The 110,715-nt window shown below is 55.5% G+C and overlaps 2 protein-coding genes and 2 long non-coding RNA genes across 11 annotated transcripts; 2 read left to right on the plus strand and 2 right to left on the minus strand.

The window, feature by feature from the left end:
• Positions 1 to 10,753: 10,753 nt before the first annotated feature.
• Positions 10,754 to 21,436, minus strand: LOC100344262 (antizyme inhibitor 2). Of its 6 annotated transcripts, XM_051832065.3 has the most exons (11): positions 21,095 to 21,413; positions 20,422 to 20,605; positions 19,861 to 20,034; positions 18,715 to 18,887; positions 18,108 to 18,242; positions 17,119 to 17,284; positions 16,105 to 16,252; positions 15,860 to 15,960; positions 14,207 to 14,424; positions 13,793 to 13,863; positions 10,754 to 11,121 (listed from the first exon to the last, which is right to left on the minus strand). In XM_051832065.3, exons 2-10 carry the CDS (start codon positions 20,602 to 20,604, stop codon positions 13,830 to 13,832), a joined length of 1,332 nt encoding a protein of 443 aa, XP_051688025.3. In that variant the 5' UTR covers position 20,605; positions 21,095 to 21,413; the 3' UTR covers positions 10,754 to 11,121; positions 13,793 to 13,829. The 6 variants fall into 6 exon arrangements, with proteins under 6 accessions (XP_051688025.3, XP_089155266.1, XP_089155268.1 ...); XM_089299140.1 differs by lacking the exon at positions 18,108 to 18,242 and having other exon boundaries at positions 21,095 to 21,436; XM_089299142.1 differs by lacking the exons at positions 19,861 to 20,034; positions 20,422 to 20,605; positions 21,095 to 21,413 and adding an exon at positions 19,606 to 19,853.
• Positions 21,437 to 53,327: 31,891 nt separating this feature from the next.
• SERINC2 (serine incorporator 2) lies at positions 53,328 to 109,724 on the minus strand. Of its 3 annotated transcripts, none has more exons than XM_089301118.1 (12): positions 109,481 to 109,724; positions 100,211 to 100,571; positions 73,986 to 74,036; positions 62,180 to 62,341; positions 60,552 to 60,742; positions 60,091 to 60,170; positions 59,577 to 59,714; positions 58,654 to 58,823; positions 56,878 to 56,968; positions 56,512 to 56,653; positions 54,819 to 55,040; positions 53,328 to 53,878 (listed from the first exon to the last, which is right to left on the minus strand). In XM_089301118.1, exons 3-12 carry the CDS (start codon positions 74,034 to 74,036, stop codon positions 53,743 to 53,745), a joined length of 1,383 nt encoding a protein of 460 aa, XP_089157244.1. In that variant the 5' UTR covers positions 100,211 to 100,571; positions 109,481 to 109,724; the 3' UTR covers positions 53,328 to 53,742. The 3 variants fall into 3 exon arrangements, with proteins under 3 accessions (XP_089157244.1, XP_089157243.1, XP_069934968.2); XM_089301117.1 differs by lacking the exon at positions 109,481 to 109,724 and adding an exon at positions 108,332 to 108,699; XM_070078867.2 differs by lacking the exons at positions 73,986 to 74,036; positions 100,211 to 100,571; positions 109,481 to 109,724 and adding an exon at positions 71,805 to 71,958.
• On the plus strand, positions 101,378 to 102,472 carry LOC149125766 (uncharacterized). Its single transcript, XR_016211168.1, has 2 exons — positions 101,378 to 101,926; positions 102,142 to 102,472. It is a non-coding gene; the product is annotated as an uncharacterized LOC149125766 (long non-coding RNA).
• Positions 103,759 to 107,551, plus strand: LOC149125767 (uncharacterized). Its single transcript, XR_016211167.1, has 3 exons — positions 103,759 to 104,861; positions 105,013 to 106,434; positions 107,021 to 107,551. It is a non-coding gene; the product is annotated as an uncharacterized LOC149125767 (long non-coding RNA).
• Positions 109,725 to 110,715: the final 991 nt, after the last annotated feature.

Below are 110,715 nucleotides of genomic sequence, written 5' to 3' on the forward strand. Positions count from 1 at the left end.
TCTTCTCCTCCATCCTCCCACCTATAACTGAATGTGGGACATTTCAGAATTCTTTACTTCACATGGGGTTACATTTATTTATTTTATATATTTGGGGGGGGGAACTCCACCCACTGGAACTGCATCCTGGTCTGCCATACGGGGGCGGCAGGGCCCCAACTGCTTGAACCTTCACCTGCTGTCTCCCAGGCCGCTAGCAGGACTTGAACCCAGTCCCTGCGAAGTGGGCCCTGGGCATCTTAACCAGCGTCTTGCCACCAGGCCCAACACCAGCTCTTAGTGTCCTGCTGAGCAGGGAGATAGAGAGAGAGAGAGAGAGAGAGAGAGAGAGCTGGCAGATCCTCCAGCTGGGGCCACCAGCCCTTTTCTTTCCCACGGGGGCCTTGTCCCTCCAGACCCTGGGGCTCTAAAGTCCAGGCAGAGCACAGGTAGAACCAGGACTGGGGGAGGGACTCGCCGTGCAGCCTACGGCAGGCCCCTCAGCGTCTAGAATGCTCTTGAATTTTGAGGGTGGGGTGAGAGGAAGCGGAACCAGACAAGGCCTTCGGCTCGGTGATTGCTAACAAGAAGGGGACGTTCCCAGCTTTCTGGAAACCCCTGACTCCCAGCCTAGCCCGCATGCGGCTCTGTGCTCTCTCCCTGGGGAGACCTCTGTGCAGGGCTGAATTTCCTCATCAGCAAAAGCCCCATCTCAGGCTCAGCCTGACCTCCGAGGTGGGTGTGAGCACTAAGGAGGGAGCAGCTGCCAGTGGGTAACCGGATCTGGGAGGAAGTCAGGGAGTGGTGTAGAAGGCGATGAGTCGATGAGTCGGGGAAGAGGGGTACGGACCTTGAGGAATGAGGAAGGAAAATAAAGGAACAAGTTTGCAGGGTGTGGCTCTTGGTCCGGGCTGCGTTTTTAGATTCAATGGGGAACTAACCAAACCCTGATGCCTGGAACCCCTGCAACTCCGTTCCATTAGAACCTGCAGACGTGGATTCTGTAAACACTCTCCAAGTGTGCAGACAAGGGTGAGAGCCGTTAACCCAGAGGAGCAGGAATGTGGCAGAGCTGTGCGCAGTTCTTCATTGTGCTTCACTGCTATTTTTTAAAGATTTACTTATTTATTTGAAAGGCAGAAATACAGAGAGAAAAGTAGAGAGAAATGTAAAGAGAGAGATTGAGATCTTCCATCAGCTTGTTCACTCTAGAAATGGCTACAACAGCAGGAGTTGAGCCAATCCGAAGCCAGGAGCTTCATCCAGGTCTCCCATGCGGGTGCAGAAGCCCAAGGACTTGGAGCATCTCCTGCTGCTTTCCCAGGCACATTACCAGGGAGCTGGATCGGAAGTGCAGCAGCCAGGACTCGAACTGACACCCATAGGGGATGCCAGCACTGCAGACAGAAACTTAGCCTTCTATACCTCAGCACTGCCCCCACCTACAACTGTTTTATTATTGACTGTGTCTGGATGATTTCCACTGAACATTTCAAAATGGCAAAAACATTCAATTAAAAACGAATGCATGGAGCTGGTTGTGCAGTGCAACGGGTTAAGCCACCACCTGAGACACAAGCATCTCATCTGGTGCTGGTTCAAGTCCTGGCTGCTCCACTTCAGATCGTGTTCCCTGCTAGTGAGCCTGGGAAAGCAGCTCAAGATGGCCTGAGTGCTTGGGTCTCTGCTACCCACGTGGGAGATCCGAAAGAAACTCCTGGCTCCTGGCTTTGGCCTGGCGCAGCCCCAACCATTGTGGCCATTTGGGAAGAGGACCAGCAGATGGAAGACCTCTTCCTCTCTCTATGTCTCCCTCTCTCTGTAACTCTACCTTTCAAATAAATAAAATAAATCTTTTTTAAAAAAAAATGAATGCATTGTTAACCACAACAAAAACTCTCTGTCCCCATGGCAACTCTTCAGCAAACTGCAGACAGAGTTCTCACCACCCCAAGTTAGCTTTGCTCTGGGTCAAACACGCTTGTATGCCATCTACCACCCTCTTTCTTCCCACACGGGACGTTATGTAAGTCCACACAGACAGTGGGTGTCCACCAGTCATAGCTCAGGGCTCCTTTGATAGATAGCAGAACAGAGACCCCCTGAGTCTGTGAAGTCCCCTGTGGAGTGACTCAGTTCCCTGGGGGACCTGCAGGAGATTGAAGAGGGTCATTGAGGATTTTCCCACCCCCACTTCTGCCAGACCTGGCCTCCCTGCCCCACCGCAGGCAGAAATTGTGCCCTGGCCTCCCTGGGGCACGTTCCTTCCTACCCACGTCCAGATCTGCCAACGCCAGCTCCTGGGAGTCAGGTGCACGGTCAGGTGGGGATAGACGCACGAGACCAGGTCAAGTGGGCCCAGGTCTGGTCGCGTGCCTGTGGTATGGGCAGGGTAAGAGCATCCCTATTTACGGCAATGAACTTAAAGCTCTGAGGTCTCACAGCTGCCGTGGAGCGCGGTGGAGAGGCTCCTGGGCTCATGGGCTCTGCAGCCTGAACGCCCAGGTCTGAGCCTGCTCTGCTGCTGAGCTGGGCAATAGCTGACCCCTCTCTGTCTCTGCTCCTCGGAGCACGTGGAGACCAAGACACGCTGCTTCTCGGGGATGTGGGAGGACTGAATGAGCCAATGACGTGGGGCCGGGCCGAGGCCTGGCTTCTTGGCCACCTTCCCTGGAACTCACTCCCAGCCTGGGGAGGTCCACAGACACCTGTGAAGTGGGTGTTCGGAGGCGGCTGCGAGCTCTCCAGCAACCAGGAGGAGAGGGGCCCGAGAAGACCGGAAGACGCCTCTCTCCCCGCTGGATCTACCGGAATAGAGCAGGTGACAGCCTCTCTGCTCGCCGCAGCAGAGGCAGGAAACAACCCAGGGCACTGCCCTGCAGCGGCAGCCGTGTGCTGGAGACTTCTCTGGCCCGGACCCTGAGTGTGGATGGCTCGGCGGCACGAGGACCGGGGAGACCCAGGGGAGCGGAGCGCAGATTGCTCAAGTTTGGTGAACGTGTCACAGTTTCTCTTTTTATTTTTATTTATTTATTATTATTATTTTTTTGACAGGCAGAGTGGACCGTGAGAGAGAGAGAGAGACAGAGAGAAAGGTCTTCCTTTTGCCGTTGGTTCACCCTCCAATGGCCGCCATGGCCGGCGTGCTGTGGCCGGTGCACCGCGCTGATCTGATGGCAGGAGCCAGGTACTTATCCTGGTCTCCCATGGGGTGCAGGGCCCAAGTACTTGGGCCATCCTCCACTGCACTCCCGGGCCACAGCAGAGAGCTGGCCTGGAAGAGGGGCAACCGGGACAGAATCCGGCACCCCAACTGGGCGCTGCGGAGGATTAGCCTAGTGAGCCACGGCGCCGGCACAGTTTCTCTTTTTATAGGTACCATGCTTTAAGCCTGGGTTTGTCTGACTCCAGAAGTTAACCTGGTGGGAGGCAGAAGGCAGAGGAAGGGACGAGATCTGGACTTGGGTGTTGAACTTCTGAACTCAAACCCCTGTCTCTGTGGTTTGATCTTGAACTTCCCAACTCATTTTTATTCCTTATTTATGTATTTATTTATTTGAGAGGCAGAGACAGAGACAGACAGAGTTCCCATCTACTGGTTGATTCCCAGAATGCCTGCAGCAGTAAGGGCTAGGTCAGGCTGAAGCCAGGAGCCAGGAACTCGACGCACGTCTCCCAGGTGCGTGACAGGAAGCTGACCATTTGCGCTATCACTGCTGCCTCTCGGGGTCTGCACAGACAGGAAGATGGAATCCGGAGCCAGGCGGGGAACTGAACCCAGGCATCCACCTGTGAGGCGTGGGCGTCTGAACCTGTGTCTTATCCGCCGGGCTAAACACCCACCCCAGACCTCCTCCCTCTGGCTGCTGCTTCTGCAGAACGGAGCTAAGAGTCAGAGTCTTGAGGACACTCTTTGAACTTAAAGCTACAGCATCTTTTTCTTCCACAATTGAAACAGCTTTGTTTTTGCCTATGTAAATAGTATGTGCTTGCTGTGATACATTTAAACAACACAGAAAACCAAAAGAAAATAAGTTAAACCACCCGGGAGCCCCTCCCCACAAAGGGGAACCCTTCGTGTTTCAGCGGCAGCTCCACATGCACCTGTTTGTGCTTCTAACAAATCCTCCGGACTCTAATATCCACCTTGGAGGGGCTGGTGCTGTGGCGTCGTGCGTTAAGCTGCTGCCTGTGGTGCCGGCATCCCATGGGTGCCCATTCAAGTCCTGGCTGCTCCACTTCCAAGCCAGCTCTCTGTTATGGCCTGGGGAAACAGTAGAAGATGACCCAAGTCCTTGGGCCCCTGCACCCATGTTTTGGAGACCTGGAAGATGCTCCTGGCTCCTGGCTTTAGATTGGCACAGCTCCAGCCATTGTGGCCAACTGGGGAGTGAACCAGTGGATGGAAGACTCTTTCTCTCTCTGCTTCTCCTTCTCTCTGTGTGTGACTCTGACTTTCAAATAAATCAATAGATCTCCAAAAAATATATCCACCGTGGAGCCTTAACCGTGCCCGCTCTGCAGTATCAGGAATTCTTTCAAAATGCTGCCTTTTGGCCTTTTTTCCTTTCTCTCTCATCTCCCCTAACTCTTCCCCCAGTCTCCCACCATCCGGTTAATTTTCTTTCACAAGCTTTTGGTATCCTTCCATAAGAACGATGAGGCTCACATAATCATAGAAATGCACGCATAGAATGATTGATTGCCTGCATCGGATCACATTAAAAATGCATACTCTTGGGGCTGGCACTGGCATCAGTTAACCACCTGTGTCAGGTCAGAGTCCCTGGGACTGTATCCCATCTCTGCCTCCTGACTCCGCTTCCTGCTAATGAGACCTTGAGAGGCAGCCGTGATGGCTCCTGTGGTTGGGTCCCTGTCACCCCACGTAGGAGACCTGGACTGAGTTTTCTGCCTCTTGACTTCGGCCTGCCTCTGGCCATGGTGGGCATTTGGGGAGTGAGCCAGTGATGGAAGCACTCCCCCTCTCTTTATGTTTGCTGGTCTTACAACACAGCAAGAAAATTTCTCCAAGTCAGCAGACCCAGCTTGGGCTCATTTTTTTTTTTTTTTAAATACCGTGACTTAAGATGACTCCAATATTAAACGGAAGGAACTTTTTTTTTTTTTTTTGACAGGCAGAGTGGACAGTGAGAGAGAGAGACAGAGAGAGAAAGGTCTTCCTTTGCCGTTGGTTCACCCTCCAATGGCCGCCGCTGCAGCCGGCGCACCGCGCTGATCCTGGCAGGAGCCAGGAGCCAGGTGCTTTTCCTGGTCTCCCATGGGGTGCAGGGCCCAAGCACCTGGGCCATCCTCCACTGCACTCCCTGGCCACAGCAGAGAGCTGGCCTGGAAGAGGGGCAACCGGGACAGAATCCGGCGCCCCAACCGGGACTAGAACCCGGTGTGCCGGCGCCGCAAGGTGGAGGATTAGCCTATTGAGCCACGGCGCCGGCTCAAGGAACTTTTTTTTTGAAAGGCAGAGTTAGAGAGAGAGAGAGAGAGAGATCGATCTTCCATCTGCTAGTTCACTCCCCAAATGGCCATAATGGCTGGAGCTGAGCTGATTCAAAACCAGGAGCTTCTTCCAGGTCTCCCACGTGAGTGCAGGGGCCCAAGGAATCAGGCTATCCTCTGCTCTTTCCCAGGTGCTATAGCAGGGAGCTTGATCAGAAGTGGAGCAGCTGGGACACAAACCGGCACCCAGCGGGATGCCGGCGCTATAGGCCATGGCTTTAACCTGCTGTGCCACAGCGCCAGCCCCAAAACTTATGGTTTTTAAGAGCTGCATAGCATTCCATGGTAAGGAGTGCTACCATCTTTTAACTATTAATTATTCCTCTCCGGATAGGCATTCATTTTGTTTCCAGTTTTGCTAGCATGGACAAGGCTGCCAACCAAAAATGTTTTGTACTTAATCCTTCTGTATTTGTTTTAATTTCTGCTCTACAGGCTGGTGCCGTGGCTCAATAGGCTAATCCTCCGCCTTTCGGCGCCAGCACACCAGGTTCTAGTCCTGGTCAGGGCACCGGATTCTGTCCCGGTTGCCCCTCTTCCAGGCCAGCTCTCTGCTGTGGCCCAGGAGTGCAGTGGAGGATGGCCCAGGTGCTTGGGCCCTGCACCCCATGGGAGACCAGGATAAGCACCTGGCTCCTGCCTTCTTCGGATCAGCGCGGTGCGCCGACCGCAGCACGCCGGCCACAGCGGCCATTGGAGGGTGAACCAACGGCAAAAGGAAGACCTTTCTCTCTGTCTCTCTCTCTCACTGTCCACTCTGCCTGTCAAAAAAAAAAATTCTGCTATACAGATTCCAGGAGTAGGGTTGAGGGTCCAAGAGTGTGTATGGTGTTTATTTTAATGGTGACGGTGAAATTGCGTTGGCAGTGGTAAGGATGCAGGCATCACCAGCCGCACAGGCCACACCCCACCACCGCCTGTGCATCTGCCCAAGGCTGCTTCTTCCTCGAAACATTTTTCTCCCCATGATGGACCAGCAGCCAACTCAAGCCAGCCTCATTCAGCTTAAATGGGGAACACTGGGCCAACTCTGCCAAGACCTTCCTCTCCCTCCAGGGTCCATGGTGAATGGGGTCAAACCAGCTCAAACCAGTTTAAACCAGATCAAAATGTAGTGAGTCCAATCAAGTTTGCATTTTCTTCCAGACTTTCCAGCTTTTCTCAATCTCTCCATGGTTTCCTGGGAGCGCAGGCTCCCGAGCAGGTGACTCACCCCCACCGCTCCGCACACAGCCGCAGCGTCACACACCAGCTCCATGTGTAGTCATAGCCTGAGTCACGCTCTCCTGGCTGCAGGGAACCGCCCCACACTGATGCAAGGAAGAGGGAATTTCCTGGCAGGACAGGGCAGTGTCCCGGTGAAAAGGAATTCAGCCGCGGGGAAAACAGAGCCAGGCAGTGGAAGGCGCCGGGGAGCTGAAGTGGCTGCCACTCTCTTTCTTCCCTTCGTCCTGGCTTTGCTCCCCGGTGGACCACAGGATGTGCCCTGTGCTGGCGCCCGATGAGGTGTGATCTTAGCATGGGGCACACACATGGTAGGTTCTCAGAGCTGGAGCCAGCTGTCCAAGCAGGTAGGTGGGATTTGGACAGGGGAGGAGAATATTCCAGGCGGAGGAGCAGGCTATGCAAAGGCATGGTGGTGAGCTGCAAAAAGTCCTCTGGCACTAGCGTGCAGGAGGCGCACAGAGGGTTTGGAACTGTAGGAAGGTGAATTCTGGAAGGTTCTCACGGGCAGGCTAAGGTGCTTGATCTTCATCCTCCATGGAATGGACTGCCACAGGGCAGCATCAGGCTCAGTAAAGCAGGTACAAAGGGGCTGTGTGGGCAGCGTGGGCAGCAGATTAGAGGAAGCGAGGGAGGCCATCAGGGCTGTCACCTTGTTAGTGGAGATGGGTGGGATAGAGATTCTTGTCTCTGTGCAAGAAAGAATTCAAGCATGAGACCGAGAGGAGTGGGAAGCAGGGTGGCAAGGTTTAATGGGGGCAGGAGCATCCGTCAGAAAGGGTGGGAGCTCTCCAGACGGAACCCGAGAGAGAGCCCAGACGGTCAGACCGGAGGAGGCAAGGTCACATGGCGTAATGGAGAGAAGATGTCTGACAGGCCAGGCCGGTGGCCTGGGAGGGAACCGAGGCAGTGGACAGCACCGAGGGCTGCCGTACACCTGCCAAAGGAAAACGTGGGGCAGGTGGCCCGCATCAGGGCTGACAATGCCCCCCAGTCCATGGCCCCTGGAGACCCAGCATGTGACGTTATGTGGAAATAAGGAGTTTGCAGACGTATAGGAGCTCAAGATGGAGCCATCCTGGATTTAGGGTGCGCTGTAAACCCAGTGCCAGCTGTCTTCATAAGCGGAGGACGCAGATGCTGAGAAGTTCATGAGGCAGAGACGGGAGCACGGCTTGGTTTCAGACTTGTGGCCTCCGAAGCTACGAGAGAATATGTTGATGCTGTTTTAAGTCACTAGTTAATGGTACTTTTAAAAAAGTTTGTTTATTTTTACTTATTTGAAAGGCAGAGCAATGGAGATAGGGGTGGGATAGAGAGCTCTCCCATCACTCTTCCCCTCAATGCCTACAACAGCCAGGGCTGGGCCAGGCTGAAGCCAGGCACCAGGGACTCAATCTGGACCTCCCCCATGAATGGTGGGGGACAAGTACTTGAGCCGTCACCTGCTGCCTCCCGGAGTGTGCATTAGCAGGAAGCTGATAGGGCCTGTAACCAGGCTCTTGGATATGGGATGTGGTGTCCCAATCGGTGGTTTAACACACTGCACTGAAACGTCCACCCCTGTGGCACTTTTGTACAGCGGCCCTAGGTAGCTAACCTGGGGAACTCGAAGCTGAAGATCTCCGGCCATTAAATGCACAAGTCTCTCTTCCTCTGCTTGCTCACCTGCCACCGCCCTGAGCCAGGCTACCCTCACCCCTCCTGAGACAACAGCCTCCCAGGGCACACTGATCCAGCTGTCCCTTCAGCACACTTGGAATGATTCGTGTCTCCCAGTTCTATTATGCACAGGTCGGGGCGGGGGGCGGTCAATCGCGCTGTCTCGGGACCTGCTGTCACTTGCTCAAGGCACCTTCTTTCCCTGGGCTGAGGCTGTGACTCTGTGCAGCAGACTTTCTCTGCTCCTGCCAGGCGTCCCCAGGTAGGACCAGTCACAGATGGCTTTGTAAGCTTCCTCCCCAGCTTGGAGCTTTCTCAGAACCCAAAGAACACGCGGTTCCGATCCTAAACTCTTAGGAGGCTTGGTGTGTGGCTGTTCATTCTGAGACTTTTTTTTCTTTCCCCATTCCAGACACAAGTCAAGGTGAGCAAGCTCTCCTGCTACTCTGTATGCTGGTGGGCGGGGGATGGACATTTTTTCTAGCTCATTCTTTTACTGAAGATGTTGCTCTGCCGGGGGTTAGAATTCTGTGTGTGTGTATGTGTGTGTGTGTGTGTGTGTGTGTGTGTGTGTTGTGTCAGATCACTGACCCTGTCTCCCTTGAGCCAGGAATCTCATGTCTGGTCCCCAGATGACTATTAAAAGCCAACCTAGGGGACGGGCATGGTGGCACAGTAGGTAAAGCCACTATCTATGATGCCAGCATCCCATTTGGGCAGTGGTTCGAGTTCTGAGCTCCATTTCCGATCCAGCTCCCTGCTGACGTGCCTGGGAAAAGCAGCAAAAGGTGGCTCAGATACTTGGGCCCCTGCACCCATGTGGGAGACCCAGATGAAGCTCCTGACTCCTGGCTTCCACATGGTCCAGCCCTGGTGGTTGTTGAGGCCGTTTAGGGAGTGAATCAGTAGATGGAAGATTATCTATCTATCTATCTATCTATTTATCTATTTATCTCTCTGGCTTTCAAATAAATAAATCTTTTTTTTTAAAAAAAGCCAACCTTGGGGGCAGGAGTTTGGCACGGCAGTCAGGACACTGTTGGGGACACCTGCGTCCCATGTCAGAGTGCCTGGGTTCAAGTCACAGCTGCACTTCCCGTTACATCCCGGGAGGCAGCAGTGATGACTCAGGTACCTGGGTCGCTGCCACCCATGAATCCCAGGCTCCGGTTAGGTCTGGCCCAGGCCTGGCTATGTGGTATTTGGGGGTGGAGGGTAGGGGTGCAATGAAGCAATGGATGGGAGATCTGTGTGTGTCTGCCTTTGAAACAAATAAAAAGTAAAAAGCCAACTACGTCTTTACCCCCAGGACAACCCCAAAGTCAGCTCCACCCGTGGGTCCCTCTTTCTTATGTGCTCAGCTACACATCCCTGGGGGTGGGGGTGGGGGTTAATACGTCAGCCAGCAAACCTAGGTGTTGTGTTGGGAGGCTTTCATGGTGTGGAAGCGCAAGTCCTGGCGATTTCACACTCCTCTGTCTCTGGACTGGGTCCTGGCTGTCGGCAGCCCCACCCTTGCCCTTCTACTCCTTCCCGTGCTCTCCTCCGCTGTGAGGGGAAGCCTGCACGCTGCGTTTCCCAGATTCCCTTTCTAGTTGGGTTTCAGCGACATCCTGAGGGTGGGAGGCACTCCTACTGGAGAGGCAGGTTGGGGACGGTAGGAGCTTGCGGCGGCAGGGAAGGGGCTCCCGCCTTGGGACGAGCAGCTCCTGCAGGGGCAGCAGAGGCGCTGGATGGCTGGGCGCTCTGCCCTCACAGCGGCAGTGGCTGGATGGAGGCCTTACGGTGCAGGAGCAAGGACTGGGGGCTCAGAGCAGCGCTGACTCCTGCAAACAGTAGGGGGCGCCCACGACGCCCGGCATCTGCCGGCAAGGATGCTCTCAAGCCTCTACTCCCTCGGAATGCACCTGCCCACTTCCAATGGCCAGGACCTTCTCCTGGGCAAGGCATTCTCTGCGCTCAAGGCAGGCCAGAAGTGCCAGGAGCCCCAAACCCCTTCCCCAGGAGCCCTCACCCGGTGACTCCTGAGGGTTGGCGTGAAACGCTGCAGCTCCCTCGCCCCTCTGGTGGGCTGCCTCTAGCAGGAATTTGAAATCCCAAGCTTCCCGTGGGCTTAAGCTCTGGTCACCCACTGGGATGAGCCCTGGTGTTTGCTCCTTCTTGGCCTCCTCGCCTTCCCCCCTTCACCTCCCTCCCCCAACACACACACTCCCTGCTGCTCCAAAAGTAACGGAACGCGCCCAAGTCTTTGCCCCAGGGTCGGCTCTGAGGGACTCCTCCTGCTCTGTTTGCCCTCGCGGCCTCACCTGAGCCCATTTCCTCCGACAGGGCCCAGCCCAGGGCCCGCAGTCGGTGCATAGTGACACGTGCGGGCTGGCAGGCGGCTGTGATGCAGGGCTCTGACTTTTATTAAAGCAGGAGTTTATTTCTACACTTGCTCTCCTGGGCTCCTCCCACCAGCCCGAGGAGGAAAGTACAGAGAACGCTCTGAAAACTCCAGCTGCTTGCCTGGAAACGTAACAGTGGTTTTCTTCAACAGACTTTTGGGAAAGGCCGGTGGGGGGCATGGGCCTGAAAGGCGGGGCTCCAGGGACTGACAGGCTGGTGGAGCCCAGAAGAAGCAGGTAGGAGATGGGGCTGAGGGGCAGGGGGCAGGGCACATGGGGCAGGGGATGCAGGGATGGCCATGGGGACGTTGCGCAGGGCCGCAGGGTTCCAGTGTCTCCTTGTGGAGGATACCTAGTTTAAAAAAAAAAAAAACTTTTAAAGGAGAGAGAGGGGCTGGCGCTATGGCATAGTGGGCTAAGCCTCCACTTGTGGCACCAAAATCCCGTATGGCTGCAGGTTCAAGTCCTGGATGCTCCTCTTCCAACTCAGCTCTCTGCTATGGCCTGGGAAGGCAACTGAAGATGGCCCAAGTGCTTGGGCCCCTGCACACACGTGGGAGACCTGGAAGAAGCTCCTGGCTTCAGATGGGCTCAGCTCTGGCCGTTGCGGCCATCTGGGGAGAGAACCAGTGGATGGAAGACCTCTCTCTCTCTCTCTGCCTCTCCCTTTCTCTGTACCTCTACCTCACAAATAAATAAATAAAATCCTTGAGGGCGAGGGAGAGGGATAGGGAGAAGGAGGAGAGGGAGGAAAAGAGAGAGAGAGAGAGAGAGAGAGAGCTCTCCTCATGGGCAATAAAGAGCAAATATCATCTTATTTGTGGCCTGGCACAGGTTGGCGGGGCTCCAAGGCTGGAGAGTTGCATACCCAGACCTGGCCACCACCCCCTCCAGGCAGGGAAAGCTCCCTGGAAGCTCAGGATGCCGCTCCCACTTCCCAAAGCCCTAGTATCCCTCCTGCGCCTGGCTCCTCACGCCTGAGTGCACAGCAGGGCGCCTGGGGCGCTGGGTGTCCCGAGACACCCTAATGCCTGGGCACCTGAGCGCACGCATGGGCTGCTGTGCCCCTGTAGCTTCTCCGGCTGGCACCTGTGACCCCCTCTGCCCTTGGCTTCCAAGAGTCCAGAGTGATTTCTTGGCAGCCCTGGGGAAGCTGGGAACCTCTGGGCACCTGGGAACTCCGGGCTGAGTGGAGGAGCAGGAGCAGAGAGGGGTGATGAGCTGACAGCTTGGGCTGGGGGAGGTGCGGCGCCTGCCTTTGCCAGCAGGTGGTTGCAACTCTGGCTGTCCCGGCAGGAATGTGGCCTCGGGGCGCCGATGGGCTCCTTCCGCACTTGCCAGCCCTCTGGCCTGCAGTTTCCCGGGGCTTGCCACTTTCCCCAGGAATGTCCCCAGCATCTGCCACTTCTGCCTCTCACCTCCAATCCTGAGCAGTCCGGTAAACACTGAGCTCCTACCTCCCTGTCCTCACGCCCTGAGCCACCCCTCTGCACGCATCGACCCCAAGATTTCTGCTGTGGCTTCACGTTCCAACAGTCTCCCTCCTCGGACCCCCCAGGAGTCAGCCCCCACCTGAGCTGCCCTGGGCGCCCTCTCCTGCTCCTCTCGGCACTGCAGCCAGTGGGGCCTGGCTTTGTCTTTCTAATGGCATTGAGGACTCCCAGTGGCCTCGGTGCACATCTGCCTCCCCAGTGCCCCCATGTCAGCACACATCCTGGCTTGGCCTGCGTGATACCCCCAACCATGTGCCATGCTAAGGCCCACGATGCAGGTGGGCTGCCTGAGGCATCCAGACCCCAAGAGGGAAGCCAGCAAGAACAGGATGGCCAAAGAAAATCTTGGCCCCACGTGTGTCAGTCATTGCTCTCTCTCTCTCTCTCTCTCTCTCTCTTTTTTTTTTTTTTTTTTTTGACAGGCAGAGTGGACAGTGAGAGAGAGAGAGAGAGAGAGAGAAAGGTCTTCCTTTTTCCATTGGTTCACCTCCCAAATGGTCGCTACGGCTGTTTCGCTGCGCCGATCTGAAGCCAGGAGCCAGGTGCTTCCTCCTGGTCTCCCATGCAGGTGCAGGGCCCAAGCACTTGGGCCATCCTCCTCTGCACTCTCCAGGCCACAGCAGAGAGCTGGACTGGAAGAGGAGCAACCAGGACTAAAACCCAGTGTGCCGGCGTCGCAGGTGGAGGATTAGCCTAGTGAGCCATGGTGCCGGCCAGTCACTTCTCTCTTAATCCTCCCAACAGCCCCTGGGGGAAGGTTTACCATCCCAGTTTACTAAAGGCTAGAGTTCCAATATGAGGGTGCTTCTATAACTTCACGGGAAATGGAATTAAAAGACAAGTTTATTTTGGTGCGAAAGAATTTAGAAAGTCATGCATACAAGGGGGTCTTGACAAAGTTCACAGAAAATGCACATTATGAAAAAAAAGCAACGAATGGATTTCAAGTGTTTTGTGTCCAAATGAACCTGTCTTTTAATTCCATTTTCCAGTGAACACTTTGGGGTGCCTTTGTGAGCTGGTTAACCTGTTCAAGTTCACAGACAGAGAGCACCTAAATTTGAGCCCAGTTCTAACTCATTCCAACGATGTGCTCTTAACCAGGATGATATGGGTCATAGAAACCTTTTCCCGAACAAGGCAGGGTCTGAGTAAGTAAAAGGAAGGAACAAGAGGCAGAAGTATGAGTTTAGGATGCAGCGCAGTGCCAAATGCCTCAGAGTCCTGCGTAGAAATTGCACAATCCTGTAGGCTGCATGATTAAATATAAAAAACCAGTCCATGTTTTGTTGTCACTGAGTGGAAGTCTCCTCCAATGTGTCCCCCTCAGCCACAGCCCACAGGGTGAGAAAGGAGGGCTGAGATAAGGGCGAGAAGAGGGTGGCAGGCCGGGCACCTGCTGGGAAAATTCAGTGTTGAACTGACCCAAATGTGAGCACAGATGTTTTTGGACCTGCATAGGATCTGGGAGTTGCCCGATCCTCTTCTTCCTCTCTGCCCACCAGGCTCAAAACCGCCCCAGGGACCTACCTGCCATGGTGTCCGAAAGCCTCCAGCCTGGGGGGGCTTAAGGTGCCGCTGCTTTTGTCTCCAGAAGGCTCCTGGGGAAAAGGTGGTGGTGCAGGGTGAGGCAAATGGAAGCCCTTGGTCCCTGGCCCGAAGCCGTGCACAGCAGAGCTGGGGGCAGTAGGGTGTCTGAAGCAGGTGTGGCCCAGGGAGCCTCCTGCTGCCCGCTTCTGCTCCAACAGAGGCCAAGCTTTGCAGCTGGCCCCCTCCCCGGGACAAGGCCCTGAAGCAGACCAGAGCCAAAGGCCAGTGGGCACATTGGTTTTGTTGTCAACAGAGGGAGGGAGGCGGGAGAGGCTCCCTAGGACCAGGTCCCCAGCAGAAGCTCCAACTACCGAGTGACCCTCGGCTTCCTCTTCCACCCCTCATCCCACATACCTGAGCTGGGGGCTCGTGGCGTAGCAGAGGGTAGCAGGAGGGAAGCCATTGAAGGTGGAGCTCATCGAAGATGTGTAGGCGCCCATAGAGGGGAAGACGAGCCAGTCGCCCACGTCCAACTCGGGCAGCTGCAACTCTGCCACAAAGAGCCTGTCGAAGGCGTCGCAGGTGGGGCCGTAGAGGGTGCAGGGGAAGAGGGGTGGCTCTGAGCGGAACTCCTGCAGGTGCGAGGGGTGGGGGTCAGCCAGACAGAGGGCTGGCCTCGCCTCACTCTTCCCTGGAAGGAAATACCAGGGCTACACGCTCACTGCCCCGGCGCGGCCTGGCTGCATCTGGCCTGCCTACACAGGGGCCTCAGGCTCCGCATCTGTAACATGGGGCTGTGGGCAGGGTCAAGCAGGTAAGAAAAAGGTGTGAAGTGGGTCCAATAACCACAGTCTGCCCAGAGGGGCTGAGGCAACCTGCAATTCCAGCACATCGTAGTAGAGCCCTCACGTGCTGGATGTGTGACTCGGGTTTATTGACTTACTGCTGGCCACCCTGGACTGCAGGTCCTAGCTCATCAGATCTCTCGGACTTTTGAGAGGAGTTGAGAAAATTCAGGCATTTGTGAGGTTTGTCTAGATCTTTTTAATATTGGCCACTAAAATTTAAAACTGTTGTGGGAGCTAAAAGAAACCCAGGAAACTTCTGTTTTTATCATGTTGAGATGAGAGGCAAACAGACACACAAAGACATATGCACGCACACACACAGACATGCACGCAGACATACACACAGACATACAAACACATGTGCACACATAAGCACATGCAGACACACACGTACATACACACATAAGCAATTTGGCACATGCTCAGTCCTGCAGTGGCCAGGAAAGAGACTACTGCACCTGCATGTGCTTTGAGTGTGTGCCCAAAGGACCTGGTCCTCAGTGGGCAGTGGCAGGAGGTGGTGGGGAAACTTGGGGGTGGGGGGACGTGACTGGGTGAGAAGCAGCTGGACCATTACGGGCATGCCTTTGGAGGCATTGGTACGGTTCTCGTGGGACCCTGGTCACTTCCTGGGAGAGGGAGGTTGTTACAAGGGAGCAAGCCTGGCCCCCTCCCGGTCTCCTCCTCTTGTACCCTTGCCACGTGTCCATCCACCAGGGGAGCCTCACTAGAGGCTGAACCAGTAGGAGCTTTAGCCTCCCAAACTGTGAGATACACACGCTTCTTCATAAAGCAGCCAGCCTCGGGTGTCTCGTTATAGCAGGAGAAAGCACAGACACAGAGAGTGACAGCATGCCCAAAGCTGTGTGGCCTGACCACCGACAGTCACAGCCGTCTGCGAGCTGCACCCCACAGGTCAGGTAGGACAGTGGATAGGGGAGGGACATGGTAGCAGGGGTGGCTGGGAGGCCAGGGAGTGGCTATTAGCAAACAGGGAGAAGAATTTCCATGATTGGAAAACAGGCCACCCCAGTGCACACGCCTGGCTGCTGCAGGGGCCCTGAGCTGCGTGTGCAGGTGGGCGCATCCCAGAGTGCACAAACCTGCAGGGAGGGCCTGTGCGGGCTTCCACGTGCCCTTCCCAACGGTGGAGGCCTGGGGCATCTGGGTACTGGGCTGGCCTCTTGGGACTGGAGGGCCACACATGGGGCCCTCTTACCTTCACCACGATGGGAATTCTGGGAGCAGGCTCTCGGAGGAAGACGCGGAAGGAGCCATAGTGGCCGTCGTTGAGATAATACACGAACTTCCTGCGGCCTCCTGGAGCAGGCAGAGGACAGGAGTGAGGGGAGCTCGGTCACTGATCCGACCCCAGCTCCTAGCTAGGGCCCAGCCCCTCTGCCCCTTTCACCCCCAGGATGGGGCCGCTGGGGCGTCCCTGCCCATACACGGCTGGCCACCCACCGGGCTCCAGCACAGACTTCTTGGCAATGATGTTGACAGCGGCTGTGAAGACAGGCTCTGCGTAGAAGCGGCCAGGCTCCGCGATGACCTCCACGCCACTGCCCTCGGGGAAGGTCTGGGCCAGGGCGGCCTTGATCCCTTTCACCAACTGGGGCAGAGGTAGGGTGGTGGGAAGAGTTTAAGACATCCTACGCAGGTGCACGCAGATTAGCTAAGCCCTTCCCCGCATCAGCCCTTCTGGCCTATGGCGGCCTGCAGGGAGGCTACAGAATGATCCCTGTTCATCACAGAGGGCGCGGAAGCTGGGACACAGCAGGTCACTTGTGTGAAGTCACACGGCCATGTGTCGGGGGGAGGTGGTGGTAGTGTGTGTGTGCAGGGCCACCAGGCTCCCCAGGAAGTCCAAACATGCAGGCGTTTAATCCAACACACAGCAAGAAGGCAGGTTGCCCCCTGGGCCCAAGGAGGGGAAACCCAGAAAAATCCACAGGGAAACACATACGTGCATGGGCACTCACAGGACATAGGACGCGTGGACCCATGGACACCTGCAGCAGCTCAACTGATATCTCAAGCCATTCCCCCAGCCCACTGAACTCACCTGCCTGCCTCTAGCACCTGCCTCCCTCTTCTCTCCCTGAGGGTCTTCTCCAGGGTGCGGGGCAATGAGCACCCCTAGTCCGCAGCCCTCAGCCCGACGGGAACAGGAGCCAGTGCCTAGCACCCCAGCTCGCTGTCCCACACTGGCCCATGTTGACGGGTGCTCTGGCCCCCACAGGGCAAAGCAGCTCATTCAAGAATTTACGACTTTCCTCCCTCCCCTCTCTGACCTGACTTCTCAGGAGCACCGCCAGGGATCGGCTCTAAAGGGACTACTTGCACCCGTTTTTGTCACATGGACATGCTTGCATGCATGGCCCCTGTTCACACAGACAGCATGTGTGTGAATGCGTGCGCCTGCACACACACACACACTGACGTTCCTGGGGACACCACAGGGCCCTTGCTGGTTACCTCCTCAAACAAGGGCTGGGAGCCCTCCGCTCCAGGAAAGCCGCCTCCAAGATCCAGGAGGCTCATGTCATGCCCGGCCCCGCGACCCATCTCGAACACTTGCTGGCAGTGAGTGATGGCCTGTGCATAGCTCGTGGGTGTCTGGCAGCTGGAGCCCACATGGAAGCTGAGTGCACCAATCATGTGACATGGGAGAGAGTGGAAGACATAGTTAGAACCACAGAGCCACACAAGCTGAGGATAACCAGGAGAGAGGAAGCAAGGGGCCCAGACACACACAGGGCATGCAGCCACCATGCCAGATGTGGTAACAAACAACTGGGGTGTGCACTGGGTGCAGCGGCCAAGCCACAACCTGGGACAGCCGCAGCCCACATCGGAGCGCCTGGGTTCCGGTCCCGGATCTGCGTTTTCCTGTGAACACTTGCACCAGGAGGCAGCAGGTGACAGCCCGAGCACTTGAGTCCCTGCCAGCCGCGTGGGAGACTCAGGCAGATCCAGATTCCTGGTTTCAGCCTGGCCAAGCCCTGACTGTTGTAAGCATTTTGGGAGTGAGACCAGCTGATAGAAGGTCTCTCTTTGTCTCTTTCTCTTTCAAATAAGGAAAGAAACAAACAACTGGAAACATACCTACCTACTCTGTATACTCAAGGTCTCCTGCACACCCAGGCTGAGCCATGAAACAGTGTATCAACGAAGGGTGCTCCCTCTGACCCATGTGTTCAGTCCCTCATGTGCACACTGCAACCAGCAGCCCCAGACCCCAGCACTGCTGCGTGGGCTCCCCTGGCCCCTCGTGGACATTTCACACCAAGCCCCTCCCAGAGCAGGGAGGGCTGAAGGAACCATCTTGTCTCGTCCTTGCTCCTTCTGACAGGTGGGATCCCCCAGATCCCCAGGGGGCTGCAGCTTGCCCCAGGTTCAGCAAAGACAGGACTAGAACCCAGGTCCCCTGCTGCCCCTAGCTCTGGAGTCTTGGCCTCACTCACCTGACTCCAACCACAGCCAAGCCCAGGTCTCTGGCAGATGTGAGCAGATGCCCACATGCCTCCAAACTGGCCCCAAACTTGGCACTCAGGGGGAAGATGCTCTGGCTGTCTTGGGTCCACAGCCGGAGGACCAGCCTGGAGGAGAGGCACAGTGGACAAGGAAGGCTGGGAGAGAGACCTACAGACAGCGCCCCTTCCAGGCCCAGCAGACCCCAGATCTGGTAGGATTTACAATGCCACCGTGTGGCCACCAGCCCAGCCCAAGGGTGCACTTGCGGACACAGCTGCCTTTCCTAGAATACACACGGATAGGGGCATGGTGGAAGCAGACACCGACACCGCGAGCCCAGCTGCATTCCCACGTGTTGTAGAGGAAGGGGCTGAGCGTTAGAAAGTGAAGAGACCTGCCCTTACTCATTTACACCAGGTGAGGGACCACACCAGGATTTGAACTCGCGCCGTGCCACTCCCAATGCAGGACTGTTTCCAGATCCCACCAGCTGCCAGGACACCTTAAACAGGGCCAGGCCAGCTTTTGGCAGATACGTGGTGTGCAGGGTAGGTCATTCGTGATGGTTCTCCTTCACCCAGCCTGCCTGCAGCCTACCTGGCCCCAGGGTGGTGCTGGGCCACTTTGATCAGCTCCTCCTCGCTGTCGAAGGTCAGGAGCCGCACCCCGTGGCGGGCAGCGTACTGGATGTGGGAGATGGACTTGCAGGGGTTGGCGTAGATGATGCGCGAGGGGGCCACACCCAGGCCCAGCACCTGCTCCATCTCCACCTGGCGGAGTTGACAGCAGGCTTGTCACTCACTCACGTCCCCGCCACTCTCCCACTTTTGGGTAGGAGCCCAGGGCGGGGCCGGTGGGTTGCTCACTGCTGAGGCCTGTGATGTGTCAGGCATTCCTGGTGTTAAAGGCAGTTGCAGCTCAGAACCAATGCCTTACATTTCCGCCCAGGAGGAAATCCGGGTGGCTGTCTGGAAGCAACTTGTTAATCAATCCCTACTGAGTTGGGGGGAGGGGGTCCTCAGCACGGAAGCAGTGAGGTTTGCTAATTGTTCCCAGCTGGAGAGCTACTCCCCATTCCCACCGCCGGGCTCCTGCTCCACCCCAGCTGCCCTCTAGTCTTATTTATTTACTTCTTTATTTTAATAGCAGAGACAGAGATCTCCCATCGGCTGGTTCACAATAGCTGGGAACTATCCTGAGAGTCAGGGAGCCCAGCACTCCATCCAGATCCCCACGTGGCGGGCAGGGACCCAGTACTTGAGCGCCCCCACCCCCTCCATGCTGCCTCCCAGGGTGCACACCAGCAGGAAGCTGGAATTGGGAGTGAAGCCGGGACTCAGACCCAGGCGCTCAGATACAGGATGTGGATGTCCCAACAGCTGTCTCAACCATTGCCTCAAACTCCCGCCCCCAAATTCCCTCTCTTAAGGCCTCGGGGATGGCTCCCTCCCAGTGTAAGCAAATGGCGCAGGCATCTCTCTTCCTTACTCTACTCGAGCCCCAGGGCAGGTGAGTCCCTTCAGGCTGCCTCCTCTTCCACGAACTGGGGCCCTCGCTCCTCCCACCCTGCAGAGCTGTTGGGAGGGTCCAGGAGAAAGGTGGAAGCAAGGCCCCTACAGGGTGCTTTGTGCACAGCACTGCTCGCCGGGACAGGGCGCACTTGCTTATTAACGACGCTGTAGCTTGATGAGCTCAACCTCTTCCTGGATGGTCCCAGCTGACCCTCAGCAAGCACAGGCTCACCTGGCTGGCGCAGTCGAAGCCAGTGCCCAGGGCAGCCAGGACACGCAGCACCCAGGGGCTGTTGTTGCACTTCACGGAATAGAAGGTCAAGACTCCTGGCAGGGCCTGGCAGAAGGTCTGGTGGCGGCGGGCCAGCACGTCCAGGTCAGCCACCATGAAAGGGTCCCGGCTGTCCTGTGGGCGGGAAAGCCGGTGGTGAGCTGGCTCATCTAACCTCACGGCGCTGGGAGGTGACTGCTCTCATTATCCCCGTGTTATAGATAGGGAACGAAGGCTCAGAAACGTGAAGTCACTCGCTCAAGGTCACACAGCAAGGGCGTGGAAAGTGGGATCTGAACCCAAAGAGCAAGAAGATAAACAAGTTTATAGACCAAAGCTGGGGACAAGATGGGTCTGGCAGCCATCCTGATGGCGTGGCACTGGGTAAAATCCCGGGAGTCTGGGGCGTGGGGTCAGAGGGCTACAGAGGAACTGGCTCACGACCAGTTCCTGGAGAAGACTTCATCTAAGTGACGCATAAAACCATGAAGCAGGGTCTTGTTCCCGCCCTCCCCTCCATACCCCGGCACGGAGCTCCTGGATCCTCCTCAGCGCCACCTGCTGCCCAGACTCCCCTGGTCCCAGGGTGATCAGCTCCTTTGTCCATGACCTTTGGAGGGGCCCCGGACTCTCCTGCAGGCTCCCCAGAGGGGTGCTCATCCCCGACTCTCCAACGGAGTCCTCCACTGGGCACTGTCCCGACATCCTGGAAAGAGCTTGTTCTGAGGACCTGGCTTCCTCCTGCTCCCCTCCTCCTCCTCTTCCTCCCCCACCACCCCTACTACCTCGGCCCAGGAGAGCCCAGGTCAGTGAACCCATGTCCCCGCCACAGAGCAGCATGAACTCCATGCAGTTCACGGGAACTTTCCTACCTGGCCCCAGCCCAGCCTGCACCAGAGACACAGGAAAAATGAAGGGGAAGTCCAAGACCCTCCAGACTACCGGACAACAGAGCTAGGCCCTAGGAGATGACCGTGTCCACCAGCCACCTTTACCAACAGGGACAAGACACCAGGAGAGAGGAGGAGATTTGGCCAAAGTCAGTGGACGGTGGCAGAGCTTGAACTAGAACCTGGGCTCCCTAGAGTAGCCACTGGAGCCACTGGAGCCGCAGGTCCCCGGGATTCAAGTGGGGTCAGCCTGAGTCAGAGGCAGTCGGGGCTGCAGCTGGGAGCCCCACTCCGCACGGACTCACCTCGTGGGTCAATGGTGAGCCTGGGCTTCAGGTCGATACCTGTGGGAAGAGCACAGTCTACTTGGATCTCAGTGAGTAGGGGAAGTGCCTCCCGGGTGTTTCCTCCAAACCTTGGCTCCCCTTGCCTGCCCAGCCCGCACCTCCCAAGGCAGGAGAATATAGCTTCCCAGATCTGGCCATGTGACAGGTGCACAAGCTGGAGGCGGACTCCTGCTGTGTATGAGTGTCAGCAACCATCCAAGCGGAGGGAGCCTGGTGACACTCCCACCAGCCTCCAGCTCGCCCAAAGATCACCAGGTCACGCAGCTACCCACGAGTGGATGTGGCAGTGGAATCAAGACCTCAGACCCCAACATGAGCCGGTTCTGCTGCCTTGCCCTCTGCTGCAGATTGAAGTGTCAGGCTGGAAGTTTCTGCAAATGGGAACACAAGCCTGCCAGTGACACTGTGTCCCAGGCACAACCTTCCCCTCCCCCCTCCCCCCACCCCCGCCCATGCAGGCTGCTGAGCCCTCCCGCTGTGACCTGCAGGCCCCCAGGCTGAAACCACTGAGATGTCACTTGTCACCTCCTGCAAGCTGACACCCCACTTTTGTGCGGTGACCCAGAGCCTGTGCCTGTTCCAGGGAAAGACTGTGGGGCATGGGGTGGGGGCACGGCAGAGATGGCGGAGAACGGCTGGGCCCACGGCTCGCTGGGCCCAGAGCAGCAGAGATGGGAGTCCCGGCTCAGGAAGAGGAAAGCGCGCTCTCTCCGTGACCCTGCGCCCACCATTCTCCCCGCCTTCCCAGCAGCTGCCTCCAGCTCCAGCCCAGGGTGAGCTCCCTGGGTGACGCCAGCCTGGGTTACCACTCACAAGCTGCCTGACTCTGGGCAAGCTGGCCGACTGCTCTGAGCTCCAGGTCTTTCATCTGGACAGCGGGACTTCAGGGGCCAAGCATGAGGATGAAGAGAGACGGTAAGAGTAAGAGTTTCACTCTCATCTGAATTTGCATTTCTGTCTGTAGGAATTTTCCCTGTCAGAGTGGGTGGCTTAAAGACACACACACACACACACACACACACACACACATTTTCTTAAACCAGACATAAACAAGTCCCCTGCATTTCTGTGTCCTCCCGTGCCTGGTCTAAGACGTAGCAGAGGAGTCGCTTCAGTCAATGTTTGTAGGACACGAGTGGGCATTTGGTGTGGCTGTGAACACACTGCCTGGTTTGCCTGCATCCCATATTGGAGTGCGTGGGTTCAAATCCAACCTCTGCTTCCTGCTAATGCGTGCCCTGCGAGGCAGCAGATGACGGCTCACGTTCTTGGGTATCTGACACCCACGTGGAAGACCCATAAGCAGTTCCTGGCTCCTGTGGCTTTGGCCTGGCCCAGCCTTGGCTGATACAGGAATCTGGGAGGAGTGAATCAGTGGATGGAAAACCTCTCTCTCTGTCACTCTGCCTTTCGAGTAAAATTCTATATTACGAAAATTATATCTGTGTATATATGATTGTAGAGCAAGTAAATAAACGGATGGCTGACGTAGCTAATGCCTGTGCAGTCTGTGATTTACTTCAAGGCCTGTTTGGCTCCCCAGCCTGCTGGGATCCAGAGCAGATAAAGCAATGGCAGAACAGCTGAGGAGTGGACAGTGCAGCCATGGAACCCCAGATGCGGAAGGGAAAGCCTTGGAACAGCGGGGCCGGGCAACCACTGCGCCACTGGAAAGTGAGGTCTACTTGGTTCCTCGCTTCCCCCTAAAATAAATGTGAAGTGGGCTCAAGAGTCGAACAGCTATTTTTAAACACACCATAAATATTCTTTAAACATGGACTTGATCATCATGTATCACGTCTTTACACTTTTTTAAGCTTGCAGGGGACAGAAGAGCTGGCCCTGTGAGGGAGGGACATGTTGGTGGCACCAGATCGAGAAGTCGTGCACACTCATAAACACAGACTCTGTTCTTCCTGGGAGTCAGGATGGCAGTCGGGGGTGGGGGAGTAGTGTGCAAGGCAGTGGGGCCTGAATGAGTCATTGCTGCTCAGATTTTGGTTCTCTCACCTAGAAAACACTAGGGAGTATTGCATCATCATTATATTCTTCTTTGTAATCCCAACTCTTGACCAAATGATTTCACCTTTCCTGGGCCTCCTTTTTCTCATCTAAACTAGAAATAGGTCTCACGCTATGGCGCAGTGGGTTGAAGTCCCTGCCTGCAGAGCTGGCACGCCACATGGGCGCCAGTTCAAGACCCGGCTGCTCCACTTCAGATCCAGCTCTCTGCTATGGCCTGGAAAAGCAGTAGAAGATGGCCCAAGTCCTTGAGTCCCTGCACAAGTGTGGGTTCAGCTCAGTTCTAGCCATTGCGGCCATTTGAGGAGTGAACCAGCAGATGGAAGACCTCTCTCTGTCTCTACCTTCCTCTGTAACTCTGCCTTTCAAATAAATAAAACAAAAATAAAAAGCTGGACATAACATTGGTACCAGGCGCTGGCATTGTTTGAAGACTAAATAAGATAATTCAGGCAGCGACTCGGCTGCAGCACTGTTGGTTTCCATCACTAGCATTTGAGGGCTGTCCTTGGGCATAATCCGGCCTCCCCTGCCTGACACACACACCAGGAGAAAGCACTCAGTAACAGCACTGACAGCTCCAGTTACTCAGAGGGCTGCGAGCTGCGTGTGCAGAGGTCTGGGGTAGTCAGAGAGGGCAGGACCCCACCTAAATCCAGTGACTTCCAGGACTCAGAAAAGTGACCTCCAAAGGCGACCTCAGCGCCGGGTCTAGGGCAAATCAACACTGTGCGGACAAAGTGGCCACCTCTCCTGGCCAGTACTCCCGTTCTCCCAACCCCAAGACCCTCCACTCCACCCTCTCCCCACATCCCACTCTCTTCCAAACCTTTGCTGATGGTTCTCCTTCTGCCTGACACCCTTTTCCTGAGGCCTGGCCAGTGGCCTTCACCCCCAGTGTAGCCCTTGAATGCCACTGTCTGGTCCCCTTCATCCCCAGTGTCGTTTCCAGTGTGTCCCTGAGCCTGTGGTGAAATGGTGCTGGCCACCCACTCAGTTCATTTACACTGAGTGACCACCACACTCCCATTGTTACTCAAAGTCTGGTCCTTGTGGATGGTGCTGTTTCAGAACAGCGGAGATAAGGTTTGAAGGCAAGGGAAAGAGAAATCTATGGATGTCTATTTCAATCAATTATTATTTCAATCAATTGATTGAAAGTTTGATCTATTGATAGGTGAGGAACAAGCACACTGACACCTCGGTCAGCGCCTCCTCCCCGGGGAGGGTGGCTCAGAGGTTTAAGGAGTTCAGAAGGGGAAGGCGTGCTTGGGAGGCCACGACTGATGGGACACCAGGAAGTAGACACAGGGGCTTGGGAGTGAACGGCCAAACCCCGAAACCGGCTGCAGCGCTGATAACAGGATGTCTTGAATACATCTCAAATGTCAGTGCAGTTTCTTGAGAAGCATGGTGCGGGGACCCAGCCGACTTGCTCCTGACCTGGGTGGGACGTAACAGCACGTTCTGCCCGAGAGAGAGCTGCAGAGCTCCACCTGGCTGGCATCTGGAAGGGGCCAGCGTTTCATTAACCATCACGACGCCCACTCACCCTGGAGTCTGTGGCTGTTAAGGCTCACTGTGCACCCCGTTGCGCCCTGGCTCGTTACCTGCACCACCTACTCCTTGTTACAGCATTATGAGTCAGATCTGTTCACCATTTCCAGGATCAGGCAGAAGGAACGGTGTCCCAGGGCCCATTTCTACTCAAAGAGCAGCCACCCAACAAGCCACATGGCTAAGCCCGAGCTAGTAGGGGGAGGACTGGAAGCCTCCCACGGGGAGCAACAGCGAACATTTTGGCAGTAGATCAGGCTGTCACACTCCTCACCCTTGACATTGGATACCGCCATGGGATGTGCTGGCTTTGCTTTGGGTAGGGTGAGTGTGGCCCCCGAAGTTTCGTGTGTTGGCAACTTGGTCCCCAGTGTGGCGAGGAAGAGGGGGTAGCCTCCGGTGGGGGGGGGGGTGTTGCTGGGGGCTGTGCCCTTGGAAAGAATGACTCTGGTGGGTTCTCAGAAAAGGTTGTCCCACCCCCACCCCCGTCCGGCTTCCTCTCTCACCTGGCGATCCTGTTCCGCTCACTCCCGCCTGGATGCCATGTGTCAAGAAGCCCTCAGCAGAGCTAGGTCCATGCTGTTTGGCCCTCCAGCCTCCAAAACTCAGCTAAATCAACCTCTTTTCTTTATCAAGAACTCAGCTTCAGGGACTGCGTTATAGCAACAGAAAATGGACTAGTAGACGAGCTATGGCTCACAAAATAGGAGCCAACCTGCTACATTCCCTCCAGCAGGGAGCTGCGAGAGCGGCTACTTCCCCACCGGCTCTGCTCCCCTCCCAGCAGCCATCAGCAGGTGGCGGTCTCGCTCTCAGCCTGGGTCCCGGCGTGAGGGCGGAAGACAGCAGAGCCCCTAGGCACCCCTTCGTGGACATGACCTTGCAGGCAGCCACAACCTTGTAATCCTGAGATGAGAGGGTTGTTTGCTACTCCAGTGTCACCCATGCAGCTCAACACAGACCTCTTTGGGAAGACTTCATTACTGACAGGCCCCAGGAGGAGCTCTGAATGGGACGCAGGCGTAGGCCAAATGGGAAACCACCCAGGACACTGCTTTTCTTAGGGATTAAAACAGCGTAGGCCACATAACCAGGTCAAGAACATGATATTTCTAGAACTTCTCTCTTACATGTGATTCAGTCATTCATTCACCAAATATTCGGTGAGTACCTACTATGTGCAATGAATGAGCTGCAAATGGCGTAAACAGAATGGCATGGAGCCCACATAGGATAGTTGGAAAGGAGATGTTGAGGAGTTGCCCAGGGCCCTGTGAGCCCATCAGGGGCATGCCCGTTAGGTACAGGAAATGCAAGCCTTGTGCTCTGCCCGCTGAGACATGAAAGTGTGAGGAGGAGCTGAATTCTTCGGAACAGGGGAGGAAGGGCCTTGGGGAACCCCAGAGAAGACGTAGACCAAGGGCATCTCGTGTCACAAACGGCCTCTGGGCATCAGATGTGTAGAGAAGAATAGCAAAAGGGAAAATATGGACAGAAGCTGCTTCTGAAGTTTTCTCTGAACTTTTCCTCTTTTTTCTTTTCTCAGCTAAAAACACCAACCTAGTTTTCTTGATCTCCGTCTCACTGTTTGAACCTTATTTTTTAGAATTTTTCTTTGAATAATACCATAATGCATGGTTTTATCATAGGTCACTCGCGACGCTACATGAGACTGATGGCCGAGAGAGTCCCTGAACAACGGTCCTCTCTTCCGGAGAAGCCACTCAGAAGTCTGGTTGGGAGAGACAGGGCTCGTTCTGCTTATGGGGGGTCCAGTGGTGGGAGGGCTGGCCAGTAGTTGGCCAGAGGGCACCGCAAGCACGGTTGGCTTGTGGTCAAGCAGCCACGTGTTGGCATCAACAGCTTGGTGTTGCCATCTACGCAAAGACACGAGCCGCAGGTGCATCGGGTTTACCTCTGCCCTCCTCCCCAGATCCCACCTAAGTCGTTCACCTGGGGAGGATAACATGGGAGGCCTAGCACAGAGGCCGGCCTGCGCCAGCAACATTCTTTCTCTCGGGGGAAGAACAGTGTTATGAGCCTTCTCCACACTCCATCCTTTCGGTGCCCTTCCACCAACCCCACCACCGCCTTTACGTTCCATTCACGTCCCGCACAGTCCCTGGGGTGGCCCCCATGAGGCACACTGCGTCCAGATCTCCCAGATACAAGAAAGCGCACATCACCAAGAGGCTCTCAACAATTGAAATGAGAGCCTGAACATCAGCAACTACTGCCACGAGCCACCCCAGTGCATCCCGGACAGAGCAGCCCATGAAGAGGTGGCAAACGTGCTAGCTGGCTTCATTGTGTCCGGCCAGCTGTCCTGGGTCCCTGCTCTTGTTCCACTTCCGGACAAGGGTCCAATCAATGGTGTTCACTGTGGCGGCACCAGGGCAGACCAGAGGTGAAGGACTCCCAGCAGGCAGACTCGTTATTCACCAGAGCCAGATCCCAGACCCCTCTAAAAGACTGTTGCCTAGAGTTGGGCCAGGGGTGGTGACAGATGCTGAATAGGTACTAGTAGGGACAAGTCATGATCAGCAGGTAGAACGCATGCAGCAGTGACCGGTCTTGACACCGTACTGTGACACCCAATGAGCCCTCCTGGGTGGGTGCACCAGGCTCCGGAGTTACTAAATCCAGGCAGAGCTGTTACGGGAAATACTGAAGGCAGAGCTCTGGACAGCCACAAGGAGACTGCAGTGATTCTCTCACTACTTATTTGCCCCACTCGCCTGCAACTTGGGGGTTGCCATCGGGTTGTGTATTAGGCCCTCCCAGGGCGCACCAGCACGGATCCAGCCGTACCTGCCAGGGCCACCTGGGAGTAGTACTCTTACCTGGCCCAATATCTACCAGAGCTGGGAGGAACAAAGTTATCTGTGCCCATGGAGGTTAGATGTTGGCTTCTTGGGTTTTAATTTGCAGCTCTACAGGGACTGCAGCACATGTCCTCTGTTCCTCTTTGCTAGCTCCCTGCTTCCTACACCATATCCCCACTCAGAGATTTTCATCCATAATCTTTTTTAAGATTTTATTTATTTATTTGAGAGGCAGAGCCACAGACAGAGAGAGGGAGAGATAGAGAGAAAGGTTTTCTATCCTCTGGTTCACTCCCCAAATGGCCAGAGCTAGGCCAATCCAAGGCCAGGAGCCAGGAGCTTCCTCCGGGTCTCCCATGCAGATGCAGGGTCCCAAGGACTTGAGCCGTCTTCTACTGCTTTCCCAGGCCACAGCAGAGAGCTGGATCAGAAGTGGAGCAGCCAGGACTAGAACCGATGTCCATATTGGATGTTGGCACCACAGGTGAAAGCTTAGCTCACTATACCACAGAGCCGGCCCCCAGCCACAGTCTTTATGGGAGATCGAGGGAGGAATGTCTGTTTTCCATAACTTCTTCATGCAGTGCCAGGGCTTCTCCCTGCCTAGCAAGGGAATAATCATCCTTTTCTTTAAAAAAAAATTATTTTGGGCTGGCGCTGCGGCTCACTAGGCTAATCCTCCGCCTAGCAGCGCCTGCACACCGGGTTCTAGTCCTGGTCGGGGCGCCGGATTCTGTCCCGGTTGCCCCTCTTCCAGGACAGCTCTCTGCTGTGGCCAGGGAGTGCAGTGGAGGATAGCCCAGGTGCTTGGGCCCTGCACCCCATGGGAGACCAGGAAAAGCACCTGGCTCCTGGCTCCTGCCATCGGATCAGCGCGGTGCGCCGGCCGCAGCGCGCCAGCCGCGGCGGCCATTGGAGGGTGAACCAACGGCAAAAGGAAGACCTTTCTCTCTGTCTCTCTCTCTCACTGTCCACTCTGCCTGTAAAAAAAAAATATTTTATTTACTTGAAAGGCATTGAGAGAGAGGGAGAGAAGCAGTGATTTTTTAAAGAATTATTTATTTGAAAGACAGAGTTACAGAGAGAGGTAGAGCCAGAGAAAGAGAGAAGTCTTCCATCCACTGGTTCACTCCCCAAATGAGTGCAATGGCCAGAGCTGAGCTGATCCACAGCCAGGAGCTTCTTCTAGGTCTCCCACGCAGGTGCAGGGGCCCAAGGAGTTGGGCCATCTTCAACTGCTTTCCCAGGCCATAGCAGAGAGCTGGATGGGAAGTGGAGCAGCCAGGACTCAAACTGGTGCCCATATGGGGTGCCAGCACTGCAGGCGGTGGCCCTACCTGCTACGCCACAGCGCCGACCCCCACAGGAAGAGATCTTCCATCCGCTGGTTCACTCCCTAAATACATTCAAAGCTGGGCTGGTCCAAGCCAAAATCAGTAGCCTGGAACCCCATCTGGGTCTCCCATGTGGGTGGAACTTGGGCATCTTCCTCTGCTTTCCTAGGCACATAAACAGGGAGCTGGCTTGGAAGTGAAGCAGCTGGGGCTCAAGCTGGCACTCCAATATGGGCTGCTGACTCTGTGGGCAGTGGCTTAACCCTCTGGGCCACAGTGCTGGCCTGCAAAAAGTTTTTTCTAACTAACCTAGATATTCAGTTTGGACAGCTAGAAGTTCGCCACCAGTCATTGTCGATGGCAGGAATCCCTGCACAAGTATCATTTTTACATGAAATGGTCAAATTCTGGAGGAGACTCATGTGACAATGAGGATGAGTGTACATGGGATGGAAAAGGAACAGGAGTAAGAGCCACAGCCACAGTGAGTGTTCTAGCAGCACCATGTGGGATCCTTTCCATTTAAATGCAGTTCATGAGAGGGGGCTCCTTCTCGCCAAGGTATTCTTAAATTAAAAAAAAAAAATAGGTCTCCTGGGGAGATTAGCTGTTCGTGATCTTTGGAATCTGGCACTAGAAGAATCTTGCTGCCATATTTTTTCAAAGCCTGCACCTGACCTAAATGGATAATGTTCTGTTTGCTCTTGGGTGTCTGAATAAAATTAGGTCAGGGGCAAGGAAGGGCTTCTCATAAAACATCTCAAGAGGGTCAAGCTGAGGGAGCCTGGGTGCCTTCTGCCTCCTAAGGAGGGTGATGGGCAGTAGTTTGCACTAGAGGCTGCCCTATCTGCCGCTGCGGTCCCAGGCTGGCCTGCCACACTGCTCGCAGCTTCCCTGGGTGGATGCCGCACGCCGCTGGCACCTCTGCTGTTACAGGGTTTCCACTGCAGCTCTGCTTTCTCAGCCTCACACCTCACACACAGGCCCACCCTCACACGCTCCTCTTTGAGATCTTTCTGCAAGCTGTCACCCTCCCCTAAATTTTGTGTCCTGTCCACCTCCAAAACCAGCACTGTATGGACAACACCAAGACCGGCCACCAACAGGGGGCGCACCTGGAACTCCTTCGTGAAAGGACTCCCTGGAAGATAGTCTCTGGGCAGTGATGGGAGGGGGAGCCTCAAAGAGGGGGAGGCCCTGAGGGTCTTTCTCCCCTTGACTTGTCTGTCAACACATGGCCGCCTTTTGCCTGGACTTACGTCTTCACCCAGTGATTTCTCAATTTTTTAAAAAAGATTTATTTATTTATTTGAAAGAGTTAGAGAGAGAGAGAGAGAGAGAGAGAGAGTCTTCCATCTGCCAATTCACTCCCCAGATGGCCACAGTGGGCCGGAGCTGGGGGTCAGTTCATGGGAGTCATGAGGAATCACCCTAGCTGAAAAAGCCTCCTGTGAGCTAGAGTGAGAGTGGATTGGTTCAGACCTGGCGTCCCAGGGTTTTGCACATGTCCCTTGGCTGCCAGGCATCCCCAGGACTCCCTTGCAGGGCCCCCAGATCTCAGATCCCTGCTACCCAGGCTCAGGCCCCTCCATGAGGTGTCTGTAGGGTTGCTCTCAGAGATTTCCCAAGCCTGAGCTTCAATACCTCAAAGGCTGCGGCCCGCTCGGTGCTCCAGGTTCAGCCAGCAGGGGTGTGATCTGGCCACCCCTGAGAGCTGCTGATTGAAGGCAGAGTTAGAAGGCGCAGATGGAAGAGAGGTTAGCAACAGAAACAAGGAGACCTTCCTGGCAAAGAGGCCAAGACCTTCCAACACAAGGGAGACGACTGTTGGGAGAAACACTGACCTGTCACCAGGGGAAGCCAGCTTGCCTCCGCCCCTTTCTGCCTTAGAGTTCAGAGGGATGAAAGTAGCGATAGTAAAGCAGTTTATTAAAGCACATTCCAAGGGAGGGACGGGACAGCAGAGAGAGCATGTGGCAACCTTTCTTCCTGGTCTGGGCTTTTGTCCCGAAAGTGTGAGGGGCATTGACCAGTGATGTGGCCGTGATGCTCATGATTGGCATTTGTGATTGACATCTGGGGGTTGCACACCTTTGGACCCTCTCTGCATGTGGCTATAGACCAGACTTTTCAGGTGAGGCAGAGCTCCCATTTTATCGAGATAACTGAGCCACAGTGAAGCTGTGAAGTGGGCAATCTTGGCAGGGCCTGGGAGGAGAGCAGGTCCTTGGTTTCAGCCCTGGAGGAGAGTCCTGTGGTGCCTCCCAGCCACTCGTGTCTAATTATTTGCCTGTAATTCCTCCCTCAAGTAATAGGACCCCAATTCTTTGGGGAGCCTGAGCAGTGACACTCTGGCTGCTTCACGACGATATTGGGTGTCTGGGGTCCCCACACTTGCTGTCTGTTGATCGGTGAGGGTTTATCTATATCCATCCAGGAGTCCAAAGTGCATGTCACTGTCGGGAGTGACGTAGTCATACCCCTCCCGAAGAATCATCTGGAGCCAGATGGGTTCTATGCAGGAAGAGAGAAAGTGAACAAGCATGTTGAAGAGACATGGTCCAAATCTACAAAAAACCGACAGGAAAGGAAGCAAGGGAGGAGAGGCCCTAGGTTGGTAAAGGAGTCAGAGCGGGGCAAACGTGGTTGCTCAGCGTCCTCTCCACTGGCAGGGAAGGACCAGAGAGAGGAGAGAACAGCACAGGGAGAGTCAGAGGGGAGCTTCAGGAGGTTCCTCCCGAAACGACTGTTTTTGTTCCCAGTTCGTGTAGAATGTCTCTGCCAACTAGGAGGCGGGGCATTCCAGCATGACCAGGAAAGTGCCGGTGACGCTCTGTCCATCCCACACAGCATCAGTGGTAGGGTAACAGGTTTAGAGGCAGATTCACAGACACTCCTAAAGTTGTGCAGGAGTAAGAAGCTTCCAGGGAAGGAGGTCGGAACAGAGTAGGCCCCGTGTCCTCGAAGGATGCCATTGTCCTACCCGCTACGCCCATTTGTACCCTTGGCTCCAGTCCAGTGATGGTGACCTCTTACATGGGGGTCAGCTGGAGAGGGCATCCTCAGTGCTGAACAAATCGGGCACTGGTGCTGGCCTCTGACCTGAGGGTCCTTGGACGCAGGAGGCAGAGGGCTGGCCCAATGGCCCATCTGCTTACGATGAAGACAGGCAGACTTAGGGGTGGGAGGCGGTGTGTCTGTCCTTGTTAGGGCACTCTTTTGCCCGATGCCCATGTCAGCGGCACATGGCACAGTTAGAGTCACCTTTGTTTGCCTGGATTGGGGTACCTTTGGACATGGCCTTGAAGGGCCGCTATTATCTGGGCGTGCCCACTATCTCTTCATCTTTTCTTCTCCAAGCCATGGCCTCAGTTTCCTGGTCTTGATTCTGAAGGCTCGTGTAGCTGGAGCATGCAGCTCATCTGGAGTCACCTGAGGATTTTGAACAGGCTCTGGGAAATTCTGTCCGATATCAGGGGCAGGTTGGGTTACAGATGTGTCCTCACAAATTCTTGGTCCCTCACAGGAGGACAAGTCTAGGTTTGCCAAGACCCTCATGCAGATGCTCAAAGAAGGTGGTAGGATTCCCCCTGGAGCCTGACTGATGGCTGCCACCTTAGGATGGCTGATGACCTTCTAGCATTCTTAAGGTCATTTTTTAAAAGATTTATTTATTTATTTTGAAAGTCAGAGTTAGAGAGAGGGAGAGAGAGAGAGAGAGAGAGAGAGATCTTCCATCCACTGGTTCACTCCCCAGATGGCTGCATCAACCAAGCACTGGGCCAGGCTGAAGCCAAGAGCCAGGGTCTTCCTCATGGGAGGCAAGGGCCCAAGCACTTGGGCCATCAGCAGTGAGCTGGATCTGAAGTAGAACAACCAGGATGTGAACCAGCGTCCATGTGGGATGCTGGCATTGCAAGCAGCAACATAACCTGCTACACCAGGATGCTGACTCCATAAGGCCATTCTTAACATGTAACAAATAAGGGCTGTCACTGTGGCGTAGCAGGTAAAGCCACTGCCTGCAGCGCCGGCATCCCACATGGGCGCCAGTTGGAGTCCCGGCTGCTCCACTTCCGATCCAGATCTCTGCTATGGCCTGGGGAAACAGAAGATGGCCCAAGTGCTTGAGTCCCTACACTCACCTGGGAGACCCAGAAGAAGTTCCTGGCCCCTGGCTTCGGATAGGCACAGCTCTGGCCATTGCAGCCAACTAGGGAGTGAACCAGAGGATGGAAGATCTCTCTCTCTCTCTTTCTCTCTCTCTCTGCCTCTCCATCTCTGTGTAACTCTGACTTTCAAATAAATAAATAAATCTTTAAAAAAAAACATGTAACAAATAGTGATCCCTAAAACGAGTGCCTTCCTTGGTGGTATAGTCCCACGGGGCTCTTTGAATGGCCTCGCCTTGCTCCCCAGTGGGGGAGCCACATTCGTGTGGCTTAGGCTGTCAGCAAGCTTCCCAGCCTCTCCACAGCCTTGCTCTTGTTCTGCTCCAGTTACAGTCTGATTAAAGGTAATTCAGAGATCCCTCCAAGTCAGGGCCAAAGCCCGAGTAATACGCTGCAAGACTTCATGTAGCCATTAGGTTGTCAGAGACGCTTCCAAGGTCTGCCTTAACCTGTTTAAGTTCTGTCCGTGAGAAAGGCTTGTGCGTGAGCTGTGGGCCAGATCCACCGGGCGCGTCTACCGGGGGCAGGCTTCAGAGGGGGTCGGCGGTGCTGCTGCCCCAGGGTATGGAGGAGGTGGAGGGGTTGTAGGTTCTGTAGGGGTTGGTGAGGCAAGGCTAGGGTTAGGAGCAGGGGCTGAGAGGACCTCCATATTGCCACAGTGGTCACTTTGCATCCTCCCAGGAGGTCCTCTCTTCCCTTTAGCAGGGGTAAAGTGTGGACACAGGGGATCTCTGACCATTTGCTCCACCGTTAGCAGAAGAGAAATGACTGGAGTATGGTATTGTAGTTAACGCTCCCATTCAGAGGCCAAGGTCCCCCATCAGGGAGCTTGGATTGTGGCCAGGCAGTGCTGGGGATGGATGGTCAAGGCGCAGCCTTAGGGGCTCCAACCAGGGATGGACTGTGTGTTGCCTACCTGGAAAACAGGAAAAGTCTGGGAATGAGAGACCCTGGTGTCCCAGGGTCAGAACTCTGAGGCTTGGTGGCGTTCAATGCCCATGGGGCTAAGAGAGGACACCTTCCCCGTCAGTCTAATGAGCAGCAGGCGGTACTGATGTCCTCTTGAGGTTTCCAGGCAGGGGCTCACCAATGGTGTCTGGTGTTCCCGGGAGCAGAAGCAGGAGAGATTTGCTCAGCTGAGACAGGACAGAGGCAGAGACAAGAAGCAAGACAGAGACTTTGGAAGCCTTCCTGGAGAGACCCAGTAGAGTTTGGGAAATGATCACCCAGGGGGCGTTGACAATACTTCGCCCTGCTAGTCGCTCTAGAGAGGGAATCGGCTCAAACGAGAGGGAGGAAGGGAGCAGTCTGATATTTGGCTAATGCAATCAGTGGAGAGCCATGTTGATTCCTCAAATGTTGAAATGAAAAATAAGGGAGAGAGCATGTGGACTGCTGTGTGACAGTCAGGCCAGCGTGGGGATCTCTGGGGTGCCAGGAGAAAAGCTGTAGAAAGACAACAGTGCTGAAAAGTCCAGAAACACAGCAGGAAAGTGGGACGGAAGGAGGCGGAGGGAGCATCCAGGAGGGGAGGTTTGGCTTTTGAGGAAGGACAGCAAAGATCCCCACTTGGAGCTACAGTATCTTATAGAAGTGCAACAGTTCAGCCGTATCAAGTACGGTGCAGAAGCTGAGCCCTTTGCCCTGTCCACAAGACTACATTTTGCCAAAGTACTGTGAACAATAAAATCGCAGGAAAAAATTGTTTCTCTCAACCTAGGAGATGAGATGCTTACATAGAGAACCAACAGAATTTTAAATAATAGACATCAAAATTTAGAAATTTCATTAATTCATTCCATCTCAATAATTATTTTTTGCTCCATTTGTGGATTTTGCATTTTTTTCTAGAGAGTCCTGAGAAGTATTGTTTAGTCCATTGACCTTAACGCAGTCAGAAAAGCTGTCATTCAAGAATATTTATTGGGGCCCGGCACTGTGGCGTAGTGGGTAAAGCCACCTGCCTGCAGTGCCAGCATCCCATATGGGCACCGGTTCAAGTCCCGGCTACTCCACTTGCGATTCAGCTCTCTGCTGTGGCCTGGGAAAGCAGTAGATGATGACCCAAGTCCTTGGGCCCCTGCAGCTGCATGGGAGACCAGGAAGAGGCTCCTGGCTCCTGGCTTCGGATCGGTGCAGCTCCGGCCATTGTGGCCAGTTGGGGAGTGGGCCAACGGATGGAAGATCTCTCTCTCTCTCTGCTTTTCCTTCTCTCTCTGTGTGACTCTGACTTTCAAATAAATAAATAAAGTCTTTTTTAAAAAGACAGAATTTAAAAAAAAAGAGAGTATTTGTTGGAACCAGTGTTGTGGTGGAGCAGGTGAAGTCAGGTAAAGTCGCCACCTGGATTCTGGCATCCCATGTGGGCTCTGGATTGATTCCCAGCAGCTCTACTTCCAATCCAGCTTCTAATGGCCTGGGAAAAGCAGCAGAAAATGGTCCAAGAATCTGGGCCCCTGCCACCCACATGGGAGACCCGGATGCAGCTCCTAGCTCCTGGCACCTGGATTTGGCCTGGCCCAGCCCTGGTCATTCTGGCCATCTGGGGACTGAACCAGCAGATGGAAGCACTCTCTCTCTCTCTCTCTCTCTCTTTCATTATCTCTCTCTGTAACTCTTTCAAAATTATTAATTAATCTTTTTAAAAGATATTTTTAGAAAGTGGCTGGTGAGTTTTACACAGCTGTCCTGCCTTGACCTCAGGCCCACGGGAAGGGTAGGTATGTGATTCCTGTGTCTACTAAGAATCCATTCAGTACCTGCCACACCCCTGGGGACCCGAGGCTCAGCCACCGCGATGGGAAACACAGGAGCAGCCTCCAGGCTCCTTTCAAGATCACAATCTGAACTCTCATAAGACTCAGCTTTCCCAATTAGTCATGACTTCACCCCGACCCGACCGCGGAGGACACAAGAGATTACCAAGACTGCACAGACCAGATCAAGGTGAAGCAGCGTCGCTCTGAGTTTCTTAAAGGGACAGGTCTCTATTTTATATTGGAGCTAAACATGGAAAATCAGATGCAGCTTTTTAAGGGTCTGGGAGTCAAACTGATCCCAATCAGGGCAACTGTGCTCACGCTGCAAGCGCCAGGACTTTCGGTCCAGGGTGAGGAGGGGACGGGGCGGGGGTCGACTTTCCACCTTTGTGAAGGACAAAGGGAGCCCAGGGATGGAATGGAGGGGTCATCACCCTAAGGGTGGTGGATACCAAGCCTCGGAGAACGGAGGCCTTTTAGTTCCACCAGAGATGGCCCTGGCCAGGAACTGTCAGTTGCTTCGCCCTGGGAGGCTGTGCCCCTGAGTGGAGTGGGGAGTGGATTACTGAATTTTTCCAGGCTCCTGCTTTGTACCTAGAGAAGTATTGTAAGTACAGGCACGTACAAGATGTACAGAGTGATGACATTTTATTTAAACACACACACCCAGACACGTGTGAGCATGGGTTGTCCCACACAGAGAAATACCCGTCGTGAGTGGGCAGTTGTTGTTGGGGGGGAGGAGAGCAAATGCCCAGCGCCTCCTCCAGTCGTGGTCTCTGGCAGTAGAGAGAGCTCCCCCCACTGCTGGCCTCCCTTAGGAGGTTGGAGGGGTGTGTGTTTATGGACATAAAGCCTCCTGGGAGTTTTATGATACCCCCCATAAAATTCCACTTGGATCTTAATATACATATGTCCAGGGTGTCTTCCCCCTGGTCCTGGATGATGCACCAGATGTGGCCTGGGAAAGGGGCATTTTGACTGACAAGTAGGAAGATAGTCGCATATTTGGGGCGGGGGTTTGCGGCTTCCGGCTCAGCAGATCCTACCCTAGCTGCCTGCCTCTCCCATGTCACGAGGAGCAGAGACAGAAAAGACGGGACGGAATGAAGTCCTCACCCCTAAGGGCAGTGGACACTGGGCTTCTAAGATCAGGGGGCCTTCCAATTTTGCCAGAGAGTGGCCCTGGCCAGGCGCCATCAGCTGCCCCCACCCTGGCAAACCGTTTTCCCAGGACCAGAAGCGATCAGGGGGCCAATGGCGTGGCTCCCGTGATCAGACTGTGAGTAGACAAATACCAGCCTCTGCCTGCTCAAGTCAACCCACCAGAGACCAGAGCTGACGAGAGGAAGGAGTTTATTTCAAGAAGTCACGCTCCTGGGGAAAGAGCGAGTCTCTGGATCCGGATCGTGCTCTTTCCACCCAGTAAGTCGGCAAAAGGACTTTTAAAGGGAAAGAGGTAGCTGCAGGGGAAGTCTCGGGGCGGGGGGGGGGGAGCCATGAGTCCAATCAGTAACCAGGTGCGTGTCCAGGCTTTGCACAGCATCAGCTGGGTTTCTTTGACAGGGCGCTTCGCCGTCTACGGTTGGCTATTGCAGATTTCCTCCTTAGCGGGGTGGGAGGCCTGCTACCCCAGTCATCCCCTTTCGGTAGGCTCCTGAACTTCTCATGCAAATATTATTATTCAGAAGACTAGTCACAGGTGATGCACAAGATTAGGCGTTGGGTTTTGTTTAAATATGAAAAGAGGGGAAGGGAAGATGTCTTTGTTAAGGTTAGGAGGAGAAGCCCCCTATGAGCCATCCTAGCATCACAGAAAGTGACCGAGGCCAGCATCCAGGCAGTGGAGGCATTCATGGGAGTTAGCAGTAGCGGAATTAGGGCCTATCAGACTTGCAGTGAGGGAGCAGCAGGGCAGCGAGGCCAGCGGGGGCCGCGGGGGCCGCTGGCTGCTGTCGCATGGACTGTAAGCTAAGAGTCACACTCCCAATACATTGATCCCAGCCATGGCACCATATCACAGCGACAGCTTGCCTTGATTCCTGTTCACCAACGGAGTAAGGAATTGTAGTGCAGAGAGTACACGTTTATTCAAGTATGTCCCAAGGGAGGAATGAGCCAGTCAAGAGAGCACATGGCACCCTATCTTCCTGGTTTGGGGCTTTTAGCCCTAAGTGGGAGGGGCATTGATTAGTGAGTGATGTGGCTGTGACACCCATGAATGGCACTTGTGATTGACATCTGGGAGTCACTAACCTTTGGGCTTTCTGCACATGTTGCTGTAGACTAGACTTTTCTGGTTAGGCTGAGCTCCCATTTTATCAGGATCTGTAACCACAAGTTAAACCATTAGGTAGGGTGCTGGTGCTGTGGCATAGCAGGTTAACACCCTGGCCTGAAGCGCTGGCATCCCATATGGGAGCCAGTTCAAGACCCGGCTGCTTCTCTTCTGATCCTGCTCTCTGCTATGGCCTGGGAAAGCAATAGAAGATGGCCCAAGTCCTTGGGCCCCTGCACCCACATGGGAGACCCGAAGAAGCTCCTGGCTCCTGGCTTCGGATCGTCGCAGCTCCGGTTGCTGCAGCTGATTGGAGAGTGAACCAGCAGATGGAAGACCTCTCTCTCTCTGCCTTTCCTTCTCTCTCTGTGTAACTCTGACTTTCAAATAAATAAATAAATCATTAAAAATAAATAAATAAACCATTACCTTGGAAGCTAGGAATTAGCTTGTGTGTGTGAGGGGCCTAAGGAGAACAAAGCCTCTTCAGAAAGAAAAAGAATGCAGCAGCCTCAAGGCACCCGTTAGAAGCAGCCCAGTATTCCACACTGCAAAGTCCTGCCCACACCCCCGATAACTCTACAGGTGACCCTAGCCTCCCTCTACCCAAGGAAAGCACCCCAGGAGAATCCACTCTGCCCCGTGCCAAGGGGCTCCGCTATCCGATAAGACTGGGTAATTGAACCTCCACAGCGAGGTTGTTGCGTCTGGCTTTCAGTCCAGATCCGTGCCTTCTAGCTAGAAAAGCATCCTAAGCACAGGCAGGTACACAGTGCACAGTGGTCAAGTTCATTTAGGAGGTAAGAAAGCAGGCTGGCGCTGCGGCTCAACAGGCTAATCCTCTACCTGCAGCGCCGGCACACCGGGTTCTAGTCCCGGTCGGGGCACCGGATTCTGTCCCAGTTGCCCCTCTTCCAGGCCAGCTCTCTGCTGTGGCCAGGGAGTGCAGTGGAGGATGGCCCAAGGGCTTGGGCCCTGCACCCCATGGGAGACCAGGATATGCACCTGGCTCCTGCCGGTGCCCCGGCAGTGGCAGCCATTGGAGGGTGAACCAATGGCAAAGGAAGACCTTTCTCTCTGTGTCTCTCTCACTGTCCAGTCTGCCTTTCAAAAAAAATAATAATAATAAAAATTAAAAAAAGGAGGTAAGAAAGCAGACGCCCAAGGGCATGGGCATAGTTGAAGAGTGGAGTGGGCCAGAGTGAGAAAGGGGGTGGAGGAGGGGAAATACAGAGATGGCGTCTCAGCACCTCCTTTAGTCTTGGTCTCTGACAAAAGAGCGGCAAGCACCTCCCAGCACCTCTGTTAATGATGTAGGGTCATCATTGGGGAGTTTTATGTTACCTCCAGAAAATTCCATGTGGAATTAATGTGCATAATTACACAGCAACTTTTCCCCAGGCATTTCAGAAAAGGGAGTGTTCTGGTTGATAAGTGGTATAGAATTATATGGGGCAGGGGCTTTGGCTTTGACCTCCAGCCCAGCTAGATATCTTAGCCGGTATCACTGCTTCCTCGGAGGTTTACAGCCCTTAATCTTGCAAGGGTGTGGAGGGAGATGATTCCTCTTCTGCGTCTACTTTCTGCTGATCAGGGATGGTTCCTGCCTATTCCAGGTCCAGGAATCTCCTTCTATCTTATCTAATGGATCCATCTCACCAGCTCTAGAGCTTTCATTGGTCATTGTCAATAGCTGTGGCCCCCACATGGCCATCATTGTTTTGAAAACTGTCAAATTCTGAAACAGACAAGTTTAGCAGTCAGTATGTGCATAATTAGAAAAGGATACATTGCAGGTGGAGTTCAGAAAATAGTGGGCATTGATATTCATTTTTACTCAAATTATAGACTTACTTAGCCTTTGCAATGTTTCTTGTAGTGAACGTACTGCTGTTAGGGTAAAAATGAGAGGTTTTGTCGGTCACTGGACATGTTCCTCTTTATTCTGCCAGTGTGTGCTTTATGGCTATTTGGCTGTCCATGGCTGTCCTTGACAGGGCATCCACAGACTTCAGGATTTGCTGTAAAACTGTGCTGAGGGACCTGCTGAGGCACAGCAGGTTAACCACCACCCACACTGCTGTCATCTCATATGGGTGCTGGTTCAAGTCCTGGCTGCTCCACTTCCAATCCAGCTCCCTGATAATGTGCCTGGGAAACTGGAGGAGGACAGTCCAAGTCCTTGGACCCCTGCATCCACATGGGAGACCCAGAAGAAGCTCCTGGCTCCTGGTTTCTGGTCGGCCCAGCTCCAGACATTGTGGCCATTTGGGGAGTGAACCAGCAGATGGAAGACCTCTCTCTCTCTCTCTCTCTTTCATTTCTCAGGGAAGGAAACTGAGGACTCTGACTCAGACATTTTCCCCCAGCGGGGAAAGGCCCTCTGCTGATGCTGACGGCCCGAGAAAGCAGCTGCACCACTTTCTGACAACGCAGACCTGCCCGCATTCCATCCCCAAGGGAAGAGCACACTTTACCCGCTCCTGGCCCGCCTGCGAGTTTCATGTGAGACCAGATCTGCGAGTTCATGAGAACGCTGACATACAACCCAGATGCATGGGAGCTGAGCATGACGACAGCTCGGCAGCCGCTCACTCAGCCTCCCAGGCAATGACTCAGCAGGTTCACGGCAAGTTCAGGTGCATGAGGCTGGGTTCACAAACTCACGGAAGCCCACAGGTCCCAGAGGAAGCTGTTAGAGTAGGGAGACCATTGCCCTGGCTTGCCCCAGACTCGGGGGTGCCTCAAGCCACAGAACCACTCTGTGCTAAGACCAGGAGAGTCTGTGATGGGCTGTGATGCTTTCCCGCATGGTCCAGGGGAGTGGGGGGTGGTGGACCCACCTTGTGGCCTCCTAGTGTCCATTGCCCACCTTGAGACCAGAATCTTCTGGTCGTTAGAGGTTAGGTCACTCTGATCTCTCCTCTGCGTGCGGTGGTGCTGAACGATGTCCTTGACCTCAGGAATACAGAGAGAGTTTAAGGGTCCACGAGCTCCTGCAGGGAGGTGATCACACCTTTGTCTCCACAAGGCTCTCATGGAAATGTATCATTTTCTTCTATCACAAACACAGGTAGCAATCCCCAGTCACAGTTAGCAGGTCACCAGTGGAAACCGCAGGAACTCGTAGCACGGGACAGCTGCGGCCGGCCGACCTCTCGGCGTTAAGGTGACCGTGCCGTCTGCTGCTGCTCTCACACGATCAGAGCTTTTTCGTCTGTGTTCCTGAAATGCTGCCGTCAGCCAGCGGCCAGTGATGTCCCCTGTCCTCTCACTGGCCACCCAGATCCGGGGCCCAAGCACTTGGGCTATCCTCCACTGCCTTCCCAGGCTCATGAGCAGGAAGCTGGATTGGAAGCAAAGTAGCCAGGACTCGAACTGACATTCCAATAGGGAATGAGGGCCTCCTGTGTGGTGGCAAAACTGTCACAACACCTAAATTATACAGTCTGATTAGGTAATGTATTAATAAAAGTGCACATTACTCTATCATAAGTTTATTCATTATTCTGATAACTATTTTAATATAATTTGTTTCTTTTGTGACTTTACATATTTTATTTTGTGCATTTAAAACCATCCTAGGGGTGGGTGTCTGTCCTGGTGGTTGACACCTGGATTCCGTGCTGGAGTGGCCAGGCTTGACTCCTAGTTCCAGTTCTCATTCCAGTTCCCTGCTGCTGTGGACCTCGGGAGGCAGTGGTGATGTCTCATGTACTGGGATCCCTGTCACATGGATTGAGTGAGTGACAGGATCGAGTTTCTGGCTCCTGGCTTTGTCCTGAGCCAGCCCCAACTGTTGCAGGCATTTAGGGAGTAAATCAGTAGATGAGAGATCTTTGTCTCTCTCTGCATTTCAAATAAATTAAATAAATAAAAATGTAAACATAAATCTGGGGAGAGATCTTTAGGTGTCACCAGCCTGCCTGAGGCCCCTGGCATGGAGGAGGACTGGCTGGCCTTTTTCATTTTATTACTTTTGACCATTTTGCTCATTTTTAATAGCACTTCTTTCATTTTCATGTATGATATATTCTGCTGAAACTGTCCATCTCCACTAGAAAATAAAGCCCACAAGGGCAGAGATTATGGTCTGTCTTGTCCCACTCCCTAGGACACAGAAACATGCCACTGAAGGCCCTCATGGACAAGATCTTGCTGGCTGAAGGCACGAATGAGCAGAGGCGTGAGCTTGGATGACACCCACACCGGTGGCTGTCCTGGTTAGAGCTCTCCACGCAGGAGAGCTGGCAGCTGATAAAACCCTGGCGGAGCCTATGACTAAGCAACCTTTCAGACCTGACTCTCATCCACAAGAGTTTACATAACAGCGCCTAATGGAGTTACACGAGGATTTGACAAGCTACTTAAAGAGCTCATCGCCGCACCTGTCACTTAGAAGTTACTCAATCGGTGGTAGCATTATTATGTACAAACATACATGGAATATGGTGTTGGTTGTAAGCCTATAGATTTAATCATAAAGGCCTGGATTTAAAGTTAAGAAGAAAATCCTCAAATTCAAGGTCAGAGAAGTGAGACCAGGGAGATGACAAGCCATCAGGCTCGCGGCGACATTGTTACAGCTTGATCCAGCCTCATCTGGCGCCAGCCTGCTCTGACCACCTTACTTACTGGAGCCTGTATTTTTTAAACCATTCTGCATTGGGCTTTCTGTTGGATATGCCAGAAAGCCTCTTAGGTGTGATCAGAAACACATTCAATTGACCCATGCAACAGACATTTAACCAGCACCTACCCTCTACCTGGTGGCTGGCCATACCCAAAGGCTGATAGAACCCTGTGTCCTGGAATGCACCTTGTGCATTAGGAGAGATGGACAGGACCCCAGCATCACCGCCAGGCTTTGTGTGGTGGCAGCAATGGGCCTGTGTCCTCCCTCACCCAGGGCCCCTGGCTAAGCGTGGCCACTCTGATCCATCACACAAGATTTAGAAAATGGAAAACAGGTGGAGGCCAGCTTCCTGTTGCCTGCCCTATTTCAATGAGGCTGCAGTTAGTAGAGGAGTGATTTCCCCAGCTTAGTGGACTCCACAGATAAGACCTGGACACCCATTCCCTGTGCTGCCAAGGACTGTAGCCAGTCAGTAGCAGCCTCCTGGCGGTGGTGGCTTCCTGCTGGGGCAGTGCTGGGACTCTGGAACAGGGGCTTCCTGATGAGTGCATTCCTCTTGTGGTCCAGTCCTAGGAGCGTTCCTAACAGTTTAATTCACAGCCGATGCAGTGACGCCACGAGCCATTTAATACCCTGGCAAGTTCTCCCTGCTGCAATCAGCTAACACGGGTTATGTTGTATGGCTGAAGCCAGGAACCAGGAACTCCACCTGGATCTCCCGTGTGGGTGGCAGGGCCCATGCACTTGGGCCATCACCCACTGCCTTCTTGGGTGCATTAGCAGGGAGCTGGATTGTAAGCAGAGCAGTAGGGACTCGAACCTGTGCATCACTGATAGCTTAACTTGCTGCACCACGTCTGCCCCAGACTTCTCAATTTAAAAATGGGCAAGAGTTAAACAGGCACTCCCCCCCCACACACACACAAAGCAAAAAAGTATATGCAGGCCAGCGCCGCTCACTCGGCTAATCCTCCACCTTGTGGCGCCGGCACACCGGGTTCTAGTCCCGGTCGGGGCGCCGGATTCTGTCCCGGTTGCCCCTCTTCCAGGCCAGCTCTCTGCTGTGGCCCAGGAGTGCAGTGGAGGATGGCCCAAGTGCTTGGGCCCTGCACCCCATGGGAGACCAGGAGAAGCACCTGGCTCCTGCCATTGGATCAGCGCGATGCGCCGGCCGCAGCGCGACGGCTGCGGCGGCCATTGGAGGGTGAAGCAACAGAAAAAGGAAGACCTTTCTCTCTGTCTCTCTCTCTCTCTCACTGTCTAACTCTGCCTGTCAAAAAAAAAAAAAAAAAAAAAAAAAGCATATGCAGTAGTCCAAGAAGCATCTGAAACAATCCACCCAAAGGTCACCACATGGGGCCGGCGCTGTGGCATAGTAGGCTAAGCCTCCACCTGAGGCACCAGCATCCCATATGGGCATTGTCTTGGCTGCTCCTCTTCCAATCCAGCGCCCTGCTAATGTGCCTGCGAAAGTGGAGGAAGATGGCCTAAGTGCATGGGCCCCTGCACCCATGTGGGAGGCCTTGAAGAAGCTCCTGGCTCCTGGCTTTGGACTGTTCCAGCTCCAGCCATTGCAGCCATTTGGGAGAGTGAACCAGCAGATGGGAGACCTTTCTCTCTGTCTCTCCATTTCTCTGTCTGTAACTCTACCTCTCAAATAAATAAATAAAATATTTTGGGGGAAAAAAGGTCAAAAGGAAAAAGCAGATTAAGGTCACAAGCTACTGCTCCATCTCCAACTGAAGGCTTGCTTCCTCTGAGCCTTCCACTGCCGTCCAGACAGGCTGGGTCTTCCTGTTCCAGGACACCGGCTACCTCTCCATCACCGCCCTTGACGTTTTCCCAACTTCCCATGTACGTGTGCAGTCCCTCCTCTGGGCGGCCAGCCCCATGGCGGCAGACATGACACCTGCTGCTGACCCCTGCACCCTCTGTGCTTGCGCAAGGCCAGTGCACGATGAGTAAGTGACACTCAGCTGGTGGGTGCGTGAGGGGACCAGTGAGGGAGTGAGGAAGGCACTGTCACCGTCCTGTTACAAGTGGGGAACGTGGGTCTCCCTTTGCCCTAGAACCGTGTCCGAGCTCACCCTATGCACCTGCAGCCATGAGAGTGCCCTGGGTGCAGGTGCCTTTGGGGAGTGGATGGGCCGCCCTGCCTTAGCGGCCAAACGTTCCAAAGACTCCCAGTTGGGCAGGGACGTCTTACTCCAACTGTGACGCGTGATCCGACAGGAAAGCCTACAGAGCATAAGCTGAAGTCCTGGCTCAGGCTGGCCTGTCACCAGGGACAAGCCCAGTTCAGCGCTGTTGTCATTTCTCAGCCCAGAGGTGTGATTACATGGTTCACTTGCTGGTTGTGCGCCCAGAGGAGAGGCAGGGTGAAAGGAGGTCCTGGGGCACTGTGTGCTCCTCCCCGGGCGCCAGAGGCCCAGGCTGGCCTTGGGTCCACGTGGGACACCCCCACATCCACAAACACCATCTTAGCTCCCCCTCCCAGATAAATACCCAAGAGACTCGACTCGGGCGTTCACATAAGAACCTGCATATGCGTGTTCATAGCAGCAGTATTCAGAACAGTTTAAAAAACAGGCCGGCACCGCGGCTCACTAGGCTAATCATCTGCCTGCGACGCCGGCACACCAGGTTCTAGTCCCGGTCGGGGCGCTGGATTCTGTCCCGGTTGCCCCTCTTCCGCAGCTCGCTGCTGTGGCCCAGGAGTGCAGTGGAGGATGGCCCAAGTGCTTGGGCCCTGCACCCCATGGGAGACCAGAAGCATCTGGCTCCTGCCTTCAGATCAGCGTGGTGCGCTGGCTGCAGCGCACTGGCCACTGGCCTTTCTCTCTGTCTGTCTCTCTCTCACTGTCCACTCTGCCTGTTAAAAAAAAATGGGGAGGCAGGCTTGAGGCACAGCAGGTGAGTCTCTACTTGGAACACCCACATTCCGTATCGGGGCACTGGTTCGAGTCCTGGCTGCTCTACTTCCAATCCATTTCTGTGCCATGTCCAAAGGAGACAGAGGCTCCGGCAGAGGGCTAGACGGGTTCACGTGGTCAGTCTGGCCACTAGAGAGGAGTCCTCCGCTGAGGGACTGTCACCACAGTCGCTGAGCACCTGCTGGGTGCAGGCTCTGTGTGAGGCGCTGGGGAGGCCATGGTGACGAGGACCACACGGTCTGGGCCCTCCTGGAAGCTGCAGAATGGCACGACCACATGCCTTGCTACCTTCGGTTCCAGGAAGAATGCACCCAATCTGGTGGCTGTACTTGGATCTTTGCTATGGCACAGGCCCAGCCGCCCTCTCCCCAGAGTGCCAGACTCATCTGTCCAGCCTCCTGCCTGGAATGATCGTGACAGTAATCACAACAGCACGTGTCGTGCCTGCCTGGACCAGGCCCGGCGCCGACCACCGTTCACAGACCACCTCACTTAGACCACATTGACCCTACAATACAGCGGCCAGTGCTATCCCCACTTACAGACCACCAAAGGAAGGCACAGAAAAGGGAAAGTGATTTGCCCACGCGGTTGTAACACAGCCCAAATCCAGCCCAACAGTCTGGCTGCAGAGCCCTGCCTTCCCAACCCCGACTAGGCAGCCCTTCCAAATCTCCACGTGAAGGTTCTCACGGGCACCACAAGCAAAGAGCTCCGTCCCTGCCCGGCTGAAGCCTCCTCCGATCCTGCCATCACCACGCACCCAACTGCTCAGGCCAAACGCTAGGGGGCGTCCTTGCACTCTCACGCCATGTTCACCCCCTCAGCAAGTCCTGTTGGTTTTACCTCCAAAGTGTTTCCAGCTCCCGTCATCGCGGCTACTGAACCCAACCAGTCAGCTCCTTCCGGGACTGCTGACTGGGCATTCTGCTCCTGCCCCGACCTTCCCCACCCCTGACATCACAACAACCTCTTAAAACATGAATCAACCTCAGCCTGCCCGTGCTGCAGGGCCTTTCATCACAGAATAAACAGAACAAGTAGAATGAAGGCTGACTCCTCAGCACGGCCTCCAGGGCCCTTTGTGTGTCATCCAGCCCAGCCAGTCCCTTTTTCCCTCTTGCTCTGCTACTCCTCAAATGCTCCAAGCCTGTGGCCTCAGGGCCTTTGCATTTGCCTGGACTTCTCTTCTCCAGACTGTCCTATGCCTGGCTCCTTCTCCATCTGGTCTCTGTTCTAATGGACCCCTCAACCAGACCCTTCTCAACCATGCCTGCCCTGGTTGAAAGCCTTCCAACTCCATTGCTTCGTGCAGTTCTATTTCCATAACAATTTTCACTCTCCGGTCTTACCTTACATATTCATTTGTTGATCTATGTAGTGTCTGCTTCTTTAATATGCTGACCTGCCGTGCACTGGGCCATTGTCTCCAGCACCATGAGCAGGGCCCACGGGAGGAAAGTGCCCCATGTTGAAGGCAGGCGGATAATGGTCCAGGCAGAGACGGATATGAGGTGGCCCGGAAGCAGAAGTACGTAGTCGGGGACTGAGTCCAGCCTGGGGTCGGGACATCCGAGCCAGGACCTGAAGAATTTAGGTGCGAACGACAGAAAGGACTGCAGCCAGTTAAAACAGGGAGGAATTTATCACAGGCTGTCACGCGCCGTAAAATAACTGGGAGAACCCAAACATTGATAACTCGAGGTCAAGCTTTCGGGAGAGGCTCCTCCAAATCTCACCCTAGAGGCAGGCTCCTGAGGGAGCAGTACACCCCACCCGCCTGCTGTGCCCCCACAATCTGAGAGCCCCTGTGGACCCACACCAGCAAACCCACCGCTCAGCCCCCTGAGACGGCCGCAGAAGACAGGCGCTTCCAGATGACGCTGTGGACGGAACTGCCTCACTTCCGCCTTCCAGCGTTTATGCAAGCATCTCCAATTGACCAAATGTGTCCGCCCAGAACCCAAGCTCCTGCCGAGAACCATCTGCAGCCCAGGAAGGCATGGAGAAGAGGGGTGGGTGGACCTGCATGGCCTGAAATCAAATGCATCCCTGTGTGCTCCTGCTGTGTGCACGGGTGGGGACACGGTGACACGTGTGTGAGCTTGTGTGTGCACGTGCATGTGAGTGAGCTTGTGTGTGCATGTACATGTGAGTGAGCTTGTGTGTGCATGTACATGTGTGCCTGCACCCTGCCTGTGTGTGATGGGAGCCCATCCAGACCCGAGAGAAGGAAGCATCCTCAAAAGGCTGTCACGGACGCTGTGTCTATGATGATCGGCTCTGGACCTCCCCAAAGCCATTCAGCCAAGAGGGGACATGGACTTGAACTGTCACATGGCTCTAGAACCAGCCCTTATTTTACTAGTGGTAGAAGCCAGGCCAGAAGAGTAAAAGCTCTTGCCCAAGGTCACCCTGCTTGTCAGTGGCAATGGCCTTCATGCTAGGTAAGTCCCTGGGGGTAGGGCCCGTGTGTTCCACCTGAGTTACGACCAGAATCCCAGGGAGGGCTTCACCTGGGGGTCCTTCCGCACTGGGCACCCAGCCCTGAGGACCTCCAGTGCTGTGCTGGGCCTCTCTCACCCTCCAACTGTGCAGCAGGACCTGCACCCTGGGCCCCGTGGCCTCGTAGGCCTGTCTTTCAGTAACAGCAGGCCCTGGGATGGGGGTGGGGTGGGTGCATGTGCAGGCTGCCGTCCCCACCCCCTTGAGCAAACCCCTGTCTGTGTGGGCAGCAGCTCAGGGATCACCATGCAGCCGGGAGACAGACGAGAGCCAGGCCCTGACAGGTGTCCTGACTGAGATAGGCAGGGACTCACGACCTGGCAAGATCACACAGCCTGGAGAGGCTGAGCCTAGAATTTGAACCCAATACCCATGAATCAAAAACCATGCTTTTGGAATACAAGAGGCAGTATAAGACAGTGTGGACTTGGGTGTTGCCCAGATCTATGTCCGAAGTGTAGGCTCAGCCCCTCAGCAGCCAGGGGCCTTGGGTGAATTTTAAACGGCTCCTTGCCTTGATTTCCCCATGTGTAAAATGGGTCTATGAGTACTTCCGCCTTGTGGAGGTGGTGGAGAGTTGGCTAAGAGAATGGATGATCAGGGCAGGCGTTTGGCCCAGCAATAGAGCTGCTTGGGACACCTGCATCCCGTATCAGTGCCCAGCCCAAGTCCCGGCTCCTCCGCTTCCAAACCAGCTTCCTGCTAATGTGGACCCTGGGAGGCAGCAGGTGATGGCTCAAGTGCTTGGGTCCCTGCCACCCATGTGGGAGACCCACATGGAGTTCCTGGTTCCTGGCTTCGGCACAGCCCAGTCTTGTGTAGCTACAAGTATTGGGGGGCTCAGCAGACAGAAGAAAAACCTTTGTCTCTCTGTCAGCCTCCATGCCTTTCAAACAAAATGAAAATAAATAAAAAATTTAAAAAAAAAAACAACAGATGATACTTGGAAAGTGTCTGGCACGCAGGTCCTCGGTGGGTCAACTCTGTCACCCTGGATCCTCCACCTGCCAGCCCGGACGGCTCAGGCTGTGAGAGGGCAGAAGCAAGGGGCTCCTCTGGGGTCTTCCAAGGGGTGGAAATCACGTTCCTTAGCCAGGCTAACCCTGCGTGTAGGGAAGGACTTAAGCTGTGTGCCTTGTGCACTTGGCTCTTGGCAGGATATCCACATCTGCTTGGGGGTCTTGGGCTAGGGGGGAACAGCAGCAATGTCAGGTGGGAAAACCTACCATGTGACTGTCACCAAACAACACCTTAAACTGGCTGGAGGAGTTGCTGTAGAACCCCCAAACTGGGCCCACTCACCTGATGCACAGACAGCCAATCGCCGACATCAGGGTGGTGGGAGAGAGTAGGTATTTATTACAAAGCGCAGAGCAAGGAGCCAGGCAGCTATTGCTTAATTCCTGGGCTCCCCAAGGAGTCAGGGGTGAAGGCTCCTACAGGTGGAAACCGGGGCTGAGAGGGGCGTGATCAGCTCATGTCCAGGTTCCTGGTTGGTCAGTGGAGCTTGTGCCCATCCTCTGGTCGGTGGTGCCGTGCTCTGCAGGGAATTTACGGTGCCCAGGCGGGCTCCAGGTGGCATGGGGGTTATGGGCAGGTGGCTGCTGCATTCTGCCTGGACCTGGAATTCCCCTACACAAACCACCCCAGGGCAACGCTGGCCATCAAGGTTCTTATCTGCTGGAAAGCAAATGACTCCTTGTCCAGGGATCAGGACCTTGTAGGGCCAGCTGTGTTGCTCCCTCAGGTCAGTGGATTCCTTTTGATAAAGGGCAGGCAAGGACACTTCAGGCTAAGGGAGACTGACGGGAGGCTGGGGCCTGCTTTTACATTAAGGGGGTTCAGCTTCCTGAGTGAGCAGGGGACTTTGGGCCACACAGAGACCGACATCCACTGAGCTGGGCAGGCAAGCGATGGTGCCGGCGTCCAGAGGCCCAGGAGAGCTCACAGCACAGGCTCAGGGGAGCCTCGGGAAGCAGTGCAGACTGTGTCGGGGGAGGACCAGGGGGCCCCACTGTGACGAACCCCAGACCCCACTTCCTGTGAACCTTTTCCCTGGGCTGACCCTGATCCTGATCCTTCCCCTGAAACAAGCTATAACTGTGAGGATGTACTAAAGAGCCTTCCGGGAGCAGTAAGATCCAGCCACCCAGAGCCCGTGGAGCAGTTCAAAGGTGCATCAAGGACCTGCCGGTACGGTTGGGATGTCAGCTTGGGAGGCCTCCACAGCCCTTGGTCACGGGTTCATAGACGACAGTAGCGGTTGATGGGCTAAAGGTAGGAAGTTGGCCTGTCTCGGAGTGGGGAGCTGGGCCTTTGGGAAGTGACTGGATTGGACTAGGTTGTGAGGGGAGCCCCGTGATCGACGCACGGGCGCTTAACAAGGGGAGAGTACAGGGCGGGGTGAGTTGTGACACCACGTGCAACGCCCACAGCCCATACTGGAACGCAGCTTCAAGTCCCTGCTACTCTGCTTCCAGCTCCCTGCTAACGAACCATCAGCAGAGGATGGCTCAAGTGCGTGGGCACCTGTCATCAACGTGGGAGACCCAGATGGAGCTTCTGGCTCCTGGCTCCTGCCTTCAGTCTGGTCCGTTGTAGCCATCTGGGGAGTAAACCAGTGGATGGTAGATCTCTTTGTCTCTCTCTTTCAAATAAATACTTTTTTTTTTTTTTTAAAGAAAGCGAGACTACAGAGTTGGGGAGGAAGAGCGTGCTCTCTGGTCTCTCTGCTTCCTGTTCCACCACGTGATGATTCTTCTGCCATCCTCTGGCCTCAGCAGATGCCCGAACCAACTGGGTGGCTGGCTCTTACCTGTGAACCTGCCAAACTGGAAGGGGAAGTAATCCTTTCTCCCTCTCTGCCTCTGTCCTCACCTTGTTTGCTCATCCTCAGACTTGTTGCTTCATTGTCCCAAGAGAGCTGCTGCAGCTCCAGGCATTATTTTGTGTTTTCTATTTAAAGGGGGAAACCAGCCTTGTAATGGGAAAGCAGCACTTTCCAGGGTGGTTCCTTAGCATTTTCACAGAAATCCACCTTGTCAGGGGCTCAGGGAGGGTGCAAAGTGACTGCTGCTGTTGCAGCTCTGGTGCTGAGGGCAGCGGGGGTGGGCGGGGAGTGCCAGGCTGTGCTGGGGGCACCACACTGCTGCTGCTGAGACGCGGGTTCCATGGGCTTTGAACGCACTCTGGCCACAGCCTGGCACCACAGCCCGGGCGGGGCTGAGGCCCCCACAGTGCTTCCAGCGGTGACAACAGCCAGGTGTGGGCACAGCAGCAGTGGGCAGGCGGGGACACAGCCGGGTCTTCAAGGCTGAGGGCAGCCCTGTTCCCACCACAGGCCCAGCAGGGACACCCAGGCTGATAGACAAAAAGGTGGGGTCCTGTGGGCTCACCCCAGAGACTAACAAAGGAGAGGAGAGGCCTAGGAGAGCCAGAGTGGGAGAGAGGTGACCAGGAAGAGGAGGGGATGGAGCAGAGGTGGAGAAAGGTGGGGGTGGGGAGGAGAGGGATGGAAAGGGGCAAGGCCCGTGGGGTGGTCAGCCGGTCACTGTGAGAGGAACTCCCAGGACCTGGGTGGGCAGCAGGTCAGGCTTGATGTGAGCGCCCGGCTCATGACAGTAACCAGAGCCTGGCTGGAGGGCAGCAGGGGGCTGAGGGGACACACGGGAAAACCCTTGGCCATCAGGGGTCCGAGGTGGGGATCCCACACAGGGAATGGCCACGCCCTTGCCAGGCAGACCCTGGCACATAACTCGTGCCCAGCACATGTGTGCTGAATGAATAACACGAAGCCCAAAGAGGGAGAGAGGGAAGTCCGCACAGGCAGGACAGCGGTGCCCACTTCTCCAAATGAGTGAGCCAGGAGACGGCGAAACCTGTGCACCCGAGGGCAGCTCTCAGGAAGGCACCGGGCCGAGAGCGGTCACAGGATCCGCCCTCCATGTGACAGAAGCCTCCTTTAGCCCCTGTCCCAGCCAGGCCCCCACCCCTCTGGGTGCCCTGGCACCCGCCTCCACTTTAAATCCCCCCACCCACAGCCCGCCGCTTCACCCAGGGAGTTCTCCCTAAAGTAACCACACACTCCCGACACTGCTCCGCCCTCAGACAGCCTTGGCTCCCGGGACCCCCCCTCCCCGCAGGAGTGCCTGCCTTCCCTGGCCCCAGGGGCCTGTGCAACTCAGGCCCCGCCCACCGCACCCAGCTCACTCTGGCCCCCTGCCTGCTGCGGTCTGCACCTGGCAGCCACCTTGCTCTTCTGATCAGACCCCCACGCCCTCGTGTCCACCTGCTGCCTTGCGCACAGACACTCCTCTGGGCCTGATGACTCACGTTCTCCAGAACGTCCTTCCTGTCACGTGGCCCCTTGGGGACTCCCTGGGTCCCTGCGCTGCCTCAGCCACTGGACTCAGCCCACAACCCAGGAGACCCTGGAAGTGGGGTGTGTCCCCGGCCGCCCCCACCCCACCCTCGGCATTACACCACAGGCAGAGGAGGGGAAGGGGCTACAGGCTGTCAGCAGAGCGAGGGACCAGGTTTAGGGCCCGGCCAGGAGCCTGCCCATTTGCATGCACCACTGCACCCTTTCAGAGATGGGCACAGACCGGCGGACTGAGTGCCCGCTGTGCCAGTCACTCGGTGGGGGTGGGGGGAGAGTGCTTCATCCATCTCGCAGCAGCCTGGCGGGTGTGGGGGGATGCGGTCCCACCCTACGGCTAGGAAGCAGGACCCAGAGCAGGGAAGGACACACGCAGGCCCCACAGCGGCCGTGGTACAGCAATCTGACCAGTTTGGTGACTGGAATGGGGCCCTGTGGCCTGGGGCTTGATTGAAACTCTGCCCTCCCCAGGGCCCCTGGCCCAAGGCAGGCATAGCAGGAAGGGGAGGGTGGTGCCGAGTTCCTCAGGGGGAGCGTGGGGGTGGGCAGGACCTCGGACGGGCACTGGTGGCAGAGTCCAGAGGCCAGACTGCAGCCCCCTGCATCACCCCTCTTCCTCTACACCCCTGTGATGGGTCCCTGCTGGTCCCCAGCCTTCAGGCTCCCCTTTTCTGACCTCCAGGCTGCCTCCCCCAGAGCCCTGGCCTGCCTTCCCTCCCGAGTCCCCCATGGCCTCCACGGCCCTGGCATGCTGTGCCCCACCCCCACTGGTGGCAGACGCAGAGCCTGGGAGGCGTGCCGCTGGCTTGTTTATTGGGCAGTCTCAGAAACTAGATAAGGCACATGTGGCCGGGGAACATGGTAGGCCCCCCCACATCATGGGACCATGGTGGCTGTCGGAGGTGGGCGGGGCCTCAGGGTGGGCACTGGTGAGGGGGCTCCAAGCGCCCCTTGCTCTCTGAGCAGCTCTCCCTCAGTCCCCGTGGTGGGGGGCCTTAGAACAAGCGGGTGGGCGTGACCAGGGGCAGGGAAAAGAGGTGAGGAGGTCGGGGTGGCCAGAGGCTGGGGCAAAAGCCTCTCTGACCTTGAAGGCACCAGAATGGGGGTCCGGGCGGGGGCAGTCCCGGAGGAGGGGCAGGGCTGGGGCTCAGCCTGGCTGCTGTCGCTGAGCCCTGAGGCACTGGCTGGCAGCCTGCCGAAGGCTGCCTCAGCTGAAGTCACGGTTGGGCAGAAGCAGGGGCGCCACCAGCGTCCACAGGTAGAGGAACAGCCCCGCCCAGCTGGCACAGATCTTCACCCACACGGCGGTCCACGTGCTGACCATCTTCCGGGCCTCACCAGGGCTGCAACACACCGGCCACGCCATGAGCCTGGCCCGCAGCTTGTGCCCGGTCCTGTGCCCCGGTTAGGACCCGTGACGCCAGCCCCTGTCCCCAACACTGCTGACATTTGGTGAGCCCAGACACACCACTGATCTGACCCTGAACTAAATTCCAATCTTGACCTCAGTTTCAGACTTTGAAATTGTCACCTGACTCCTGGTCCCTAACCTTGCAACCCTACTTCTGTGACCTCACACAGAAGCCCTGGAGCTTCTGACAGCACTCCTGACCTCTGACCCTTGAACCTGTAACTGATTCCTGGCCTCTGAACTCATTCCCTGGATTTTTGTTCTTAATCTTGTCATTTCAATCCTGACTTCATGGCCTCCCGACTCCAACGCTAACCAAGTGATCCAGCTCCGGGGCAGGAGAATGTGGGGTGTGTATGTGTGTGCGTGTGTGTGTGCACTCGTGTGTGAGTGTGGGGTGGGCATACATGTGTGCACATGTGCATGTGTGTGGATGTGACATATGTGTGAATGTGGCATGTGTGATATGTGCATGTGTGTAAACACGGTGTGTTGTGGTGTGTGTGTGTGCACACTACACTATTGCTTCCCACGGTCCTGAGTGATGTAACATCTATGATTCTACACGGCCCCCATCTCAAACCTCATGACTGTTGTTCTTGATTTTCTGACTTTGATTCTGCCCTCCGCACCCTAATCCTAACCCTGAAATCCTGAATCCCAAAGCTGGCCTGAGACCTGCCCCTGATTCGTACACCGTGGCCCCACTCAGCTCCAGCCCCGCCTCCGGCCGGCGCTCCACCTCTCAGTCATCCTCCGGAGGGGCGGAGCGAGCGCTGGCAGGGAGACTGGGCTGGGAAGGGGCACCGGGCAGACCCCGCCCCCCAGGCAGGCGTCAGGACCACGTGGTGTGTGGGGGGAGGGGTGCGCACCTGTACCAGTTGGTGAGCGTCATCATGATGTGCAGGGAGGCCAGCAGCAGGCAGAAGTGGAAGAAGGAGTAGCTGTAGGTGACGCCGTCCTGCTCGTTGTCGAAGGCTCGGTGCTCGCAGGCGGCCTGCTGCTGCTGCTCCCGCTGCGCAGCCTCCAGCATGGCCGGGCACTCCTCCGTCTGCATCAGGGTGTTCACCTGCCTGTGGTCCGAGGAGCGCACGCTGCGGGGGCGGGGGCGAGGAGGTGGGCGGTCAGAGCCACTGCTGCCCAGGTGGGCGGCTGAGAGCGGCGGGGGCCCCCGAGCCGTGGCATTGGTCGTAACGCTGGACACAGATGGTCCCAGAGCCTCGGAGGCCAATGTACCCTTCCCTCCTGTGGGACCTTGAGCGGGACACTCAGCCTCTCTGAGCCTCCTATGGCGCATCTGTGAAATCAAGGGTAACCGTCCTGTCTGTTGAGGCTGCGGGGGTTGGAGGGTGTAGATGGAACAATGATAGAAAGTGCTTGGGATGCACCCCGGGGAGCAGCCTACAAGGGTGCAGACTCCATGTGCAAGGTCCCCATGCCCAGCACCGTGACCCACAGACCCCCATGAAAGAGCCGTGTCAGTCTACGGGGATTGGCAGCATCAAACACCCACCGGGTACCTCGCCCATTGCCAAGTTCCTGTCTCAGTGGTTTAGACGTTTTAACCATCGACAAGCCAGTGAGGAGGGTACCCTTTTATCCTTGCTTTTCAGATGTGGAAACTGAGGCACGGGGAAGCTAAGCAAGTCGCCCGAGATCACATGGCTAGTAAGCGGCAACGCCAGGTTCAAAGGCAGGCATCTGACAGGAACTTGCTAAAATGCCCCTTTTAAAAACATCCATGTGTTGGGTGGTGCTTGGTGCAGCCATTAACACACTGCCTGCAGCCCATATCGGAGTGTCCAGGTTCAAGTCCCGGCTCCACTTCCTAGCCCAGGAAGACACATCCTGGGAGCAGCAGGTGATGGCTCAAGTACTTGGGTCCCCAAAACCTACATGGGAGGCCCAGACTGAGTCCCTGGCTCCTGGCTTCGGCCTGGCCCAGCTCTGGCTGCTAGGGCATTTGAGGAGTGAACAAGAAAGCAGAAGGAAGAAATATCTCTCTCTCTCTCTCTGCCTGTCAAATAAAATTAAAATAAATAAATTTCCTTAAAAAATGTTGCTGTGGGGAGGGTGTAGTGACACAGCAGGTTAAGCCCCTGCTTGGGACGCCCTTATCTCATGTCAGACCACCAGTTGGAGTCCTGTCTGCTCTGCTTCCAGTCCGGCTTCCTGCTAACGTGCCTGGGTAGGCAGCAAGTTCTCGGGTCCCTGCCACCCACGTGGGAGACCCGGATGAAGCTCCAGGCTCCTGGGTTCACCCTGGTCCAGCCCCAGTTGTTGCAGCCACTTGGGGAGTGAAGCAGCAGATGGAAGATTCTCTCTCTCTCTCTCTCTCTCTCACCTTCTCTGTCTTGAGGCTCAGAAAGGTTAATTCATTTACCCCAAGGTGGGCCCCTGTCTAGGCTCTTCCTGACCCCACAGCTGCCTGATGTGCAGGGCCCAGCCCACCTCTGCTGCTGCCCACCCTTGCTGTGCCCGCTGAGTGACTCGGTTTCCCCACCAGCACAACGCAGGGACTGCACGTCTCCCCTCCCCAGAGAGCACCCCTCCCCGGCCCAGCACCTGATGAAGAGGGTACACAGGATGAAGACGACGAGGCCCACGATGCTTGGGGCATCCCACCACTGGGTCTCGTAGCCCTCGGGGCCCGCCAGCACCGTCTCATTGTCGTAGCTGATCAGCAGGTGCGGGTTGCACTTCTGGTCTGAGGACGGGAGCACAGGGGCCCTCAGCACACACAGCCTGGGCCTGGGGAGCCAGGTGGCCCTGAGGCTCAGCAGAGCCAAACCCAGCACCAGCCCACGGCAGGCAAAACGGCAGAGAGAGCTCTGGGAACAGAGGGGCTGCCCCTCCCAGGAGGACCGAGCCCAGCAAGGCTGTAGTAGGGGTGGGGGAGGGCAGGTGTCTCGGGCAGGGGCCCACACTCACCAGGGACGTTGGATAGGGCTGACCAGGTGACGAACATGGTGTAGAGCGTGACCACCGAGGCCTGCAGCAGTCCCGAGTTGGGCTGGGCATCCTGGCAAAAACCGTTCGTCAGTGAGACACCTGGCACACCAGGGACGGCCACTGGCACCCAACCAGGAGACTGGGCACCCCTCCCCACTCCGCTCAGGGAGAACGCGCCCACCAGGTCACCCAGCACCCTGCTCACCACCCAAACAGAGGGTCCTAATTCCACCTTCTCTCAACGCCCCTCTCGGAGTGCCGGGCTCCTGCCGCCCCTGTGCACAGCCCTTTCCCAGCAGCCTCTAGTCCCAGCCTGGCTCTGCCTTCGCCGCCACGCCCCTCCCTGTAACCTGTGCTCCAGCCCTGGAAGCCTCCTCTCGGCCGGCCGCAGGCCCTTGGCACCTGCAGTGCCTTCCCCTCTTCCCTACACCACACAGCGAGGCCCCGCCCCGCCAGCTACCCGCGCTCCCCCATGCCCCAAGCAGCACTTCCCATCCGGAGCTCTGGCCACATGGGGCTGTGTTTGAGTGGGGTGCCGGGGCCTCGTGTGCTGACGCTTAAACCCCACTGAGTCATGTTAAGCGGGTGGACACCAAATCCACGCCGGCGGTCAGAGCAGGGGATGAGGATGAGACAAGGTCCCCAGGGGTGGAGCCCCCAGGACCGAGACCAGGAAATGCCACACACACACACACACACACACACACACACGTGACTCCCTGTGCCACCGTGGGTCTCTGCCAGCAAGGCTACCGCAGACTTGACCCCTTGACCTCGCACCTCCATTGTCACTCCCCCAGTGTGTGGCACCGCATCATTGGCCACAGGAAACACATCTCTCCCCCCACCCCCACCCCGCCCCAGGCTACGCCTGCACTCAGACACGGGAGTCCAGGCCGTGGACCGAGAGCAGAGCTCCCACCTCCGCTGCTCCTGAGCCCTGTGACCTTGGCTAAGTCTCTCTACTCCTCCAAGCCTCCATCTCCTCGTCTGTCAAGTGGGAACAATAATGGCCTGAGGACCAAACGACAGGACAGACGCCAGGAACCGCTGGCTGCTGTGATGACACCCCCCCCCCCCCCCCCGCGGCTGGAGGCCGGAACACAATAGGAGCTCAAGGAGTATCTGAACACCAACTGCTGTGTGGCCCAGGACAGAGGCATCACGCTCTCTGGGCTTCAGCCTTCTTACTGGGAAATGGAGGCTCTGACCAGAAGGGAGAGTCCTTGTGTTTACGCTAACGACCCCTAAAGATTACCTTAGCTACCTGTGGAATGCCTGGGGCCCCTAACTGAAGTCAGGAACAAAAGATGACTTTGGGGGCCCCCAATGACTTTGGGGGACCCCCCGTTGTTTCAGATGGCCTGGGATTTGGAACTGGCATTGAATCCTCCAACACCGCGCGAGCACATAGGAATCACTGCTCAGTAACTGCCTGACGTTAACATAAAAACGATAACAACAGGAAGAGCTGATGTGGGGGGATAGCCAGACGCTGGCACCGCTCTAAGAGCTCAGGAAAAGGATCTCACTTCTGAGGGTAACGCCAAATACCAGCAGCTATTATCTCCAGTTTTCCCTTGAGGAGAGATAGCACAGAGAGGGTAAGGCACTTTTCCAAGGACACCCAGCATGTAGGTGTGAATGCCGAGATTCTCACCTGGGGACGCCAGCCTGGGAGCCCTACACTTGGCCCAAGGCTTTGTGAGTTTGTGACAGCCCCCCGGCCCAGAGTCCCCCAGCCAAGGGGCTCACCTGGACCTTGGGCAGGACGGCGACAATGGACACAGAGACACAGAGGACAAGGTTGAGGCCTACGAAGGTCTTGCCCTCGTAGCAGCCGTCAGGGTGGGTGTAGTAGATGAAGAGCAGCGTCACGGCGGCGATGGACAGCGTGTAGAAGAGGAAGGTGAAGAAGAAGAGGCCTGGGCCGGAGAGGCGGTGGAGGCCGGGTCAGGGGCACAGGCCCTTCCCCACCCCCCACCCCCGGTCGGAGATGTCGGTGCCCTCACCCTTGGCTCGCACCTGCCCCCGCACCTGCTCCTGACAACAAGGGCAACAGGTGCAAGCACCCAGCGGAGTCTGGATGTGGTGGCCAGCTGCGGGCCTGCCCGCCCTGCGCCAGGGAGCCCACGAGTCCCGAGAGGGGTGGAGGCCACACCACCCACAGGGGCCCACGAGTTCCAAGAGGGGTGGAGGCCAGAACCACCCCCAGGGGGCCCACGAGTCCTGAGAGGGGTGGAGGTCCACGAGTCCCAAGAGGGGTGGAGGCCACACCACCCACAGGGAGCCCACGAGTTCCAAGAGCGGTGGAGGCCAGAGCCACCCCCAGGGGGCCCACAAGTCCTTAGAGGGATGGAGGCTGCACTACTCCCAGGGGGCCTCCAGGAAGCCTTGTTCCCTGCAGCAGAAAGTCGAGGCCTGGGCAAGCGCTCACTCCGTCCCAGGGTTTGTGGGGCCCGGGCCTCAGCCGAGGTCGCTCTGGGCTGTGTGTGCTCCATCCCACAGGGACCACTGAACCCTCTTCGGCTCAGCTGTCCTCGCATCCCCAAAGCTGGCCCAGGATCCGCAGCCCCCTTCCCGCCCTCCCACCCCATCTGCCCTGGATCATTCTGCTTCAGGCTTTCTGGCACTGCAGGGACCCCCCGATCCAGCCCCCACCCGTGGATGGCACTGACCTGCGTACCAGGCGCGGGAGTCGCACTCCTCGGCCTTGCCCAGCCACCGCTGGTTCCAGGAGTGCGCGAAGTCGATGAACAGGATCAGCTGGATGAGGATGAAGAGGAAGGAGCCCACGACGCCGAAGTAGAACCAGACTGGGGGGGGGGGGGAGGCAGTGAGGCAAGGAGGACCCCGCGTGGGTGGGAGCCGCAGCCCCTGGAGGTCCTTGGGTGGGACCCTGCCCTGGGCTCCCGCTCACAGCCACCCCAGCACTGGGGGCACAGAGCAGAGTCCCTGGCCTCAGGGAGCCTGCAGGCAGGCACAGGAGGGCACACAGCATGGCAGGGGCTGGCTCAGGACCACCCAAGCTGCCCTAGGCCATGACCGGGGCACCAGAGCGCTCTCCCATGCAGGGGGATCAGGATGTAGCCAGCAGCCTGGGGTCTGTGCCAGAGCAAAGAGCAGCCCCCAAGGGACCCTCCCACCTGAGGCCCCGCCCCCTCCCACAGCTGCCACACCCCCCCAGCCTACTGTTGGAGAAGGAGCCATCAGGGATGTAGAAGGCACCCACGGTGATACCCACGAGGACCAGGAGCTTAAAGAACCAAAACCTATGATGGGAGATGGGGAGATAGAGGCTGAGTGGGGGGAGGGACACGGAAAACCAAAGCCTGGCCCAGAGCCCCTCCCCCAAGCTGACACCCGGAGAGGCGAAGGCGGGGGCTTCCCGATGGTGTGGGAGGCACTGGGAGTCTGTCCTGGCCCAGGAAATACCCGGAGGGGCAGGGGGAAGCACCAGCCGGGGAGAGAGGGGGCGCCAGGGTTCTAGCCAACTAAGGTGTCACTGACATGCCTTGTGGCCTTAGGTGTGTGCGTGCGCTTTCTGAACCTTATTTTCCCATCTGAGAAACGGGTTGAACTAGATGTGCTGTGGCCTCAAAGCTCCGGCGGCTCCTGGGTCTGCGGGCAGGGTCTGGGAACGGAAGCCTCACCCGTTCTGGATGGCAGCTCGGGGGTCCCTGCTGCTGCGCACGCAGATCATGAGAAGCGTGAAAAGGAAGAAGAAGGCGGCCGTGGCGAAGCACATGCGGTAGACGGCGCGGTGGCCGAGCAGGGAGCCACAGTCGATGTGGCCCTGCAGGACCACGGGGGTCTCGGTGCCATCCTCGCACACCCAGGGCAGCTGTGGAGACAGACAGGGCAGCTGGATGGCCCCACCCACCCATCCCCGCGGGCTCCGGGCATGCGCAGGGCCAGGCCTCCTGCCTCCAGCTCCACGCCCACCCAGCTCTGGGCTCCTGTGTGGCTCCCCGCGGCCCCAGCGTCACGTGAGCCCCAGGGCCTCAGTCCGAGCCAGGAGTCCCAAAGGTTCTGCCTCCACCCCACAGACTCCAGAGCTGTGGAGATGCAAGGGAGGGAGAGAGGCTTGCGGGCCCCTCCCTCGGAGCTGAGCCCCACTGCTGGGGTGAGAATCTGCCTCTCTGCAAACTCCCAGGGGCTCACGCTTGCTCGCTTGCACTACAGCGAGAGAGGCACCGCCGGCTGCCCTACTGGGCTGTGAGAAGAACCAGGAGCTCCAAACTGGGCCTGAGCATCAAAGGAGGGAAGAGCGTCCCCGGGGCTGGCGTCTGGGGCAATGGGGCTGGGTGGGCACTGTGGCACAGCCGCTCGGGACACCTGCATCCCATCTGGGTGCCGTTTTGTGTCCCATCCAGCTCCCTGCTAATGCACCTGGGAAGGCAGCAGAGGATGGCCCAAGTGGGAGACCCGGATGGTGTCCCTGGCTCCTGGCTTTGGGGAGTGAACTAGCAGATGGGAGATCTCCCCCCACCACCATCATCACTCTACCTTTTAAGTAAAACTAAAGAAATATTTTTAAAAAATCCAAGAGGATCATGGCTTAAGAGAAACAAAACTTCCCACGCGGTGGGGCAGGCATATAGTGCAGCACTGAGCACCTGGGTTCATGAATTCTGGCTCCCCTTCCTATTCCAGCTTCCTGCTCAGGTGCGCCCTGGGAGGCAGCAGGTGATGGCTCAAGCGGCTGAGTCCCTGCCTGGACTGAGTTCCAGCTCCTGGGTTCACCCTGACCCATCTTGGCCACTGCAGACATTTGGAGAGTGAACCAGCAGGTGGAAGCCAGCGCGCGCTCTTTCTCTCTGTCGCTTTGCCCAGCCCCAACTCAGTTCCACCCTGAGATCTCTGGGGCACCCAACACCCTGGCACCTCTTCTTCATTAACTGCAACCCCAGTTCTGGAGCAGCTGTCACCTCCCTCTGGAGTCCCTCCCACTGGAGGCCGGGCAGCTCGCCCCGCCCCGCCCCTGGCCACTCACCTTGTGGAGCTGACTCTCCGCCCTGCCCCCGGCCCCGCCCCAGGCCCTGCCCCCTCACCTTATGGAGCGGACTCTCCACCCCGGCCCCGCCCCACCCCGGCCCCGGCCACGCCCCTCACCTTGTGGAGCTGACGCTCCACCCCGGCCCCGCCCCGCCCCGGCCCCGCCCCTCACCTTGTGGAGCTGACTCTCCACGCCGCCCCGCCCCGCCCCGCCCCGGCCCCGTCCCGCCCCCTCACCTTGCCAAGCCCTCTCCTCGTGCCCCGTCCCGGCCACGCCCCTCACCTTGTGGAGCTGACTCTCCACGCCGGGGCTCAGCATGATGATGCACACCAGCACCCCCAGGAAGAGGAAGCCGGTGAAGAGCAGGCGGCTCACGGTGGAGTTGCGGCTGGAGGGGCAGCAGCTGCACAGGATGCAGGGGGCAGAGCCGCAGAGGCAGGACGCCTGTGAACCGGGAGGGTCTGTCACTGCGACGCTCCCCGCCCCGGCCGGGTGTACGGCACGCACCACCCCGCGCCGGCTCCACGTCTGCCCTGAGCCAGGCGGGACACTCTTCCCTGGGTGACCCCGCAGCCCGAGCACGAGGCCGAGGGGGCCGAGCCGCGGAGACTGCCACAGAGGTCGGCGCGGGCCTAAGCAACAGAAACTGGGTTCAAAGCCGGATCCCTCCCCAGGAGACGCGGCTTTGGAGAGAGGGCGCTGGAGTCACATGGTTTCTTATTTAAGAGAAGAGAAAGTGGCATATATATATATATATATATATATATATATATATATAAAAATCAGGGGGCTGGCACTGCGGAGCGGCAGGTGCAACCTCTGCTTGTGATGCCGGCATCCCACATCGGAGCAGCGGTTCGACTCCCGGCTGCTCCATTTGCTAATGCACCTGGGAAGTTAGCGGAGGATGGCCCAAGTGCTTGGGCCCCTGCAGCCCCGTGGGAGGCCTGGATGGACTCTGGGCTCCTGCTTTCAGCCTGGTCCAGCCCCGACTGGTTATAGGTATTTGGGGGAGGAAACCAGCAGATTGAAGATCGCTCTCTCTCTCTCTATCCGTCGCTCTGCCTGTCAAATAAATACGTAAACACATAGATCTTTTTAGGAGCTCAGGACAATGCTGCCACCGATCCCCTAGGTGGCCTTGAACAACTCACTCGGTCTCTCTGAACCTCAGCTTCCTGCTCTGTAAGACGGGGACCACAGGCGGCGGTGGTGGGCCTGAAGCAGGAGCTCTTGCTGGCCCCGTGTCCCTGGCCCACCAGACCAGGAGCACCTGCAGAGGTTTAGAGTTCAGTGGTTTCCTCTACTCCCCCGGGCACACGAGGTCTTCCCTGCTGTGCTCACTGGGAAGCTGTTCCCAGACACCGAACAGTGCCTGGCACCCAGGAGCTCAGGGACTCTCTGTTAAGTGAGTGCCAAGCGTGTGGCGCAGTGTGACACATGTTAAGACCTCAAAAGGCAGCCAGCGCATAATAAACGTGGATTGGATGGGTGGATTGCACCGTGAGCGGCCCTTTCCTGCTCTAGGACTATACCACCTTTGGACAGCAGGTGGCGGTCTAGCCCACGCGGCTGTCAGGCGTCCCGCCTTGGCCGGCTGAGATCTTCGAGCAGCTGGCGACGCCACCCGGTCCACAGCTGGGACCCAGAGGAAGCTCAGGGCTCGGGGACCCCGGCCCATAGGCCCCGCTTCCAGACCCATCCGGCCCTCGGCGGCTCTCTTCCCAAACAGCCTCAGCCCCCATGACGGGAAAGACGGCACAAAAAAGTCCCGCAGGTGGCACCAGACGCCAGACGGACGCTGCGCCGCGAGGCCCACGGACGCCCACTTTCCACGGGGGTGAGGGGGGCGGGGGCAGGGCGGCCCTTCCTGGTGAAGTGCACCGAAGCTGAGAGGGCAGGCGCGGTGCAAGCGGAGGCGGCCCTGGGACACCGGAGCTGGGCGCTGGAGCAAAGGGGAGGCGGCCCGTGGCGGCAGCCTGGTGAGCTGGCACAGCCACACCCCGCAGGGCTGGGCGGCGGCGCAGGACCAAGGTGTTCCTCCTATGAGTAATGGCAGCCACCGGAGGCACAAAGCTGTACGATGGGCGTTGGGGAGAGCTGGCTGCTCCCCTGAGACCCCCTCCCCCATTTCCTGCACTGCTCCGCCTTCCCACCTCCTCTTACGTCTCCCCAGACTGGAAATGCTGTCTTCTCCATGGTCCTCTCACCCGCAAGGTCTGGTACAACACGGATGCTAAATGAATGCTCAGAGAGGAATGAAATTCTCATGGTCCAAATCAGAACAGTCCGCCTCCCTCAATATCCACCCCCCCTCCATGTTTGTTTTCATCTACTTGAAAAGCAAAGAGACAGACTGACAGACTGAAATCTTCCATCCACTGGTTCACTCCCCAAACGCCCCCAACAGCCAGGGCTGGGCCAAGTCGAAGCCAGGAGCCCAGAACTCCATCCGGGTCTCCTGTGTGACTGGCAGGGACCCAGGCACGTGAGCCCTCGTCTGCTGCTTCCTAGGCACCTGAGCAGTGAAGTGGCCAGGACTCGAACCGGTGCTCATATGGGATGCAGGCATGCCAAGCTTAACCCGCTGGCCCACAACGCCCGCCCCTCCGAACTTCTGGTAACATCTTGCCGCTGCCACTTCAAGCCCTGCCTCCCAACTGTGGAGGTCTTCCGTGAGGGGCGGGCTGAAGGGAGAAGCAAAACCCATAAAGAACATTCTGGTTATCAGACAGAGCAGGTTCTTACTCTTACTCTATTTAGTATGGAAACTGAGACCAGAGAGGTTAACAAGCCTGGCAGAGGGGCCGAGGGGCAGGCGTTAGGCACAGCAATTAGGAGGCTGCTTGTGAGGCCGGCACTGTGGCATCCCATATGGACACCAGTTCGAGTCCCGGCTGCTCCACTTCCAATCCAGCTCTCTGCTATGGCCTGGGAAAGCAGCAGAAGATAGTCCAAGACCTTGGGGCTCTGCACCTGCATGGGAGACCAGGAGGAAGCTCCTGACTCCTGGCTTCGGAGCAGCACAGCTCCAGTCATTACGGCCAATTGGGAAGGGAATGAACCAGCAGATGGAAGACCTCTCTCTCTCTCTCTGTAACTCTTTCAAATAAATAAATAAATAAATTTAAAAAAGAGAGAGAGAGAGGTTGCTTGTGACAGGAGGTTCAGGTACTGGCTGCTCAGCTTCCAGTCCAGCTCCCTGCTAATGCACCTGGGAAGGCAGCAGAGGATGGCCTAAAGTACTCGGTTCCTGCACCCACGGGCAGACCCAGATGGAATTCCTGGCTCCCAGCTCTCCTGGCCCAGCCGTGGCTGCTGTGGCCATTTAGGAGGTAAACCAACTGATGAATGACCTCTCTCTCTCTCTGCCCCCCCCATGCCTTACAAAAGAAATGAATAAAACGTTTTTAAAATGAAGCTGACCAGATGTCACACAGCCAATTGATAACAGCCCTGAGATCCCAGCCGCCATTTGCAAAAGCCTACTTAGTTCCAGGCACAGTGGCAGGCGCTGATTCACTTCTCAACTACAAATGGGGAGACTGAGTCAGGGGCCACCCAAAGGTCACAGAGCAAGTGAGCCTACTGGGCACTGTGTGCACTAAGGCCGGGCTCTGCCACAGAGCCACACTGCCCCCAGCCCACGGCCTCACTCACGCAGTCTCCCTTAGCTGAAAACACAGGGAGCCCGAGAGGCGCTGAACCCAGCAAGCAGGTGCCCAAGCTGCCCCGGGGCCCTGAGCCTGCCGTGCTCCTGTCTCCACTGCAGACACAGGAGAAGCTGCCCCACTTCCAGGGGGCTGGGCCTCCGCTCTGGTTCTTAGGGATCAACCGCAGAGAGACCAGCGCAGAAGCAGGCACCAGCCCCAGAGCACCCTGGGAAGGCTCATGCCCTGGGATCCCTTCATCATCTCTGGAGTGGCTTCTCCGAGTCCTTCCTACAGAAATCCCAGCCCCAGGGGCAGGGGCGGGCACAGGTGCACGCCTCCCATGTGAACGCACGCGCGTGCGTGCGCGCACACATACGCACACACAGGCCCCCTGGGACCCTGTTTGTCGCAGGAAAACGACAGGAGACATTGAGAGCAGCCCAGTGCCCATCAGCATGGCGCTACTTTTACACTTTTTTTCAATTTTAAAGAAAGAAAAAATACTAAAATAGGCACAAAGCCTTAGGTTTCGTGAGCTTGAGAGAGTCTCAAGGAACTGTGAGTGATGTAAGTGTCCAACCCCTGGGGCAGGTGGGGGCCGTTTACTCCATGGGGTGGCACGGGGGCATAGCAGGGGGAAGTGGCCAGGCTGCAGAGCGACCCGGCCTGAGGCTGGTGACGCAGCGTGACGGGCCAGGGCAGACCCTCCCACTGTCCCTGCCCTAAGATCTCACCCCACTTCTCTCAGGAACGGCAGCCAGGGAAAGGCATCAGAACCTGGCAGTGGTGGAATCGTAGGCACGGGTGCGTGGAGGAGAGAACTCAGAATCTAAGCAGCCCTGCCTCTCAGCGTCTTAAAGCTGCAAGGTTCCTTGGCAAGCAACCAACCCAGTGGTTTTCCAGCGAGGAATCAGCCAGACAGAAGCTGGTCGACCTCTGTGGCTTGCACTCAGCCAGCGACATGCATCTCACTCCCTCCTGGGGCAGGCTGGCCGGCTCCGGGGCCCTGAGTACTTTGGCGGGGTGTGAACAGGTGTCACTGAGTGGGCACCACTCTCCCCTGGTGGTGCCCAGGGCCAGGAATGTGGGGCACTGGATGGCACAGCTAAGGGAGCTGTTCTAACAAACTGGCACTTCACTTCCTGAAATGTGACCAAAAGAACAGGAAACGGGGACTCCAAGGGACATTTCACAGCCACGTCCACAGCGGTATTTTCCGCGGCGACCAAATACCCACTGCAGGCTGAACAGATAAACCAAATGCGGTCCCCACGAGCCGCCGAATATTACCAAGCCTGCAAAAGAGAGGGGGTTCCCGCACATGCGCAGCGCGGGCGAACCCCAAAGACATGAGGTAGAGTGCAATGCGCCGGACAGAGGACCAGCGCGGCACGACTCCGCTCACAGGAGACACCTCACTGGCCAAGTTCACAGAGAGAAACTCGCACGAGGGCTGCACGGGGCTGGGCACGTACTGCCTCAGGGAAGCTTCAGTCTGGGGAGATGGGAGAGCGCAGGAGACGGACGGGGTTGTGGCCGGGGCCCGGGGGGTGGGGGGGACACCTGCACAGCCATGCGAGTCCCCCTGATGCCAGGAACAGTTATGACGACGGCACATTTAGGCCCGTATCTTCCATCAGGAAGCTTCTCCTGGTCTCCCATGGGGTGCAGGGCCCAAGCGCTTGGGCCATCCTCCACTGCACTCCCGGGCCACAGCAGAGGGCTGGCCTGGAAGAGGAGCAACCGGGACAGAATCCGGCGCCCCGACCGGGACTAGAACCCAGTGTGCCAGCGCCGCAAGGCGGAGGATTAGCCTAGTGAGCCGCGGCGCCGGCCTAAGAGAGCAGAGTTTTCAAAGAGCAGGAAGTCAGCAAGGTGAGGACAGGGAGCCAAGTGAGAAGGAACGTGACTTCCTGGGCGGCTGGGCAAGGGAAGCCACCGGCGGCAATGGAAGTGACGGCCAAGGTCCCCGCAGCCCAGGCCAGGAAGTCTGGACTTTATCCCGGAGGCAGCCGGGAGTCATTGCATAACAGGAGGAATGGCACCGACGGGCAGCGAGAAAGATGGCTTTGGCTGCCGGAGGGGAGACGGCCCAGGGGTGGCGGTCAGCACCGCGGGGGCTGGGCGGAGTCGGGGCTCTTTGCCCATCTGGGTGAAAACTGGCGTTCTGGGAAGAAAGTGGGTTCCGCAGCCATCACCATGCACCCTGGGCGGCAGGACGGACTCCTGCGGACGACGCCATGCGTTTGGGACAGATAGGGTGGGAGCAGAATGTGTCACAAGGTCACTTTTAATATGCGTGTCTCCTAAAATAAACTATAAGCTCCTTGAAGACAAAAACGGGTTAAAAGTGTCAATTTTATATTATCTACGCTTCGTCACACAACCTAAAGGCGAAAACCAAAACACGCCTGCATGAACAGCTCCATCATTGGCTGAGCCACACATGCAAGAATCTGACCCCGAGGAGAGACCCCTTGGGGTCTGCCGATGGCCTGTGCGGTGCCAAGAACACAGGTTCTCATGCTGGCTCTGCCCATTGGCACCAAGACCTCAGTTACCTCTCTCCCCGCCCCCTGTGGGATTCAGCTTCCTCATCTGTAAAATGGGCCCTGGGACAGGACAGCACCGCGGCTCGGAGCCCTGGGTGTCGCCGACGTCACCACTTCCTCGCCTGCGGTCCTGAGCAATGCTCCACCTGGGGCGCTGATGGAGCGGCCACCACGCGCCCGCTCCACGCTCCGCGCGCTGCTGCGCTTCTCTCGGCCCTGGTTCACCCTCACAACAGGCTGGGGGCAGGGGCCCTTGTCCCCTCCACTTCACAGGCAAGGAGGGGGCAAAGTGACTGTGCAGGGCCACACAGAGCAGAGGAGGCCAAGCCAGGCCTGCCTGCAGACCCCCAGCCCCCGGCCCTCCTCTGGCCCCGTACAAATGCTAAGAGTCCCAGTGGGCAGATGCAAACATGTCACTGCTGGCAGCCTACAAATGTCTTCCCCAGCAGCCCATGCACCCAGAAACAGCCCTCCCCCAGGCGCCTGAGGGCCCCTCTCAGAGCTTCATGCCTGCGGGGCAAATCTTCACTCAGACTGGATGCTATTGGTGCCCAGTGGCGTTGGTCCACACTTCACACTGTGTGGCTACTGGGCAATCGCCTGCCCTCTCTGATCCAGTTTCTTCATCTGTGAAATGGCACATCTCCGAGAGAAGCAGTGGATGGAGCGAGGTCCACACTGCTTACTGCAGTGTGCGGCCTCCCGCACGGCTCTGTGCCCCAGGACTAGGCCTTTGGTAGGGACACGGTCTGGGGCAGCTGTTGTTGCTATGGGCATCGTGAATGGGGTGGCAACGTCACACGGCCGCAGGGAGATGAGAGCGACAGCACAGGGTAGGGGTTCGGCACAGCGCCCCACGTGGTGATGTCCACATTTAGGACCCCCAGGAGAGGGCACCACGTGGACAGTGGCTTGTCGATCTCAGACCCTCACTAAGTGACCTCTCAGCTCTATCCTGGGGCGACCCTGCCCCCTCAGGCAGCCAGGCTGTGGGGAGGGAGGGGAGGTGCGAGCAGATGCCTGAACCAGGAACCAGGGTCTAACTCTGACTGTGCAGTCCCCGTCCTTGGCTGTGCAGCCTTAGACAAGCTGGCTAACCTCTCTGGGCTACAGTGTCCTCCTCTGTAACCTGAGTGCTTGATCGAGGCGCCTGGGCTCAGGCTGGTAGGCTCCATGACTCAGCCCTGCACATGGCTTTGTGTTCTTTCCCAGGGGAGTTCTCCACCTTCCTTCCATGGATAACGGCAGCGCCCATGGTGCACACCCACGGCACCCCGCAGCTGCGCTAGGCACCACCGCATGGAGAGGGAACCTCTGTCACCGTTCCCATCTTACAGACGGGACACAAGGGCACAGGGCTTGGCAGGTCTGCTCTCAACACCCCTACTCCCAGGCCAGCCCAGCAGGGCCTGGGCCTCAACCAGGCGCAAGCTGGTGACAACCTGGTCTGCCGTGGGCAGCTGTCCCTTCCTCACCAGGAAGCAAACCCTTCCTGGGCGGAGACCAGCCCAGACCTCGAATTCACTGGACTGGGAGGATCCGGGCACTGGCCCAGTCCCTCCTTCTGCAAATGCGTACACACACACACTCACACACACAAACACACACACTAACACACATTAACACATATACTCACATACAAACACATATACTCACATACAAACACACATACATACACATACTTACATACAAACACAAACACACACTAACACACATATACTCACATACACACACATACTCACATACAAACACAAACACACACACACACTAACACACACATACACTGACATCCAAACATGCCAACACACACATACTCACATACACACACATATATACTCACATACACATACTCACATACACTAACACACACTCATACATACACATACACACACTGACATCCAAACATGCACAAACACACACACATACATATACACAAACACACATATACACACATACACAAACTTACAAATACATACACACACACTCACATACACACACTGACATCCAAATATGTAAACACACACACACTCATACTCACATACAAACATACATGCTAACACACATATACTCACATACAAAAACACATTCACATACACACAGATTCACACACACTAACACACTCACATACACACACATACATGCACTGACACCCAAACATGCAAACACACAAACATACTCACACACACTAACACACATATACTCACATACACACTCACACACACTGACACACACATACACACACTGACATCCAAGCATGCACAAACACACACATACTCACATACACATAACATACATATACTCACATACAAACACACATATACACACACTAACGTACACTCACATGCACTGACATCCAAACATGCAAACATACATGCACACACACACTAACACACATATACTCACATGCAAAACACACTCACACACATACTCACAAACACAAATACACACTCAAACGCGCACTCATAAACACGCACACACACATACACACACTGACATCCACACATGCACACACACACTCTCCCATACACACGAACACTGCACTGATGGGAGTTGGAGGCCCGCAGAGGACAAGAACAGGTCCTGGACCCACACCACATCCTCTCTGTCCATCTCATTCTCAGAGAACCGCTGGAAAGTCAGTCCCAGACCCCCAGCTCTGGCCCAAGCCCCCTCCTTAGCCCACAAGTCGGGGACAAAGGAAAGCAAGGCCCGAGCTCTCCTCCACAGCCCGGCGCCCCTCGCGGCTCCCCAGCCTCTTTGTGTGGGGCCGAGGGGGAGGGGCTGCCTGAATGAACCTCAGATTTAATGAGGGGAAGAAGGAGAGGAAAGGGGCGGCCGGGAGAAAGGAAGAGAGGGGCCTCCGGCAGGGGTCTGGCTGGCGCCCCTCCCCTGTGCTGGCTGCCGCCCCAAAACGGCGCTGGCCGCCCCTCCCCCAGACCCCAACCCAGGCCACCAGGCACTTCCCGCGCACACCCAAACCTCCCTGGATTCCCGGGTCTCCCAACTCTAAGTTTGGCCCAGGTCGGGTGGCTCCACCCTGTCACTCGAGGGCGGCAGGAGAGGGCCGGGCAGGGGGGCTTCCTCCCCACCCCAGCCCACCCAGCCAGCCCGGGGCCCGCAGGGGCTGGGTCCAGGGCTTGCGGGGCGAGTGTCCAGGAGTTAGCGATCCCGCCTGAGGGAGGCAGATACGAGGACGCGGATGGACAGATTCCGAACCCGTGCAGCCAGGCAGCGAAGCATGCGGAGGCGAGAGACGGACAAAGACTATCGCACGGACAAACGGAACTGAGCCAGAGGACAGGGACAGACAGACCGACAGCAAGAGGGACAGAGGGGCGAGCGGCGGCAGGGACCCGGGCCCGGCCGGCCACACAAAGAGCGTGGGGGTCGGGGAGAGGCGCACCCTGAGGACCACTCCCACCAAGTTGGGCTCGCGGGGAGGGGGCCCGCGGCGCTCCCCCTACCCCGTCGCGAGCCGGGGCTCGGCAGGGCACCCACTCCCCACCCCCGCGGCGGCAACCTGAGCGCGACACCGGCGGCCCCCAGCGGGGCGGCTGCGGGGAGCCCAGAGCCGGAGGGGCCCGAGGGCGAGAGAACCGGGCGCCGGGCGCCGGCCGGGAAACACAAGTTTGGAGGAAGCGGCTCGAAAAAGAGCGCAGGCAGCAGCAGGCGCGGGGCGCGGGGCGCTGGCCCGGGACTCACGCAGCTGAGCAGGGAGCAGGCTCCCAGGCAGGCCCCCATGGCGGCGGCCGGGGCGCGGGGCGCGGGGCGCGGGCCTCGGGCCTCGGGATCTAGTCGGGCTCTGGGTGCCGGGGCTTGGCCCCTCCCCGGCCCCGGCCCCGCCCCGCCCCGCCCCGGCCCCGGCCCCGCCCCACCTGCCGAAGCCGCTCGATACTTTCCGGCAGTGCGCTCGGGGCCTGCCTGGACTCACCTGGGGCAGGTGCGCTGGGCTAGACCGTATAGGCAGGAGCTTCCGGGATTCCCGCCGCTACTAGCCGCGCAACACGACCCAACTGTGGCCCCGGCTCGGCTTTGGACATAGTGGGACCTGGGTGTGAGTCCGGGTTTGGCCACCGTGCGACCTCAAGACTCTGCCACACCTGGAGGCAGAATGCAAGAGGTGGTCCCTGCTGACCCTCCGCCGGGGCGCGGAGCCTCTGCTCAGCACACGGGTGTTGAATGATGACGACTGGGTAAAGAACCCGCGGAAAGTCGCTTCCTCTCTCTGAGGCTCAGTTCCCAGCTGTAAAGGCAGAGGACCTCCGAGGGCCCTACGGGACTGGCAGGTGCTTGATGGACTCAAACCGCGTGTTGCCCCTGTCCCTTGTGAGACCCCAGCCTCACACTCAACCTGCCCTTCCTCCACCCACCTTCTCTTCAAACTCCACAGACTCCCAGCAGCCTCCTCAGGGCCACCCCCTGCTTGTAGGCTCTTGCACCCCTAGGGATGCCCATGGAGGAGGTCACATTCCTAGACCCCTGCCCCATCTCAGGGGTGGGTGGGAGAGACCCAGAGCAGAGCTGTGTACTTAACTCCTTTCTCTTCACCCCCCAGCGCTCGGCTCCCCAACTCCGGACGGGATAATGTTAGGGAAGGAAGTCTGCATGCCTCACAGTGGCCCTGGGGCCACAGGTCCGGCTGCACTGCATGGTTGGGCGGGTCACAGGGCGCCAGGCTCTGCCAGGAATTATGCCAGGACGGTTCCACACTCCCCCTCCTCCACATCTGTACCCATGTCAGGCCCAGCCCTGAGTCCTCTTGTTCCCTCACTCTCCTTCCAGAACCCCTGGGTCACTCCACCCACTGCCCCCACCCCGCTGGGAATCATTCCACTCCTGCTTTTCTTCTGTTTCCAAGGCCACCTGGGCCTCCCTGCGGAGCTCCGGTGTGTGCCAGACTCTCTCCCCCGGAGACCCGGGAAGTAGGTTAACTCCTCACTCCAGCCCAATTTGCAGATGAAGAAACTGAGGCACAAAAAAGTAACCTGCATGCTGGATAGTGAACACTGGCTATGGTGATGGTGACGGTTGTCACTCTGGCTCCAGGCCACACAGATCGAAAGGGGCAGAGCTGGAAAGCCACAGGTGTGGCCCCATCCCTGGACCCCAGCGTTTGTTCCTGGTATCTTACTGTCTCTCTTGGCAAGTAGAGGTCACAATATCAATATCAATATCTGGTTTGTGTCCTCTTCTGTACCCCGCTAGTCTAGTCCCTTAGGGGACTCTCAGCTGCCCTGGGACTGCCTGATTCATCTCTGGCTGCCCCTCCCTGCCCTGGACACAGGTCAGAGCCTGGCACACAGTAGGGCAGTAAGTGCTTGCAGAAGGAATACTGAACTTTTTACCACAGCTTAGTTTCCTTATTCTGCTGTGACCAACAGTCTGATCCCCAAACAGCCCCTGCATGGTCACCTCCCACCCTGCAGTCACAGATGCCGGAAGCCACTGACCACTCTGGGGCCAGCCCCCCTCTAATCCTCCCATCCCAAGGTTAGCTCCCTTTGATGCATCTGCCCCAAAGACCCATTTTTCCTGTCCTCTGGTTCTGAGACCCAAAGGAGAGCTGTGTTCTGGTCACAGCCTCCTCCGCCCTGTGCCATCCTGAGTTGGGGGTAGAGGAGGCTGTGCTTCACCCCTCGTACCCGATCCTCCCCCCCCCCGAAATAGGGTTGTGATTGGAAGCATCCGAGAAAGAGGAATCGTGAGGGATCAGTGTGACCGTGTATGGTGAGCCAGCCCCCTGCTTGTCAATCGGAAACTTAGGGAGCAAGGCAACATGTTGCCAGGGTCCTGGGCTCACCCCTGCCCAGCCCGAGGCCAGCGGGGCTCCCACCCCACTCACACCTGACGTGGAGGGGACAGCTCGCGCCACGGAGAACTCACCACGCCGCTTTGTCCTGCTGACTCATCTTCTTTCAGCCTCACGCTTCTCATCTGCGGAATGGAGAGGGTCATTTTTGCTCCTGCTATCTAAGGGGACCACCCAGGAGACGAAATGAGGCAGTGGACAAGGAAGTGTCGTTTCTTGATGCCTTGGCCAGCCTGTCAACCTTTCTCCCAGTCTTGAACCTCCTGCATGGGGCCAGAATACTGTCTCAGACACTCCCAGCAGGAAGGTGACAGACAGCCGCTGTGTCACCCTAGCAAGTCACCCAGCCTCTCTGAGCCTCCCTGGCGGGTTGGGATTGAGAATCCCATGCTCTTCCACCCAGTGCCGGGTAAGCGGTGTCCATCAAGGGGAACATGCCAGGGTCAGCTGCCCGTCACTCAGCACAGGTGCTCACCCAACTTCCCGGACCCCAAGGGTCACACACACCAGAGTGTCTCTAACCTGACGGCATCAGGCCTCAGTGTTCAACTATGCAATAGAAGATCCCCTTGCCTGGAGCCCCGCGGCCCCAACACCTCCCACCCCACTCTCGCCCAGGCCCTCTCACCATCCTCCCATCCATGAGGACTCAGATGCACTCTGGATTCCAGCCTCCTGTCCCCTGGGCCTTGTTCTCTGCACTGGCCTCCACTTCCTGCTACTGATTCATTTACAGAGCGGGGCTGAGGCCAGACCTCATGAATATGCATGTAGGATAATGAGAGCTTGGGATTGGGGGAGCTTCTGGGGAGAGACTTCTTTACGGGCATCAGCCACCAGGCTCTCCCGATGCATAACACTCCAAGAGGGTGCATGGAAATTTTGGACAAAGGCTGAAGTCACAGCAATAAGATCCACAGCAACCATGGCTTAAGTGCTTACCTCATTCCAATCACCCTGCCAAGAGCTTCTCCTGGAAGATGGGTTTAAGCCAGGAGCTATCTCCCCATTTAGCAGGTAAGGAAATTGATACTCCGCAAAGCTAACGAACTCACACATCAGTCACGCCCCGTGCTGCCCAGTTGCCCAGGGTCAGCCAGGAGCCCTGCGCCCCCGGTCACATCTGGACCTCACAGGCCAGCAGATGAGCCCACAGTGGCCTTCAGTGTCCAAAGGTTGGGAAAGGACCCTGGAAGTGACTCCATCTGCGTGACACAGAGACAGGCAGACAGGTGTTCCCACACAGTGAGTGTTCACGCACCCACAGGCCCCCAGTGCTGCATGTCTGAGCATGGGCACACGCACAGGGGCTTGTGTGTGCCTGGCTGGAGGCGTGTGTGTCTGCCCAGTGTGCCCACCTCTGTGCTACTTTTGTGCCCTTTCTCAACCAACACTTGGAGAGGGTGCGGGGTGAGCGGTGCTGACATGGTCTCTGCCCACGTGGAGTGGCCAGAAGGAGACAGATGGGGGTGAGGGAGGAGACAGGGGTGAAGGTGGGAGCTGAGGGAGCCCTTGGCCTTTGCCAGAGAGGTGATGGGGAGACAGCCAGGCCCCAGCCAAGACCCCACGAAGGGTCACGGGGCTGAGGATTCCCATACACACATAAGGAGTCTGCTGTGGACACGCACTTGGGCAGTGGGGCTGAGCGCGGGTGTGGGCGCACAGGTGGCTGTGTGGTGTTTGCTACATACACACATGCAGACTTGTACTGATTCACATGTGGGACCTGCACGTGTGGGTTTTATGTGCAGATGCGTGGGTGTGTGCATGTGTGTGTAGCAGGCCCTGTTACTGTAAGGGAAAAAGAAAAGAGAGTGTCATTTGGCACAGGCCTTCTATTCATAAGCCTCAAAAATGTAGCCAAAAAAAAATGAGATGCGTGGGGACCGGCATTGTGGGTTAAGCCACCACTGCCTGCGACACCAGCACCCCTTAGGAGAGCCAGTTCCAGTCCCAGCTGCTGTTCTTCTGATCTGGCTCCATGCTAATGTGCCTGGGAAAGTAGCAGAAGGTGGCCCAAGTGCTTGGGCCCCTACCACCCATATTGGAGACCCAGGTGGAGTTCCAGGCTCTTTGCTTTGGACTGGCTCAGCCCCAGCCATTGCAGTCATTTGGGGAGTGAACCCACAGATGGAATAACTCTGTCTCTTCCTCCCTCTCTCTGTAACTCTGCCTTTCAAATAAATAAATCTTTTTTAAAAAGTGAGGCGGATGGAAGGACAGAGCGAGGGATGGAAAGATTGATGGATGGAGAAGGAAGGGATGGGTAGGGTCAGGGTGGATGGATGGGGGATAAGGTTGGAGAGAGGGACGGGTAGGTGATAGAGCCAATGGTACAAAATGTTCATTGCAGACCACAGCGGGTGAGCAGGTGGGTTTCGCTGCACAATTCTTTCAACCTTTCTGGATGCTTCCAGCTTTTTGCCATGACGTGCACAGGGTGGACTGCGCGTCTAGTCCTGGAGAGTACTGTGAATGAGTTGGAATGAACAGCAGGTTCCCACACCATGTTAACCCTTGTGTCCCCTTGCTGGACCACACGGCACTGGGAACTCACGTATTGTTTCTCTAAGTTCCCTAAATATCTTGTGAGTCTCTCAGTTACATTGCATTGGATGTGTGTGCGTGTGTGCGTGTGAGTGTGTGCGTGTGTGCGTGTGAGTGTGTGCGTGTGAGTGTGTGTGTGTGTGAGAGAGAGAGAGAGAGAGAGAGAATGTATCTTTGTTAAACCAAAACACGTAGAACACACTACAGTTGTGAACATCCTGTTTAAGCCTTCATTTTAAATTTACCAGAAGTGGGGCCGGCATTGTGGCGTAGTGGGTAAAGCTGCCACCAGCAGTGCCGGCATCCCATATGGCGCCAGTTCGAGTCCCGGCTGCCCCACTTCCGATCCAGCTCTCTGCTGTGGCCTGGGAAAGCAGTAGAAGATGGTCCAAGGCCGTTGTGGCCAACTGGGGAGTGAAACAGTGGATGGAAGACCCCCCTCTCTGTTTCTCTCTCTCTCTCTCAGGCTCTCCTTCTCTCTCTCTCTCTTCAAATAAATGAATTAATCTTTAAAAATAGAATAAATTTACCAGGAGGTCACACAGCAAGAGTCTGGGGGTGTCTTGGTGTGCCAGGTCCGCTCTTGCACACGCCAGTATCAGGAACATGAGTGGACATGGATGGCTCAGGCTGATGCCCGTGCGCATGCTCAGCCTCCTGCAAGTCCCCATTCCTGGGGTGAGGGAGAGAAAGGGAAGCCAGCAGCCCCAGGGCAGCCTTGGGGCCCAGGAACTCTGTCATTTGAGGCTTGGACACGCTCAGGCCAAGCGGCGTCCCCCGGCTAGCAGCGAGAGTGTGGGCGGCTCAACTCGAGAGTTTCCTGGAGGAGGGTGGGGCAAGGGCAGGTGTCCGGAGCCACCCTGGAGCCCAGCGGTTCCTCCCTTCCTCCCCATACACTCCTTACTTCCTGCCCAGGCCACTTATCCTCTTTGGCCTGGTGCCTGCAGGGCCAGGCTGTCAACAGCCCCCCGCGGTACAGATGAGGAAGTGGAGGCCTGGAGAGACTGTAGCTGCCAAGACCAACCAGCAGGGAAGGCGCAGAGTTCCCTGCTGCCTGTGCGGGTCACCTGCAGGACCCAGCAGGAGACGGGGTGGCAGGAACAGCAGGCAGCTGAGACTAATTGCAGCTCTGCCAGGGGCCCTGTCAGAGTGACCCTGGTTCCTCTCTACCCCTGTCGGAGCCTCGACTTCTCCATCTATAAAATAAATGGGTATGGGGGCCGGCGCTGTGGCTCAGTGGGTTAACGCCCTGGCCTGAAGCACCAGCATCGCATATGGGTGCCGGTTCTAGTCCCGGCTGCTCCTTTTCCAATCCAGCTTTCTGCTGTGGCCTGGGAAAGCAGTAGAAGATGGCCCAAGTCCTTGGGCCCCTGCACCCACGTGGGAGACCCAGAAGAAGCTCCTGGCTTCGGATCGGCGCACCTTCGGTAGTTGCGGCCAACTGGGAAGTGAACCAGTGGATGGAAGACCTCTCTCTCTCTGCCTCTCCTCTCTATGTAACTCTGACTTTCAAATAAATAAATAAATCTTTAAAAAAAATTTAAAAATTAAAAAAAAAATGGGTTGAACTACAGCAGTGGCCTTTGCCCAGTGTTTGGAAGCTGAACCAGTAAGCAGCTACGAGGAGAGTTGCCCTGGTCCGTGGAGGGAAGGCAGGGGTACTCCCCCTCTCAGCCACCCCACCCACTCTCCAGGAAGCTCGCTGGAGGGGCTGGCGTTGTGGCACCGAGGGTTGAGCCCCTTGCAAGGCATCCCGTATCAGACCACCGGTTCGATCCAGCTCACCTGGGAAAGCAGTGGAAGGTGGCCCGAGTGCTTGGGCCCCTGCCTCCATGTGGGAGACCCATGGAATTCCAGGCTCCTGGCTTCAGCCTGGCCCAGCCCTGGCTGTTGTGGCCATATGGGGAACGAACCACTGGAAGAAGGATCTCTTTCTCTCTGTCTCTCCCCCTCTCTCTATTACTCTGCCTTTCAAATGAATGAATAAATCTTTGAAGAAGAAAAAGAGGAAGAAGCTGAAAGAGAACATCACAGCTCGCTGGAGAAAATCCCACCCAATTGCAGAGCCAGTGGGTGAGGTCAGGCCTCAGCATAAAACTGTCGGAGGACCCAGGCCAGGCTGTCCGCGCCTGCACTTACTCATCTATAACATAGGGGCAAGACGGCCAACCTCTTAGTGCTGAGACTTTAGGTAGCACTGTCGTTCCTAGCTACCCCGATGAGACCCGTGCCTGGACTTCTGGCTTCCTCACCAGTTGTTCTTGTTACGGACCCTGAAGCCAATGCATTTTGGCAACTGTTGCCCCAAATCCCTCCGCACTGCTTATCTCTGCAGCTGCTCCCGAACAGCTGGGCACGCAGGGGCTGCTGCGAGGCGGGGCCTGTGCTCCGGGCCTGGGCTGGGGAAGCGCACGGCTCCCTGTAATCAGGCCTGTCCTCAGAGCAGGGCCCGTTTCATGGAGACTTGCAAGGCTGGGGCAGGCCATCATTAGCATCCTGCCCCAGCTCAGCCCCAGGCCCTGACTCCGCTGTGGAAGGCACAGAGCGGAGGCAGCAGGTGTTTAGCCAAAGCCTTTCATTCCCAGAAGCCCTCCCCCAGGCTTTCCCCAGGGTCACTGGGTTGGGGTGCCTGGAATCACAAGCAGGAAGGAGAAATCCACCTGAGGCCAGGCCCCCACTCTTCCCCCACCCCAGCCGGCCCTGAAAGATGACAGAGACCTGGCACTGAGGCCTCAGAGCTGATCTCAGGTGCGCCTTGTGCACACAATAAGATATTATTCAGGGGGCCAGCGCTGTGGCATAACAGGTAGAGCTTCCGCCTGCGCCGGTTCGAGTCCCCTCTGCTCAACTTCTGTGATCCAGCTCCTTGCTAATGTGCCTGGTGAAGCAGTGCATGATAGCCCAAGTGCTTGGGCCCCTGCACCCACGTGGGAGACCCGGAAGAAGCTCCTAGCACCTGACTTCAGCCTGGCCCAATCCTGGCCATTGCAGCCATCTGGAGAGTGAATCAGAAAATGGAAGATTTCTCTCTCTCTCTCTCTCTCTCTCTCTCTCCTCCCATCTTCCTCTCTGTAACTCTTTCAAATAAATGAATAAATAAATCTTTTTTTTAAAAAAAAGATATTATTCAGTCTTAAAAAGGAAGGGAAATTGGCCACATGTGACAACATGGGTAGATCTCGAAGATGTTGGGCTAAGAAAGTAAACCAGGCACAAAAGGATAAATACTGTATGACTGCACACACGTGAGCTCCCTGGATCACATTCACAGAAAGAATGATGGCTGTCAGGGAAGGATGAGAGATGGGATGGGGGAGTTATTAAAAAATACAAGATGCTGTGCCTCGGGCTAAGCTGTCATCTGCAATGCCAGTGTCCCATACTGGAGCACAGGTTCAAGTCCTGGCTGCTCTGTTCCTATCCAGCCCCCGGCTAATGTACCTGGGAAGGCAGAGGAGGATGGACCAAGTGCTCGAGCCCCTGCAATCCATGTAGGATACACAAATGGAGTTCTTGGCTCCTAGATTTGGTCTGGTCCAGCCCTGTTTGTTGTGGTCATTTGAGTAGTGAACCAGTGGATGAAAGATCTCTCTCTCTCTCTCTCTCTCTCTTTCTCTCTCCCTCCCTCTCCATGTCTTTAAAACAAATACATGACTAAATCTTTAAAAACTAAAAAAACGGGGCCGGTGCTATGGCGCAGCAGGTTAACACCCTAGCCTGAAGCTCTGGCATTCCATATGGGTGCTGGTTCGAGACCTGGCTGCTCTGCTTCTGATCCAGTTCTCTGCTGTGGCCTGGGGAAGCAGTGGAGGATGGCTCGAGTCCTTGGACCCCTGCACCTGTGTGGGGGACCCAGAGGAAGCTCCTGGTTCCTGGTTTTGGATTGGCTCAGCTCCGGCCATTGTGGCCAGTTGGCAAGTGAACCATCAGATGGAAGACCTCTCTCTTTCTCTGCCTCTCCTTCTCTCTCTGTGTAACTGTGACTTTCAAGTAAAATAAATAAATCTTTAAAAAAAAAAACTTAAAAAACACCAGGAGGCCAACCTGGTGGCATAGTGGGTTAAACTGCCACCTGCAACACCACCATCCCATAATGGTGGTGGTTAAAGTCCTGGCTGCTCTACTTCCACCACAGCTGTGCCAATGCATCTAGAAAAGCAGCAGAAGATGGCCCGTGTCCTTGGGCCCCAAGTGGGAGACCTGGAAGAGGCTCCTGGATCTTGGCTCTGGCCTGGCCCAGCCCTTGCTCTTATAGCCATTTGAGGAGTGAACCAGTGGACAGAAGATCTCTTTCTTTCTGTCTCTCCTTCTCTCTCTGTAATTCTGCCTTTCAAATAAATAAATAAATCTTTAAAAATAAAATAACATAAAACACAAGATAAGGGACAAGTGTTGGAGAGGACGTGGAAAAAAGGAACACTGTCCCCTGTTTGTCACAACAGAAATTAGCCCAGCATACAGAAGACAGCATAGCAGTTCCTGAAATCATTAGAGTGCCAGCATCCCACCTCCCTCTCCATGGGTTCTGCATTTGGTGGATTTAATGAGCTACAGATGGAAAGGATTTTTTAAAGAATACAACAATAATAATGAACGCAAATCTAAGAAACAACACAGCCCGACACTATTTATATAGCATTTACATGGTATTCGCTATTTCACATCATCTGGAGAGGATTTAAAATCTACAGGAGGCCGAGTATGGAGTAGATGCAACCCCTGCACCCCTCTCCGTGTGGGACTAAGCAGCTGCTGACTTTGGTATCCATGGGGGGAACCAGGGCCCCATGGCTACCCAGGGACACCTGCTAGAGAGGCGCTCAGCAGAGTCAAAAGTCCCAAGTGTAGTCAAGGAAGGGGCGGACACCCTGAGAAATTGCTGCTGGGAATGTAAATTAGAAAGAGAAACTCTTCGATCGGCAGTCCCAGCTCTGGGTATCCATCCAACGGAATGAAGTCAGCATGTCAGAGAGATACCTGCCCTCCCACGCCCACTGGAGCACTGTTCACGACAGCCAAGATACGGAATCAACCTGTGTCCATCAGTGGATGGAGGGACCTAGGGAAACCACGAGGTACCTACACAGCTGAATACTGCTGGCCTTTGAACAGAGGGAGGTCAATTGCAACCACATGGATGAAACTGGCGGACGCTGCATTAAGGGAAATAAGCCAGACACTGGAAAAGGAATACTGCTTGACCTCACTTGTGAGTGTTGAAGCCAGGGAAGCAGAGTAGGATGGTGGTTACCCGGAGCTGAGGGGGGCACAAGGGGAGATGTTAGCCAAAGGGTACAGAACCTCAGATGGGCGGACCAACTTCCAATCTGCCGTGCAGCGTGGTGGCTGTGGCTAAAACAATGCACTGGATACTTGGAAAGTCACCAAGAGAGATTTCAAGTGTTCTCACCCTCAACACTTGGTAGGAGTGTGAGGCCATGCTCATAGTTAATAGCTTGATAGCCACTGCACTGTGCATTCATATTTCAAAATGTCACATTGTGGGGCCGGTGCTGTGGCATAGCGGGTAAAGCCGCTGCTTATAATGCCAGCATCCTATCCACTTCCGATCCAACTCTCTGCTTATGGTCTGGCAAAGCAGTAAAAGATGGTCCAAGGGCTTGGGCCCTACCACCTGTATGGGAGACCTGGAAGAAGTTTCTGGCTCCTGACTTCAGATCTGCACAGCTCTGGCCATTGTGGCCATCTGGGGAGTGAACCAGCAGATAGAAGACTTCTCTCTCTCTTTCTCTCTCTCACTCTCTCTCTGTCTCTGCTTTTCAAATACATAAATAAGTCTTTTTGGGGCCAGTGCTGTGGTGCAGCAGGTTAAAGCCCTGGCCTGAAGCGCCGGCATTCCATATGGGCACTGGTTGTAGTCCTGGCTGCTCCTCTTCTGATCCAGCTTTCTGCTGTGGCCTGGGAAAGCAGTAGAAGATGGCCCAAGCCCTTGGGCCTCTGCACCCACGTGGGAGACCAGGAAGAAGCTCCTGCTCCTTGCTTCGGACCAGCCCAGCTCTGGCCATTGAGTCCATCTGGGGAGTGAATCAGCAGATGGAAGACCTCTCTTTCTGTCTCTACCTCTCTCTGTAACTGTCTTTCAAATAAATAAAATAAATCTTTGAAAATAAATAAATAAATCATTTTTAAAAACACCACGTTGGATGTCACAAATGTACACATTTTTATTGGTCAAATTAAAACATGTCTAATTTTCCTAATTTGAATAACAAAGAGAAAATGCAGACATATACCTAGGGCCTTCCCTCATTTAACAGATGGGGAAACTGAGGCAGGCCAAGACAGGGGAAGGGATGAACCCAAGTGCACATGAGTCTGCGTTGAGAAGTTTCCTGGGCTTCTGGCTCCTTCCCAGACAAGGCCCACCCCACACGTAGACTGCCCAGCTATGGCAATGGGTTGCCAAGGGGACTCCAAGCTTCCAGGTGGTTCTTCGGCAAAAATGAAACTTCCCTATGCTTTTTTTATTTTAAAAAAATTTATTTATTTATTTGAAAGGCAGAGCATCAGAGAGCGAGAGAAGGAATGAGAGAGAGAGAGAGAGAGAGAGAGAGAGGTCTTCAATTCACTTGTTCACTCCCCAAATGACAGCAACAGCCAGGGCAGGGCCAGGCTGAAGCTGGGATCCTGAACTCCATCCAGGCTGAAGCGGGTGGCAGTGACACAAGTACTTAGGCCATCTTCTGCTGCTTTCCTAGGCTCATTAGCAGGGAGCTGGATCAGAAGGAGAGCAGCCAGGATTCGAGCCAGCGCTCATACAGGGTGCTGACATCGCAGGTGTTGGCTTAACCCACTGTGCCACCGTGCTGGCCCCCTCGCCCATCTTTTTAAAAAATAACTTTACTCTGCTTTAGAGCAGGGACCTCAGCTATCTGGTTCTCCATGGATCCCAGCTCCAGATCCACATCTCGTGGGCCTTACACATGTCAGTCAGTGAATTGCAGAAGATTTGGAAAATATAGAAACACTTCTAAACATTCAAAAGAATTCTGGGTTGCCCCCTTCAACATGTTTTAATGTACCTTATTAAGTCTATTCCAATGGTTAAACACTTTCAAAAAACAGTCAGGACTTGCACTACAGAAGTAGTTTGAGTCTTGCCCTTACCACCTGCCACCCCAGCACCAGCAGTTTTCCTTGCTCTTCAATGTTTTATTGGGGCCAGCATTGTGGTGCAGTGGGTAAAGTTGTCTCCTTGGAAGCCAGCATCCGATATGGGCACTGGTTCGAATCCTGACTGCTCCACTTCCGATCCAGATCCCTGCTAATGGTCTAGGAAAGCAGCAGAAGATGGCCAACCTGCCACCCATATATGAGACCCAGTTGAAGTTCCTGGCTCCTGACTTCAGCCTGGCCGAGCCCTGGCCATTGTGGCCATCTGAGGAGTGAACCAGCAGATGAACTCTCTCTCTCTCCCTCTTTAAGTCTGTCTTCCAAATAAATAAAATAAATCTTAACAACAACAACCAAAAAAAAAAAAAAAAACCCAACACCCAGACAATAGCCTTAATCCTCACAGAATTTGAATGAATGAATGAGTAAATGAATAAACCTCACTACTTCCTACCATTGGACGTTTGGGTCACTGCTCCTTAACCCTTCCCTCCACTATGCCCCTGGTGAATGGCAAGCAGAAAAGCCTTTCAAGCCTCATATTTTACCATTAAGAGAAATATAAAGTTTGCATCTATGCAGGGTGATCCACTCATCCTTTTTCCAGGAACTTCTCTCTCTCTCTCTCCTTTTTTTTTTTTTTAAATTTATTTGACAGGTAGAGTTATAGACAGTGAGAGAGAGAGAGAGACAGAGAGAAATGTCTTCCTTCCATTGGTTCACTCCCCAAATGGCCACCACGGCTGGTGCTGTGCTGATCCAAAGCCAGGAGCCAGGTGGTTCTTCCTGGTCTCCCATGTGGGTGCAGGGCCCAAGCCCTTGGGCCATCCTCCACTGCCTTCCCAGGCCACAGCAGAGAGCTGGACTAGAAGAGGAGCAACCAGGACTAGAGCCCGGTACCCATATGAGATGCTGGCACCACAGGTGGAGAATTAACCAAGTGAGCCACGGTGCCAGCTCTCTCTCTTTCTCTCTCTCTTTTTTTTAAAGATTTATTGATTTATTTATTTGAAAGTCAGAGTTACACACAGAGAGAACGAGAGGCAGAGAGAAATAGAGGTCTTCCATCTGCTGACTCTCTCCCCAGATGGCCACAATGGCCGAAGCTGCACCGATCCAAAGCCAGGAGCCAGGAGCTTCTTCCTGGTCTTCCATTCAGGTGCAGGACTTGGGCTATCTTCTACTGCTTTCTCAGGCCATTGGCAGAGAGCTGGATTGGAAGTGAAGCAGCTGGGACTTGAACCAGCGCCCATATGGGATGCTGGCATTGCAGGAGGCGGCTTTACCCCCTATGCCACAGCACCGGTCCCTGGTTTGTTTTTTAATTATTTATTTTGTTTATTTGAAAGGCAGAGTTATGGTGAGGGAAAGACAGGGAGAGAGAAATCTTCTGTCTGGTAGGTCATTCCCCAAATGGTTGCTGTGGCCAGGGCTGGACCAGCCCAAAGCCAGCCGCCAGAAGCTTCATCCAGGTCTCCCACATGGGTGCAGGAGCCCAAGCACTTGGGCCATCTTCTGCTGCTTTCCCAGGCACATTAGCAGGGAGTTGGGTCAGAAGTGGAGAAGCTGGGACTTGAACCAGCGCCTATATGAGATGCCAGTGTTGCAGACGGCAGCTTCACCTGCTACACCATGGTGCCAGCTCTACTTCTCTGGTTTTAATGCTGAAAAATCTCACGGCCCAGGAAAACTTAGAAAGAAGTGAATCTACTGATTCACTCCCCAACTGCCCACAACAGACCACAGCTGGCATGAAGCCAGGAGCCAGGAACTCCAAGCAGGTCTACCCGTGGGTGGCAGGAACCCAACTACTTGAGCATTATCCGCTTCCTCCGGGTGCATTACAAGGAGCTGGATCAGAAGAGGAGCAGCCGGGACTTGAAGCTGCGCTCTGATATGGGATCACACGAGGCAGCTCAACCCCCTGCGCCACAACGTCGGCCCCAGGCTGCACATTTCTGACGCTTTCGAAGCACACGGGTACCGGAAAGCTGTATCAGGTGATGAGCTCACCATGGCAGGAAACTTTCCTGTTCAACACTCCTGCCTACATTGCTCTTTTCTTTTTTCCAGTGTCTTATTTTAATATTTCTAACTGCAAGTGAATTCACACTTTTTATCTGTATTTTTATTTATTGTATTATTCATATATAGTTTTACTTACATTTTTAAAAACTCACACAGAGAAGAGGCAACTTTTTTTTTAATATTTATTTATCTATTTGTTTGAAAGGCAGAGCAACAGAGAGGGAGAGACAGAAAGGGAGAGAGAGATCTTCCATCGCTAGTTCACTCCCCAGATGTCTGCAATGACCGGGGTTGGGCCAGTCTGAAGCCAAGAGACAGGAGCTCCATCCGGGTCCCCCATGTGAGTGGCAAGAGCCCAGGCACTCAGGCCGTCTTCCACTGCTTTCCCATGCTCATTAGCAGGGAGCTGGATCAGAAGTGGAGCAGCTGGGACTCAAGTCAGCACTCTGATGTGGGATACTGGCATCATAGGCGGCAGCTTCACCCGTTACATGTAATACCAGACCCAATTTGCATTTTTCCATGTTTATTATTTGCTTTTTATTGTTGTTGTCTTGAATCTTTAATAAAAGTTAAAAATGAGGGGCCAGCACTGTGGCGTAGTAGATTAAGCCTCCGCCTGTGATGGCAGCATCCCACATGGGTGCTAGTTCAAGTCCCAGCTGCTCCACTTCTGATCCAGCTCCCTGCTAATGGCCTGGGAAAGCAGTGGAAGATGGCCCAAGTGCTTGGGCCCTGGCACCTGTGTGAGACGTGGGTGAAGCTCCTGGCTCCTGGCTTTGGACTGGCCCAGCTCCAGCCATTGCAACTATTTGGGGGAGTGAGCCAGTGGATAGAAGATCTCTCTCTCTCTCTCTCTCTCTCTCTCTCCCTCTCAAATAAATAAATGAATCTATAAAAATAAATACAAAAATAGCCGGCGCCGCGGCTCACTAGGCTAATCCTCCGCCTTGCGGCGCCGGCACACCGGGTTCTAGTCCCGGTCAGGGCACCAGATTCTGTCCCGGTTGCCCCTCTTCCAGGCCAGCTCTCTGCTGTGGCCAGGGAGTGCAGTGGAGGATGGCCCAGGTGCTTGGGCCCTGCACCCCATGGGAGACCAGGAGAAGCACCTGGCTCCTGCCATCGGATCAGCGCGGTACGCAGGCCGCAGCATGCCAGCCGCAGCGGCCATTGGAGGGTGAACCAACGGCAAAGGAAGACCTTTCTCTCTGTCTCTCTCACTGTCCACTCTGCCTGTCAAAAATAAATAAATAAATACAAAAATACACAATGTTGGGTAGGCATTTGGCTTAGAAATTAAGAAAACAGTTAAGACACGTGCATCCTATAGGGGATGGGGTGCCTGGGTCTGTTAGCTGATTGTGGCTTCTGACCCCAGCTTCCTGCTAATGTGGACCATGAGAGGAGGCAATGATGGCTCAGTGATGGCTCAGTTATTGGATTCCTGCCACCAGCATGGGAGAGCTGGGTAGAGGTCCGTGCACCTGATCCAGGCGTCAGTCTCCTTGTGTCTGTCTTCCTCTGATTACCTCAGTCTCTCAAATGAACAAGTAAGTAGAAAAAAGTTTATTTCAAAACAGACCGTGTTGAAAACTTAATGTAAAAGTGAATCTCACCAGATGTTCCAATCTGGCATAATGCAAATTTTATTCATGCTATTTTACATGTTTACAATCTCAAATCCTTTTGATTTTATATTTTCTAAAAAAACTCTTGGCAACAAATTCTTCAGATTCACCTTTTTAGTGCTATATATATATTTTTAGGACAAACATACAGCACAGGGCAGGCTGCTGCTTAGGGCATAGGTGCCTGACTGGGGAGGGAATGCAGGCAGCGGATGAGGAAGGTACTTGAATTCGGTAGACAGGGACAGTCCAGGCTGTTCCTGACAGTGGGACATGCAGGACTCTGGCCACGCCACAGTCCACGTGGGAAGACCAGTCATGGGAGTGCCACACAAGCTTGGCCACAGGCCATGGAACCAATAGAGCTCGAGGTCCCTGCACCTTTTTCATTAAACTACACAGGATAAGGCTGTACATGAGTTGTACAAAAGTTGTATTTACAAAAATCTGTACACACATTTGAAAAATTGCCATCTATGTATCACAAGTTGCTAGACTGAAATATTAAAAATTGGATAAAATTATATATTTCTCCTCTCAGTTATTTTCGAAGAATTAATATTTTTAAAGCACGTCCATGCTACTTTCCATTAGCAAGAGCCATGATGAGACTGAGCAACCCAGCCTTCTTTGAGCCCCGAGAGGCCGTGGGCCCTGGGCCTGGCCAGGGGACAGTGCCCCGGGTTGGGGCAGGGAGCCGGCCCACAGTGCTGAAACCCAACAGAAGGAAGATGGCTTTGGCTTCAGTTTTGGCACAGAAAACAAGAGGCAAACAGGATGGAAACGTGCAGCCCCACCAGCCAAGCTGTGGCAAGGCAGAGGCATAGGCAACACCGAACGCTGGCTCTAAGAGGAGTGGGAACTGTGCCTGGGCACCAGGCACAGACCTACACGGGAGAAAGCGGTATACCCACCAGCTGGCTGTGTTACTGGGCCTGGGCACTGGGCACAGACCTACACAGGAGAAAGCAGTGTACCCACCAGCTGGCTGTGTTACTGGGCCTGGGCACCGGGCAAAGACCTACATGGGAGAAAGCGGTGTTCCCACCAGCCGGCTGTGTGTACTGGGCCTGGGCATTGGGCACACCCCTACACGGGAGAAAGTGGTGTTCCCACCAGCCAACTGTGTGTACAGGGCCTGGGCACTGGGCACAGACCTACATGGGAGAAAGCTGTGTTCCTACCAGCCGGCTGTGTGTACAGGGCCTGGGCACTGGGCACAGACTTACATGGGAGAAAGCGATGTTCCTACCAGCTGGCTGTGTTACTGGGCCTGGGCACCGGGCAAAGACCTACATGGGAGAAAGCGGTGTTCCCACCAGCCGGCTGTGTGTACTGGTCCTGGACACCAGGCACGGACCTACACGGGAGAAAGTGGTGTTCCCACCAGCCGGCTGTGTGTACAGGGAGTGTCCCAGAGAGGAACAGGGAGGGGCAGGTGGGCCACTTTGGCCACCGCCATCCAGCTAACTCGAGTGGGCGCAGTGCAAGTGCTGTGCTACATTGATTCTAACAGATGCAAACTCACTCCCAGTTTCAGAGGAAAAATACTCATTTGTGCACAGTCAAGTAAATTTGAAAGACCCACTTGCTGCTTTCATCAAATAAATTTTTTTGAAGATTTATTATATTATTTAAAAGGCAGAGTTACAGAGAGAGAGAGGGAGAGGCAGAGAGAGAGAGAGAGAGAGATCTTCCATCCACCAGTTCACTCCCCAAATAGTCACAACAGCCATGGCTGAGCCAGTCGGAAGCCAGGAGTCAGGAGCTTCTTCCAGGTCTCCCACGTGGGTTCAGAGACCCAAGCACTTGGCTTTTCTCTACTGCTTTCCCAAGCCATTAGCAGGAAGCTGGATTGGACACGGAGCAGCTGGGACTTGAACTTGTGTCCATATGGGATGCCGACGTCACAGTCAGCAGCTTACCCCACTGCACCACAGCGCCAGCCCCTCATCAAATAACTTCTGAGTTTTCATGAAGCGCTGACATTCTCAGTGAAAAATTTGTTTTGTAACTGATAATCTGTTTCCATTTTCAGGTAATTTAGTTCAGAATGATCCATTTTCTTTTAAACAAAATTCCTGTAAGACAAATTAGCTTCAGTAACCTAAAATTTACTCCAAAATATTTTTTCTCAAAACAAAACAGCATGTCAGCACACAAATGAAGCCAAATACAAACATCAACACTCACGTGCAAGTTAATCTGAGTCTCTCTTCTGCTGACGGTTGACTTCTATTTAAAAGGAGTCTTTTAATCAAGCCATTTTCACAGAATTTAAATATACCAAAACATTAACATTGCAAAATACAGGGGCTGGCATTGTGGTGCAGTGGGTTAAGCCTTCACTTACGACACCAGCATCCAATACGAGTGCCACTTTGGTTTGAGTCCCAGCTGCTCCACTTCTGATCCAGCTTCCTGCTAATGGGCCTGGGAAGGCAGCAGAAGGTGGCCCTAGCGCTTGGGCCCCTGCACCCATGCGGGAGACCTGGAGGGAGGTCCAGGCTCTTGTAGCCTGACGCAGCCCTGCCTGCCTGTTGCAGCTATTTGAGAAGTGGACCAATGGATGGGATCTCTCTCTCTCTCTCTCTCTCTCTCTCTCTCTCTCTCATGCTCTGCCTTTCAAATAATTTTTAAATTGCAAAATACAAAAAAGTGAATTTCTAAGTAAAAACCATTAAGCTCACAAAACTGGAGTGTTTCAAAGCACGAAGGCCCAGTGGAAGGTGTAACAACAAAGCAACTTCACAAATGAAGCAAACCATGGCTGGGTCCTGCCTCCATGAGGCACCAAGACGAGTGCAGAGCCGGTCTCACGAGCACGAGCGAACACACGGCTCTGCTGCATTTTCAAATACACTGCCCTTGACATTCAGGACCCAATCCTTACAAAGTAGGTCTTCTCCGGCCTCTGCTATTAAGGGAATACAGTGTACGTGGCAATACCCTGGGACATTTGGAAGCAGCATACACTGAATGGTGTGACATATGCACTCCTCTTTTCACAAGGCAATCACAGATTGTTAATTTCACTGGGCTCTGGAGGAAGACGGCATCTCCATTCTGGAGTAACAAGGAGACAAATGGTTTTGATCCACTGATATCGGGACACAGAGCAGACAGGTGGCTCTCTCTGAGATGACCATGGAGTTGGCACAAACCTTCTTAAACAGAGGTGAACTTTTCAATGTGTCACGGTGTGGAATAATGACTTTTCATTGCCTTTTGTTCTCCGTAAGCTGGTCTACACAAAAGCCCACGGCAGAATGAAAAGCAGAGGTCCCTTGCTGGGGACGCGCATGCACACACGTGAGTGTGCCGCTCACTGCAGCAGGAAATGCTGGTGCGGAGCAGGTGCTTGGTGCAGGGCTGAAGACCCACTGGGGATGCTCAAATACCACATTGGAATGCGTGGGTGTAAGTCCTGGATCCACTTCTCTTTTTTTAAGATTTTATTTATTTATTTGAGAGGCAAAGTTATAGATGGGGGGGGGGCGGGGAGAGAAAGAGGTCTTCCATCCACTGGTTCATTTCTCAAATAGGCGCAATGGCTGGAGCTGGGCCAATCCGAAGCCAGGAGCCAGGAGCTTCTTCTGGGTTTCCCATGCAGGTGCAGGGGCCCAAGGACTTGGGCCATCCTCTACTGCTTTCCCAGGCCATAGCAGAGAGCTGGATTGGCAGTGGAGCAGCCGGGACTTGAACCAGCACCCGTATGGGATGTCGGCACTGCAGGCAGCAGCTTTGCCTGCTACGCCACAGCACTGGCCCCCCCTGGATCCACTTCTGATTCCAACTTCTTGTTAAAGTGACCCTCAAAGGCAGCAGGTAACGGCACAGGTATGTTGGTGGGAGACCCAGATTGAGTTCAGGGCTCCTGGCTCTGGCCTGGGTAGCTCAGCTCTGGATGTTGCGGGCATTTGGGGTGAACTAGCAGGTGGAAGAACTCTGAGACCTGTCTCTCTCCGTCTCTCCCTCCATCTCTCTGTCTCTGCCTTTCAAATAAGTAGAAATTAAAATATGGTAAAAATAAACAAATACATAACTTTAAAAATAAATTTTAGGAGCAGACATTGTAATCAATGGGGTAAGCCATTACTTGGGGCGACTGCATCTTGTACTGGGGTGCCTGGTTTCAGCCCAGTTACTCTGTACTTTCCGTCCAGGTTCCTGCTGACGTGCCTGGGAAAGCAGCAGAAGACGGCCCAAGTCCTGGGGCCCCTGCATCCGCGAGGGAGACCAGAGGGAGCTCCAGGCTCCTGGCTTTGGATCAGCTCAGCTCCAGACATTGTGGCCATTTTGAGTGAACCAACAGATGGAAGACCTCTCTCTCTCTCTCTCTCTCTCTCTGTAACTATGTCTTTCTTTTATATATATATATATTTTATCATGTTAGTTTTTCTTTTTTCTTTTTTTTTGACAGGCAGAGTGGACAGTGAGAGAGAGAGACAGAGAAAAAGGTCTTCCTTTGCTGTTGGTTCACCCTCCAATGGCCGCCACTGGTGGCGTGCTGTGGACGGCGCACCGCGCTGATCCGATGGCAGGAGCCAGGTACTTCTCCTGGTCTCCCATGGGGTGCAGGGCCCAAGCTCTTGGGCCATCCTCCACTGCACTCCCTGGCCACAGCAGAGAGCTGGCCTGGAAGAGGGGCAACCGGGACAGAACCCGGCGCCCCGACCAGGACTAGAACCCTGTGTGCCTGTTCCGCAAGGCAGAGGATCAGCTTAGTAAGCTGCGGCGCCGGCCCACTATGTCTTTCAAATTAAGAAATAAATCTTTTAAAAAATCTTTTGGACAAGTATTATTCCCATTATTCTGCTTTATCTTTGTGAAGTGCCTTCAACCTCCTCCTTTGGGAACCAGTAGAAAACCCGCAGTGGCTAGTTAAGTTCTAGCAAAAAGCTTAAAAATATGGCGATGTGTCTTTAATAACATGAGTGAACTCTAATACTCAGGACACTGCTCCCTGCCTTGACTCCCACACAGAGCCTGGAGGGAATGTTCCAGAGTGCAGACAGGTGCAAGTGTGGTTGGTTAAGGTGAGACTGCAATGTAAGCAGTGTTTTTGTCCTCTTTGCTACGCTAGATCAAAGGAATATTTTTTCAGGACTCCTCTCTACAGTCAGTCCAATCTAAGCCAATTATTTAGGAAAAAGATCATCTTTGTTAGAATCCAGGACCACAGATTTTCATCCCAAATCCTTCTTCACAATCAGTGGATTTGAAGACTTAACTGCTGTGTAGCCTTACAGAAATACCCATAACTGCCATCCCGTGTTTCACAGGATGAAAGCCGAGAAAAAATACAGATGGAGGGACCAGCACTGTGGCGCAGTAAGCCACGCCTGCAATGCCAACATCCCATACGAAGGCTGGCTCCAGTCCTGGCTGCTCCGCTTCTTACCCGGCTCCCTGCTAGCACGCCTGGGAAAGCGGCCCGAGATGGCCCAAGTGCTTGGGTCCCTGCACCCATGTGGGAGACCTGGATGGAGTTCCAGGCTCCTAGCCTCAGCCCGGCCCAGCCTCGGGCTGGCCCAGCCCCAACTGTTGCAGCCGTTTGGAGAGTGAACCAGCAGATGGAAACTCCCTCTCTCTATAACTCTGCCTTTCAAATAAATCAATAAATCTTTAAAACAATAAGACATGTAAAGAAAAATACAGATAGGAGCTAAGAATGAATGTAGAGAAAATCTGAGGATGTTTAGTGATAGACACCACGTGCATGAGAAACTGGGATCAGAGGCGCGCAAAACGCTACTGGGATCCCAAGCCTAAGGCCGCTTCTTGAATGAGCAAATGTCCACCGAAGGCCTGAAGCCAGGGCTGCCAAAGTCAAGGACAGGTGCACATCGTTGCAAATGCAGCTCAGCACAGTGCGACTGCTGCCAACGAAAACTGCACACGGCCCCGCTCTGCTTCTCCTTAGGCTTGGGGCTTCTCAGAGGAGACTGTGGTCACCGGGGCGGAGCAAGCCAACTCCAGCACCATCCCACGACGGGAGGGGCCCACCTGGAGGAGGAGAACGCTCCTCTGGATCAGCAGCAGGTTGAGCGCCTGACCAAGAGGAGCCCAAGGTCAGCTCTGCACCAAGGCAGGATGCCTGTCCTTGGAGTGGCCGCCACCAGGGTGGCCACTCATCCCAGCACTCCCAGCCCTGAGCCAAGGCTGCGTGCAGGGCCACTGTGGGCTGTCAGCAAGGATGGACTGGATGCCAGGGAGCTGACCATTTCTCCCGCTTGGGCCGCCAGCCTGGCAGCTCCCAGGGGCTCTGGCGCCTCGCACTCCCGGTACCGGGACAGCTGCAGCGGTGACCGTGCAATCGGCATAGCAGTCACCAAGTCAGAGAGACGCTTGCTGGGCGAGGGAAGGAGTGGCAGCTACAGCAGCCCCACGAGCAGCCCTGCCTGTATTTCTTATTCGGTGCCAGGATGATCTTCACAAAAGAACAATCGGAGCACACCCTTGTTTAGCATGCTTGGTGGTTTCCCGCTGCCTGTGAATAAAGACCCAGGTCCCTAGCAGGGCTGGGGCCAAGGTCATCTGAGCAACCGTGAGTGGGACTCGAGACTCAGGACATCTGTAGCACACTAGCTTGGTAAGCTGGTAAGATAGTGTGGCTCGCGAGTGATGGTATAAATATCCATATGGCCCTTGGGACAGAAAAGGCCCCCCAACCCCGAGCACTGGTCCCCGGGCCCTGCACCTCTGACTCCTCCTGGCCCCCGTCCTGCTCACTGTCTGGGCAACTTGCAGCTTCCAAAAATAGCCGTGTGACCTCTTTCCTCCCGGCTTTAGCAACCGTGGACATCGACTCCTCCCCAGCCCCTGCCACGGGTCTCTGCTGGAATCACCACGTGCAGGAACAGCTTGGGCGACCTGTGACCTCAGCAGCGGAGCCCTTTGGTTTAATTCTCTGCTGTCACCACTTGGAAATCGTGTTCACTTCTGAGCACGTGTTCCTTCTGCACTGGGACCTTCCATGTCTGGCAGCAAATAGCTCACTCTTGAACCTCTGGTCTGTCCCAGCCACTCGTGCCGCCCCAGTGCCTGGCAGAAGCCTCCAAAAGGAAGGAGCCTGCTACCCAGCGTGAAGAGCGAGGCAGGAGGAGTTCTCAGTGCAGACCAAGAGGAGAGGGCACTCCAAGTGCAGGGAAGAGCTTGGGCAAAGCCCCACCCCCACCCCGAGCAGCACGTGCTCGCCTTGGGCACGACCACGTGGCTGCACTGGACTCAGGAGCTGGGGAGCCGGGAGGGAGGGGCAATGACAGGCCCCCAGGAGGAGCTGCTCCCCTGCTTGGAAGCAGGGAGAAAGCTGTGGAATCCAGAAGAGGAGGTGCTAATTAGTGCCCTCCACCACGGGGCCTCTGCTGTCTCTGGAGGGTGGCAAGAGGTCAGGCCAGGAAGTCGGGGGTGTCAATGGGACAGCTTGGCTCAGGCTCCGGCCATCAAGGCGTGGTGATCTTAATGACCCCAATCAAAGTGCCTTTGTCAGCCCTGGGCTACTGACTCAGCACCTCCTGCCTGACGCCCCTGTCTGCTGAAAGTGCTTCTCGGGGCCCCAGTCTACCCCATCCTAGAAGCTGACGGTCACCAGGGTCCCAAGACCAAAGGGAGGTCAGAGGCAGCGCCTCCAGGGACAGGGAGGTGTGACCTCCTGGGCTGTATGGACTTAGGGCTTGGCAAGGGAAGAGCCCAGATGGCTGAAAACCCCCGCAGAGGTCTGATGCACGTTGATTCCGTCCTATCTGCAACGCACAGGACCATCAGTGCTCCAGTATCCGGCCATTTCCCATCTGGGAATATTTGCAGAAACTAAATGAGATAACTTGGGGATGGGACCCAAGTCGGAATACAAAACTCACGCTTGTCTCATCTGCACCTGACACACTTATCCCTAAGGTAACTTGACACCATATTTCTAATAATGCTGTGCAGGGAGCAAAGTTTGTGTACACTGAGCCAGCAGGAAGCCAAGAGGCCAGTGCCCCCGCCACCCACGGGACAGTCCGTGTGTGTTTGGCACCAACATCATTCCTGACGCTGCATTTAGCTGTTGCTGATAAGCAATCATTTTCTTACGTTTGTTCACACAAGCACTCGGAAAGTAAAATATGACACGCTATTAACACACGAGAAAATGACGTGCTCGGGGCCACTGTGCATCCCGGCGGCATCCCCAGGACACCTGTTATCAGGTGTTCTACAGTGGCGACAACAAACAGTGGCAGCTTTCAGTCTGCACCTGCAATGCTGTTTGGACGCAAAAGCTCCTGGCCACTGTGGTTTATTATTTTTTTAGGATCAGAAGCAGGAAGTGGGTCCTCCACGGATGACTGAGCCTTCTGCTGGACGAATTTTTAAAATGTTTCCTTCAAGAGTCACCTGCTTCAGTAACGACTGATCTTATCTTAGAAGTCTCTTGGGGTGGGCCTTGTGGCGCAGTAGGTTACTGCCGCTTGAAACACCCGTATCCCCCGTATCCATTATTGCAGTGCCTGGTTTGAGTCCTGGCTACCCTGCGCTTGCAATCCTGTCAATGAACCTGGGAAGCAGCGCGTGCTGACCCAAGTATGTGGCTTCCTGCTACCCACTTGGAAGACCCAGATGGAGTTCCTGGCTCCTGGCTTCAGCCTTGCTCAGCCCTGGCTGTTGTGGCCACTTGAGGAATGAATCAGCAAATGAAAGATTTCTCTCTCTCTTTCTCTCTCTCTCTTTCATTTCAAATAAATAAATCCATTAATAAAAAAGGAAGTCTGACTTTGATTTTATAAACTGGTGTGGTTTCTACTCTGTATGGATGCACAGTGCTCATCACAGTTTCATGTGTCGCCTAGAGTGATTTTTCTGCAGCGTTCACACGGCCATCGTCACCACCTGCTACCATTTCAGCTATTTCACCATCCATCAGGGAATGACCCACTGGAGACACAGTTTCAGTGTTAAAAGCGTCTTCAAGAGGCTGGCACTGCGCACAGCGGGCAAAGCGGCTGCCTGAGACGCTGGCATCCTCCATGAGTGCAAGCTCGAGTCCTATCTGCTCCACTTCTGACCCAGCTCCCTGCTAATGCGCCTGGGAAAGCAGTGGAAGATGGCCCAAGTCTTTGGGCCGCTGCAGCCATGTGGGAGACTCCAAAGAAGTTCCCGACTCCTGGCTTTGACCTGACCCAGCCCTGGCTATTGCGGCCATTTGGACATTGTTCATGCTAAACTCCTTTTGAAAACCATCCACAGTCCACTCATTGCTGCTGGCACGATGTTCAAGAAAAACGTTGGCGCATCTTCCCTTCATTGATCTAAGGATACCCTGGTGGTGGGTTGAATTGGCGGGGTCACTTTTGGGAGAAAGAACACGGCATAGACACTCTTTTTTTTATGAGAATCTCAGCTGGAAGATGAGTAGAATAGTTGTCAGGGAGTAAGGAAACCTTGCCATCAGCACTGGGTCTGCCTCCATTGCAGAGGGCACCAGCCAAGGAACAAAACGCTGGAGAAACCAATCAGCAAAGACGTCCCTGCCCATCATGCCTTTTGGTTAGACTAAAAACGCACTGGTAGGAAATTCACTCAGACACTGAAGTTGCGAGCTTCTGCCGGCACAGTGAGCTGGCACTGACGTGTGCCTGCTGCGTCCACTCGTCCTGGCTTGTTGTTCTGTCCTCAGCAGCCTTGACTCCTGGGGGCCTCTCATCACCTACATGCAGACCTTCCTGGACCAACACCAGCGAAACACGGATGCTTCATCAGCCCCGGAGACTCGTCTGGCATCAGATTTCACCAGCAAGGACCTGGGCAACCCATCAATGGGTTTCCTTCCACTTTATGATCCATGTATGCTTTGTCACCGTGAATCGTTAGGTTTTTAAAGATTCATTGATTTATTTACTTATTTATTTGAAAGGCAGTGTGATCCAGAGAGCAGAAGAGAAAGAAAGAGAGAGAAGGGGGGGGGGGGGCAGAATCTTCTATCTACTGTTTCACTTCCTAAATGGCCTCAATGGCAGGGGTTGAACCAGGCTGAAGCCAGGAGCCTGCAGCTCCATCCAGGTCTCCCACGTGGGTGGCAGCAGCCCAAGTACCTGAGCCATCTTCTGCTGCTTTCCCAGGCGCGTTGGCAGGGAGCTGGATCAGAAGCAGAGCAGCAGGGACTCGAACAAGTGCTTCGATAGGGGATGCCAGCATCTCAAATGGCTGCTTCCGTCCCATGCCACAACGCTGCCCCCACAAGTCTTTAATAATTTCATGCTAAGCCTTTTCTTAAAATTCTGCAACCAGCCTGTTGAAAATCCTCAGCTGTCTCAGCTTTCAGCTCCCAACAAGACTTTCGCTCGTCTCGTGAGCGGCACACCATTGAGCGGCACACCACTGAGTGGCACACCATTGAGTGGCACACCATTGAGTGGCACACGTTCGCTGCGCCAGTTTTTAGCTACCTGTAGTGCTTTCCTATTTTTCATAACTTCTCGTTCAACGCTTTCAGCACCGAACATCAACAATCCATCCTTCTGTTCCTTCAGGTCATTCCAACACCACACTCATACGGAGCAGCTTCTGGTTTGCACGTAACAGGTTCTCAACAGCCCAACTTTCCGCGCCGTAGCTAACTGTAAATGCTGCCCCTTTTTCTTATCACTGCAGAACTTTTCGTTTTCTTCCTTTTTTTTAAGGTGTATTTTATTCATTTGAAAGGAAGAGCGACAGAGAGGTAGAGAGAGAGAGAGAGAGAGAGAGAGAGATCTTCTATCCACTGGGTCACTCCCTAAATGGCTACAACAACCAGGGCTGGGCCAGGCCAAAGCCAAGAGCCTGGATCTCCCTCTGGGTCTCCCACATGGGTGGCAGGGGCCTGAACATTTGATCCATTTCCCGCTGCTTTCCCAGGTGCATCAGCAGGGAGCTGGATTAGAAGTGGAGCAGCAGAGACTCGAACTCGCGCTCATATGGGATGCCAGCATTGTAGGCGGTGGCTTAAACCACAGAGCCACGATGCTGGCCTGGACCTTTTCATTTTTAACAAAACCTTAACCTCACTGAACTGAGGATTAGCAAAAAATAATTCAAATAAAACAAAGCAAGAGCACAATGGGTAATGCACGTTAAGCCTTGGCCTCTGTGGCGCGCAGCGGGGCACCTGCCGTTGGCTCCTCAGAGCCTGCACCTGTGTTGGTTTATGGCCCTCAGCAGGTGCGTTGCCTCGAGGAAATGGGCAGGCAGAAGGATGCATCACAGCTGAAGCGAGCTGGAGGGGTCGCTTTTCCCTTGGGGATGCTTGACTACAACTTACCACATGAAGTCAGCTGTGAAATTTTCTACTTGGGGTGTTACATTGGAGCTCAAAATTTTGGGGGTTTGGAGCATTTTGGATTTTTGGATTAGGGTTCTCAACTTGTACCACCAGCCTGGGCCTGTCTCCTCCCCACCTCTCCACCACCACCACTCTCCCTCCTTCATTCCTGCCCTCCCAGCCACAGTGACCACATCACACCCACTCTCCTCTCAGGGCCCTTGAACTTGCCGTTCTCCCTTCCGGCAATGCTCGGTCAGGCGCTGGCTCTCGGCACGGCTGCTGCTCCACCCCAGGCAGGCCCAGCTGGAAGAACCTCTCCGCACTGAGGAAGCCTGCTCTCCTGAGCCCCACACACGGCCTCCTTTCCTGTTCAGACTGCCCGCGTCACACTCCTGCGTCATGTCCTAGCCTGGGCAAGTTACTGGACCTCTCTGTGCCTCTGACAGGGATAACAGCAGCACTGATACGGTTCTGCTATTGGGAGGAGTGAATAACAGAGGGACCAGGGCCTGGCACATGGCAGGGCTCCCGCATGGTGGCCGTCATGACCGCCACAGTCCGCTCTCCCTCCTCCCCTTGGGAGAAGCGGCTGTGTCTGCCTGCTCATAGTTGTAATCCCAGGCCTGGAACATACGTAAAAGACCCTCCAGATGCTGGCATCCCATATGGGCAGCCAGTTCAAGTCCCAGCTGCTCCACTTGCAATCCAGCTCCCTGCTATGGTGCCTGGGAAAGCAGCGGAAGATGGCCCAAGTGCTGGGGGCCCCGGGCATCCACGTAGGAGACCTGGATGAAGCTTCTGACTTTGGTCTGGCCCAGCCCCAGTTGTTGCAGCCATTTGGGGAGTGAACCAGATGATGAAAGCTCTCTCTCTCTACCTCTCTGTGTAACTCTGCTTTAGAAAAAAAATTATTTATTTGAAAGGAGGGCAGAGAGAGAGAGATCGATCTTCCATCTACCGGTTCACTCCCAAATGGTTGCAACAACCAGGGCCAGGCTGAAGCCAGAAGCCTGGGACTCCATCCAGGTTTCCCGCATGGGTGGCAGAGGCCCAAGCACTTGGGCCATCTTCTGCTGCTTTCCCAGGTGCATTAGCAGGGAGCTGGATCGGAAGTGGAGCAGCTGGGACTTGATCTGGGGCTTATACGCAATACTGACATTGCAGGTGGTGCCTTAACACACTGAACCCCAATGTTGTCCCCAAATAAATCTCTTTAAAAAAGGGCCCTCCTGAAATATGCATCACATCATTGATCTGTTAATTTCTCTCCAGCTACTTTGCCATCTTTCTACTCTTGCCTCTCCCGACTCCAGCAGGCGGTTGGTGAGGCAGGCTAGAGCAGGCCAGGCTTGTAGGGGAAGAGGGGGTGGAGCCAGTGGTGAGGGCATCCCTGGTCCAGCCAGAGCCCAGAGGGACGCTGATCAGAATGGCCCGGCCTCAGCCTCACTCCTACTCAGCAGCATTCATGTGCCCTCCAGGGATGCCCAGAAGAGAAGGAGATGTCCGTCCCAGAAAGGCCACTCCAGGCCAAAAGGACAATGCGTGTCACCGAGGTGACCTGTTCAGACACACGGCCAGGAAGCATGTGGAACCACCAGGCTTCAGCTTCTCCCACCCCAAAGTCGACACAGCCCTGGAATGAAGAAACAGAAAGCTCGGGCTGTGGCCTGGCACTCACCTGCACCCAGATGGAAGCTTCCACCCTCCCTGCTCCCTGTGAGACCACGCAGAGTCGCAGCTGTCACCTGTGAGGGGCAGGCAGCACCGTCTCTCTCCCCGGACGCTTGTGCAGGTTGCAGACATGACAGTCAGACCCCACGGACCTGAGGGGCTGTCTCCCGGTGTCTCCTTAACAAACCTGTCAGATGCGACCACCGTGAGGGCCTGAGGGCAGAGTGGTGAGGTCAGCACTTGGGACTCCAGCAAACCACATCACAGGGCCCGGGTTCAAGACCCAACTCTGCTGCCAACTCCAGCTTCCTGCAAATGCGCACCCAGGAGACCGTGGTTGACGGCTCACGTCCTAGGGCCCCTGCCACCTGTGAAGAAGACCTGGATTGAGTTTCAGGCCATTAGCTTTAGTCTGGCCCAGCCTGGGCTGTTGTGGGCATTTCAGGAGTGAACCAGCAGGTGGAAAATCTCTCACTCTCTCTCATGCTTGTTTATCTATTTATTAGTTTTCAAATGAAAATAAACTTTTAAAAAGATCAAAATAAAAAAAATAAATAAAATAAAGCTAAGCTTCCATCTGCATTTTGGTATCCCATGTGGGCACCAGTTCGAGACCCGGCTGCTCTACTTCCCATCCAGCTCTCTGCTACAGCCTGAGAATGAATGCAGTAGAAGATGGCCCAAGTGCTTGGGCCCCCTGCACTCATGTGGGAGACTCAGAAGAAGCTCCTGGCTCCTGGCTTTGGATCAGCCCAGCTCCAGCCATTGTGGCCATTTGGGGAGTGAACCAACTGATGGAAGACCTCTCTCTCCTTCTGTCTGTAATTCTACCTAAATAAATAAATAAATAAATCTTTAAAATGATAATAATACATTAATAATATAATGAATAAAACAATAAACATAAATAAAATTTAAAATAAAGAATAAAATTTATCTCTCATGATCATGGTATCTCCCCTGCCAGGTAAGTATAAAAATTTATCTCTCAACATAAGCTACTTCAAGGTCAAGATGCTTTTGTAAGCAATGATACCCACCAGCTCATCCATTTCTGAAAAACTGTGGTTCCTAGGAATTTAATCATGCCATTGCAGTCCCCTTTACATGTTTTTAAATTTATTTTAAAATTTTTTATTTGAAAGGCAGAGTTACGGGGGGGGGGGGGGGCTATCTATTCTCTGGTCCACTCCCCAAATGGCCACAACAGCTGGGATTGGGCCAGGCCGAATGCAGGAGCCAGATCTTCATCCGGGTCTCACACGGGTGCAGGGGCCCAAGCACTCAGCCATCCTCTGCCGCTTTCTCAGGCACATTAGCAGGGAGCTGGACCGGAAGTGGAGCAGCTGGGACTGTGGCTTAACCCACTGTGCCACGAGGCCCCTTCTTCACATAATTAACTAAAGAAAACAGATGCCTTTAAGGACATTTTAAAAAGACTTATTTATCGGGCCGGCGCTGTGGCATAGCAGGTTAAGCCGCCGCCTGCGGCACTGGCACCCCACAGGGGCATGGGTTCGTGTGCCGGCTGGTAATGATTCACCACTGAAACTCTGTGAGAGAAGCCAGCAGAAACACTGTCCTGGAAAAGGACTCTCTGGCGAAGCTTTCTGGGGAGTTTTTCTGCTAAAGCGTTGGCTAATTTTCTCAAAAACACTCTCCTAATAAGCAAATGTTACGGTTCTCCAGAAAGTCAACGAGCAGAATGCCTCGGGCATCCCAGGTAAACTGCTGCATGACCTTGGCTTTCGACCCTTTTGTTTCTTGCGGGCCACAGCCACCTCTTGGGAGCCATTGCTTTGATTGTGCTTTGTCTTCGGGGCAGCACTGCTGAAGCCGTGTTCCACCTCCTGTTGCAGTTCTTCCAGGAAATGCTCCAGGGTCTCGATCTCACTTGTTTTCCATTTCTGGTAAAAGCTCTGCTCTTGGGGCCAGCAGGTTAAGCCACCGCCTGCAGTGTCTGGCTTACTTTGTGGGCACCTGTTCCAGTCCCAGCTGCTCCACTTCCGATCCACCTCTCTGATACGCACCTGGGAAAGCAGTAGAAGATGGTCCAAGCGCTTGGGCCCCTGCACCTGCATGGGAAACCCGGATGAAGCCCCTGGCTCCTGGCTTCAGATCAACCCAGCTCTGGCCATTGCCACCATCTGTGGAGTGAACCAGTGGATGGAAGACCGTTCTCTCTGCCTCTCCTCTCTCTATCTGTAACTCTGCTTCTCAAATAAATAAATAAATCTTTAAAGAATAAAAATAAATATTTTTAAAGAAAGCTCTGCTCTTGTCTGCAGCTGGTCTAGGCACGGCAGCTTTGTCGCCCACTGAGCAGAGCGTTTGTCGCACTTTATTTCTGTAGTCAGAACTGTGGGAGCTGAACCCAGGGATCCGTCTAGGGTGCTGGCTGTTGGTTCTGTTGTTAAACATTAGTCCTCCTCAGTTAAGGCATGAATTAGATTAATTTTTTCCTAGCACACTGATGTAGATAGTTCACAGTTGAGCGTTTATCTTTAATAATGCCTAATCCCTTCTTAAAATGTGTTACCATTTGGAAGCATCTGATTTCTTCAGGGTATTGCCTCCATAAACTTTTATTTAAAATAAACTTATTTATTTATTTATTTATTTGGCACAGTTACAGAGGGAGGAGGGAGAAAGAGAGGTTCACACCCCAGATGGTCGCAACAACCAGCGCTGGGCCAGGCTGAAGCTGGGAGCCAAAAGCTTCTTCCAGGTCTCCCACGCGGGTGCAGGAGCCCAAGGACTTGGCTATCTTCTACTGCTTTCCCAGCCCATAGCACAGCGCTGGATCAGAAGTGGGGCGGCCGGGACTCAAATCAGTGCCCCTATGGGATGCCGGCGCTGCAAGAGGCAGCTTTACCTTCTGTGCCCCAGCGCAGCCCCTCCCCCATAAACTTCATAAAGCATCAGTGATGTCACCATTCTTTCATCCAGGCTTCATCTTCAACGTCATGCTTGTTCCTGCTTCAGTTCTAGCAGAATTCACATTGCTCTGACGGCAGCTCTTCTCAAAAGTGATATCCTTAGCCTTCTTAGTACCTAGACTAGATCCTGTTCAGTTATAACAACTTTGTACAAGTTTATATTGGTGCAAAAAAATAGAAATCTATGCACTTTTTTAGAATACACATTTTCTTCTGTTTAAAAAATGTTCTCTGTCTTTAAATATTCTTTTGTGTGATTAAAATATTTTACAGTTATTTTCATCTTTTTAAGATTTATTTATTTATTTATTTATTTGAAAGTCAGAGTTACACAGAGAGAGTTCCACAGAAAGAGAGAGAAAGAGAGGTCTTTCATCCACTGGTTCACTCCCCAATTGGCTGAAATGGCCAGAGCTGCACCAGTCTGAAGCCAGGAGCCAGGAGCTTCTTCCAGGTCTCCCATGTGAGTGCAGGGGCCCAAGGACTTGGGCCATCCTCTACTGCTTTCCCAGGCCATAGCAGAGAGCTGGATCAGAAGTGGAGCAGCCAGGACTCGAACCAGCGGCCCTACAGGGTGCTGGCACTGCAGGTGGCAGTTTTACCTGCTATGCCACAGCCCCGGCCGGTATTTTCATTTTATTTGAAAGGCAGAGAGCTGGAGAGACAAATGCCTACAACAACCAGGGCTGGACCAGGCCAAAGCCAAGAGCCAGGAACTCCGTTTGGGTCTCCCGTGTGGGTGGCAGGGGTCCAAGTACTTGAGCCATCACCCGCTGCCTCCCAGAGACTTGAACTCAGGAGCAGGGACTGGATCCTAGGCACCTCAGGAGGGATGTCGGTCTCCCTGCGGCTTGGTGGCCTCTGAATCTCTGAGCCAAAGGCCCCTCTATCATGTGCACTCTCCATGAACGGAGATCTGAAGTCGAGTAGCTGGCCTGAGACTGCCGCCCAGGTCTGTGTGACTCCAGGCCCGCTGTGTTCCACTCCACGCAGAGCCTGTGACCGCGTCGGCTAAAGCGCAAAGCCGTGCCCTGATGCGGGCAGCGGGCAGGGAGGGTGGACGGCCCTGGACAGGGTGCGGATGGGGCGGAGCGAGGCACAGCGCCGGTCATCGTAAGGGTGCGGGGGCAAGGCCAGGCCAGCTGGGGCGTGGGCACAGCACAGCCCAGCCCGAGCCAGGAGCGCAGGAAAGGAAACCCCGCCCTCACAGGTGGAGGAGGGGCTTGTTCAGAAAGGGAGGCTCAGAAGCCTTCCCGGTCTCTGGCTCCCGGGGCGAACACCCCCAGGACCCCGGGCGAGCCCCGAGTCAGCCCCGGGCCGCCCGCTTTCCGCCCTGGCCCGAGCGCCGCTCGGTCAGGGCGCGGAGGCTCCCGAGCCCGCAGCTGGGCCGCTAGTGCCGCCTGGCGGACACACGGGTGAGCGCCTCCCTCATCCCGGGGAAGGCCCCGCGCAGGAATCGGCCCTTCGCAGTCGCGGCGTGGGGCTGGCTGCGTGGGGGAGACCCCCGCAGGCCTCATTTCCGGGGCTCAGGAGGAGCCGGAGGGGTCGGCCTTACAGTGCAGCGGGTTAAGCGGCCACCTGCGACGCCAACATCCCATGTGAGCTCGGGGTTCGGATCTCGGCTGCGCCACTTCCCATCCAGCTCCCGGCCCAGGTGCCTGGCTTCAGCCTGGCCAGCCCCAGACGTTGGGGCATTCTCCCCACCCCCCGCTCGTGTGTGTAAGTATGCCTTTCAAATAAATAGAAAAGAAAAGGGAAGGGAATTGATTGGCGGCGATTTGGGTGAGCCAGGAGAAGTCCCAGACCCTGATTCTGTGTTTGGGGGCTGGCGCTGTAGCATACTAGGTTAAGCTCTGCCTCTGTGTTCAAGTCCCGGCTGCTCCGCTTCCGATCCAGCTCTCTGCTGTGGCCTGGGAAAGCAGTGGAAGATGGCCCAAGTCCTTGGGCCCCTGCACCCCCGTGGGAGACCCAGAAGAAGCTCCTGGCTCCTGGCTTTGGCCTGGCCCAGTCCTGGCCATTGCAGCCATCTGGGGAGTGAACCAGAGTATGGAAGACTTCTTTTTCTCTTTCTCTCCCTTTCTCTGTCTGTTACTCTGCCTCTCAAACAAATACACCTTTAAAAAATAAAGTTAAATTTTAAAAAATGATTCTGTGTTTGCTCTCTTTCCCGCTTTCTGAGCTGGTTTCCCTATCTCTGAGAAGCTCTAACAAAAGGAGTCCGGGCTGGGAGGTGTGAGACTGGGGTTTCACCTGTGCCAATGGGCTATGTGAGCCCAGGCCAACCCCTGCCTTTGCCCGGCCTCAGCTTCCCCTTCTGCACAATAAACTGGTGGTTCCGGTGACATTCAGAGTCCCAGTTGGGACCGGAGGAGGAGGTGTGAGGGACCCAAGAAGAGTTTCCTGAGCGAAGGACTGGGTCAGACTCATCTCCCAGGGTTCACAGGCGGCCGCGGGGCCTGGAATGCACCTGCAGGTTTTTAGTGTAGCCAAGGAATGGAGAAGATACTTGGTGGCAGGCTCCGCCCTGGGCACTGGCCACAGGACAGCACACAAGGCAGCCGCGGCCCTTGGCCCTGAGGGAAGCGCTGATTGGTGGATGAAAGTCCACACTCCAGGCTGCGCCATTCCCAGGGGAGCAGGGAGGGTCACAGCTGTCACTCTTGGAAGGTGAGGCGTCAGGAGGGAGGGGCTGAGGGGGAGGGGGGTGTTGAAGGGTAAAGAGGAGCCTGACAGGCCAAAGGACGCTGCCTCCCCGTCAGTGTCAGGGGGAGTCCCTCCTCTCTGCGGGAAGAGAACAGACAAGTTGGATTGGACGGGAAAAGCCGAGCAGTAAGGGCTGCTGGTGTGGGTGCCCGCAGTGCAGACAGCGGCTGGGCTGGGTGTGACACAGAGGCTGGGGCTGGCGCCGGGAGCACTTGGTCGCGAGCTCCACCCCGTCGTGTTTTGATGGGAAGGAACCAACCTGAAGACTGACTTCCCTGCTTCATCCGGTAGCTGCTCCTGGACCTCGGTCATAGCCAGGACCTTGGAGTAGCAGGGGAGTCACAGGACACACACATGGGCTGTGCGAGCCCAGGTGAACCTAGTGGGGAGGCAGTGGGGGCACGGGCTGGGCAGGGCTCCCGAAGGTCATCAGATTACACTAGGCCACAGAGTACAGCACACCTGCCGGTGAGTCTCCTTTCATTCCTGCCAGCCTCCTGGCTGGGTGTGCCGGATGTGAACCAGCGCTCCATTTTCATGAGAACTTAGCTTAGACCAAGTGCAGCCACGAGGAGCGCGCTCGGCGCAGGTGAGTGACAAAGGTTCTGCAAGGAAGCGAGGTCTGATGAGGAGAGGCCACAGAAGTTTCATGGCTCAGCGGCCTCTTGGGGGAAGGCTGGGACCACCTGCAGAGCTCTGGGGTAAGGGCTGGACTTTGTAATGTGAGATACTGGCTGCGTCTAGGGTGCACTTCTGCAGCGGTTACCTTCTAAGGGTTCAGACACCACCAGCAATGTCAGCATCCCCTATGCTCCGCTTCCCACCCAGCTCCTTGCTACTGTGCCTGGAGAAGCAGTAGATGATGGCCTAAGTACTTGGGAAGTACCTGGAAGAAGCTCCTGGCTCCTGGCTTCGGATCGGCCCAGCTCTGACCATTGTGGTCCTTTGGAGAGTGAACCAGTGGGTGGGAGGCCACAATGGTGACCACAAAGGGCTCTGGCCTGGCCCAGCCCCGGCCATTGCAGCCACCTGGGGAGTGAACCAGCAGATGGAAGAGATCTTTTCTGTCTCTCTTTCTCTCTGTAACTCTCTCTGTAACTCTGCTTTTCAAAATAAAATAAAGTGTTTTAAAAAAAGTAGAAAGAAATAAAAGAAAACCATCTCTGTTTCTTTAGCGTGGTGACCATCCCGAGGTTCCTGGGGTGCCCACGGCACCTAGTCGCAGCGAGGGGACATTGTGGTCACCTCCTCACCTCGCAAGAGACTCCAAGCATCTCGGAGTCAGGCCCTGAAACCAGAGCCCTCCATGCCTGACACGCTGGGCACAGTCACATCAGCGACTGACACAGCAGACAGCCTGGGCTCAGATCCCGGCTCCCGGGGCCCGGCGCTGTGGCATAGCAGGTAAAGCCACCACCTGCAGTGCCAGCATCCCATATAGGCACTGGTTTGAGTTCTGGCTGCTCCACTTCCTTGCCAGCTCTCAGCTATGGCCTGGGGAAGCAGTGGAAGATGGCCTTGGGCCACTGTACCCGTGTGGGAGACCCAGAAGAAGTTCCTGGCTGCTGGCTTTGGATCAGCACAGCTCTGGCCATGGCAGCCATTTGGGGAGTGAACCAGCGGATGGAAGACCTCTCGCTCTCTGCCTCTGTCTCTCTGTAACTCTGCCTTTCAAATAATAAATAAATAAATCTTTAAAAAAAAAATCCCTGCCCGTTTTCTTATAGCTGTGGGATCTTGTCCAAGTGACTTAAATTTTCTGTGCCTCAGTTTCCTTATACGTAAAATAGAAATAACAAAAAGAGGAGGGGTAGTGCCAGGCCCTCCAGCCACTCCAAGGAGATGCCAACGACACAGTAACCCAGCAGGTTTCAGGCACCAGGCGCCGTTCCATTGCTTTATAAACCTGTCCTCCAGCCCTGACCCAGCAGGCAGGCTGGGGTGGGGCCAGAGCACAGAGAGCAGGATGGGGAGAGAGCCTGTGGCCCAAGGGCAAGGCCAGAGGCCGGAAGGGGAGCAGCCATGCTAGCATCTCCCCAGGCCCGACTTCCACCACTGCAGCTCCCTTTTGCCACCCAAGAACTGGTTTGCAGTTAGGGTTCTGTGATAGCCCACACTCAGTCTCAGGTGGGCCCTCGCATTGTCCCCTGCACAGGGCTGGGTGGGGAGGCTTCACACAGGCCGGGTGAGGGACGGAGCCTGGTACCAATCCACGAATTCTGGTTCCAGGAGGGCTTGTGCAGGGCCTGGGGAGGGGGATGGGGAGAGGAGTGAGCACAGCACCCACCCTCCGCAGGCTTCCATCTGTGCCTGGAGACAGGGTCCTACGCAGCTTCTAGGACACCTCCCCCTTCACCTTAGACTTACTCTCCGTGGCACGAGCCCCACTCTCACGGCTCGACCTTCTTCCTGAAGTTGCTACCCTCCTCTCCCCTTTCTCCTCCCACCCCAATCTTTCTAGGCTCGCCCCTCCCTCTCACTCTTACCAGGAGCGCAGGCTGGCGTAGGGAGCCAGACAGGACAGAGATGCGGTTCTTCTCCTTCCCAGGAGGGGGCGCGCTGTCATTCGCAGCCCTCAGCCCTGCCAGGTGCCACCGAATTCCAGATCAGGACACGTGATCTTCACAATCACCCAGCAGGAAGGCAGGGAGGTGGTCAGCTACGCAAGCTCCAGAGTGCAGATGGAGAGAGCAAGGTCCAGAGAGAGGCAAAGGTGTCTGCAGTAAGAACTCTGCTTCGAGTGACCTCGCCTTGACTCAGCCACACCCCCTCCTACTCACCCGCCCCGAGGGAAGGGGCTCGGGCTGGGCTGTCACTTCCAAAGGACAGCGACGCATTTCCCAGTCTCGTCTGCCCGCAGCTGTGAATGCATAGCTGGCTGATCTGCAGCTGCCAGCCACGCCTTTTTTTTTTTTTTTTTTTTGGCTGGTAGAGATATAGACAGTGAGAGAGAGAGACAGAGAGAAAGGTCTTCCTTCTGCTGGTTCACTCCCCAGATGGCCGCTATGGCCGGAGCTACGCCAATCTGAAGCCAGGAGCCAGGTGGTTCTTCCTGGTCTCCCACATGGGTGCAGGTGCCCAAGCACTTGGGCCATCCTCCACTGCCCTCCCGGGCCACAGAAGAGAGCTGGACTGGAAGAGGAGCAACCAGGACTAGAACCCGGCGCCCATATGGGATGCTGGCGCCGCAGGCAGAGGATTAACCAAGTGAGCCACGGTGCAGGCCCCAGCCACGCCTTTCGTTACAAGGGGTGTGTCTCCCCACCCCAACCCCCCTTCCCGCTGGCTGCCATGTGGGGCTGCTGAGCGCCCCCACCCTGGGTCCTACAGACTGGGACAGCTGCCGCAGCCCCTGACGCACCCATCCAGCTTCCACACCACAGCATCTTCCTGTAATGCCAGGAGAGCGTGGAGTTCCCCTGCCCCGCAGCCCTGTGACTCCTGATTGCCTTCAGACAGGAGCCCAGACTCCTCACGGGAGGGAGGGCCTCCCCCAGCCAGCCTCCAGCCAGCTCCCCAGTGCCATTTCATCCTCTGCCTAGTCCCCGGGCCGATCGCCAGGAGAAGCCCCTCCTTCCTCAACTGTCCCCTCCTCCTGTGCCTTCCCAGCTGCCCTCCCACACCAGCAGACTTACCCGACACTCCTGGCGGAGTGAGTGGCGGCTCCTCTGCTCCTCCACGCCACGTGGGTGGCGCCTTTCTGAACGGTCTCAATCTGTAGAAGCTGCCACCTCTCCCATCTCTCCAGGGGTTGGGGACCAAGTCTAGGTCATCTCCTGATTGTCAGTGCCCAGCATGGGGCCGAGCGCCCTGCCAACAGCAGTCAAGTTCAGTGAGTGAGAGGGAGGGAGAAAGCATGTGTGTGCGTGTGTGTGTGCATGTGTGTGTGTGAATTGCCTGACCTGGCCAGAGGCCCAGGCCAAGGAGATACAGAGAGCATCCAGAAATAGCCCTGTCGCTGAGCTCCAGACCAGGCCTGGTGCCCAGATAAACTGATCCTAGGTGAGGGGTGGGGCCCCCAGATGGGGGTGTGTGCAGACTGAAGAGTGAGTGAGGCGGGCTGTGCCCTGCTGCCTGGGCCATGAGCCACCTGCGACCCTGAGCCAAGGCCGACGTGCCCTGCCTGAGTGCTGATGACCCTCGGTGACCAGGGAGTATTTCAGGCCCAGACTGACCATCACCTGCTCCCTTGGCCCCACTTGTAGGGCAAAGGGGAGCCTGCCAGCCCCCACTCTGATGAGGGGGCAGGCGCAGGCAGGGACACTGGAAACATTTGTCCTTGTTCACTCTGGCCCCTCCTTGCTCTCTTCCCTACTTGGAAGCTCCCTTCCTCCACTGCCAAAGCTGGAAGATGGAGGAGGTCATGTGGCCCAAGCCCCTACCCTGGAGTCAGGGACACTGTGGAAAGAGCCTGATGCAAGGTCAGGGACACAGCAGAGTGAGCCGTCGCAGGGATGTCAGGGCAGGGCAGTGGTCAGGCCACGCGACCCCCAGGGCCGGGGCCTAATCCATCTTTACACTGTGGATGGTGACAAAAGACCTACATCGCTAGGTTGCTCTCAAGAGTACATGAGTTGGCACTGGTGCTGTGGCATAGTGGGTGAGGCCACCAACTGCAGTTCAGGCATCCCATGATGGCACCAGTTCGAGTCCCAGCTGCTCCTCTTCTGATCCAGCTTCTGCTATGGCCTGGGAAAGAAGTGGAAGATGGACCAAGTCCTTGGGCCCCTACACCTGTGTGGGAGACCTGGAGGAAGCTCCAGGCTCCTGGCTTCGGATTGGCACAGCTCTGGCCATTGCGGCCATCTGGGGAGTAAACCAGAAGATGGAAGACCTCTCTCTCTCTCTCTCTCTCTCTCTCTCTCTGCAT

The sequence above is a fragment of the Oryctolagus cuniculus genome, chromosome 7, assembly GCF_051225735.1.
Source record: "Oryctolagus cuniculus isolate XC-2025 breed Fujian yellow rabbit chromosome 7, ASM5122573v1, whole genome shotgun sequence".
NCBI lineage: Eukaryota > Metazoa > Chordata > Mammalia > Lagomorpha > Leporidae > Oryctolagus > Oryctolagus cuniculus.

Excerpts from the sequence above, each read along its gene's own strand:
- LOC100344262 (XM_051832065.3), bottom strand. The coding sequence starts at position 20,604 with ATGTCGGGACAGTGCCCAGTGGAGGACTCCGTTGGAGAGTCGGGGATG. Across the intron at positions 20,035-20,421 it reads TCCAGGAGCTCCGTGCCGGG|GACAGCCGGGACCCTTTCAT; the intron begins GTATGGAGGGGA and ends TCCCGCCCACAG. Across the intron at positions 15,961-16,104 it reads GAAGTCTGTGCTGGAGCCCG|GAGGCCGCAGGAAGTTCGTG; the intron begins GTGGGTGGCCAG and ends TGCCTGCTCCAG.
- SERINC2 (XM_089301118.1), bottom strand. The coding sequence starts at position 74,036 with ATGAGAAGCGTGAGGCTGAAAGAAGATGAGTCAGCAGGACAAAGCGGC. Across the intron at positions 62,342-73,985 it reads CAGCAGGACAAAGCGGCGTG|GCGTCCTGCCTCTGCGGCTC; the intron begins GTGAGTTCTCCG and ends CCCGGTTCACAG. Across the intron at positions 55,041-56,511 it reads CTGTGTACCCTCTTCATCAG|CGTGCGCTCCTCGGACCACA; the intron begins GTGCTGGGCCGG and ends CCGCCCCCGCAG.